Below are 144179 nucleotides of genomic sequence, written 5' to 3'. Positions count from 1 at the left end.
ATTTTATATTCTTCTGGACTGATCCTGCTCTCCTGAAATGAGTGGCTAAATTCCATTTGCCTTCAAAGGGAGCTGAATTTCATGTCAGCTTTTTAAATAGAATTTTTTAACTCTTCAGTATTCTGCTAAATAATAAAACTTCACTGTTTGTTAAAAATCAAAGCAACAAAAATTATAGATTAAAATCTAAGCAAACAAGGACTAGCAAATACTATTAAAAAAAGCTTTTGGGAGATAGCTATTGGTAATCTATTGGCTGATAATTTAATAAAAAGTATTCAGCCTTATTTATCTACTGTTTTTAAGTGGTTTATAGGACCTAGATATTTTAGATTCTCCATTAACATATACAGGATGCAAAAGAAATAAAGCCCTGCCCTTGCAGTATAAAGATAGAAATATGTTTTGACAATTAAAACAATTAAAACTAGCTGCTGAATCTAAAATTTAGTTACCTAAGAACTGACATTTTAATGTTAGCATTAGGAAATAAAATAGGGATATCTTTGGATCAAAAAAGAACTACTTTTAACAAAATATACAAATTTTGTCTTTCAGGCATTTAAAAAATTATTTGTATTTGTGAGTTTAAATTTGTAGTTTAGCAAATACATTGTTTAAATAGTAGGGAGAGACAAACTTTGAAGAAGGACAATTAGTAGGATTAAAACTTAAAGTTTGTACAAAAAGAAAATAGTTTGATAAGGGTAAACAGTAAGCATAAGTCAGTTTGAGGTTCATCACTATTCCATGAATTTCTTTATATCATACTAATTTGTATGACTTTAAGACAAAACTGTTAGACTTGTTACTCATCCTTACTGAATATGTTTCTATTTAAAAGTTATGTTTTTTCCTCTTTGAAAAATTGTTATTGATTTTTCTATAGAGAAGCATAAGAAAAAAGTAAATTCGATAATAATTCACAAATACTCCTTTTATTGAAGCAGACTTTTTACTCTGAAATTACTAATAGAAAATTATTTGAACATTTTTTTAAAAGTTAATTTATGTAAGAAGTTTTTTGAAAGTTATAATATTATCTTATAACTGACTGCAGCTAGAATACAGCCTTTTTTCAAATTGAATACTGTACATAATAATTAACAAAACATGTGGATGTAGATACAGTTAAAATTATTAGGAACATTAATTTGCATTGTTGAATCTTAGTGGGGAGTTTGTTCTTTCTTAAGGCTCTCAAGTAGTTAGCAATGAAAACAACTTGAGATTAAAAGAATCTGTTTCAAATCTTCCTTAAAAACCTGAAAAATGTTTCTAAACCTGTAAATATGGTTTGATATATTTTTGCCTATAACGTATAGGTTATATAGAAATACTTTTTGGGATAAAATATTTTTATTTGGGGATAGTTCATATCTCATGAAACTGACTGAGCAGACAGAGCTACATCATATTTGTTTGCAAGTTTAACTGAGACTTATTTAATAGAAAAATGAGCTACATAAATATCCTACACAAAGTTCTATCCAAATAATAGCACTTGTAATAATTATTGTATTTTAAAAGTCTCCTATTGATCGTGTATCTGGAAGCTCTCTGTTCAGTTCCTACTTAGTAGTCTTGAAGTTTTTTCCATTTATGGCTTTCAGAATAATAAACACAATATCCCTGTTGTTTTTGAAATTAATAATAAAGAATAAATATTTATTTTGTTTTGACATCAAGAGAAATTAGTGACAGAAGGAAATATGCAGCAATTTTGCACAAGTAACTTTATGAAGTTTTAAAGTCTTTGCAGGGAAGGAGTTAAAAGAACAAAAACAAACGACCCCCCACCCCTCCCACTTTTGAATAAAAATATTTCTAAATGTCTGCTGCAATTTTTTTAAGAGGGGAAACACCTTTTTGGCATTGGAACTGTATTAAAATTCAAATAAAAACATTAAAAGTCATGGTGAGAGTTCTGCCACAGAACTTAGCTTTTCAAAGGTCTGGAAAGCTCCTTAAATTTAACTGAAACTACATTTAAAAAATAATGTTTTCATGTACTAAGTAAACCTAAGTGTTTACCTTGGAGAAGAATAACAGTATTTATCTGATCAATGGAGAGAGGAACACCAGAAAGGTGATTTTTTCCAAAGAAAAATAATTATTTCCATATAAAATTTAAATTGATAGGCATTTGTTTCTGGCCATGTTAGTGCTAGAGTCAGTACAATAAGTAGATTTTACCAATTAAATGGAAGATAGGTACAGCATGATCTGAAGTGGGAGGGAGCTCAGACTTGCCTCAGTGTAGTGGTAGCACATAAATGTCACAAACAAAGTTCAACTTCTTGGACTACAGTTTCCACTGAAATACCACCTTAAATTTGAATTTGTGAATTGTATGTACTTCAGTGAAATCATGGGCTTTTAAAGCATGCATTTACAAGCTTAAACATGATTATGTTATTAACTATTTCATTAATTAGAAAGAAAGCTCTATAAGTCATAATGTGAGCCAAAAATGGGAAATGGAACTGATGTGTTAATAATATGCTTCATTCCTTATTTTTAAAAGAACAATTTTAGAAGTGAATAGTAAATTCTCTGGGAAAAAAAAATCACAAATGTATATATCTCTATTGCTTTTTGGAAATGTTTTGGTTCTCCTGTCATTAATTATGACATTAATTATGTAATCTTTTTGCTCTCCAGAAATTATGCCAAAATTGCTGAAAGGGCCAAAATATTATCTGTTTAAGTCCCCCAAAACAGTTTTCAAATACTTCTGTATTTCATATTACAACTAGGCATATGTGAAAGATGATTCAATGTAATTCATTAATTTAAAAATTTCCAATGATGAAGATTCAACTATAAATTATTATTCCAGTAAACTCTTATTTTATAATATTAATTATTTTTCTGTAGGATACCATAAATATAAGACAAAGTCCTACATTCAAAACTCCAGCTGATAATAGAATAAGATTAGGCAAGGCAGAATTTGGAATGCAGTTTCCTCATTTCTGACTGTAATTTTATAACCATAGGAATATCTATATTGAAGGTTTCAAATTGAATACTTTTCTTCTGCTACAGTTTTCTAAATTTCTATTCTATTCACTAAGACTAATATTTTTGCCACAGTTTTCATTGTTAAGGTATTTCAAATAAGAAGACCCAGTTGCTTGGTCTCTGGTCTCTAAAAATCCACCCTGTCAGGATGAGAATTAATTAATACAGCTTTAATTAACTTTAAGTTTTCTCTTTCCCTTTGTCTCCCTGGTTAATTTGGCAGAGGGCAAAAATAGAATTCAGATTAGTGCAGTTTTGTCTGCCATGGCAGGGGGGTTGGAACTAGCTGATCTTTAAGGTCCCTTCCAACTCAAACTATTCTGTGTTTCTGTAATTTCCTAACTCATATCAAATCCTCTGTTTCTGTAAGACAAATTCTTGGGGTAATAATGACATGCTGCTACTAGCATGAATTTGTTAACCTAAAATATACCATTCATTAAATTTAATTCACTCAAAAAAATCCAGGTAATTTGCCTCAATATTTATCAGAGTTGCAAACTGGGATTTTAGTTATTAAATCTTAGTTTTAATGGTCATTATACTTATAATATAGAATGCTATTTAAATCAGGCCACATGCTTTTAAGATTTAAAGCAACCATTCAAGTAATCTTCACCACTGTTCTGCTACAATAATGCAGCAAATCTGTATTTCATGACATAGGGATTTAAGATAAGATGGTACTATGTGCACAAGGGCATCTAATTAGAACAAAAAGGAAAGCAGTCAGAATGGGAGTATATCTGGATTTAAGTGGGTTAGCACCAAACTTCTTTGTAAATTGCTTAACTGAAGATAAGTTTCAATTCATGTAGAACTATAGGTGTGAAGATGTGAAATTATACAGACTGTGTGATGTATATAAATCCAGCCAAGAGCTTGTCAGTGATCATTGGGCTCATGTGATAGCAGTGACCTGTTGTACTGCATCCTAACTCCATCCTGAAATGGTGTCCAGAGTTGAGATGTGGATGAGGTGGGGGTACAGGCTAAGCTTTGCAGCTGGAATACAAGGCTGCCCACCCTCAGAGCAGCCCAGCTCTTGGATGGGGACCATTCCAGGTCTGTGGTACACAAGTCTTCCAGAAATTTAGGGTCAGACCTGTTTTGGTAAAAGCTATCTGGTTACATTCTAGTGCACAGTGCAGTTGGTTTCAATTTGGTTGTATTTATCAGATTTTTTGTGTACAATATTTGTATTTATGGCTTGGATATTGTGATTGTTTTAACTGCTTGCTTAAAAGAAACCAAAACTTTAGGAATAGAGAGGAATTAATTTTTTACAAAGAAAATATTGTATATAGAACAGACTCTGTATAGATAATGCACCTAGCTGTTGGTGTATTTATTCCTTATGCATATAAGTTGGGAGGTAACATGAAGCAAGAAGGTATTAATGGCTGCCTTAAACTAACAACTGGTAAAAATCAAGTGGATGCTGACAGAATCACTTATTATTTGTGGGAGTTTCACATGTGTCTCATTTTCAAAATTTAATTAAAATTCAGAATTTTTCCTGTATAGATTTTCTGAAATTTCAGAGTTCACTGGTGACACAAAGATGTGCAACAGTAGTGAAGTGTGGGTCATATTCTTCAACTGCACGGCATACAAGCTCTGAAGGTTCAAAAAGTCACAGCTAGGTTGTGCCAATTAACAGTGTTCTGTCCATCTTTAGTTTATTTGAGAAGTTCAACCAAGTGAAGTTTGAATTAATCTGCCCAACCTTCTCTTTTTCTTGAGTGTGTACTCTGGCAGCTTGCTGGGTGCCTTTACACAACACAGTAAGACCAGCTTCAAATACCATTCATGTGAGAGACAGAAAACCTGAGCAGAAATACCTGACCTTAACCTATGTGAAGAGTCCACTTCATACTGCTTTGATCAGGAATATGTACTTGGGCCCAGAGCCACTGTTTACACATAGGTCTGTAATCTATTATCATAACTATCAGGCCAAATTTTTCTTCTTCTCTACTCTTTTCTCATTTCTGATTATTTTAATTATGGTTCGCTAGCCAGAGAAGATTATTTTGCTATTAGCTGTGATCAGGAGTCCTACAGTATTTAGACAAATACTGTAAAACACCACTAATATTGAGGTGCTGCAAAATCATATAGGACAGTAAGAAAAAATGATTTTTCATAAAATTCTGTAGGATCATCGATGTAATTTTTATACATCACTTTAATTTTTTTTTTTAATAGGAAAAGATCAAAGTCATACCTGTGATATTTCTGAAACCAGAACACTGCATTTCCTTTTTATGGAAGTCTACTGAATTTTGTTTAATCCCATTTAGAGTGTTACATCATGTTCATAACTGCACTGTTGAAAAGCCACTTGCTTAGTGCTAATGAGTGTGTTTTGATACTTGAGAATGACTTGACTTGGTTCCCAGGAAAGGGATGGGTGTACTGTATATCCAAGATTAGTTGGACACAGCTTGGTTTACAACCCATGAATATGCATTCTTGAGGGCTGCACATAGTATGGTTTTGGATGGTCCTCCTGAGGATAAAAATGGATGTTCTGTTAGTCTCCTGTTAGTAGATGGTGTCTGATCTTCATTATGTTAGATATTTCTAGCCAAACTTTTGTTGTCCAGAAGGTGTTATTTTTTACACTAGGGTTTTAAGAGGGCGGGAGAAGTAAGGAGTCTTTTATCTTTTACAAGAAGTTTAATATTAACTGAGTTGAATGCCATTTGCCTAGGTGCCCTGGAATGTCAAATAAGATGTAGAAATATATTTCTATGTAGAATATATGTATGAACATGTAGAATATGAAGTAAAATAAATTATTTAAAATTTGCAGTGGGAGACATCACACACTATCTTCTCCCAGAAAAAGTTGGGAAAGGACTTGGGGGTGTGCAAAGCTGGTCTAAGAACAAGAAAACAGAAGGACTGTTTGGCAATAAGTTGTTTTTATAGCTGAAGTGCTTCAAAATGGTAGAGGGAAATCAAGCAAGCTCATCAGCTGTCTGCACACAACCCAAAAGGTACCAAGTTCATAATACATTTTGAAACAGGTGAAGTCCATCAGATTTTTACACTGAGCACTTCCTCCAGCTAAAATGAGTCGTGTGTAGTTTCTTCCCATTCATCTACTAATATCTCATTCAGAAGGACCAATTTTCAGAATGTGAGGATAATGTCCTACTTTTCAATTGTAGGATACTGAATATATGGCAAAAAAGTAATCACTAAATGATGTGCCATTAATTGATCAAGTCTGATAAATCTGCTACCAGTCAGGCCATCATCAGGGAAAGTTTTATGTAAGTTTTAATCTCATAGGGATGTAACCTGTGGTGCAGTTCCTTTTCCTGTTAGCAGGCAGCATATGCACTTCCTTATTTTGCAGTCTACTTTATGCAATGTCATTATGTCCTTTAGTACAGTGTTTATTGAACTTTCAGAATCTGTGATTTCCTTTTGATTCACCTCTCTCCCTGTCATTGACTTGAATTCTTCCCTTTTTTGATGATAGATTTTTGTAATTCCTGCCTGAAAAGTAACTTTTTCAGGGAGACTGGGCTCACTGACAGCAAGCCAAGGTAGTTGGTAGATCAGGAGCTACCCTAGATACTTGCTGGAGCTTCTCAGTCTCCAGCTGTCAAAACTGAGATACTCCTGACAAACTGGGTTTTTTAACACTGTGAGTATCATTGTCATTTGGCAACCCGTGGTTTGAGAAACAATTGTTTAGCAGAGGCAAAGTTCCCATTGAGTGATGAATTCCCCAACAGCACAGTTTTAGAAAGTGACAGAAGCAGGTTTGTTTAACCTGGATTCAGAGAAGGTCTGCTGCTAGCGGCAGAGGACCTGCATAATTCCCCAACAGCACAAAGTCTCTGTGATAACCTGAGTTACAGTTGCCTTCTCTCATGTTTCTCTACAAACAAAATTATTCTTGGTAAGGGATATGGGCCATAGAAGAAGTTTTGATGTTGGTATATTTGCTTTAAATGTAAGGAAAGAATGAAAGTATTTTTCCCTATGTTGTATATCCATTGTTTTAGATCCTTGATCAGCCAGTCTTTAGTTAGAAGTTGCAAAAGGAAATCTATGAGGTTGTGTTACCTTGGTTGTTTAAAGTAGGGCCAGATAGCGTTTTTAACCCATGTGTTGTAACAGACACTGTGTCTTTGAGATAACCCTGTTGTGCAAATAGGAAGATGCTGTTCTGTCGCAATCCAAAGGAGGGGTTCCAACTCTACTGAGATTCTCTGCGTGGATCCCCATCCCCCAAGCTAGCCTGGTTATTGCTATGCTCATCTTGGTCTCTCCTATGTGAATGCCCCATTGAGTTAGGATCAGGGCACTGCTTAAAGATCAGGAAAAGGTAAAGACAGCTAAAGTGGGGTGTATTTGAGACTGAACTAGAGTGAAAGAGAGGTGAAAAGTCAGCGATCCTAGGCTGTGCTCTCTTCATCTGTCATAGACACTGTTTGACCTGTTCACATCTCTGTTCCTCTGTTTAACCTACCTGTCATGACAGTTACTCTCCACTTGCAAGGTTTATGAATAATGTGACTATTAAATAGCACCAGGTGTTACGCCTGGTGCCTTCTAAGACAAATACACAAGCAAGTATTTGTTAATAGTTGCTCTGCTCCTTGTTTCTGGAAGGAAAAAGGAGAGAGGAGCAGACTGTCCTTGTGATAATCTCTTGTACTGCAGCAGAACCTGTCAGAAGAGGGCTGCAAACCATTAGGAACCCCAAGGAGAGACTGCAGAGCCCTTCAAAACTGCTGGCATGGCTAGGACAGGCACCTCATGGAGAGTTCCCTTCTTTGCATTTCAGGAATTAGTATAACATTAAGTATCTTTGAAGTAACACCAACCCTCTTTCCATCTTCCTTCCTATGTAGCTGTCTTCGGCCTCCCTACCACTCTCCCAGTATTTCAAAGGATTCATTGAAATACTTGCTGTGAGGCCTTAATATCCTTATTATTAGAAGACAAAAGATAAATGGCAATCACACAGCTAAAATAATCTGTTTTCTCTAGTGTTAGAAACACAAAAATGTACAGCAAATATTTATATAAAATTCCGGTAAAATACAGGCCAGAATGCTCCAGAAGGAAATAATTTCTATGAGTGCACTAAGAACAGCATTTAAGAACAAGGCTAAGTTGTGAAGCCCATCCTTTAAAGGAATCATTTTGAAACAGGCCATTGTATTTCCTGTAATTATTTATCTAATTCCGCCAATATTAATAGATATTTACTGGTTCATGAGTGCTCACTTAAGCTTCATCCTATATTAAAGAAATTGATATTAACTCAGGGTTTTTTGCCCTAAAAACTAATACAAGGAAAGCTGGCAGTAATAAAGTCTTTCTCCCAGGACATTGTTACTGGGGCAGATGCAGCTGTGGGTGAAATCCTGATATAAAAATCTGTGTAATAGCTAACTCCCACCAAAACACTCTATCAGTAGCATGGTTGGACATCAGGAAATTAGGGACAAACAAGTCTTAGATATTGCTGTTAGGAGAGAGCGAATTTTGGCACTGAGGAGGAATACGGATGGATAGCCTGGGATACAAGTATAGCATGTTTTGAATATGTGAAAGTCGGTGTTGTGATTGTGCTTTCCGGCAAACTAAGTTTTCTGTGACCCGGGTCACAGTGGTCCATTTTTGTATGGCACTGAGGCACCTTAAAGTGTGGTTTACCTAAATGAGTGAATAGCCCCACTGAACATGGGGTGTATTTGTACACTTGAAATTTAGTGTCTCACATTGAACTGGCCTTGGAAACAAAAAGGATGTCTTCTGGGGAAAGGAGAGGAAATGTGGTGGTTGAGAAGGAAGGCAAAGACAAATTCTTTGAGAGAGCAGTTACTCCTCTTCTGTGTAGTAATATCCAGGAAAAGAGAAAGCGGGAATGTGTGCTTCATCGTGCTGTGGAAGCTGCTCGTGTCTAGAGGTGTAACGTGACAATATAAGTCAAATATACAGTACCACAGATTACTGGGATAGAAAAGTGTGTGAATGTGAAGTAGATGGGTACATAATCACAATGAAATTCCATGTCTTTATTCACATTTTGTTTGGTGAAATAAACAGTAGTGTAAATAAAACGGTGATATAAGTATTCTCACAGGAGTTGCATATGTGAGCTTTTAGTATTTGATTTTTGGCATGTAAATATGACAGTAATTTCTGTAAGCAGCTAGTGACAATTTCTGTGTTTGCTTGTGGGACACAGAATTTCTATGAAAGAAGTTGAAAAGCAATTTTTGCAAGGCTCCTATAAACCCCTAGGTCTTTCCATTAAGTCTCAGTGTCTCAGAAGCCCTTATGTCTACAAAGGCAGAAACTGCAGTGCTTGGGTAGGTAGCAGAAGATTCCATTGTATGTATACGTGCTTGCCTCCATATGTGTGAGTTCACAGCTGTGTTTTGGAGTCTGTACATAGAGAGGGAAGGTAAAAGGGAATATACAGGTTTAGAAAATATAAATGCAAGCCGGTTCTTGTGCTGCCGTTGACTGTTTAGTTGCTTAGAGCATTGTGGTTTATCCTGAAAAAACGAGGGTCACAAAAGTATGCTTTGGAAACTTAGACAAGGTCCTGGTGCAAGACAGTAAAGGTTCTCTCTGGGCTGGAGTGTTTTTTTTAATAGATTGCACTTGGCAGGAGGAGGAGAATTACGGTAGTTGGTAGCAGGGAGACACAGTGTTTCTTCCCCATACAATCCAAGGTGAACATATGTCCTCTAATTTCCTATGGTCTACGTCAGGAAGAGTATTTATGGCTAATTTAAAAGCATACGGAAAGGTAAATGCAGGGACCACTTTTTTCCCCTTTAGTTTGCATAGGAAAATAATTAAAGGCAAACATTGGATGTTATAAGGAATATATTGGTCTGCATATGGCATTCTTTTGTTGCAGATTACAGACCCAGTGGCCTGATCCTGCTATCACTGAAATGAATGGCACATTTCCTATTGATTTCAGGGAAAGAAAGAGCAGACTACAATCCAACATGAGACAGGTGAAAGCTGTTCCTTTAGAAGTATGCCACCCATTATATTTAGGCTCACAAATTACTTTTTCTTAGTGTCCTGGAAAGTAGATGGACACAAATTGTTCGTATTAAAAGTGTAATGAGGATTGTTTAAAGATGTAAGTGTTGTCTTTAACATTGCTGAACCAAAAACATAGAAGATTCTGCCAGTGCATGAAAGTGAAACTAGCTGAGAACAAAAGTGAAACCAACAGGCAACTCTCCCTTCCTAGGCTGAGTGAAATGCAGAAATCCTAAAGGGCTGATGCTTAACAGTAAATTTGAATTTTAAAATTTGCTTTGCTTTTATTAGTGTGAAAAAGTATTGCTAGTGATCTAGACAAAGATTTCCCCTAAGACAGGTGTTTTCTCATTATGGTATCTCTTTAAAAAAATTCAGAATCAATTAAAAATGTCAGTTTTTTCTTTATGATATTTAGGGACATCTGTACACATTACCCTCTTTTTCTTACACATTTTCCTTTTGCATGCATTGCATCACAGACTTTAAGTCATGTACCCTTAATATTATGACAGAAGCACGTGCTAGGAGAGGACAGAATTGACCTTGCTTACAAAAGTATTGGTGACTGTAATTAGCAAACTTCTAGAGAAGGGAAAGAAAAAGTACCTTTAAAAATATATTAAAATTATGGTCAAATGTATTTAATTGATAAAACACAAAAAAATAGCAGTGTAGCAAGGGGGAGAGAAAGACATTCAGTTCTTCCTGCCCGATCTGGTAGGATCAGCAGGAGACAAATGTACAGCAAAATGGGGAAATACCAAACAAAACAACAGCAGAGGGTAAAAAAAAACCATTGGATGCCATGGGCAAAAAGAGAGAATGGAGGAAATAAGTGGTTTAGATAAGTTAACTTTGAGTAAAATTCTTCTTTGGTTCACATTTGTCAGTGTCTAGGAAATTGTGTGTAAAAATACATGTGTGGCAACAGTCTGCTGTAGATCTAAGCAGTATGAGGAAGGTAAATATATGGAAGGAAAAGGGTACAAGATGACATATTTTTTTAAGGCAGTTTAGTCATGAATACTACACCCTACAGTGCTGAGGCTTTCTGACCATGATTTATGTTGATAATGCTTATTAAATGACAAACTGAAGCAAGGTGTTTGTTTTGTTTTTTTTTTAAATTTAGCACATTAAGTTTGTACTCACTATCTTAAACATTTTTTCCTCTCTCTCACATTTGTTTGGAAAAGTTTAAAGGGAAAAGGCGGGGGGTGTGGAATGGTCTATAGACAGTGATTTTAGCTGGTATCTACCTCGCAGGTGGAGGGAGGAGATAGATATCTCAAAACTACAGGCCTGTGTAAATTCTGCAGCATCAGAAGTAAGTAAAAAATAATACAAATCACAGAAAAATGGGTTAAGCAAAGACCATATTTATCTGGGAAGGTATTCAGCTTTTAAAGCAGAGGAGGGAAAAGTTGCTGTGGGAAGAAATATTTCAGGACTTTGTCCCTCATGTAAATGGCTTTTGAAAAAATTTCAGTGTATGTAAAATATATATATATATATATATATAATTTAGATATAAGATCATACCACTTGCAGATTAAATGTTGGTAATGAGATGGAGCATGCAGTGATAGAGAGGTCTCTAAGAAATTAAAAACAGGCCTGAGGAATCTGGTACTTCAAATGACAATGTATGAAACTAATTTTTGACATGCATGCCTGACTTATAAAAACCTTTTTTGGGGACTCAGACTAGAATGCAATAAGAATTTTAAAAATGCTTTTCAGACAAAAACATATAAAGCTTTTTGAGGGCCAGATAATCTGAATGTACAAAAATGTGCCTGGGTATGCAACAATTTTAATCTATTCCCTCTTACGTTACAGAGAGGGTGGCACGGCCCCTGTTCTGGGACAGAAGGACGGACATCCAAGGGACACGGGCATTACTTCTCAGGTAACCTGCTCTTACTGATGGCTTGAGAGAGAGAGAAAAAATAACTTTTCTGTTCAGATTAAATAATACTTGACCTTTTGGCCTTTTAGATTTTGGTGTTTATTGACATTTCAGACAAACACAGATACTTTGGTTTTATTTTGAGAGAGGTGAGGAGGCAAAGTGTTGTGAGGGAGGGAAGTTAATGCCAAGTCCTTCTGACGTCCGATCGGTTGCAGGAGAACAGCAGTGCTGACAGTGGTATACTGGATTTTCCCATTAAAAGATGCAAATGATAGGATATTATAGAAAGATCAATGTAGTTGTGAACTGTGCTGTGTGTTTCAGCTTGCTTCATATTAGAACAGCTAATAAATTGGAAGTAGATACTACAATCTCTGGTTGGTCAAAGACAGGGCTAGAAAAAATAGTTCTTTCTAATTGTATGTGGTTTTATTGTGTTGACAAATATATTTGATGTGGTAGCAATTAAAAGTAGTCTGTTCTGATTAAGTTGAAGGGCCGAGACTTGGTTTTAAAGCATGCTGGTTAATTAAGCAAGAGTCAGTAAATGTCATAAAGCTCTAGATAGGATGTTTTTTGAGAAAAATGCAGTTGTTTGAGGTCAAATTAGTGAATAAGTAAAATTTTCTGATCAGGAAAGAGTCTGTATTTCTGAGGTATTTTATACTTTGTGCAAGCTTTTTATACACCAATACATAGAGGAACTGTGTTAAAGTGTTGGAGTTGCTATTCTGTTACGGTACGTCACTTGTTCTTCCTGGTTTGAATTGTTGATTCAACTCTGATAATTAAGACGAGAGAAAAATATAAATTCCATTTACCAAATAGGATGGTTGTAGTATTGAAAAAAGTGAGAGATTAAAGATGAGTAGAAGACTCTAAAATCTATAATGTTGTCCTGTAGCCTTTGAAAAGGCAGAGATCTAAATAATAATATTTTTACAGGCAAAATAATATACAATGTCTAAAATAAAGTATAAACTGCTGTTAGAAGAGTTTTGAAATAAATAGTATGTGCAGATAGGTAGTTAGGATTTTAAGTATTTTTCTTCCCCTATTCTCTCTCCTCAAGGAAAATACAAGGATTTCTTTTAAATGTAAAAGGAATAAATAAATACAATTGGAATGAAACATTATGCTAGATATTTGGTGAAATTTGTTCTCTTATAAGTATTTTGGTTTTAAATCTAATTGCTATAAGATAGTTCAGATCTTAAAGTTTGTGGGGAGGAAATGTTTCAGCATCTTTGTTCATACCTGAAGAATCCATTTTAGAAGTCTATTTTCCCTATTTGGAAAATATATTTTTATTAGATCTATGTATTTGGGTTAAGACTTACTTAAAATTACTTAATTAGGTTATACTGAAATTCTAAGTGATTTAAAAAGAAGGATTATTGTAATATGACAAAACATAACACTGTTTTCATTGAAATTCTTAAATAAAGCCTTTTTAACATGCCAATTTTAAAAATCTATAAATTTAGGGTGTTAAAATAGTACAAAATATAAAAAGGCTGAACTTATAATGGAATGTATAATCCTGTACCAGTGAGGAGGGATTTTGTAGGTACGTCTGGAACATGGCAGGAGGTCATTTACACCTTCAGTTTGGTTTTGAGCATTTTTCTTGTGGTATTGTCGTTGTTCTTACTTTATTATGTATATGTAAACACTTATAAAATGTTTGTGATTGATTTGTGAGGAAAAAATATAGAGAAAGAGATAACAGTGTAGGTGCGCTAAGCTAGATGGGGACTGATTGTGTTTTCCCAGGAAATTTTGAAAAATATGCCAAAGAAAAATTTGCCACAGTAAAGAATAAATTCTAAATAATTGTATTCATGCTGTTTGAAATAGCGTGGCTGTGACTTGTCTTTAAAAACCTCCTGTAAGTGTCTAAAAACAGTGCAACATAAAAAGGTTTTCCAATTGTGTTTTCTCTAGATAAATCTATGGGCTGTAGGCTGATTTTAGGGGTAAGGTATTAAAAAATGAACTTCAAAAAAAAAGGAGCTATGTGTGGGCTTTTCTCATAGATAAATTTGCTTTTTTCTTTTTTCTAAAAAGGAAAACGTATATGTGTTTCTTTCCTCTGTGTTGTTTATAGTTTGAAATAAATAATATGTAGTGATTTAATTTTTTTTAAAGAAGTATTTGTATGAAAAATCTGGAAATAGGTTTGTTTTACTTGTAATTTAATATTGGAGAAATAGGAGAATGTTTCTGGATATTTGCATTTGTTTCAGAGGCTGGAGCCTAAGGTAGATTTTTGTGTAGCCTGTCAGGCAGTCACACGTCTGAGCATGTTACAGTCAGTAGCACTACAAATTAGAGCTATTTGACTTTTATTTGCTGTATGAGGCTTTCATAAAAAAAAATTGCAAAAAATATAGAAGAATAGAGGATGAGGTCTGTGTGTGTGCAGGGGCTGTTTCAGGGTGTGATGCCGAGCTGTGGAGGGGGGCTGGGTGAGACCCAGAGGGTTTTACTCTGAGGTGCTGCTTTTGCCTGGACTTGTGCTATCTGCCCCTGACCCCCACTGACTTTATAAATTGAGTCTGACTCTCTGGGATATTTTTTAGTTCCCAGCAGGGTAGTTGCATGCACATTGTTTGCTACTTATTTTAAGAGAGTGCTGTGTGTGTTAGTCACACGTATACTGAGCACCTGTATGAAGAGTGTATGGGGAGGGCAGAACATGAGTGTGTGACTGATTTTCACATTCGTGTCACTACAGGATAGCCCAGCATTTCCTAGTAACTTTGTCACGAAGTTTTCTGGGGGTTGTAAAGCTATTTGGGAGTTAGTTTGCTTATTATAATTTGCCTCCTCAAACATAAATAAAGATTTTTTTTTTTAAAGCCCCACCAGCTAGAATAAGGTATTTCACCTGTTTCTTACTATCTCTCAGGGAGCGTGCAGTTAATGCCAGTAACAAACAGTTGCGGTTGGGACCAGAAACCACACTGCAGGAGTAGAGAAACCCGCCACAATGTCAGCGGCCCGGGGCCCGCCACTGGACTGGGCCGGGCCGGGCCGGGCCGGACCGCTCGGAGCGAGCTCCGCCGGCGAGCTAGGGCGGAGTGGATCTCCCTTGGGGGCCGCAGAGGCACCGGGCCAGGGTCCTGGGTAGGACCCGCCGGGCAGCGGCGAGGGGGGGGCCGGGCGGGCCGGCGGAGGCGCCTCGGCGCCGCAGAGGGTTAACGGCGGCGGGGCCGCGGGGGCCGGCGGGAGCTGTAGGCGCCGCGGCATGACGGGAACCGCCACGAGCGGCCGCGATTCGCTGACAGCAGCCGTGACGGCGCCCGCTCGCTCTGGTGTGGGGGGGCCGGAGCTGTCCCGTCGGGCGGGAGTTCGGGGCCGGCCCGTCCGCGCTCCGCCGCCGGGCCGGCCCGTGCCCGGCCGGGTGTCTCTGCGAGCGCCGGCGTTATCTCCGCGCCCTGAGCAGCGGCCTCGGGCCGCGGCCCGGCCGGGGGCGCGCCTCGAGCGCCGGCAGGTCAGTGGCAGCTTTGTCCCGGAGCCGGTGGTGCTGGGGTGCCCGGCCAGTCCTGGCCAGCCCCGGTAGCAGCGGAGCCGGGACCTTCCGGTGCCCCTCGCTGCCGGCTGTTCCGCGCCCGGTCCGGGCCATGGGGCATCAGACCGGTCCGGCAGGGCTCGCCCGCAGCCGCGTCCTCCCGAAAGGGATTTGCTTTGGTTAAAGCACAAGGGCGGCTCGTCCGCGCTGCCTCTGGGGCACCTGCCGTCCAGCCGCACCTGTGGCTGCTCGGGGCCCCGGAGAGGCACCGGCTCACGGGCTCACTGCGTGTGCGGACCTTGGCTTCCGCTTCGCGCTGAGCTCCGCACCGAACCCGGCCGCGGATAGATGCCTTGCTTGCGCGGATAGCAAAGGCTGGCACGTGGCAAGAGGGGTTCGAATGCTTTTATCTGCAAGTTAGCGGTTTTTTTCTTTGAGTTTTTTAAATGTGAAGTGGAAGAATGAAGGCGTTGAAGTGCGTTGAAGTTAGGGGACAAACCCAGGACTCAAACAGGACTTAGTAGATTACCTGATAGAGGGGTATTTTCTCTCCGTACCAAACGGGGAGGGAAGAAGAAGGAGGCAATTAACCGTACGTGTTAACTTAATGCAATTTATTCCAATAGTCTGAAGTCAGTTTTTGTTAAACCTGATGTTTTAAAGTACCTTGTTAATTAACTAGGGATAAGTTACTCTATGTATCAAAGGAATGACAAATAATAAATCAGTCTAAGTGAATGTAGTAAATTTTGTTTGTGTCGTTTTGTTTTCCTCCTTACGTTTTGGAAGCAGATCTTGTGGTGTCGTGCATCCGCAGTCAGCTGAACATGGGGCTGAACATACTTAAACTTCACTTGGGAATGGAAATATTCTTGTGGTTGTTTTCCTTGCTAATAGTAATCGTCCTGAGGTTCAGAAGAAGACTAATTAATTTGTTAACTAATTAATAAAGTGCAGAGAACATTACACTGTTGAGCTCAAACAACAACATAAAAAGGAAATATGCCATAATAGGCTTGTTTTCTATTGCTCAGTTTCTGCAAGAGGTATGTGAGGAACTCTACAAACATTTTTGAGTCAGAAAGCACATCAGATTTAGCTAATGATATCACCTGAAATAGAGTTCTTAAAGTATGCATAGATGGTTCTCAGAAGAAAGAAAACAAAGAAGTGAAATATATGGGTTTTTTCAAGGGAAGGTATTGTTCAAGTGGAGGAAAAAATGTTGTTTTGCTTATGAAAAAAATGGTTGAATAGCCACAGAAAAGGGATAAGTGCCTTCAGTGCCAGTGTTATAACTTCTGGTGGTTTGGATTTGCAGAGTGAAGCTGGTGAAGATGGCTTGAGATACAAAATCAGCAAGTGCAGAACAAAGCAGAAAAGATCCAGGCAAGGGAAATATGGTTAATGTATTGTAATGTGTTTTAAACTTTTTAGTGTATGGCCTACTCTGTTCCCAGTCTAACCATTACTTTTCCAGTTTTACAATAGTAGGTTTTCCTGGGTTGTGTTTTCTTATTTCAGTGGCAATGAATTAGCACTGCAGTGGTGCTATAGCACAATAAATACAGTATATCCCCTTGCCAAAAACGTCCAATCTACCTGCAAATCCTGTACTGTATTAGTAGAGGAAGCTACACATAAAGGGGGTCAAATAGTTGAGGGTACCCAAAGGGAAAGACAAAATTATTAATAGAGATGATCTAATCTGGCAGCCATTGTACACTAAGCTATAGGACAATTTTTGAAGGGCAAAATAAGATCACAGAGAAATTAAAGGTGGGATGAAATGCAGCAGTTTTATCAAAAAAAGACTGTGCCAGACTACCTTGTTACCCTTGTTTCATTGTGAGGAAACTTTGATACTGTACCATGTGAGGAATTCATGTAAAACAGAGAAAATTTGGATTATTGCATTGTAAGGTGACTTTGGAATGAACTGACAGATAATAGGTGGAAAGAGACTATACTGAGGAAAAGAAGGCTGCAAACTGGAGCTTTTGAGGGCTATTGGAATTCTTTCCTTAGTGACACTAGAGAAAAAGTACAGCAATGATAAAATCTTATGGCACAAAACTGGTGGACTGTATTAATAGAGGGGAGGATTGGAATATATGACACGATGAATCAAAACTGAGATTAATAGAATTAGATGAGATTTAGTGATGCAAATGGAAACTGATCACAATTTATTCTGTCACTTCAGTGACAGGTTGGTAGTTGGTGTAATAGTCAGCATCAGAATGATAGCATGTGACATAGCTGAGAAAATAATAATAAAAAAAAGATAGTGTCCTAGAAAGTGTTAAGGGATGGATTTCCTGTATGTATTGAAAATACTGCTGTCAAAGTGTACGGCATTAGTAAGACCTTATCTGGAGCCCAACTATCACCCACATTCAGATAAATGGGTTCAAACAGATGGATGAAACAGATGCAGAAAAGGACCACATGGATGTTAAGAGGAATAGAGAGGCTTAACAGAGGGACACAGAAGTGACAATTACACTGTTATGTAAGGAAGGAAAATAATTATATGAGCTCAAGATTAGAATAAAGCAAAACAAATGTGTGTAAAAGGGATAATGGGTAGACTTTGCTGGAAATTGCAGGAAGAGCTCTAACTCTGACTGACGATATTCTGGAGTGGTTTCAAATGATGAGCAGGTTTAAATTTCATTTAAAAGGAAGTTTGATATATCCAGGAAAGAACATCAGTGTTGGGTTCTGCACAGTGGTGGGGAATTTGACTTGGGAATCCTGGATATCCCCTCCCATAATACCACATTCTTGTGTATCAATGGATTCTGAGATGGATATATTAATTTACAGTGGGTCCATTTTGAAAAGTGTGGCTGGTTTTTGTCATATTAATTTCCTTTTATTCTTCTTAATAGAAGCAGAGTAGTATGCTTGTGTTTGCTCTGAACTGTATGTTTGGTTTGGACACTATGGCTGAATTCATGCAGTGCTACCTGACTTCTTGTGCCTGGATGGGCTACTGTAGGAGTCTTAATGAAACCATTTTTAGGTATCTAGGCCAAGACAATGTTGCATCCTAAAATGTATGTATAATCAGCTTCCTTGGGATGTTACCGGAGACCTTGTGTCTTTTTTCTTTCCTGCCTTTTGGATTCTATAATTTTTACATAGAGCACTTAGTGCAGTACTGAAGAATTAACAGAAGAAACTAAAGATTAAAGAACATTGCTTTTCAGCAAGGCTGCTGTCCACTAGGTAGACAGTTTTAGTTTTTACTCGGCATTTTGGCTTTTGGGAAATCTTCAAAGGGCAGGAAGTTAAGCAATCATTGCTCAGTCATCCATTTTAATTTTATTTTTCAGTCCACAGCTGTAGCAGATTATTCAAAGAGAAATAATATGTTTTAAGGAGGTAACTTCCTGTTCAGTGGTCAATAGAAAACTAAGTGATAAAATCAATCCAATCATAATTTATGCATTAAGTGCTACCACTGGCACTTTTGGTAGTTGCTGAAACAAAGAAGTGAATGGATTATAAGAATTAAACTTCCTTCATATCCCTAAAGGTGAACAAGTCATGAAAATGGAAGGCTCATTTGGTATGAGACAGTATGAAAGACTAGGAAGAAAGACAAAAAGTATTATTTCTAACTGGTTTCTTGTACTTTTTTCTGTAAAGTGGGATTTGAGCTATAGACATTTATCTTGAAGCTTACAGGGCAGAGGTGTGACTACAGACTGATGGCATGAGTGTGGAATGAAACATACTTGGTTGTTATTTAACCCAGATTCCTGAAAGTTATTTTATTCTTCTATTATGAGTCTGATTCTTTAAAGAAAATAATTCCTATTCATAGCAGGTTCTTTCTGTTGTTCTTTTCTTAATCTTTTTGATTAGGAACGAAGTTGTGGACTTCCCATTGAAATGGTAGGAATACTGTGTTAGGCCTTCAGCAAAGAAAAATTTTCTGGCCTGATTACTCCATGTCATCCTGCAAGGTTTTCTGCCACTAAAAGAGGGACTTCCCCTGGTGTCACTTTTTTCTAGTCCTCTTGTGCTGTATTATGCCTTTTGAAGCAACACTTGATTGGGGGAGCAAAGTCATGGAAGTGAGCAGCATTCACATGATAAGGCTGATAATGACATTTGCGTGACTCAGTGACAAAAGCAAAATAGCTCATATTTTGGTATTAAACAAAAAAAAGGTGTTACTGCTGTCATTAAGAGCAGGCCAAATCCATTCTTTTGCTGGTTTTATGTAACCACATCTGGGGGGAGTGTGTACATATGTCCGCTCACACACACGTTTGTATAAATGTACACCTGTTTTGCTGCAGGTGCTGCAGGCTGATGAGAACCAACAGAGAATTGACATATAGGAATACTGGGAACCTACACACTGAACAGGACCAGAGTAGGGCTTGGTTTGGTATCAGTAGACTCTGAAAGGGTGGGTTCACTGCAGCCTGTGGCAGCATGTTTGAGGTTTTTTTTAATTGCTCATTGTTTGGCTTTAATTATTTTTTGTAGGAATACTTTGGAGCCATGCCATTGCTTCTGTAAATCTTCAAATTTCCACTGAAGTCACCAGAGGGGGATAGCTTTTTACACCTCTTAAATAGATAGCCTTCTGTGTGAAAACATTATTATGGTGTCTTTGGTCCTACATTTTTTTTAAACAATAGTGGTTTTGAAATGCCAATTTCAGTGGTTAAAACTGCAATGGTAAAAGTCTTTAAGAAGTCTGGAATCCAAAAATTTTAAAGACATACAGAGGATTTGATGAAAATATGCAGATGCATAATTGGAATTTAAAGATAAATAGCAATCTGAGATACTTTTTTCCTCAGTTTCTGTCACAATAGGGTCCTAGTTGAACTTTCTGCCCTCACATTTCCCCTAGGAATGATACATTTTAACATGCATTCAAAGTGGAGTTCATGTTTGTGAAATACTGGGAGTAGTATTTCACAATACTACTGTATTGTGCAAGTACTGTGTTTTGGCACCAGAAGTGTCTGGCATGTGAATCATTAGGGGGACACTTGAGGACTACAGATTTTTTTTAAAGGATGAGAAGACAGAGATTTATTACCAAATGTAGTTCGTCATTGGAGGCTGAAAGTGAATGTATCATGCAAGATGACAGTGTTAGCAGTGGTGTGAGTGCCATGCATTCCTGAACTTTGTTCGTTTTATATGGACAAGTATCTGTGTCACTTATGTACAGTTACAAAACTAGGTAGAAGGGACATCAAGTATTAAACAATGAGCAAACAGCATTTCATTTCTACGGATGATATTTTCAGCTCAAATCAATATATTTCAGTGGGTTGTAGGATTGAAAAAGGGTAATCTCCTGCCATGACCATATTATGTCTCCAGTAAACACATGTTGCACTGGATTTGCAGCATGCACAACTATTAGAATTTTTTTTTTTAGTAGTGCTTGATTTCCAATATTGCTGGTGATTATAAAAGCCAATCCCCACTTTACATTCCTGTTCTACTAAGCCTTTCCTTGGTTTGCATAATAAGAGGATCTGGAGCTCCCCATTGCAATCACTTCTGAGAACTCTAAACAGGGGATGGCAACAAAAAGCAGAATTTTGAGTTTTAACAGGAGACGCACTCGTCAGTCCATAGCAGGTAAAAGCGACAAATACAAGTTTGTAGTACCATTTGTATTGTTTCCTGTTTGAAAAGTAAACTGAACAGACTTTGTCATAAATGGCAGCATACATCTGCATGGCACGTTGGATTTGCAATCTGTAGACTCAACTAGGTAATACACCAGCTACTGTTTGTCTTCCATTGCTACATTTGCCTGGGGTGTTTTGTTGTTGAGAAATTTGGGACTTTACTCCCTGAAGCAGGCTAGATTGCTGATGCCCAAGGTTTATTTGAGAAGCAATGAGTGTATAGCTGTAACACAGTGTGGTAACCTAAAATGCCTGACTCAGTTTCAAAGTTAAGACTTGTGCTTTGCAGCTGCCTTGTGTTTGCAGGTTTCTGCCCTTCTCATAGAAACTGTACCCAAAAGTATACAATTGCATCTGAGTGACACATCAATCAAAATTTGTGTTTAGTTAGTTATTTATTATGGCACTTAATGTTACCAATTCCATCCCTTTGGCTTGCTTGTTTCCTGCAAGCTCTGCAGAGCAGGGTCGATCAGCTCGATGTGCCTTATGTTAGGCCTACAGGAGTCCTGTACTGTAGGAGCTGACAGCAAGAGCCAGCTGGCAAAGCCCAAGTCTGAGCCATGGAACCCCCAGCACCTGCTTCATGTGTAGCATGCCAAGAGGGAGGAAGGTTACATAAATCCCTGCTTCTATAGTTGCCCAAATACACCACTTTAACATATGCTGAACATGTATGTCCAGGATGGGACTGAGAATGTCTGCCCCAGCCCCTCCAGTCCCACTGGCTTTCACTCTCATCATTACAGCTGAAAGAAAAGCAGTTACTGAGAAGAAATTCTTTACTGAGGGTGGTGAGGCACTGGAATAGGTTGCCCAGAGAAGCTGTGGATGTCCAAGACCATCTTGGATGGGGGCTCTGAGAACCCTGGCCTTGTGAAAGGCATCCTTGCCCATGGCAAGAGAGTTGAAAGTATATGATCTTTGAGGTCCGTTCCAACCTTGGCAACTCTGTGGCTCTATGATGTGATGATTCTGTGGTTCTGTGTGCTGTGAAACAGCTTCAACCAAAATCACCTCACCATGCACACCTTTGCGATGCTGTTAAAGCACTTTTCTGCCCTTTCAGGCAGAGGAGGGAAACCTGAACTCCTGGGTGAGTGCTAAATAGTGAACAGACTTGGAGGGGTACCATGAACCTTGCAAGGAGATGGAGTAGGTGCCTAAGGAAAAGCTGAGGATCTGGAATTGCACACAAGGTATCTTGCCTCACCCCATCATTACAATAAACCCAGCAGTTGATGAGGTGTATTGAGAGATTTGCTGGCGTGTCTTGAATAGTCCTTGTCGAGACCTTAACAGAAAGGACAATGAAGCTTACATTCTTTGGTATTCTAATTTTTGTCTTCAGTGTGCACTGGGGCAGGGTGTCTTAATTTGGGGCTATGGATTTAGGCAAAGACCCACTGCAGTGCTCAGCACTGCAGCAGCCAGGCCCATCATTGAATCTGGCCTTACTGCAATAAGTGTGAGTAATGGTAAGAGAGGCATGAGAGCAGAATGACTGTACAGGGGGGGAGAGCTGCTCTTGAGTTGCTAGAGTGAAAAACATATTTGTAAAGGGATAAAATTAGTGCTGGGTACAAGAATGCCATTTAATGAAACAAATGACTACACTGTTCAGTGGCAGGAAAAAACATGACACATCACAGATAACCAGCAGTCCCCCCTTCCTGTCTCAGGGTTGCTGCAGAGCAGACCTGCAGAGCAGGCATTTCTGGCAGCACTGGGCAGGCTGCGATGACAAGTGGATCCCAGTGCTGAGGCTTCCTGAGTGCTGAGACCCCTGAGCCACAGGTCTCACTGTGGGGACAGTGAGTGACTGTCTTGGGTCCTCACCTGTGGATTTGTAGTGAGAAGTGTTTTCCTCAGTCACTGAGAGAGCGGCGCAGGAGGGAGACATGGGAATGTGGTCTCACTGAGATGTGTATTGTTTGTGAGATACTTGTGGCAGTAATGTCACAGAAAAACTTCATAATAAAAATCTAATGCTGCTTCTTATTGGGTGCTCTTTTATCCCCTATTCATTGTGCTTTATTGCTCCTGTCCTATATTTTTGTTTTCTTTGTCTCCTTTTGATGTTGTCATCTGTGTAGTTCTATGTCTCTATCTTTTGTTCCTTATTGTTGCATTTTTTAGTCATGCACATCACTACTCCTTTAGCTTTCCTAAAGACCTCTCTCATCTCTGTTGTGATCTGCTGTACAGCTTAGCCGTGATCCATATGATGGAGCAATGTATCCAAGCTGTGGGTTGACCGAGGTTTGCATCACTGCCCTGACCCAGATTGCATCTGCAGTCATCTGGAACTGACTACACGCCTGAACTGATAAAAGAAGCTGTGGAAATACGGGTCTCTGGAGCCTTGGCAAGGTATCCTCATATGTGTATGCATGTTGATGTGTGAATACACTCAAAATGCCTGTCTGTTCCATCAGCTCAGCCGACTGGGTGCTCCTTTGGGATTTGCAGCAGCTTAGGGCAAATGGGAACAGACCTGCAAAGCTCATGAGAATACTAGGATTAACCCTGGAAAGGGGGGTATGCCTGTTGCTCAGGAATGTGTGATGCCCATAAGCAAGAGATGCAAACCCCCTCATTTGACCTTTGTATAATTCTTTCCCTTCCAGTGAGTCCCTTTCCCTGCCTGTGACTCATCTTCTAAATGTAGACTGTAAGCCTCTCAGAGGACTGCCTTTCTCTTCAAGCAGGGTAGCATAAAAAATAGCAACACTTTTGAATAACCAGTATGATTTTTTTTAACACAAAAAAACTGGAGGACTGCCTTGCTTTGTCTGTGCTTCTCTGTCAAGGGGTTTATCAGTCTCCCTGAGAGAACAGCGGGGCAGGTTCTGTCCTGACCTGCAACAAGAAGGTTGTTCAGACAGAGGTCTCAGGAGCTGCACAACTGCAGTGCAGTGGGCAGGAGATGTTATAATAAAAGATGGGTAGACTCTGACAGAGACGAACAAATCTTTCATAGCATCTACATACTTCCTTCCCTATTTCTGACCCATTTGTAATTGGCAGCATTCCCTTGGTAACTGCAGTGCAGCTTACATGAATGTCCACTAGGAAGTTGCCTGCTCCCTTCAGCAGGTTGCCCAATGCTCATCTCCTTTCCTCCAGCCTCTACATGCACTGTCCAGCTGCCCAGTCCACTTTTCTTCTAAAGACTTGGTGAGTCTGGTGACCACTATTACCTTCCATCCTTGGCTTCAGCTCTACAGTGTTGCCTTTGACTTGTGGTAGATCTCTTTTCTACCTTTTCTCTTTCCAGATGCTTATGCCATATCCACCTGTCCTCTGGAAGACAAAAGAGTGACGATCAGCAGTGTCATTTATTCTGCAAAAACTGAACAGATGAGAACTGCCGTGACAGCCAGTAGACGAAATTCAAAATTAAGGGAAGGCTCGTATGGAACAAGAGAAAAATTATCACTGCATTTTGCACTTTTTTGTAATTGAAGTCCTGTCTTTGGAGGGGTTTATGTCAACTACACACTTGGTGAGGCCTTTTTTCCTTGTGTAATACATGCAGGAGTTAGCCCTAGCATATCACACTATTCTAAAAGTGATGTCCAGTAAGCAATAGGTGGGAAAAATGCAGGAAGAAGACTTGGCGATAGCAGTGTCACCTCTCCTGAGGGATTAAGAAAAGAAAAGAAAAGAAAAGAAAAGAAAAGAAAAGAAAAGAAAAGAAAAGAAAAGAAAAGAAAAGAAAAGAAAAGAAAAGAAAAGAAAAGAAAAGAAAAGAAAAGAAAAGAAAAGAAAAGAAAAGAAAAGAAAAGAAAAGAAAATGAACTAATTCACCATGGAGATGGAAGGATGGATGCTTCCTGTTGTGGAATAGGACAAAATCCTGTGACATATTCCTTCCTGTTAGGTTTGATACCACTGCTTATGATAAAGATTAATTTATAATAATTAACTGTAAAGTTATAGATAGTGACTTGACTAATTTTTCATTACAATGTGTGTAATAGTTTCATGCCTTTGACATCATTGCAGTGTGTTGTGTTGTTGAATCCAATGAAATTTGAATCCCATTATGAATTTGTTTTCCACAAACAGATTATGAACAGAAGCCTTTGATTTCTATCAATTATGTATTTTTGAGTGAAAAGCTATTTTGTGTATATATATTTAACAGCAGGAAATGTAGCAAACATTTATTTTTATTAAACTAATAAAAGGGATAAGCCTATCATGGCAAATTTTTATTTGATTTCTTTGGTCTTGTTTCCCTTAGCATAGACAAAAGGTCATAGAGTGCAGCCCCAGGTATCTCAGGATGCACAGTTCTTTGCATCAGGTAGTTGATGTCATATTAGTGTGTCTTGTTTCTAAATGAGAGCTGTGAAGTGGCTGTAGTGCTTGTAACTGCATTCTCGTGGCACCGTGGTCAGGTTGTGGCCCCAAGTTGCAACACACAGGGTACTGCTTACTTGTTACAATTAAGGTGGCACCTTACATGAGCTCTTTCAAACTCTGAAGCAGGAAAAGGTTAGGAAATGTGGAATGAGATGAGGAAAGAGAAACTGTAGAGCACTTGTAAATCCATTGTGTTTACAATGAGTGGTCTGCAGGAGTGGAGCTGCAAGGGGAGGCCAGGCTTGAGGCATGCCAGGATGTGGCAGATTAGGCTCCTGGAGGCCTCCTCTGCCATCCACATGGCATGTGGCAAGTTACACAAAGGAGTGGATGAAGGGAACATGGCTGCAGCCTAGCAGCTGGTACAGGTGGAGATCTTCAGGAGTAGTGGCTAGGTTTGGGTATGACCTATTTGCCAGTCCAGGAGAGAAAGGAAAGGCAACATTAAGACTACCCCCCGATGCTACTTGGTGTTAATAACTCAGATGAATGTTGATCTCCAAAAAACCTAATCTAGAGAAGGTTTCTTACTTCTTGAACTAAGATCATTGTCAAATAAGTGGTATAAAAGGCTTGTTTTCTAGAAAAAAATGTTGGCACTGAAAGTTGCAAGGGGCTCCCTTTAAAAACAGCCCCTATACCATACCCTATATTAATAACAGTCCCCTATACCTCAACTGGTCTTTTCTGACATTTTAACTGACCCACACCTTACACCAAATTGCCATTAATTTTCCATGTTCCTCAGCCACTCCTGCCGTTTCAGCCTGTTGAGGCAGTACATCTCAACCATGAGCTATTTCAGGGTTTCAGCCTCCCACAGCCTACATTGCCCAATCTCTTCTCCGTTGCCCCAGGCTCCCTCCTGGGAGGGAGGGAAAAGCCCTGGCCCATAAGTGAGGTACGGGCGGCCCTTGCAAGTGGGACAGAAGGCAGCGGAGCTTTGTGCCCTTCACCACCATGGAATGAGCCACTGATGGAGTGTGTGTGTCCATTCAGAGGTGTTTCCTATACTCCTCCCAAGTCTAGGCGTTCCTAACCCCATCGTGTGAGGGGCTCTGGGAGAGAGGACGTGTCAAGCGGGCAGGTGAAGGGCAATGGGGCCGGGCAAGTCCAGGCATGGCACAAGTGGGCAGCTTAAGAGAGATATTTCAGGAAGCCTCTGTTGCCCCTGGATCTTGTCGGGGAAGACAGAGATCTGAGGCCGGCCGGACGGGACAGCGCAGCCAGCCCCGCGGCGCGTGGGGTGCAGTGGAAGCTGGGCTGTGGTGCTCAGCCCCTCTTTTCCCGGGATGGACTTTTCCCGGTGAGGGTTCTCTTTGCCCAGGGGTCCCTGCGGACCCGTGCCGTGCCGTGTCGTGGCGATCGCGGCGCGGCTCCGTGGGCGAGCGCAGTGCGGGGCTGGGGGGAGGGGAGCCGAGGGACATAGTCGAGTGCGAGGCGGAGCCTGAGCATTTTATGAATGGGCTCATATGACGTCAGTGGGGGCGGGAGCGGAGGCCCCGTCTTCCACCAGTCCTGCGGGGCTCCTGGGCGGCGGGACCAATCGAAGTGCGGCGGCCGGGTGACGGCCATGCTCACTGACCAATGGGGGCAAGAGAGCGGTGCCGACCACGTGGGGCGCAGGCCGCAAGTAGTACGGGGGCGTGTGGCCGCTCGCTGCCTGCCCCCCCCTTCCCGGCGCGGCGGGGCCGGGCGGCCCCAGGGCGGGCGGGCCCGGCCGCGTTGCCGGGTTACCCGGTGGCTGAGAGGCCCCTCCGCCAATCGCGGCGGGGCGGGGGCGGGCGCCGTGACGGCTGCGGGGCGGTGGTGGCCGGGAGGGCTCAGTCCGGCCGCGGCAGCCTCCGCAGCATGGTGGTTCCCGCCGCGCTCCCGGCCGCCGGCCTTTTCTACTGGGTGGGCGCGCTAGGCGCTCTCTACGCGGCGGCGCTGGCCTCGTACCGCCTGCTGGCCGGGCTCCGCGTCTGGGTGCTGGGTAGCGGCGCCGCCGCCGTGGGGCCGGCGCTGGGCGCCTGGGCAGGTGAGTGCGCGTCCCGGCCGCCCCCGCCGCGGCTCTTTCTCCGGTGCCCCCCGGGCCGGGGCAGGGACCTCGCGGGGAAGCGGCCTCGGCCTGGCGGGGAGGGGGACGCGGGGGGCGGGGACGGGCCCTCGAGGGGACCGGGGCAGTCTGGCGGAGCGCCCGTGGGGCGACAGCCGGATCCGGAGCGGGCCAGGCCGGTCTGGGGCAGCGGCTGAGGTGCTGGCGGGTTCCACTGCTCTGTCGTGTGGGCCCCCGGCGAGCCGGGAGCCGTTCTCAAGCTCCCCACGAAGCGTGCAGGGCCACAGCACGCCGGTCGGGTCGGTCCTGAGAGAAGCGCCGATTGTTGGGACTTGTGGGCGGGCGGACGGGCACGGCGTGTGTGAACTTGGTGTCTCCAGGGCGGCCGGGCGCGCAGCGCGGCTCCGGGGCCGCCCCGCAGTTCCCAGCGCGGCCGGTCGGTGCGCGCCGCCCCCTCCGCGCCGGCCTCGCACCTCATCGCTGACGTCAGGCCCGCCCCGTCCCCGCCGCCCCCGGAGGAGCGGCCGCTCCCGGCGCAGCGGAGGCCGGGGGCCGCGCCGCCCCTGCCCAGCACCGGGAGCCTCGCGGGCGAACGGCGGTAGCCGTGGGTGCTCCCGGAGAAGAGCTTGGCTGCAGGGTGAGGGAAGAGTCCTGCCGAGAGCGGCGGGAGAACAGCGGAGCGGCGTGAAACTTATGCCGACTCTGTCTGCTCCTGCAGCTCGGCCCCTCCTCGGTCCCGGGCCGCGCTCAGGAAGGGGCTGAAGTACGAGTGGCCCTCCCTGTGGAGGTTGTGACAGTAGCGGTGGCCGGGAGGGGATGGTGGCAGCATTTAGCATCCCCGAAATACAGGAGCGCTGTGGAAGTACAGCAGAGGTTATTCCCAGGGTAATTTCAGTGCTACGCTGCTCTAACTTTTTTCAGTACTTCGATTCTTGGTCCTAGGAGCCACGCTGGGGAAAGACAGTTTCTTCCGAGTCTCCCGCTGCCGCTCTGGCCTTTAAGTAATGATGAGATGATGGAAAGGGCTTTTCTGCTGGTGTAACAGATCAGGCCAAGGGAATTTTCAAATCCATTATTGGAAAAGTTATTGGAAAGAGCAAGTTTTGTGCTTAATTGGGAATTGATAAGGTGGGCCACAAAAATAATTGTAGCATGCAAGGAGTGGGAGTTTAAGATGAGATGACAGTTTAAAAGGCTGCAAGAGGTACTTACTTTCCTCAAGGGGAGTAGGAGGACATCAAGTGCTCAGCCGCTTCCAGGTGTCTGACCTGTAGGCAGAGCAGCCCTGTAACAAGCAGGTTGATTGCTGGGCTTATGACTGTGCTCCCCCATAAGCTCTGCTGCAGCACAGAACTTGTATGTGAGCACATGCCTGGGTAGTTGAATGTCTGCTTGTGTGAGACACCAGTAAAGCAGCACTGCTACTCGAAGCATACATAATGCCAGAGCGTGTCATGAGTCCTGTGTGCACAGGCTTGAAGTGCAGCAGCCGTGCCTTGGATAAGTAACAGCTTTACAGACAAATAACTAAGGTACAGGTCTTCCTTTCAGCTGGAGAAATGTTACGCCTGTTAAAGATATGGCTGGCACAGGACACCCAAACCTTCTTTGACTTTCTAATATTGGTTTTGAATATATTACTGCATTATCAGTTGCCTGCTGACTTGTGGTGCATCACACAAGTCTTTGTGGCCACTTGAGCTTGTTTTGCATTGTTTCAAGCATGGAAGTTTGCAGTGCTTGAGCCAAATGCCAGCTTATCAGCTGAAACTACAAACTGTAAACAGCAGATCTTCCCACAGTCACATCCTCAAACATCAGAGAACTGCAGTGCAAATGTCCTCTGTCACTCTCTTGAGCAAGTGCAGGCAGCAGTGGGCCACTGTATGTGGCCAGAGGCTGCTCACAGAAATTGTTCTTTCTCTGCCAAGATTGTGATGTTTAAGGCAGGGAGGAAGAGGAGCACTGGCAGCACAGGTAAATTCTATGTTTATTGCTCTGCTCTGAAGTGGGAGCATTGCTGCAGTGTCAAGGAGAATGGAGAAATGGGGTGATGATGCTTGCTGTCACTGTAGGAAGACATGTGGCCATCATGAGTTAGCTGTTATGTGTCCTCTGTGTGCAGCTGATACAGGTGAGATGCTGCTTTATTGGGACAGCTGCTGTAGTCTCCAGCTGAAATGAAGAGAGATTATCTTAGTCTGAATAAGCACTGGGGTGTTTTGCCCTGAAGTATGTTGTGGCTGGGCAGGCTCTCTGTTTTCTCTCAGAGAAAGGAAGATGGAGGCACAGCTGCAGATATGTTGGGTCACCTTGATTAGCAAATTACTAAGTCATACTATAAAAAGTGCATTTCCTTATTTTCTGGTATTTTAAAAACCAGAGGTTTTGATGTTAATTGGCTGCTGTAGTTACCGTGTCAATGTATTCTTTTTAGTGCACAACTAGAGAGCAACTTTATAAAAACCCAAAAACACAAGTCCTTTTGGAAGGGCTTCTTACTGCCCTTTAACTCTTCTGCATATTTGAAATTGGGTTGCAAATTTTTTCCTTATTTTCTTAGAGGTTTTTTTGGATGCATATATTCAATTGCTTCTGTCTATCTTGGTCTAATTTACTGGTATTTAAAAAGAGCTAATGTGAGGAAGAGGAACCACTATGTGGACTGGTAATGTACTCTGGGAAAACTAGGTTTGTACTACTTGAAGTAGCACCTCTTTTGACAAAGAGTTTTTCTACAGTCACAATTATGTGTGAAGGTCTGTATGCAGCTTTTCTGGTTTTCTCTCCGTATGACTTGCATCTGGCTTGGTTTTTGGCTGCTGTGCAGTGAAGTACAGTATGGAAGTTGGGTGGATGTCTCAGTGTGAGATTTCTGGGTGCATCTTGAGAGGCTATAGAGTAAAAACTGGGTTGAATGTTCTACCTTTAATGTGCTTCACAAGTTGGTAAAAGAGGATAAGAATAACAGTCCTGTGATTGAAAAACAATGTAGCTAAATAAACAACAGACTCAACAGCTCCAGAGTGCCAAGGAGGCATTCTGAATTCACCAAGAATACAGCAAAGACATGGCTGTTCCCCTGCCTTCCTCTAGGCAGACAGATCTGTTGGTAGTGCTGATTGTTGTGATCCATAGTTGTATTTCCTTAGGTTGGATGAGAGTCCTATTCTTCTTCCATTGATGGTAGTGGCAGGCAGCCACCTTGCTTCTCTGCCATTGAAAATTGGGTGTATTCTGGAGTACAGAGTGTCTGGAGCAGGGAACTGTCTGCTGCTGTTATAGTTCCCATTTGGAGAGCTGCCGTGTCTCCTATTTTAGGAAGCCGCCTCTTTTGCAGGAAAACATATCATTCTTCTCCTTCCCTTCAGTAACTTAGTAAAATGAATTCAAAATCCTATGGGGATTTAGGCTGGGAGGGACTTCAGGAGGCTTGCAGTCCAACCTCCTGTCTAGAGCAAGGTCAGCTGTGTAATCAGACCAGTGTTCAGTGTATGCAGATAATCAACTTCGTATATTCAAAACACACTGTCAGTGCAAGTTGGATTGATCTGGTGCTCTAAAGCATCTGACATCTTGGTTGTGTGGGTACTTAAACTTTTTGTTTCTTTTTCTCCTGTCTCAACACTGCACATATTTTGATGATAAATGTGGGGTTTCCCCCCACAATTTTCTGTAGCTTGAACAATATGTTAACTGGAAACAAAGTTATTTTGATTCCGTGATTTGCCATATGACACTTGAAGAAAAGTCTTCTTTAAAGAAGAAGAGCTTTCTTTAAAGCCTCACAGTGTCACAGGAGCATCCACTTCTATCTTCAGTGCATTTGATAGTCATGGTTGAATAATCGTACATTTAGTGGTTACAAGATGTCTGCTAATGGTGATGCTTTCTCATGTGGTGAGTTCGGCTGTACAGCTGTATGTGGGCCAACAAAGGTTTCTGAAGATGAGCTTGCCTTAATTAAACTTCTTGGAGTTTATTCAGTAACATACAAAATTAACTAAATGTGGGCAATTTGCTCTAGGTTTCTTTAAAAAGAATTTGTGAGAGGTCGTTAATCACGATGGTGCTCTCAATTGCCTCTAACTTCCTGTAATTTGATTTTAGACAAAACCCCCTTATTCAGTCTTAAACCATTCTTTCCCTGTGTAAATATTTAACAAAAACTTTGAGCAGCAGCAAAGCTGGGTGACCCTCTCTGCCTTCTTGTTGGCTTCTTTTACTTAATAATGGCTATGCATATCCAGCATCTAAAAATAGCAGTTTGTGCATCAGGGCCACTGAGGGAGGCATGAAAAATGTATGTAACTGGATACATGAGCACTGGAGTAGATATTTCTTTGTGTCTGTACAGTCAGGTCTTTTAAAAACTAAGAATACAGGACCAATTCCCAAACTCTTGTTGGCTAGTAGGTTGAGATAATAACAAGCTCTATACATCAGACCTTATCAATAATATTATTAAATTAATAAGATGCGATGCTTAGGTCGAGAGGAAGAAGTTTAAGAAGAGGACTAGCTGGATTTTGTGCTTTTAAATGTTCTCTTCCATCTGTAAGGTTATGCTTTCTGCAGTCCCTAGAAATGGTGTCTTATGAAATAGACCCTGATCCTTATAAAGTTCTTGGGGTATCCTTAATGAAATAAGTCAGATGGTAAAATATTTTAGTTACAATTTAAGAACTCCATACGGAGGACATTCACTTCACTGCTGATCAGCTGCTATCGACACAGTCCATAGCATCAAGTGAAATAGTTGTTGCCTTAAAGCTTCTTAGTTTTCTGCAAGCAAGTTTCAGTCCCAGATGCACAAACAAGTGCAGTCTTGCTTTGCATGTGTTTCACAATGTGCACTGATGAATAGTTGACAGACCATGTCACAAGTCACTGTTGCAGATTTCAACAGCCACCCTGGAGCAATGTTTGATGAGGGTGTAGTTGGTAGGGAGGTTGAGCAGAAGGGAATTTCAGCCTCTCTGGGCCTTGCTCTCCCTACAGGACGTGAGGGAAGAGGCTCTGCCCAACTCTGATTTTCCCTGTGCAGGAGTGCTTGGCTGGTGTGTGCAGAGCTTTGGCGTGAGCTTTTGGTTATCTTTAGTTCTTCAGCTGAATCACTTATTCAGGGATTTATCATCTTCAGCTCTTCAGGTCCATGGTGAAGGTTTTCTGGCCTTGTTCTCAATTCTGGACGCTACCCTTGTATGAAATAAAGCATGGCACTTGTTAACTTGAAAGGTGATGTTAAGAACATGTGAAAATATGCCAGCTTGCTTGTAAACTAACTTGTGATCCTGACAGCTCAAGTGAAATGTGCAGACTGACCTCAGAGCATGTTTTGTTTGTTGTATGGCTATTTGCAAACTGCTGCTGAAGGGTTAGGGTTACTGCACTGAAGAGTGCCTCAGAGAACAGTCTGATGCACTAATCCTGTCTGTACTTCTCAGGAGTACTGTGCTCCAATGTGTATGGCTTTTTCTTTTCCTAGTTGCCATGTAATGTTTCCAAGTATCCATCCTAAATTTTCTCTTGTAAAATTTTAGCTGTCTGCCTTCAGTCCTACTCATAGCTTGTAACTTAGAAGACTTCTGTCAGTGTATCCCTTCAGCCTGTGCTTGCTGGGCTGAGCAAACTTCCAGAGCAGTCCAGGAGAAGTGGGATCTCTGACCCTGCTTCTCTAGACCTGGCAGCTCATTCTGTGTGGTGTTTGAGGGGGCTGTAAATTCTTCAAAGACTTGCAACTCTTGGTGAGTCAGGGAGGCTCTCTAATATTTTTTACATAGGCTACTGCTTTAACATACCCTAAAATCAGTCCTGCTTCCTAGACAGTATAAAGTAATGAGCCATTCTCTGCTGTTTTCAATGATTTTTCTCTTTCTGGTGCTTGCTTACTTCTTTCAGGTGTCTTCATTTGCACATGATGTTGCTGACTGTTTAAAATCTCTACTTAGTGGGATTGCTCAACACTTACTGCATTATATGCTCCTTTTTGCACTTTGTGGTCCGAAGAGTAGAGGGAGAGCAACTACTCAGAGTGCAGAGTCAAGAGTCCCAGTTCTGCTGTGTCCTAGCTGATGTTCTTCAGCCCTTCCCTTCTGGCTCAGGCCAGCACACTACATGTGGCATGAGTGGGCATCACCAACCTCAGCATCAACCAAGCTCGTAATCTACAGCTCTGCAGTTTGATTCAGAATATGAACAGGCTCTGCCATGTTTATCTGCAGGAGCAGAGACATGTATACGGAGGAGGGTTAAATGCTTTAGTATGGTTTTTCCACCTGCAAAAAAACCAAAAAAACACCAGCTAATAGGGAGCAGAGGACAGATGTTTGCATTAAGGTGAAAAGAATACCTATCTCTGATAAAGAGCCTGAGAGGGAAATGCTTGACAATTTATTAGCCTGGAGATGAATTGTGTTATTTTAAGCTGGCTCATTCTCCCAGTCTTCTGTCTGTTTTAAAGTAGGAATACTTGTAATGGAAACTGGTAACTTAAAACTAGAGAATTTACACAAGGATGTAATCTAGAGTAATATCATGTTCCAGTTTCTTTGGTTTGCTCTTCTGGCCTCAGTGTGTGCCTCCCTCACTTTGGGAAGATTACCTGTGAGGTACCCTGGTGACAGCAAGGAAAGGCAGAGAATTGGGTACACACGAGTAGAGAAGTGGGGAACACACGAGTCTCTTCAGCAAGGAAGTCCCAGATGGAATTGCTGGGTAAATGCAATCCTGTGTAAGGAACAAGTAAGCTGGCAGGAGGCCCTGAGGGCAGAGCTGAGAGTGTCCTTTGGGAAAACTTCAGTAGTTCTCCACCTGGGAATTTTTTTTTTTTTTGGTAGGTGGGTGAAATACGTGGTTCTTGGTCTTGTGAATATATTAATTCCTAATCCATAGGGTGAGGATGATCATCTGTGCTATGGAAGGGATAACAGTAAGGAAGTATCTTTCTTGATTATTCTAACAGAAGTGCCAAATGTGATTATTTAAGCCTCTATATGAACAAAATGTGGGATAAACTCTATAACTAGTAGGTAAAACACCCATGTGTTGCCACTTCTTGCTTCAGATGACTTCTGATGCTCACTTACTGATAAGTTTTGAAAAACATGGGTTCTTAGAGAAAAGCCAAAGATTTTTCAGATTGAGTACATTAATATCTGAGAACGCTAGAGTTAGGGCAATTCAAGTTTCTTCCCCTGTAGTACATTTAATTGCACAAAGGAATTCTACCTTGAATCTGCTATTTTTTGACTCCTGATTTAACCTTAAAATAATATATTGTTTTTCAAATCTGTGAAAGTTCACGGATTCCTGGAATTAATGTCTAGAGCAGTGCACCATCACCCACTGGGTGAGTCATTAGCAGTGCTGAAATACTGCTCCACAATATAAGCATCTCCAGCTAACATGGGAAGAGAACTATATGTGGAATTTCCTACTGAGCTTCTAATTCACTCCATTGCCCTCAGCAGCAGATGGTGACACCTAAAAGCCTGAGGTTTGGTTGTAGGTTTTGAAAGAAACCTCTTGTTTAGCAGTTCTTAAAACTGGAGTTGAGATGTCCAGAAGCTAAGCCTCACACAAAATAGTACCTGTTCCATTGTTTCTTCTACTTCTATTCCCATTTTTGTTACCCTCCCTGCTTCTTTCTCTCCTGAGGGTTCTCTTGTGTTTCTCTCACGATTCAGTTGCTTGTCAGTTGTGGTAGACAGCTGGGTGGCTCAGCTTCAGGCATGGTGTGTGTATACGCAGAACTTACTGTCTGGTTGACTGTACAGATTTGGTTTTGGTTGCATGTTTGGTTTTTTTCTGTTTTTTACACCTCCCTTCTATTTTGTCCTCTCAAGGAATTGTGAGCCACATGTTCCAGAGGGGTGTATTCCATCAGTCATGCCAGAAGGACAGCTGTGTTTCCATTTCTTGAGGAGCTCTGTACACTAGACAAAGAAGAGCAGACTTGAGGAGCTCAGCTCTAGGGCTGTTAATCACAGCAATTTTTCCACAGGATTTTCATGTATGCTAGAAGGCTACCACAGAAGCACAAAGGGAGAAAAGCTGTAGTGAGAGAAGGGGAATGGAAGATGGTAAGCTCAATGGGACGAAGGTTTTTGTTGCTGATGGGAGGAAACTGTTGTGCAGAGACTAAAGAGTCTGGTCTCCTTACAAGGTATCTGGTCCCTGTCTTTAGATGGAGAGGTTTGCAGATGTGTGTGAGGATACATATAGATATGGAAAGCAGAAGGCAGAGAACTATTTCTATTTCTGCAGCTGTTGCTACCCAACCAACACTTGCTTATGCTTGCATGCTGCTCTTCCCCACACTCTACTTCATCACTGCATCCTTATTCCAAAAAGTCCTGCTTTCACATTTCTCGTCTGTGACTGGCTGATCTGTTTCTCCAAAACTCTTCCATTGTTCTGAAGTCTCTGGAAGGCTGGTTTCCCCTAGGCTTTCTGCCCCTTTGCTCCCTTCCCCAGGATTCTTATCCTGCCAGCAAAGGTGCTTAATCTATAAACTTGTTATTCTCTATTATTTTGCATAAATATTTTTTCTTGAAAGAGGTGTATATGCCCAGTATTTCTGCTATCTCAGTCCCATCTGCCAAAGAGTTCTCCATCCCCAGTGTGGATTAAGTATGGTTCATGAGTCAGCTCTCTAACAAGAGGGAGAAGCATCAAGGATAGGACAGTAAAGGATCACTGCTGGAAGAAGCTGCTACCCTGCCTGTAGTTGAATAAGGGATTAGAGTTAGGATGTCTTGCAGTTTGTTCGTGCCCTCAGTTGTCCTGCGTGTCCAACCCAGTGTTTGTATGGCATGGCAGAAAGGGAATTGTACTCCTGTGAGCTCATAGAGGTGTGCTTAAAGGCAAGTTACCTGTCCTGATACAAACTCTTTACCTCGGTCTTTGCGTCCAGGTAGACCCAGATCTATGACAAAACTTTGGGGCTCCTCAACTCTCAGATGTCACTGAGCTTTGTGACCCCGAGATGTGTTAAAAGTCTCTGTTTCAGCTCGCACGTTCAAAGGATGAATCAAAGCTCTTCAGTTTTCGATCCTGGAGTTGTTTATTAAATCTTATCTATAAAAATTTTCCTCCTGCCCAGCCGAAGTCTGCTCAGCAGGACAGCCAGAGGCACTCTGCCTGCCCCTGGGGCAGTGTTATCTTTATATACTAAAAACTACATATAACATGTTTACAATTATTTTCTAATATCTATCACCTATGTTAGACAGTGAGCTTCTACTCTAAACCAATCTAAAAGTGCCAACTTCACCACTGAAAATAGAGGTAGAGAAGAAGAAGAAGAAAGGCTAGACACGCCCAAATCCCTCCATCTTCTCTCCATAACCCTTATACTAAAAATCCCAAAACCTACATTTACACCCTGTGATAACTTTATTATTACACTATTTAACTTGCTGTAGCTTTTAGATCTTCATGCAAAGCTAGTAATTTGTTCCACGGTTCATAATTGAACCCACTGGTGTTCTAGGCTGTGTGCAAGGGTCTCTGAGCCCCCTAGCAGGGGACCCAGCAACTCTGGACTCCCAAAGGGATGTCCTGAGTTCCGACACTCAACTTGGTGTTTGTTCCTAGATTTTGATCTAGAACCCTTCATTTGGTGGACTGGTTCTTCACCTTGCATGTTCTCTCTAACCTTCAGAGCCTTGTTCATGTTCCTTTTCACTGGAATCAGTTTGCTGACACTCTCACATGGTGTCAGCATATAAATGAGACGCCTTTGTTCACAAGAGTGAGTGTGTGTTTTTACATCATGGCTTTCTGCTGTAAAAGTTTGGTGTGGAGAGAGAAAGTGAATGGAGAGCTCTTACCTTGCTTCTTTGTTCCTTATGCTGGCACTGAGGTTGGTCTGTTTGTGTGGTGATCTGGTTAAGGAGTGTGGTTAAGTGCACAAAATTAGTCCCTTGAGTCTATTTATGCTTCATTGTCTCCTTGGTCATATGAATTCCAGTGCTGGTGGAACAGAAGGGAAACTTGCTAGAAGTATGGAACTGTATGTTGAAGATACAGTTGAGCCCAGTGGTCAGCTTGAGTTGCTGTGAGACCAGGCTTCTGCCAAAAGAATTGCAGCTGCTCTGGTCACTGGTTGGGAGCTCTCGCTGCTTCCCTTATGTTCTCTCTGTCGATGTGTGGTGGTGCTGCTGCTGAGGTCTGCCTGGTGGCTGGCCTCTAACTCTGCAAGGAAGACCAGCTGCAGTCAGCTGGGTCAGCTTTCTGAGCTGCCTGGAAAGCAGTTGGCAATCAGATGCTGAGGAAGTGGGTAGGCATGGATTGTTGGGTGATGCCCTGCAGCTAAGCTGGCTGAAACTGAGCCTAAAACTGCAGAAGCCTATTGTTAGTTCTGTTGCTTGGTCCAATCTTGATGGGCTGTTCCAAAGTCTTGTTTTGCCAGGTTCTTTGTGGATCAAGATGGGTGGCACATACCTCTTGTGTGTTTGAGAGGATTGTTTGAGTTGCAGAGTATGATTTTGGAAGACCCTGCTAACAGGTTTTAACTAGCTTCTTTCCTTTTCAAATACTAGGATAACGGTGTTGTATTGGTTTGATAGCTAGGGTTATTAATTTTAAGAAAGAAACTCTTCGTCTTTCCTTCTACAATAGTTCATAGTATTGTTCTTCCTGTGACCTTGTCCTTGGGGACAGACAGGTTGTGCTTGGCTCTGTTTCAAACTCTTCCTCTCGTAACCAATTCTTGATGCTTTAGAGTGTTTGAAAATGGTGGGGTGGGAATCTGTTAATCTGAAAGTCTTTGTAAGCCAAGAAATTTTAGTAAAATGAAAGAGGTGGATTTTCAGTCTGCCAGCTAGGCAGAATTTTGGTAGCATCTCATCCCAGCTGGATTTGTCACTTAGTTGCTGTTGCTGGTTGTAGTTAAATCAAAGTGTAGAATTTCTGATGTAAAACATTGCCTTGGCAACATATGAAAATAATGCATTTGTTCAGAAAAATGTGATGTTCCAGCATAGACTAGCTTGTTTCAGTCACCTTTAGTAAGCTTTGGATTGAAACTGTGTTTCTTGTGCACTAACCTAGAATTAGTCTCCTCAAACTGACTTTCAGCACAAATTCTTTATGGAGTGAGGAAGCAGATTTGAGTAACAATAATTTTTTTTTAATAAATGCATATTGTTTTAAAGTAGCCTTCACTGTAGAAGCTGGTTTATATTTTCAAGCTTTACTTTGGGGAGAATTAGTACTATGGGATGCATGTAAATAAGGGATGCTGATTAAAACTTTTAATGCCCAGTATGGTACTATATGCAGATATTATTACTAGCTGTGGATTTTCTGCAGTCTGAAGTTTGCTGTTATTCCTAAATCTTGGAACAGTGATCCTGTTCTTAAAACGTTTTTTTGTTTTCCTCATCTTCCTTAAGGTGTCTTAGTTCCTTAGATGCAAGCTACTTTCTCTAGCCACAGTGGGTGTTTTCAGCAGGAATGATGCACCTAAATCCACTGCTGTGACAGTTTGCACGTGCAGTGGGCTGCTTGGCCTCTAACCAGGCTATGCTGTGCCCCAGCTGGCCTGTGTCCTGTGTGAGTGTCCTGGTGCTTGTGAGACAGCAGTGTTTTGGTGAGGTGGCACTGGCTGTCGGAGTGTGTCCTAAGAAAGGTTTACAGACCTGAAGGAGAGCAGCAGAAATGCTGGAACAGGTCCCATTGGCAGGGGCAGAGCTTTGTTCAATTTTGAGGGGTCTTTTTAAAGAGAGAGAGTAGAAGAACCTGTGGATAATAAAGCTGTGTTGTCAGTCTGGTTCTGATCAGTGGACTAAAGGTGCCAAGATCAGTCTGGGCAGATGTGGTGAGAACAACCTCCATTGCTCTTTCTGGTGTCTGACTTCTAAAGGATGGTTTTCTCTTGGACTGAAGTTTAGTTGCTGGCCCCCAGTCCCACTCAAAGAGGAGTTGGGAGAGCACCAGTGAAAACCTCTTCTGCTGTGGAACCTGTAAAGTTCTCTAAATCAAAGAGTCCTTGAGAAGTTGGGATAGGAGGGCTTCAAGAATGAGATGTCAAAAAAGGAAGGAAAGCAGCAACTAGAGGAAAGATGGGGCAGGAGGTATCTAAAGTCAAACAGGGAGCCAGAGTCGTACAACATATTGAGCATGCTGCTTTCCAGAGCATCCTGGCAATTGGTGGAGGCTGTTCTCACTTTATAGCATTGCATCTGTGGATAGGGGATGTTGCTGAAAATTCCTCTGAGCTACCTTTTTTCCCAAGCCATGGCTGCTGGTTTCCTTGCTTGGGACAAGCTGAAGAGTCCTGTCACCACTTGCTTGAGTGGACTGTGTAAATGAAAAGGGCATTGGGGAGATTGCAGTGAAGACCTTGTAAAGAGGTTGTGGAGGACCTTGACAGGGGAGTGCTGCATTTTTCGTTTAACTCTCCGTAGAAGTCTCCACTTTGTCAGGGACAAGGTGCATGTTAAAGACAAGGTGAATAGTGCTGTGCTTGTGCCAGTGATTCGTGATGGAGCCGGGGCTCAGTAGGACCTGAAATCCTTGCGTGGTGTGGGCTGGCCCGGAAGTTCTTCCTTCTGCCGGGCGTGTGTGCCCTTGATGCCCTGTGTTTGGGACAGGAGCACGCAGGGCTGCTGGTCACGAGCTAAGGGCGAGTTCTGTGCTGCGGGTGGATCCTGTGTGAAGGCCGGCTGCGGAGACCCGTGGGGCAGGCGGGGAATGCTCTCGGCTGGGCCTCAGCTCAGCTTGGCCCGGTCTGGGCGCTCTGATGGCTCCGCGTTGGTCCTGTTGGAAGCCAGGCGCTCGGGCAGTGCCGGCTGCTGGCCGGGAGCGAGGATCCAGCACTCTGAGATCGTGCATGCTTAGTATCAGGGGCTGATCGCATCCTGCGTCGTGACGCGGGCGTGCTGGGATCAGTGTGCGGGAATAGGACGTGCTCCTGGCACGCCGGGCCGCGCCTCACGCGTGGGCGCGGAGCAGCGGCTGCAGGGCGCCGGCGCCCCCGGGCCGTCCGCCCGTCTGTCCGCCCCCGCCCGCCCGCCGCGGCGCAGCAGCGCCCCCTGCCGGCCCGCACGGCGCGCCGAAGTGCGGGCGCTCGGGGCCGCCCCGCCGCCCTCCCGGTGGAACCGGCCCCGCTGCCTCCGGTGGGCGGCGGGGGAAGCCCGCCCGGCTCCCGGGGGATCCGCTGCTTGCGGGGAAAGGCCGGCCCCGACAAGGGTTAATGCCGCCTCACCTCAGCCGCCCCGGCCGCGGCGGGAGGGGGCGGAGGAGGAGGGGGAGTGGTGCCGTCACTGCGGCGGCTCCCGCGCCGTTACCTAACCGGTGACATAACGCGCTCCCTCCGCTCCGCTTAAGAAGCGCCTGGGGCCATCACGGGGGCCGGCTCGCAGACCCTGCAGGGCTGTGGTGGGGCCAGCCAGTGTGAGCCCTCCCGGGAGCGCATGGCTTTCCCCGCCCGCATTGCCGCTCCTCCCGGGGCGCCCTGGCTTCCCACCCCGAGGGGCCAGCGGGCTGCCCCGTCCGAGAGCCGGGCGGCGGCGGGGGAGCGCTCCCCGTGTTCTCCTCACGAAGTTTCCCGGGCGGGCAAGGGATCGGCGGAGCCGCCATCCCGGGCCCGGGGATGCGCGGCCGCCTCGCGTGACAGGGATACTGCCAGGGACACTGGCTAGTCCACGTGCGGCGGGGGGGGCCGGGGCAGCCTGCGCCAGCCCGTGCGGTGCCCGCGGGCGCTTCCTCCGCCTCCATGCTCTGCCAGGGAAAAGAAAGTGCACCGAATCAATCGTAGCTGAAACATTTAAGGAGGCTTGGTCGGAGTCTCATTTCCGTGGGAAAATCTGGGGAGTTTTCCACTGGGGGAAATACTGCAAGTTTTCAAGGGCTTGGAGTGAAATATAGGAGGCATCGGTGGGCGTTTCTTTATTTAGAAACGGGAAAGCAAAAGCGGTGTTGCCCGAGTTCTTCCTTAAATCTTTAAGGCAAACACCTATTGCGAAACCGTGCCGATACAAATAAAACAGTCAAGGATTTCTAGAGCTCTTTAACGTAAGAGTCTCCCTAATGCTTTATGGTAATTTATCGAGGGCATTTCTCATGAGACACCTGTTGCCTTCTAAGTTGATTAACTTGGGCATGTTAACATTCTTCATCTCCTCCCCCCCCCCCCCCCCCCCCGGCGGATGGATAGAAATACTTAATTAAAGCGAATGTAATTAAGAGCGTGGGACGGAAGGGACCTCTGTGGAGCAATAATTACCAAATACGCTCATTTTAGCTAAAACTGTATATATATTTTAGGGTCAAAAAATACGGAGTGGTGTTCAGATTTGCTGGGTTTCCAGTACCGCACAGTCGCGCCTCAGTGCTGCGCGACCCCCCTTTTTTATGAATGGTGGGGCTGGGCTCGATTGAGCTGCCGGGTGCGCTCGCCGCTGCCGCCTCCGCGCCGGCTGCGGGCAGAGGGCGCTGCCGGGAGCGCTCGGCGCGGACCGGGCGCGTCCTGCTCGGCAAGGTGCGGCTCGGACCGGGCTCCGCGGCGGCTCCACGGCTGCGGGGCACGAAAGCGACCTGATCGGGTCGCTTCCAGTTTAAACAGAGCTGCCCTTCTGTGTCCCCTTCCAGTGCAAAGGCTAGAATGCAAAATGTGGGCTTGAGAAACAACATACTGCGGAGTACCTCACGCTCGTTGTAGACAGGGTCTCTTTGGAAGATTAGTTTCATGGCTTTTCAACAACCTTTTTTTCTGAGAGTTGTTGTTGTTTCTATGAATCTATTTGAGTAGATTGTTTCTCATCATAATTAGGTAATTTTCAAAGACAGTAGAAATTTAAATTCTTCTAGTGCTTCTTCTCTACATTTGTAAGGCTTACCTTTATAGGTTCTTGATAGAATAAAGAATAAAAGCTTGTAAGCTATGGCATCTTGTATCTGTGCTCGTCTTTACATCTCTTTAAAAAAAAACAGTGTCTACAAAATATGTTCCTGAAAACAGTGTCTACAAAATATGTTCCTGAAGCCATCTTTTCCTCTAACAAGCCACGAGAAACTTATTTCCAGTACATCTGAGAGGACTCCACTTTTAACAGAAATAAAGGTGTTATTTAGAGTTAGGGATTATAAAAGATTTAGAGCCATTCCTAGCACAGCATAAACATGCTTAAAGGCTTGTTGTGGGTCTTGGTGTATGTGCAGTTGTGCTTGAACCTGCAAAAGAGGACACCCTGAGGGGTGTTCTCCTCTCTCCCCAAAAGAGCTACTTTAGCAGTTGGTTTGAGTAAGATTCCACAGATTCTTCATTCCAAAGTAGCAAGGGAGAAGGAGTTAAGGGGTTATATTTGATAGTAGTTTGTGTCTTGGATGGCAAGAGGCAGCTTAAATGGTCCAGTCCACCCTTTTTTGTCCTTGGGAACTGATGGTTTGGGTGACCTGAAATTTTGGATGTTTCCAGTCATGAGAACAGAACCATAAGATCTACTAGGAGATCCAATATTGTCTCTAAACAATATGATTTTGGTTCTTGCCTAATGTGAACTGTTTACTAATTAGCTCAAGTGGCTAATTCTAAACTCTTCCATTTTATTATCCATTTTAAGTGTTGGAGACTTTCACATGTAGTGGTCACATTAGTTTCATTTATCCTAGACAAGCTGCCTACAGATGTAATAAGGATTGTGAATGTCCTGCAGTCCCCCAATTCTGCAGCCTCAAGTGAGGAGCAGTGGACTGGGTGAAATGGGAGTAGCTCTTTCAGCCTCTTATGACACTAATGTTTCTTCTGTGTCTAATGTGAGACATATTATGTCGCTGCTGTGCTCTTACTTAGTCCCAGTAAAACCATTAGGAACTGGCTGTGGAAACTGGTCTGTTCTTCTGGCTTGTCATCGCTGCTGCTGTGATGTACATTTGTTACACTACTGTATGTACATTGAAAGGCCTGAACTTGCTTTCTGCAGTTGTTATCCTCCTGATATGTTCACAAGGCCTTGTAAAATTCCCAGTGTGATGCTTCCCATCCTGCTGTTCAGGGACCATCAGATATGGAAGTCTCTTTGCTTCAACTAACTTACTTTTGAGCAGGTTACACGTTTGGGCATGAGTTTTATTTCCACTTCAGCTGTTCTGCAGAATCCTTATTTTCATACCTCTGTGTCCCTGGAGCTAATGCTACCTTTTCAGCATACAGCTTGTTTTAATGTTGCTTCCAGCTAAAATGAATAAAATATCACTGGGTGTCTTCCTGCTCAATTTCTGTTCTACTTCTGAGTAGTCAGGATCTCTGAGAGGGAGAGCTTCTGAATAAAATCTCTCCAAGTGTCACCTCTTTGCAGTTGGATTCCTTTTTCTCAGCCTGGAGATCTTACAAATTCTGCTGACATTGGCTTCCCCATGCTTGTGTTGGTGAGGGAGGAAGTGCATACATTGTGTAGGTGATGGAGAGGCAGACCTTTACTGCTTCAAACAAGAAGTTTTGTCAAGCTTTCCTACTTCTGTTTTTCTTGTGTGGTACATGGCATGATGAGAACTCATGAAGAGAGAAGAGATTGGAGCTATCCTTAGACAAAGCAAATGCTTTTGCTGTGCCCACAGCCATCTTCATATGTGTTCTCCCACAATCTGTTAGTGCACTTTGGGAGCTGAGGTGTAGAACTTGGGAATGTGATACACATATAGGAATTTCTCCTGAGCCCTAAATGCTGGCAATGACCAATAAATGATGGTATGAAATAGGAGGTAAGAGCTCTTATATGTCCCCTGCCTGTGTAAATAAGCAAAGGACTCAAGCTCTGCAGGGCAGCAAGTTGGGTTCGTTGGATTTATATAACGCACACACAGTACATTTTGTCTGTGACCACACATTCAAAACATAAAGGCTTTTTTAGAAGTGTTGGATGGTGTCCCCTCCCATGGGCCCCTGGAGGTAGGAAGTTAAACGAAAGTAGTTTCTTGGGTAGTTTTGATTTTGGGATTAACTCTGGGGGTTTTGGGAGGGAGCAGATGGAATTAGAATTTAAAAGGCATCAGTGCAAAGCTTACCAGTAAGCTTGACTCTGTTACATGGAGGTCCACATGGCTCTTGCAGAACATAAAGGATTCACAGATCCAAAGGGCTAGAAAATCCCTGTTCTATTAAAAAAAATTTTTTAAAAGCCCTATCATTTCAGGAACTCTTGTTTTTTAGAATTTTTAGCTGTTGAAACAGTCACTTAGCAGAAATGTGTCTTAACAGTTGTCTGTTAGACACAAGAACTTCTAAAAAGATCTCCAAGAATGGAAACAGCTTGGGGAAGGACTAGATGTATTAGCTTAGTGGGCTTTTCAAAGTCTTCACACAAATTCACCAAGGAAGCCAAGCTGCTTTGTATTTCAATAGAAAACCAAGAGGTCAGAAAATCTCTGTACAGTGTTGTGTAACTTTCTTGTCATATACACCGCAGGGCAGGTGTGTTTGCTGACAAATGTATAGATACAGATTTTCTTTTCACATGCAGAATCTTTCTCTTTCTTGGAAGATGAAACTTAAAAAGGAGTGGCTTGTGTGGTTAGTAGGCTGGTGCAGAAAATGGGAAGGTGACAGTGCAGGGATATTAGGTATCTTGAAGCACGTTTTAGTATGGCTTGGGCTCATAAATTAGAGGTTCTGGGAGAGCCCTTGCAGCTATTGCATCACTTGCTAAAAATAGCATCTATACTGCATTAGGCAGCCTGTCTGCAGTGTGGGTAGTCTTGAGAATTTAGTGCTTCTTGTGAATGATGTTCAGTCATTTTTACTTCTCAGCTAAGCACGTTTTTAATCTGAACTGTGATAGAGAATAAAGCAAAAGGTTTTAATTTCTGTCTCTGAGGGTGGGGTGGGTTTCAAAACATTGAAATAGCATTGTCCACAGTTCTGTCTGCAGCATGATTCTAAAAATACATGTTTAAGCTTACTGAAATTACAGTTTAAAGGCACTGATAAATACAATTATTCTTATATTGTAATTGTCAGGGGAGGGGAAGAAAAAAATAGCTTTGTGCAGCTTGAGGTATTCTGCTCTTCTCATCAATCACTTAAAATTTAGCAAGGTTTTTTTTTATTGGCAGTTACACAATGCAAGTGAAATATAATGCTAATCTGAATTCTTACTAAAAAAACACCCCACAAACCTCAAATCCCTTCTCTTGAAAATCGAACATATATTGTACAGTGCTTTTTTTCCCTTCTCTTATTTTGAAATCTTAGTCAAGAATCACCAGCAAAGGAGTGTGTTTGTATTCCAGTGGTGTTGCTGAACCAGACAGGTCTGCAGCACAGCATTTTATTTTTAGACTCTAGGTTGCCATTTTTATCCTGTAAAAAATATTCATCAGCGTCTGGGTGACAGGCCATCAATTTTTTTAAATGTGTCAGACCACGTTTTTCCACCTCTCTCTATTTCTCCTTTTATATCCTGCTATATGCATTTCTTTTTTGGGGGAAAAGGGAGAGGGGGAATGAGGGTACGGATTTTAATTCATGCATTAGATTTTTCAATTCACAGATCTTTAGCGTCACACGGTTCATTCATCTTCTGTGCTCAGCTGCTTACGCAGCTTTGCTTATTGTCTGCAGAGGGGGAACTGCTGTGGTGCAAACAGCAAAGGCATGGGATGGGCAAAACCAGCCTCCTGCTGGACTGTCACCTCAGCTGCCTTCTCTGCTTGCCCCCAAATACCCCCACGTGGCAGTGCTGTGGAGAAATAGTTTCAGGTATGGTTTTGGGGTGCTGGTCAGGTATAAAATTACTTTCAGGACAAGCTGTTCAAGGTCTCTTTGCAATAAATGGATATGGTCCACATGACTTCTAATAATAGAAAATGGGAGATCTCTTCTGATGTGGAATACTTAGAATTGTTTAGTGCCTGGCAGGATGGGCTCAAAGCCACACAGTTTTTGGATGGTGAGGTAGTAACTCACTAAGTGTGAATCTGCAGCACAAATTCCATGGCAGGAGTGCCACATTGCAGTTGCTTTCTAGGGTACTGGACTTCAGAACCTCCATAGTGCAGCTGTCCTGTTTATGTGTAGAAAACCTGTGACTTCCTTAAAGAATTGCTCTTTGTGTCCTTGATGAGCCTCTAGGTTGGCAGGGAACTGCTGTCATCTGAGCAATTGGTACAACTGCTGTCCCCTCCCTTTTTCCCCTGAACTCAAACATGGGTATCTTTTTGTAGCTGTGAGGAGCATGGCTAGTGGCTCTTTGCTGCTTTTGGTGGTGTTGGAGAAGAGTTGTTGCTTGTGGGAGGTAGAAGCCGGGAAGGACTTGCTGCTGGAGCCAAGTTAGCTTATAAGTCAGGGAGGCTTCACCTGTGAGGGTGATGGGTTTCACAGTGGTCTGCCTGCTTACTAAGACATTTCCTGAATCATGTGATCTCAAATGCTCGAAGGGAACTGAGAGAAACAAGAAAAAAGGGCAAATATATTATACGAGTAGCTGAGGGTCTAAGTCAAGTTTATCCTGATTAGTTTTATTTATAATTTTAAAAGCTTTTGAAGTCTTTGGAGCGCTGGTACCCAAGATGGCTTGTTGTGGCAGGGCCAAGCTCATGATAAGTAATAGAAGGTATTCACAAATGTAAGAGTAATAAAATTTTAAGAATGGTTGGTTACTGATACTTTTGGAGTTAGAAGTGGAGATTTAATATGCCTAAACTATATATTATATCCACACATGCTAGGCCTGCTTTAAGGGGGAGAAAATGGATAGGATTTTGATCATATTTGTAGAGACATTGTAGGTTGAGATCTTCCTAACAAAGGTTCTTGGGTACAATTGTGTGCATTTGTTTATGAGATGATAACATACTGAGCGTATGGTATGACTTGTAACCTCCTCAAATGTCTGTAATTAAAACGTTCGTTATCAAAGACAGACTTTATCAGCCATATCAAAGATACACCTAATTATGTTTCTGCTGCGTGAGATAATACAGCACTTTCTCAGGGTTAAAACTTGTTTTTGCTTCTGCACAGCTAAGAAGCTATCCTGATTTGTATCATCCCTCCCTAAATATTGAACATTTTAATTTTTGCATATCAGAATTTGGAAACCCTAAAGAAGTGGCTTTGTGGAAGAAAGTAAAGGGGTAGGTGGTATTCCAGAAAAAATTAAATAGCCCATGTGTTTGATTTCCTAATTCTATTTTGACTATGATGGGATTGGAACCACATTGTAAATAATTGGTTAAGGATTGGAGACTAGACCTATAATATCATAAAGGGTAATGATTTCCAGTTGGAAGGAGTGTTACAGGAAGAAGAGAAGAGGCAGCAGCTCTCTTCCTTCTCAGGGGCTTGCTGCAAGGAGGTTTGTTGGGTGAGAGCAGGGCTGGATGAATGTATGACCCCAAGGCATTCCTTAGCTTTTCAGGAGTTCAGAAGGCTCCGTATGGAGTCAGCCAGTGGTTCTGGGTGAGCTACTTTGGTCTGGATGGGCTTTTCAGCTGAAAGGTGGCAGGCTGTGTTTTGAGAATATATTCCTGAGAGTCTCCATAGTCTTTTGGTGCTTCCCAGTATGTCTATTTTTGGTATATTGTTGATGCAGTGAAATTCTACTCTGTAACTTGCATTTGAAATGAAGATTTTAATTCTGGGAGTAGGGAAGGAATATGGTTAGTTTGGTATTTTAAGTGTACTTAATTTTTAAAATTAAATTTGCTGTCTGCAAACCTGTACTCCAAGGGAATTCTGATAGAGGCTCCCATCACAGGGTTTCCTAAATATCTAATCTTATAAATTTTGTTATATCCATTAGATTTAGTAATATATAAAATAACTTGAAAATCCACAACATCAATTTAAAGGACAGAGAGAAAGTTAAGAAAAGTGACGAGTGTCATTGTTTGCCATGATCAAGAGGTAGTGGAGAAAGCATCAAATCCCAAACTAACAGATGAGTTTCAGAAAGAACAGGAGAAGATGATACTGTCCCATATAGATACAGTTCACCTGGGTGGCTTCTTGTTACAGTCTGTATTACATGCTAAAGGTTTACGTGGATTAAAAAAAAAAGTTATTCTAAAGTACCTTTATAGCTTTGTCTCATGTGGATTTGTCCAAAATCACCAGCTGTTCACTAAAATGCAGAGCTGCAAGATGGAGACAGGAAGAGCATCCTGGAGAGGTATCATTATACTTGACTTCTCAAAATCTTCCCTCAATACCTCTTGCTGACCACTACCAAAGTCTTGGGTTGGCTGCATCTCTTTTCTGAGCTGGAAGATCTGTTCTTGTGATAAAATGTGAGATAGCTTGTCTACACTGTGTTGTTTTTTTTCCCCTTTGCTTTCAGTTAAAATGGTTGGATGTGTGCAAAGGCAAAGGAACTGGTGATTGCTAACATGGATTTTTTTTTTCCTAATGACCCAATGTGTTGGATGTGCCAAGCTCATAGAGAATGATGCATTATGCTTGAAATATACCCAAACCTTCATTTAGAAATTTCTTCAAGACTGTGTTTTGTATAACTGCAAATAGTTCAGGTCCTAGTCGTGAAGCTGTGAAAGGTCAAACAGTGTTTCAGAGGTGCAGAGAAAAGGTTGTATTTAGCACTGCACCAATTTCATGCCCACGGTCTGATCTTTAAAAAGCTATTACAAGGTGCTGTTGGTTTTTTTCATGCCCCAAATGGAGACTGGTGTCCTCACTGTGAAGAGGGAAGTGCTCGGGTAAGATGATTTGACTTACTGCCAGCAGGATAAGAGGTTCAAGAGGGAACCCCTTCCCAGTTCCAATGCTTCATGGAACCAGAGTCTCTGCTCTGTTGGCACCACAGTGTGTTTGACTCACATATTGTTTGGTTTTTTTATCTCTAGCTTCAGCTAACCTCTTTCTCATTAAGAGATTAACAGACACCTTCTGGAAGTCAAATTGTGTGTTGACATGTTAGGGGAGGAAGGATAATTTCTGTGATGCCCTCTGACAACCTGAGGAAGTGTAGAACCATGCAGTCCACAGAATGCATCAAAAACAATAAACAGATTACAGTCAGGCTTATTTTGTTTCCTATTTTCTGTCTGATCCATTAAGTGGATAGTAATGAAAAGATTCTTGTTCCAAGTTGTAGTTCTATTTCCAGAGGTAGCTCTGGCTTGACCCATATCTCAGATCCCTTCCAGCAGGTCAGATTCCTTACTCTTATTCCTCTCTTCAGAGTCAGAAATAGGTTTTGGGGTTTTTTTTTCCTTCTTTGAGATACAGTGATTTCCAGTTGGTCACAAACAACCAACTTATATTGGCTTCCCAATGTTAACCTAAACTTTTCCTTTTCTGGTGATTACCCTGCGGGAGCTTGTGAAGAGCAAACAAAAAACCCTTTTAAACTCATCTCCCAGAACAGCTAACTGTAAATCATCTTAGCAACCCTTTTTAAAATTCTTTTTTGCATCTGTTCCCATTTAAATTACTTCATGTATTATTGTTTCCTATTACTATAGAAAGCACCTCAGTGGTTATATAAATTGTCTTTATAGCTGCATCAGAAGGACAATTTACAGACAATTTTGTATGCAGACACTGATATCTTAGATTGGAAGACCAGATACTTTTCCCCCCTTCCTTATGATGGTCAACTCACCTCTAAACAAAGTTAGTCTCAAGTATGTATCTTGAGATCTGGTGTCTCTGTGTCTCTGTGTAATATCTGGCAATATTATGTTTTATTCCTGTGGTCTGTAGATCCATGTAATTCTTTGCAGTGTGACACTGAGATACTTTTCCTGAGCTAGGTTGTCTGTGACATTCATAAAGCACTTCCTTCTTTGTGCAGTGGTCACTAGGAACAGTGCTGAACAGGATTTCTGCTGAGATGAGTCTCTGAGGAGTGTAACTAGTCATTTACTTTTATCCTGATGCAAGTCTGGTTTTGGTCTGAACCATTGTAGAGGCCTCCCCAGGCAGCCCCTGATGATGTTCTAAGATACTTACGTTTCATCATATAAAATTATTTTCTTTTGCCCGGTAGGTCTGGAGCATTATTCTTGTCCAAACGGATCATACCTTTTAGAGGTTTGACACAGTTTGCCTTTTGATTAAAAATGGATCTAGTGCTGCATTTTATACCAGTCTCTACTTTTTCTATGCTCACAATTATTCTGACACCTTGCATAGCTTTGACTTGAAATGAAAATGCCCACAGCTTGCCAGGATCACTTGTTTTCCTCATCTACTTGCAAGTGTTGGCTCTTTGTTGCCACATCACTAACTGGAATTTACTTTTCTGTCTGCTACAAATACTTAGTGAAACAGGAAAAAAAAAATCTCAAATTTTTTCTAGTGACTTCTGATGTAGAGTCTTCTTTCACCACTGCAGGCTCTAAACCCAGAGGCCCTTCTTCTGGCTGCTTAGTTTCTTCTCAGAAAAGTGACTTATCTATGCATGTTTCTCGTGGCAAACACACTGAAAGCCTTCAGATGGTGCCAGTCCTGAGCTATCTGATCTCTAAAATGTTCATGTTGTATTCACCCCCTCCTAGAGGCAGGAAGAACCAGAAATGGTAATTTGAATGACCTCTATGCATGTGTTTCTTTGGCCTGGTCGTGCTTGCTGTGACAGTCAGCATCTGTCACGTATTTCAGAACGATGAACAAACAAGAGATTGTTTTTGCTGAATATTAATGCTATGCGGTAACTCGTACTGTAGTGTCTTACAGAGCACAAGGCAGCTGAAGCCTTTGCAAATGCTTAACTCAACCTGAACTGGCTTGAGCAGGTGATCTGAACAACTTTCTTGCTACTGCAGAAAGTTTAATTCAGGGCAATCTTGGTTTCACTTGACATTTTCTTGATCAAAAGGCTTGAAAGCAGCGAAGGATGGGGTGGGGGCTTCTGAACAAGATAACAGAATTCCCCCTCTCTTCCCAGACTCCCATGTCCATAATGCAGTAGCCCTTAACTAACAGGACAAAAAGACCTCACAGCAAGAGTGGAGTTTGAGTGCATAAAAGACAACCAGCCTGAACTGGGAGAGCTCCCATAGAAGCAACTGGAACTGGAATTGCTTAAGTCTGGAGTGTGACTTTTATTAATTCTTCAGTATGTTTTTCTTTTAGAGATTTCTAGATTGCTTCTAGTTCTCAAATATAAAGAATCTTCAGAATGCACTGCCCAAAACCCTTTCTTGCTGTAGTTCTGGGTGAAATGGGAACTTGTCAGTGCTGTGATATTTATAGAATATTTTTCTACCCACAATCCTAGCTCCTAGACACAAGCTGTTACCGCGTAAGTGTTTGGTTTTGGGAATTGAACCTTTTTCTGTAGCCTGTCTTTTCAAAGCCTGACCATTAGGTGTTAGCTCCTCTGTGCAGAAAAAAAACCTTTATATGTAAAAAAAAAAAAAAAAAAAGAATGTGCTTCTAGGATTCCAGCTTAGGCACAGATCTTTCTGATGAGTCTTCCTATTTCAGCAGTTAAATTGAGAATAGATGTGAAGTTTTCTTATTTTTTGCACAGAGTTTTCTGTTTTTATTTAATAAAAATGCGGGGAGTTGCTGCTGTCTTATTAACTTGCAGCCGGCATGCTTATCTTCTTTGTTCTTTGTTAAATATGAGCTGGCATGTGTTAGACTGCGTTAGCGTTCACTCTTTGGGACTTCAGTGGTTTCTAAATTTGGCATTGCTAAGCCGGTGCCCTGTTTGCTTGAATCAATTGGGGCTGCTATTTTTAGCAACAAAAGGGAATTGAAATAGCAATTTTCTTTCCATGTAATGGATCCCCAAGAGGAATACTGATGCAAGCTCTCTGTCATCCTGTATTCTCCCCCTCCCCAAAAGCACTCAGACGAAAGGCAGCTGTCATGGTTTGCGGCTGTATTAATCTTTAATCAATCGAGTGTTTTCTGCATTCAGGTGTTCAGGGAAAAAAAGGGTCACGACTAAGATCTGCCTAGAATAACTAAGCACTCATGCATGGTCTGTGCAGTCAGAATTTGTGGATAACGGTAGGGATAGATGGAGCAGCTAAAAATAGTATATGCTTCCAGTGTTTCTCCAGTCTATTTTTGATGCTTGATTTTGATAAGGTTGATTGGAGTCTTACTAAAAATAGCTGTTCCTAGCAAGCTGAGGACAAAAAGTAGAATATTTTTAACCAGCACAGACTAAAGTACTTTTGTTGGCTGGAGATAATCTAGAAGCTTGGTGTTGGTCAAATGCCAGTGATTTATATAAATCTGTAATAAATGAAGCGCTGCTTGATGCCAAGCAGGGATAGTCTTTTCTCCCCTTGCCAGCTTTTGTTTTCCCCAGGAGCTGTCATATTCTTAATATAGCCTCTGTGTTTCGTAGCAGAAGAATCTCGAGTCTTCAGTTATTTATGGGCTGTACTTTAAACCCATGCTAAGGTTAGCTGTGCTGTGAAGTTTCTCTCAACTGTATTGCTTTAGCAATACACAGAGGGTCCTAGTTTATGTTGATGTGTGCTGCAGCTGGGTACTGTGCTGTGACAGACCCTCACTTGGATCTGGGTTCAGTCTTGCAGGACAGGGATGGCTCTTATGTGTGAATGGAGGATGTTGCAGACAGACTAGCTCTGCAGTGACCATTTAGAGAACAAGTTTGAACACTTCTCAGGGGATTGGAGCTGTAGCTAGGCTACCCTCCTTGAAATCTGTTAGGTTAGTTTTCTGACAGGAAGGGTGTATTTCCAAGTTGCTGGACCCACATCTGTCTATGGAGAATAGCATTGCTGATGGCCTGAGTTCTTCCTCCTAGGTAATGACATGCATGAGTGCGTCTGCAGTACTCTGAAGGACTGCCTAAAAACTCAAGCTTTTCTGAATGAAAACAGGAAAATGGCTGAACCAAAATGAATTTGTAGTTTGAAGAGACTAGTAGAGAACATGCCTAAGAGTTGCTAGCTTCATTGTGCAGGTAGTCAAAGCACTGCAAGGAGTATGCCTGGTGCTGTTTGCTAGAGGCAACATGGATAAAGGCATTCTGTGCTTTATCTCCGTTAGGCATCTCAAAAGTTCATTTTGCTGTGGAAAATGTGTGTTTGTATCTGAATGCAGGCTTGATCTCTTTAAGCTTTTTTTTTCGCTGTAGTCTAACCTTGAGTTGGGGAGTCACGAATCTATAATCTTGTTTCAGCGTGATTGCTCTGCAGAACTGCAGTAGAATTTTCTATGCTTGCTGTTGCTCCCTCTCCCTGTTTCAACACTGGTCCTTGCTCCCGTCGTGAGATGAGATGATTTCTACATGCCTGCCTCATGCTTTACTGCACCACTCTTTGCTTTTGTTTTAAGATGTCCTGGCTGCATGAGAAGCTAGTAAAAATGTTCTCCCTGGGCCTTGAATACTCACTTCAGTCACAAAACAGACTGCCATTGACTGCTGGGTTCTGCTTTTGCCTGGCTCTGGAATGGCAGTCTCTTTTTTATGAGCAAGGAATACAACTCTATTATACCTCTTAGAAGGTGGTGGATGTTTTTTGGTGACCTCTTATTTGGCTACACAGTGGCTGTTTTCTTATAAGCAGAAAAAACATTTGAGTTCCCCACATTGCTGGTGGTACTTTATCTTTCATATTTAGCCATGGGCTGTGGGATTTCTGAAGGATGCAGGTGCTGTTGGAATAATTTGTGTATTTACCCCTATCTAAGGCTTCTGGAGATATGTCTATATTTTTATCCCATAAAGTACCACTGGTCATTAGACTAAAGTCACTGTCTGGTTGCCTGTGTTCCACAGGCTTGGTCTATGGCTTTTTTGATAACAGGAAAGCTGTTCCCTTTCAGTGCAAGATGACACATCTCACTGACTGGTGAGGTTTTCTGACTTGGTTTAGAAACTTGAGTTTGGTACTAGCCAGGAAATGCTGCCAGTGCTTATGAACTACGTCATGCCTGTTGTATATGTGACAAAAGCTACGAAGCATTAGGAAATAAGTTGACTCAGGGGTATTAAAGGGTAGAGAATTAGTGAGCTGTGTCTGTCAATAACTATTTCTAGTAGTAGAAGCTGTGGTGGGTGCCTGTGTAGCTGTATCTTAAATTTAAGAGATCGCCGTAAGAGGTCAAAGATGTGTAGTTAAACTCCAAGTGGGAGTTGAAAAGTCTGTGGGGGGAGGTGTGAGTTTCTTTTTTCTTCTTTCTTCTCTTCCCACAACCACGTAGGAAGCAAAATTCTGGCACAGCCATTAGGGCAAAGATGCTATAGTGTCCTGAGGTGTAGATTTTGGTGATTTAGGGAAATGATTACATGACATATTAAGGATAATACTGTAATAAAAAATTTAACTGCTGATTTGTGATCTTGTGCTGATGACTTGTATATATACAATGGTAATTGAAATATCTACAGCCTACATATGGCATAACCTCCTCCAGCAGTGTAAGCAGATGATGCCCCATATTGCTCTCATTGTTTGGAGACCTTGATACTACATTGGCAGTTTCTTTTTGCACCCTATCACTGCATCCAAAGCATGGGCAGGTTCACAGTAATTTATACTAAGGTGGTGTGCCCTAGTGGCTAGCATGAATAATGATTTTAGTTTTATCATCTTTCCAACTTCTTGTCTACCACTCTGAACAGTGTAGGGTTTGGAATGTAAGGCTATTGATGCAAAACTGAAATGAAAGCCAGAACTAGAGGATGATACCATACATACATCTGTCACTGATTACAACAGTGATTATGCCAATCTTACCCAAAATGTCATTTCCTAGAAGAGCAAGAGATTTCAGTGTGCTGGACTCACTAGGGCCAGGCTTTGTGGACTCTGACTCAGAACAGGAATTTTTAGTCAGGCTTTTTTGCAACATAAAAAGGATGATGTATATGTCAGCTCTCTAGTTATGCATATACTAGTTTCAAAAAAGGTTCTTGAGATGGGAATCTGTTCCAGGTGAGTCCTAATTATTTTGCACAGTACCATGTATCCAAAGCTGCTGAGGACTGGCCACTGAGGGCTTCCCAGCGTGGAACATCTCCAGCCCAATGGCTGTGCATGTATTGGTTTATTAAGAGAGAGCTTTTCTCAGAGTATGTTGTGTGACCTAATACCTTCCCTTATTTTTTGTCCCCTGACTTTTAGGACTATAGGGGAAAAGGCAAAGATGGGTGTTGACTTCTTTGTTTAAAATTATCCAATACTGCAATACAAGCTTCCATTCAGTCAAATGCCTACTTGGTGGGCTCACACACAAGTTGCCTGGGCACTCTTCTTACTTCTCTCCTGGAGACAGCAGATGGCTGAAGTGGGAAGCTACTACAGTTAGTCTGACTACTGAGTAAATGTGTATAATCACACTTAGGTGCTGGTGCAGCTTTCTTATATAGACAATAACTTAATTCTATCCTACTTACTTTGCCTTCTTTAAGCTCTGCCAACTACAGTCAGTTTGTAACTTTTGTTGGAAGGCAGTCTGTAGAAGAAACAGAATTCAAAAGCTTAATCCACACTTGGAGTCAAACTAGCTTGGGCACATCAAGTTGATTGTAGAAACTTAGTTAAACTGGCACAGCTTTGGAGTGGTTGAAACTGCAACATTTTTCTCCAGTATGGAAGCTTGAGATGAATGTAATCAATATGAAAATTTTAAGTGACTTTCAAATGTACAAGCTATAGGTAATCTAAAATGTGGAGGAAGATAAGGTCGCTCAATATTGACTTCTGTGATGTTGGTCCTATCAGTTGCCTTTACCCCACCTCTTTTCCCTGCTTTTACAATGTAAGTTCCAAGTTTTGCTTTCTGCTCTGGCAGATTCTTATCAGGGCAGCCTTTCTCACCCTCCAAACTGTTCACTAGGATCCAGTAAATGAGCAGTAACCAGAGCTGGCTGAACTGGGTGCTACTGATCAGCAGCAGGCCAGGTCTCTGTTAGTGCATGTTTCCCATCTCAGTCTGTGGGTGCTGACCTCCACGGCCTCTCCCAGTGCAGCTGCAGATGGGAAATCCATTTGCTTTGAATGGGAGGGAACTGAGCAAGGTCGCTTTTCTCAAAGGGCCTTAGGAAGAGAAGTGTGGCCTGAAAAAAAAGGGGTTTAGGTTAGGTGTTGGAAAGCAGTCCTTGTACTGTTTGTTCTTCAAGATGGTGTGGGAGCATGAACAGAAGATAGTTATCCTTCTCTACATGGAACCACTAATTAAATGATGGTCTTTGTGTCATCTTGTGAGGAGTTCCCTTATTGCTAAGAAAAACTAGCTGCGTATTTTATCATAAGGCCTTTTTCTGCAGCAGAAGCAAAACAGGGATGTGGATTAACCAGGAGTCTGTTTCTGTAGGCGATGGCTCTAGCACTACTTTTTTCCTGATGGGATTTTGTAATTTTTATGTACATCAGGTTTAGTTAAATTTCTCTCAATCTCTTCTGGACGGTACTTTAAACTCTGGACTACAGGTTATTTTAATTTGAACTAGGACTTATAAAGGGAAAAAAACATCCTGTTACTCACAGTTCAGTTAGAAATCCCTGATCTTCAGCTTATGTCTTGTGCTCCAGCTGATTCCATTACCATTTACCTAAGCAATGGATTCAATAAATGAGTAAATATCCTTCACTTGTACTTTACTAAGCCTTTAAAGGGCTACAGGTGCTTCTTGGAGTCCCTGCCTCATGGAGCATGCATTTTTGGCTGCAGCTGCTAGAAGTGGAATAACTTGCAGTGTCAGAAAACAGTATTTTGAAGTGCTGAGCTTGTTATCTGGGAATAAAACCATTAAGTCCGTAAATTCTTGGTTGGAAGGAGAAGAAACAATCTAAGTGTTACAGGGAATGGCTCTTCTTTAGGTGCCTCGCTAACTATGGTGAAAGAAGCAACCCCTTTCACCAAGTCACTGAAGTTGAATGTTGTCCACATTGGGTCAGCTTAGAACTTGTCCAGCTACTGTTGTGATCCTTATGGGGAGGGGTCCTGCTACTGTTTTCACTGTACTACTCCTGTTTGCTTCATTGTTTTGCTGAAGCAACAATGACTTGTGTGATAACACATAATGTGAATCCCAGGCTAGCAAGGCTGAAACTGAAGCTTATTAATCCTTGAACTAAAGGGATTGTGCTGTCCTGCAGGACTGTGGCGTGTCTGGCTGAACGGATAACAATATTGGTCCAAGTTTGGTTGCAGGAAATGGGCTCCTGGGAAAGTATTCTTGATTTCTTCCCTGAAGTCTGATTTGTATTGGTCATTTGGACCCTTGCTTCACCTTTCATTACATGGCTTTGTTTCTGTACCAAAACTGTCACACTTCCCTAACAGTGTCTGGATAGGAAGTGGCAAAGCAGTGTGACACAGACACATGGTTTTCTCAATAAAATTCCCTGGCACCGACAGTGCAGCAGCCAGAGCTCTGTTTAGTAACTGGAGCATCCCGTGTGTGCAGTATGCATATCCTTATCATGCTGGAGTTACATCATCTTGGAAATAAACCCTGAAACCAGGGAGGGTATAAACATATATGCATGTACCTTCATCTGTGGTCATCTGTGAACTTCACTTAAATCAGGGATATGACTGGATCTTTCTTTCTAGGCTGTTATTGAATTGTTCCTGGACCATTCAAACTCAAGTAGGACCTTTGTGGCAGTTTAATCTTTTGTTATTATAGCCGCTTATTTTTAGGTAGCAGGCACAGAGACTGAAAGGGTTACAGCATTTCCTAGCTGTTATTACTCAAACAGAAATGTTCTGGCTGCAGTTTGCATGCTAACTGTTAGAGGGGATCTGCAAGCAGTAACTAATCAAATCATCTGCAAACACATCTCCTTCCGGTGCTCCGAAGGGAAGCTATTGCTGAATCCCAATGCCAGCCAGCACCTCTGTCTGCTGTGACTTTCATTCAGGTAGAGGTTGACCTGAGAGTTAAAGCAACGCTCCCAGTTCACTGTTCTGAAACATTAAACAAGTCCAGTTATTTGGCCATGGCTAAATTCAGCGATGAGCAGTGGAAGCACAAACCAAGCTCTTCTGATCTGACAAACAGAAAAAATCCAGTATGTTCTGTGGCTACTTGGAGAGTGAGAGCAGAGACAGGTAAATGAGAGGCTGGACAGGAGAGCTAAAAATGGAAGGATGTTGAGGTGTAGGCATTGGGTTTGGTGAGAGGAAAGAGCTGAGAGAGGAAAAAAAAGTGATGCTGAATTTACTTGCACAAAAAGAGGTTGGAAAAGCAGTTTCTGTATGGAGGAATTGCTATTTACTGGGATGATCAGCTAGTAGTGTGGCGAGAACCCTGGAATAATCTGTCAAACTAATGGCATGTTGAGTCACTCACAGCTTTTCAGCTTGTGGAAAAGAATCCTAGAAAGACTTGAAGCTTGACACAGATCCAGTCACCCACAGGTGAGAAAGTTTAAGCTGTAGAAGCCCAGCTTGTAACTGATGCCTGGATCAGGCGCTCATACTAGCTGCTGGTGAGCACAATGGCCGTAAGGATCTGAAATCTGCTGGAGGAACACTAACAGAGAGCTGTTGCCTGTGTCCTAAAATCTGTTTTCTTGGATGGTTACTGGATTTGAGATACCTTTTATTTTACTGTACACTTAAAACTAAGTTGACAGCTGGTTTAATAGTCATAAATCAGGGTGTTTTTTTTAGTTAAAGGTCTTGGAAATCTCTTAGTCCACAAAGTTTCTGAAGAAGAGTATTAGGACAGAGGCCTGGCTTTAGAAGGGGTGCTGTACCTGATTCTTGAAACACGTTAGGCTCCTAATTTTATGTCTTTCTCTCCTTTCTTAACCTATGGAAAGGTTTTAGTGTGAGTTTTTAAAGTAATTTCATAGAAGTTGTACACCTGTTCCAGAGACTTTGATATGTTTCTGTCTGGAATGAGTACTTTGTTAGCCTACAAATGAACACACCCATTGCGGTTACTTCTGTGAAGCAACTAATGCAGATTTGTCTTTTTTTTTTTTTTTTGTAACAGTGGTCACAGGAGCTACTGATGGGATTGGAAAAGCCTATGCAGAAGAGGTAAGAATTCTTACTGCTTGGAAGTCTGTCTTGATTCTTGGCAATATGTCGAGCTGTCTCAACTCTCTTAAGCTGTCAAGCTGCATGTGATATTTCCTCACCTTATCTTAGCATAGATATCTATGGAGAAAGAAGTCTCCTACCTTGCTTTCCTCTGCTAACCAGCCAAAAGTTGTATCTCTTTTTGTTAGTTTCTTGTTAGTTTCTTCTATTTGTGAACTGTATTTTCAGCTCTTACCTTGTCCTTCAGTTTTTATTTTTAACTTCCTTAGTTTTTTTAAAGAATTTTAACTTTCTCAGCCCTTGGTAATTCCTTTTGGTACTTCCAGGCACTGACTGAATGGCATTTACAGCTGCCAGCAGTATGTTCCAGTATTTCCTCTAGTTCATGAAGTCTCTGAAGCTGGGTTTTACCTTTATCTCTTCTACTCTCTTGCTCTTGATGGATATGTGGGCTCCAAATATATTTCATATACTGGAATGTATTGCTTAAGACAGAAAATGCCCGTTATAGGGTAATTTAGCCTATAAGCCCATAGACAAATAGTGCTGACTACAACAATTTATAGGAAAAATAACTTTAAACTCAGCATTAGTATCAGAGTGAGCCTGTCTGTGCTCATTTTTGTGAAACACCAGCATGATTTTGTGTGAGATCAACTGCGAGAGATTCCCTTTTCCTTGATATTTTTTGTTGTTTTGGTTTGGTTTTTATTTTGGTTTTTTGTTTGTTTGTTTTGTTGTTGTTTTGTTTTATTTTGCAAAGCCCCCAGGGAAAATGGCATTCCTCTTCATGGGTAGTCCTTGTCCTTTGGATTTCCTGTCATCCTGATGTGCCTTGCCCTGCTGCCTGCACCCCTAGCCCACAAATTCATTTCTACTTTGCAGGAAGTAGTACTTCATAGTCCTAGTTCAAGACAGGGGAGTTGGCTGCAAAAGGAATTAAGCCTGGTGCCAGCAGCACCTGATCTTGGCATATTGCTCACAGCTCATACCTGCCAGGTACCCCAGTTACATGGCATGATGCAGCACTTAATTTTAACTGTCTAGAGCAAGTGGAAGGAGGTCACTGTGCCCACAGCAGAGCATTATCAGGAGGAGGTCCTCTAGTGTGGGAGACACCCCCTGAAAATCATGGGAGATTAGTTTCAGGATCTATATGTTAAGGTACCTTGTGAATAAAATGAGAGCTTGCTTTATGTTCTGTAATGTCTCTAAGAACTAGGCTGCTTTTGAGCATGAATGTCTGCTGCTGGCTGACTCCTGCATTCAAACCCCAATTAGGAAAGCCATCACGAGTATGAGATACTGTTGGAAAACCATGTCTATTACAGCTGCCTTGCAGTGGTTGCTGTAAGCACAGAGCACCCCAAAAGGTGCAGGTACTCATTCTTGGGCTACAGAATAAAACATACTGTTCATGAATTGTATTTATTATTGTTACTTAAGCATTTATTTAGAATAAAACACAAATCCATCCTTTGACAGCTTAAAAGGATGAAGAATACTTGATAAAGTCAAGTGTGGATATGGGGTGAAATGTGGAATACCTGAAGAGACATCTCAATCTTTAAATTAACTATAGAGATATCTACAGAAGTCTGCCAGAAGAGGCTTGATTTTTCAACTAAAAATTCCCTTTTGGCTACTATAAATTCTGCTGGCATATGGCCGCTTGGGCCTTGATGGCTGTGATTACAGTCATGTAGACAGCTTCCTTTTCCTTGGAGGAATTTGTGAGAATTGTAACTGTGTGTTGAGAATTGCCTCTTTGAAAGTTTGATATGGTCTCACTGGAAAGTGATGGAAGAGCTTTATGAGTGTGTGGAATCTTGGGTTATACTCTGCTCTGTAGATGATTTTTCTTTTGCAAGCAAAGAACTGTTTTTACATTTTCACTCTTGCAGTAATAAGACCTTTATTCTCTGCCCAGCACCAATATCCTTATCATTGCTAGATCAGCCCTTTGTGAAAGGCTTCATGTTTTGAGGATATGGTCAGGAGTCAGTATTCATTGCCCCTCTATCATTATCTTTTGTTTGTTTTTTGAAAATCATTAGTGTAAATTCAACCTTAGCCTTATTTGTGTGCTGGTGATAAACTAGAGGTTGTGATCCCATTGCATACTCTGCAGTACTCTACTATGCACATCTGTTTAGTATAGCATTTTAAGAATCTCTTGCCGTGTCTACTCTAACAAGAGCTTTAACCTTGTTTTGGCTGGTTGTTGATGTCATTGTTTTCCATCCTGGAGAGAAAGGGTTTATAGAGCAGCTGTGTTTTGCTACCAAAGTGGAAAATGTGGTAGTCACTAATGTGGCATTTAAGGAAATCAAACACCTCCATTCATCAGCTCCATTAGAATGATGACCCTTGCTTGCATCAATCCTTAGGCTACAGGGGTAGCTTCCCAACATATGCTACTCTGGGTGAGATTTTATGTTAAGTTTTAAGGTCTTGTCATTCAGCCGTTTCAGGACCCTCAGGGTATTGGCCAAAGGGACAGGTTATCTACAAAGCAACTGGGCCTTCCTATATAAAAATGTAATTAGTAACTGGGATCTCAGGGAACATTATCTCTCTTTGGATGATTGTGTTTCCTTTCAACCAACTAGGTCTATACCAGTGAAGGCAGAGTGCTCATCAAGCACCTTAATCGAACTTGCTCTCAAGTGCTGTATCTTTTTCAAGTCTGATTACTTCTCTTAGTGATACTTGCTCCTAGTTACAGGGTCTTCTGTTGGCTCTTTTCTGTGCTTTCTACTTGGAACTCCACTTGCAAAAGGGTTTCCAATTTCTGATTGGAAACTACATCTCAGAGTGCATCTCTTTAGTGTGAACATAGTTTCTCTCAAGCTCACCCTTGTGGTGGAAATTCTCTAAATGTGGTGAAGTTCCACTGACTGGATGTATTGGCATCACTTTTTACTTCCTTGGCTTTTGAGACAAGTACAGATGAATACTTTTCCATTAAGCCCAGGTACCTACTGAAGCAGTCTGAGAGCCCAAGGGTCATGACTGCTGAAAGAGAGCAAACTCTTCTGTCAGCAGTCTGGAGCTTTGCATCCATGAGGAAGGTCTCTGGTGCTTTTTGCCTCATGGGATGACAGTTATTTTGGATTCTGAGTAGATTATTGTCAGATTGTCCTAGCAGGTTAGGTAATTAAGGCCTTCACTGCCTTGATTCTGTGGAATGAGAGTGCCATTCCCTTCTTCCTGGTGCCTTCCAAGCCTACTGTGGGCTTAGTGTAACGTTCCAGTGAGCCAGGTGCTTACCTGCAGCTGGCTGGGTGTGTTCATCCCTTTTAGACAGTAATTCTTGTAACACCGCATCATTTCCTCGAGCAGAAGGCTTAATTTGCCTGTAAACCTGAACCTGGCAGCTGTTTGCTAGTGATTCCTATGGTGTCTTTGGTGTCACCACACCTCACTCTAAGCTCATGAGATCTAGTATGAGATTTCTACTGCTTAGAGGTCACACCTGGAAGTAAAGTAGAGAGTTCACTGATGAACTCTGCCATACCTCTGTCTGAAAGAATCACTACTGCTTTGCATACTCCTGCCAGAAAAGTAGATGGCTTTAAACCACTTCATTGTTGCTGTACTGTGCTGTAGTGTTTTGAGACTTTTGGGTTTGTGTGTTTTGTTCGTTGGTTGGGATTTTTTCTTTGGCTGTGGTTTTTTTAAAATTCCATCCAAGTCCCATTCTCATCAGCTTCCAGAGGCAGTGAAGGAGCTTTATTGGAGCAATGACAACATACATGTTTTTTATGTGTAGGTCTTTAGTGTCTGAAAGGCAGAGCCACTTTGAACTGTGGGTAGAGATACTGTTTCTACTTATAGTAGTCACATACTACATAATTTTCATTTTGGAGTAATTAGATATGTAACTGTCTTTCTGCAGACACTTTTCAATTGAGTTCTTGCATCTCATTTTAAACTTGCAGTGGTAGGTTGGATTCGATAGCCAGGGTATGCTCTGGCCCCATCTTAATTTCCTCAGATAGCTTCCATAAAAGAGTTTCAGAAGTAAATTAACCTTAATACCTATGAGTAATACAAAGTAAGAGTGGAGCCTTACTAAAAGGAGGAAGTATTGAGTTGCAACACAGGTGTTCAAGTGACCATGGATATCTTAGCTTGGCATGTTAAACTTCATTATGCGTAATAATGTCTTTGCTCTGACTTGCAGAGGTAGTGGAAGTTCTGTAAAATATCCACTGTTGGTTTTCTATTTTATAAATGTGCCTATCCACCTATATTAGATGACTGAGAAGATAGCGTGGTGTGAAGGGAATTAAATAAGAAATAACATGGATTTATCCTGGTTTTCCCCTTTGTATCTCTATTTAAAATTGTATTTTTTCCAGACTTGCTGGTCATATATTGTTGAGATGTTTGATGAATCTTGCAATTTCTTTGATTAGGATACTAACTTGGAAGTGATTTATGACTATTCTAATGTCTCCTGTTTTGTCTTCTTGCAGTTAGCAAGACGTGGAATGAAGGTGGTTCTAATCAGTAGGTCAAAAGAAAAACTGGACCAGGTTTCTACTGAAATAAGTGAGTTAAACTTTTTTCCCTAAACTTCACCGGCATGCTTGTAAATAAATGCAATTGCACATGAATTTCATGCATGCTAATATATACAGCTCTGATTTTGAAAAGAGTTTGCTCTTGTGCACAGTGCAAATGTTACAGATATAAGTGGTAAAGGCCTTGCAATTCAATTTTACAGCTGTTCATATTTAACTTCGGAGAACAATAGGGCTTAATTCTGGAATAAGTACTCCTAAAACTGTTAGTCTTCCATAAGAATAGCTTACCAGACCAGACTGAAATACCACCTATTCACATAGTAGTAGTTGTCTAAAATCATAAAAAGGCAAGAAACATGAAGTCATTTCTCCATCTGAATATTCTCTCTGTTTGAAGCAAGTTTGATTTCATGGGCTTCACCATAAGGGTGGTTTCTTTGCAAACAGAAGTTGTTGAAAGCATTTTCTTTGTTATTTGTTGTCTTACCAAGTGTACAGATTTATTGTGGGTAGCTTGCCCCATCTCCCTCTTTTTTGTTTTGTTTGAATAAACCACTCAAAGATTCAATTAGAGACCTGTAAGCTCTTTTGAGGTGATGAGTGTTCATAGTCATAAGAATATATGGAATGAGTTAATGTGTTTAAGAAACTGCATATAGGGATTGTTTCTTCAGTAAGTGTATAGTAAATGGCTGTAATGGAAAAATAAGGGAGCAACTTTAGTGTTTCAATCACAAATGGGTATTTCTACAGCATCAGTTAGGAAAAAGCTTCCTCAAGTCTCATGCTGACAAATGACTTCCCAAACAGAGCAAAGTATAATCTAACCCACAAGAATTCCTCTTCTAATCGATATCTTTTTTATTAAGGCATATTTCATGCATATTAGTTTGTGCGGTGTATGTCAAGATAAAGTGAGAAATGTAACCATTTGAAAAGGTTTTGATAAGCAGGAGTAGAAGTTGTGTACTATAAAGGAGGTTTCACAGCATAATGATGTTGGGCAAAGAAACCTTTTAGATGATGCTTCCATGCTACCCTCCCTTGTCTTTCTTAGGCTTTCTAAAATGGTTTGTGTACCTAATGCAAGTAGTGGTAAGAACTACTCTCTTTCCAAGGTCATGAATGTATAATTTTGGCTTAAATTTACTAAAAATTTCTGTGCATTTGTTATGGCACTGTTTTACTATAAAGCATAATCCCCTAAATCAAGAGTCAACACACTGCCCTGTATGAAGTTGTAAAGGATTGCTGAGTGAAAGGAAGAATGACTGAAAAACTCAAGGACTTCAACTTGGTAATCAATTGCTCTTGTACTAGATGTGTAAAAGTCAGGGTATACAGTTCTGTTGATATAAATGTCACTATTTCTGGTTTTTAGTGTCCTATGTAAGATGGCATATCAAACTGTTTTCTAGACAGAAAATTTTTCTTTCTTATGTATATGTTTAAGTTGTAGAGAGCATTCTTTCTTAGAGCAAAGTTGTCAACAAGTTCTATATTCCACTGATTTGGAAGTAATCGCCATTGTTCATTAGTATCCTTCATTTAAGGCTGTCACTGCCTTAAATGAAGGATACTAATGAAGAATGGACAGTGTCTGGACCTACCTGTGACACTGATCAATCCAGTGACAGCATAAATGCAGCAGAATAGGTGTCACTGCCTGGCTAACCTGTCGAACTGCTGATGCTTGCTGCCCACACATAAAGAAGCTACAACAAGGTGGTGTTTTTTGGTGGTTCACTGCAGTAGCTGGATGATAGTTTGCTGCATTTGTGTGGGCATGTGCAGTCACGTTTCTAGCAACGTTACATAAAGTTGTTTTGCTAAGTCAAACTATAACTGAAAGAAGTTTCTACAAATAATCTTGTTCTGGAATCAAACACCTATGCATGAAGTGACAAGCTTCTTGAAAGTGGTCATAACCCTTTCTGTAACCTTTCTGTAATTCTGGGAATTAAGCATGATGCTGACAAGTTAGATAAATCTACTGCTTTGAGCTTCAGCACTTACATGGTAGCTGCTGGGGGAGGTTCTCAGATTAAAAAAATAGGTACATTCCCCTATGTGAAGCAGCCTGTAATACATAATTACTGTTAGGCCTCACCCAAACATTTTTCTGCTTCCTTTCCTAAACCATTCTGAAATGAGATGACTCATGCTGGGTTTTCAGAACACTTTTTTTGACAACACTGAGCTATTGAAAAGTATACCTTGTTCATCGTGGCATATACTGAAGGATTAGGATAGTCTGCATGAACAAGCAAGCCTGAGTTGCACTTTCAGATCCTGCTAGATTTTAGCTGGACAGATCCCATGTGGTCTCTGCAGTCTGCTCAGATGTTGTCATATATAAGGTGGGTGACTTTTATAATGCTAAGTCTGTAATTTTAATGCTAAGTCTACTTAAATGGTTCCCTTGCAGGCTTCTAAGGTAACTTTAAACTTCTTTATGGTGGTCCATTGTTCTTCAAATTGAGACAGAGCTTCCTCCTCTTGAGTAATGACTCTTAATCACTTTAAGGAAGAATGGCTGTTTAACTACTTCCAGTTCTTTGAGTTGTGTGTTTCTGTGCATGTTTTCAGTTTCCTCCTCCTTTTCATTAGTCTTATTGGCTAATTAGCCTCCTTTTGGCTTCATTAGCCTCCTTTTCTTTCAGTCTTATGCTTATCCTATTGAATGGATAAATAAATAAATAAATCTGCCATAATGACAAGGGTTTTGAGACTCAGGTGTGTTCATTCTATTTCAGAAGACTCATAGGGTAGACTTCTACTAGGAGTAACATCTATTTACAAAATACAAGTTGTATAACCACCATCATAAGGGAAATACTCATGTCTTTTATAAGTGTTTCTTAAATGCCAGCTGACCTGGAGCTGATTTTTTTTATGTGCATATGCACATTAAAGTGGCTGAACTGATGTTACAGGAACACCAGATGTTCTGGATATGCAGCTCAGTTTGAGCAACAAAAATTAGTGGGTTAATTACAAGTTTTTGAAGACTTTATAAAATTTTTCGCTGTGTATTCAAGCATGTATTAAAGCTTTTTTTTTTTTTTTTTTTTTTTTTTTTGCAGAGTACGTAGGTGTTGTAGGATTTGCCATAAAAGAGAAATTCTGCTTTTTGTTCCCTAAGAAATAGGGATATAGGGATAATATAGGATAGAATAGGGAGAATATAGGATAATAGGAATACTCTACTAAGGAATAGAGTATCAGCCACTGACTGAAGAAAAAATTTAGAATTTCCTCTTCAGTTGTCATGAACAACCATTATGAGGAATTATATAAGTTTTATGGAAATATATTGGATCTTTTAATCAAGTTGTCATGCCAAGCACAGACTATTAAGGTCACTGTAAAAAAGGCTTGTCTAGTTTAGTTCATGCTGCTTCACTGTTCTACCACTTTTCTGAAGTGTCTGTTGCATTGCATTGTTAAACACTCCCAAATGTTCAGGGAGGATCGGGAAGAAAATTTCTCTGTGAATGGAGACAATTGTTTGAGTGTCACATAATGAGTCTATTCCCTGATTTGCTGTATTTAATAATGAGCACAGTCCAAGACATCTCAGGTGCTCTGTGCTAGCAGTTGGTTCTTGAACCATGGATTTGCAGACAGAAAAGCTTCAGTTACTGCACTGGATACATTTGTCCTGAGGGAATTGAGAACGATTTTGCTGTAGAAACTCATTACCTAGAGGCTGCAATATGAAGAATGTAGTGCAGACTAGATAAGCAAGGAAAAAACTTCAGTTTGTCTATAGGGAAATTGTCAAAAGAGTTTGGTATTGGTGTCCATTGTTAGCTGGTACCGTCACAGGACACTTCATGGAGTTGAGCATGAGCTGCAAGAGCCAGGAAAAAACTGCTACTGCTTGTTGGTGTTTCTACTTACAAGTCTGAGTAGGTACTTACTTCTAGGTGAGTGCATATAAAAGCAACATGGCAGATTTTGTCATCAATTATTATATAATGAAAGGAAATTCCTATTTACTGCTTTGAAGTTGGTGGTTTAGTGTTACATACACCCAGATGATAAAATGGGCTCCAATTAAATTGTTTGAATTGAGAGAAATCATTTGTTTTTCCAATGTATTCTTAAAAATTAACATTTAATTGGAATACACTATAAGCCTTTCATACTTGGGAACTACATACATACATCCTTACATGCATTGGAAACTAATGTTCAAAACCTGGGTTCTGCTACATGTCTGTAAGAAGCTACAAGTTTCTTCTATAAGGAAATAAAGATGTTTTGCAATTTTGTAAAAATCTATATAGCTATTTCATTCCAATACATTTCCTCAGACCAGTGTGTAGTGTATCTGAGTTCCTTGGTCATGGTAGCTTCATCTTGAATGACTCTCTAACCCTAAGATTTTGGGTATCATAAACTGATATCTGTCAGGATATCATATATGATATGCTGCTCAGGATCTGTTGTGTTCTTACTACTCTGGCATGATTTTTGACTACAAAAATGGGATGTGGTGCCAAACCCAGAAATGTTTCTTCCCCATTTCCTAGGTGGGTGGGTTTTACAGTTTTCTTCTGCTTTCTTGGTAACCACGTTGTGGGCAGCATTCTGAAGCAGACCTGATGCTGACCCCTGTGCTTGTGCCCCATCCCTCACCATGACCCCCTGCAGCAAATGGACCATGCCCCATGACAAACCTGACCCCTGCAGATGCTCGACCTGCGCCTCCCTTGGAGCGCTTGGCTCCTTCATCCCTGCCCTGTCACTCAGATTTCCTCTCTGCTGCACCCCAATAAATCCTCCTCACATTCTGGACTTGGCAAGTAGGATTATTTGTGTTTAATAGAGGAGGTTGAAAATGCAGACAAGTTCTGAGAGGAAGGGGACATCTTTTGCACAGAAATGACATTCTTTACACAGAAATGACAAGATTCACTTGCCTGAGCTTAACTTGAAGACTAAGTGAATCTGGCAGTTATTCTGACCTTTTGTGATCTATTTTAAGGTAAATGAAATGTGTTTGCAGCCTTCTATCATCTGAGCCAGGTTCAGGTTGACATACTTGAAATCCCCATATATTTCCTGAACTTGACAAAATGGCTTCAAATATTTTAGATTTGTTTTGATGCGCTGAAGTCACCTTTCACATAAAGTTGTAGTGTGAGGATCTTTAATTCCAAATGAGCTCTTAAATTTAATTTCTGAAGAAAGTTTCCCTTGGATGAAGTGAAGGAAGTTCTCCTGGTTTTGCCTTGTGTGAGCCACTTACTAAAGGAGCAGTTGGCAGGCACTGAAGAGAGTGGGCAGAGGACTCAAACAGAATTAACTTTTATTAATTTCTTAATAAATTAAATAGATGACCCTGATGTAAAAGAGAAGTTGGAAAGGGAGCTTATTTTTTATTTTGAATTTTTTTCTTCTTTAAGAAGAATTCTGCTTCTGTGGTTTTGACTGGATATTTTCCCCCCTTAGTCCCTCTTTTTTTATTGCCATTCCTTGAGTTTTCTCCGTGACATTTTATCTGGATTCATTTAAAGAAATTGAAGAGAGTACTTAGAGAGCAACACCTGACAGATGTCCTGCAAACTACAGGACTCCACCTCTTAGGAGAGTTTTGATGTAGCAATCTGGTAGGACCATCCACAAGTAAAATGTTCTGCAGATGACCAGTGATATCCTTGCAGAAGGACTTCCCTTCCATATCATCTGTCAGTATATGGAGTAACAGACCACATGTCACAGGTGGTTAAGGATCAAAACCAGGAAGTGTATTGGTCAGTGTTATGGATTCCACAAAGCAGTAGGTGAGCTGGCAAGCTCTAGGAGATGGTGCTTTGTCACACCTGGCAGGACTGAGTGAGCTTCTTTCAGAAAGAAGGTGCTTGCTGTGAACCTCACTGCCAGTGTGTTTCTATGCAGTACTTATTAATAGTTTGTAATTCCAGAAAGTCCAGGGAAAGGAATGTATGAAGGTTATTTGAATGTGAATTCAGTACTTTGGGTTTCCTTGTCTGAATGTAAACACAGCAGAAGTAGCCTCTTCCTCTCTTCCCATACTCTGTATATTGTGCTTGAAGGATCAGGACTAACTCGGGGACCTAATGGTTTCTTGAGTCTTAAAGCTTTACATGTTCGGTAATTGGATCAATGGGCAGGTGACTTCCTTGGTACTTTGGAAACCCAGATTTGAACAACCAGGAATTGTCTTCCCTGCAAACATTTGGGGTCACTGCTGCCTCTGCCTGGCGGTAGTTGTGTGGGGGGATACTCTGCATTTTGTGTAATACTCAGAAATATAATGCCTGTCTCTGCTAACAACCTGTCTGTAACATAAGCCTTTAGGGATGCCAAAACAAGAGCCTCTGGGCCTTTAAACACCTTTGTTAACATGTAAGCAAGCTGCAATCTATTACTTATCACTTTCAGTGTAAAATAAGCTGAACATCACATGAAAAGATAAGTATTGGATTGTTTTCACATTGGATTGGCTAAAAGTCTGTTTTGAAAATCTAGTTTAAGCCAACTGGTGGAAGCTCTTATTACTAAGAGACTTAAAATTCGGCCTTTTAAGTGTCTCTGCAGGGAGTAGTCTCTCTGGCACAAGAAAGGACTGTGTGGTGCAAACAGCGCTGTCTTCCTTCTGCAACTTCATTCTGTGAATGTGTATTCTTCACTTCATTCTTCATGAATGTGTATTTTAGTCTTATGTCACTTTTTTAGTAGGTTAAGTTCCATTACATCAAGTCCTTTTTATCTGTCAAAGCTGTAAAAATCCCTGATAGACTCCTCTACTGAGGAAATGGTGATAATCGCTTCTATGGTTTTTCAGGAGTATGTTGTGGTGAGGAAAAAAATGCTAGTTAGTAGCTCTTCATAGGTAAGGGAAACTCAGTTGATTTGTTCTGCACAACAAATTCTTTAAAAAAATATCCTTGAATATGAGAAATAAAAATTTCAAATTTGTGTAGCAACTGGATAATAGTATGCCTACTGAAACTTCTTAGGCATGTATCACACTTCCAGTGCTGAGCTGGCTACTCTATTTCTTTGAGCAGTAGATGGGGACTAATTAACAACGGGTTTTTCCGTACAAGTAATACTTTGGAGAACCCTGAAAATGTGTCCTTTTAAGTGCCTGACTTTAGGATACAGCAAACATTTTACTGTGGATGTTGAATTGGAGGTATAAAAGATAATGCTGAATTAGCCTAGAAACTTGTCTCCCTTTTAGAATTTGCTTTAATTCAAATAGAGTGACTGACTTAAATGTCTTGAAATTGACTTGAGAGTAAGGGCACCATTTTTTTCTGATAATCTATGGTATGACACCTTTCAGTCTCTGTAAGTGACACTAAATTCTTCTTACAGTATATTTTTTCTGGTCTTTCTGAAATTCATTCTCTTGAGCCTAAATCTGAAAAAAAAGTGTTGGGGTTTTTTTAATAATTACTGTTCTAATAAGTATATGGCTGAAGAATTTAGACTCCATTTTGCAAAAAGTGATGCAAAATTCATGTTTACATGAATTTACATACATACCGGGTGTACACATTGTCACAGACAATAATAATGGCATTAAGGGAAAGGAAATGTTACAGGAAGTATGGGAAATAGTCCATATGCCCTTCCTAAAATGATTAAGTGAATTAGAAATAGCTCTCTTCATGCTTAGTAACAACAAATACATCAATGAGTATTAAAAAAAAAATCCGGGGGGATTGAAAATATGTTGGGGAAAGAGGAGAGATGGGAGCTTGAGAAGCTGCCTACTACACAATAGCAACCTTCCCACGCTTCATGTTGTGCATCCCCCTGAAACAGCTCGGAATTGTGCCCTAGCCGACTCCTTGAGCAGCTTCAGCCGGAGTGGATATTTTGGTGCGGAGAGCTATTCTGGGAATCACCGCTCCTGACGGCACAGCACGGCACGAGGGCGGCCGCACGTGCGGTGCCGGGGAGCCCCCCGTGCCTGGCACACGGGGCTGAGGGGTGCGTGGGGAGCACCGTGCTCAGCTCGCCTGGCTGCCTGCAGTCACTGCAAACGCTGCCAGCACTCGAGTGTGCAGCCCCCCTGGCTGCCAGCCTCTGCAGCTGTTTGTCACAGGCTGCTTGATTTTGTGTTTTTAGTTAGCTTGGTAATTAGAACAAGCTTGATTTAGAAAAGCTTGCAATGCTGAGCATAATATTTGGGTGAATGGCCTTATTGATTGATCCTGCGTTGCTCAGAATGTGTTTCTGACTTGGTTAGTGTGTTTTAGAAATTGTAATGTATTTTGATGTAATGGAAGTCAGAGGAGCGCAAATGGAGGCAATTATTAATAAAGTGTGTTTTCCCTCTGTTTTGTAGAACTGTACATACACATTGAAAACTTACACACCCAAATGGCTCAATGGTTTTTGGACTTTGGCTTGGAGAGCTGAAGTCATCTATGACAGCTGAGAAGTGAGGAGCTGACTTTTATATGTCTGTGTATATTGAAACTTAAAGTTAACATTTAAATTAAGGTCTGTCATTGTTTTACCTGCTCTACAGTTCTATGTGATTAGATTTTTAAAAATATTATCTCTTTTTAAGGAAGCTGTTTCTGTGAGATTACGTGTGCAACTATTGCAGTATGTAAGGAATTCTCTGGAAGTCCTGCATGTGTACTTAACTGAAAGGAATTGGAACCTATTCCTAGGGGCTTGACCAAGTGTTCACATGCATATGCTTAAAACAATTTATGGAAACATAGCAAGTACTTTTAAATTGTAGGCAGGCATATTAAGCTATGCAGGAACAGCATAGGCTTCCTTTGCAGCAGGTGCAACAGAGCTTCCTTTTAGTGATTTCTTCAGTTACGAGTATTTGGCTTAAGAGTTTCAGACTCTTCAAAATGTTCAGAAAAAACTAGCTCTTTTTATACCCAGCTGATTTTAAAATGCTTCTACATGGAGTATATCACTGTGTAATAGCAGTCTGCTACCACTAGTCTGGAAGTACTTGGTACTTCTGGAAAACAGATTCCATCCATCCATGACACCATGAGTTACTTCTGTGAACTCTGAAAGTCTCAAATTGGATACATTCCCAAAATGAATGGCTCTCCCTTAAAACCAACCAAATAGTTTGTAGAGCTCTTAGCAGCCACTCTATAGTCTTAAATTCTTCATCTCTGTCCTGCATAGATGGAGTACTAAAAAGCAGGAGGTTTTAATGTTTTGCTTTCATCTCTCAGCTTCTTACCCTATACTGAAAGGTCACAAACTCTGTTTCTGGAGACTGTGTGCTGGATTAGGATGAGTTTTACCACAGCAGTGATACTGGAAAGATGGCACCTTTATTTGTGGATGTAGTTGATTTTCCTTGCCTAAACAAATTTGTTCTCTCCTGTATGATGAAAAACGGAGAGCTATTTTTCTACTGCTTAGAATCTCTGACCATCCTGAAGCTAAAGACCAAGTGAGACTTTTTATGTTTCTGCGAGCAGTTGTGTTGTACTGCAACACTGTGATGGCAATATTTATATTGGCTTTGAATGTAAAGTAGTGAGATGCTTCAGTTTTAGCAAAAGTTTTTAATGTCCTTTCCCTGATCTTGGAAGAACCATCCCCATTACCTGCTTACAGTGTGGGCCTTGTATCTCGAACCTCTCTGTTGCAAAGTTGACTGGATTTGCCTCAGTGTTCTTGGTGCAAATTCAAGCTGTTCCAGCAAACTATTTTGAAACAGGTGGTTCAAGAACTAATGATATTTTATTAGGGATGAAAATCTTGTAATTTTCCTGTGCCCTAGCAAGACTTTGTATGACAGACACCCTGACACTGCTTCTCTTTGGTAGACTGAGCTGCTTCTCCTGACCACCAAACCGGGTGTCTGTTTTCTGTTGTATCAAAGTACACAGGCTTGCTCCTCTTGGGGAACCTTCTTTCAAGCCCAGTTTATCTGTGTCTGAAAACTTCCTTAGCATTTTCTTAGCCAAGAACCAAGATTTCAGGGCTGCTGATTTGAATTATTTGCAAGCTTAAAAATATTTAAAAACAAATTTTAAAAAATTGAAAATGCTTGCCTCCTAAGCATTTTACAGTTCTTTGTTATTATTTAGAGTGTAGCTCACTGTAGTTTCTAGCTTTCTGCTTTATTTTTTTTAAATTGCAGTGTGATCTTTTTTTCCTGGTGTTCTAGGCAATGTGGTGTTATTTTGCAAGTGAATCTTTTTAGTAGACAAGGTGTGTCCTACTTCACCCGATAGTTAAGACTAGCATTTTCCTTGCAAGACTGGATAAGTTTTCTGTAAGTCAGACATATCTGGCCTTTTGCTTCGCCTACTGATGTTGTAGCTGCTGATCTTAGATGAGAAATCAGGCAAGTGTTGTCCTGTTGGCTGTTCCTCAGATGGTTGTAAGGTTTTTTTAATGCTTATTTTGAATAAGTAACACATTAGCCAAGGTTTCAGACACTGCTTGGAGTCCTCTTCTGAGGATACTGAAGGTAATGTGTCCTTCAATGGCTTGTATGTGAAAGTGTTTGTACTTCTGATGGTGTGAAGAATGAAGTTAAATAGTGTATTTGTTTCCAGACTGTCTCATCCTGTATTGTGTAGAAATGCACAATGGGAACGTGACTCAGGAAGTCAGTAGTTCTTTTAGCACTGCAAAAACAGGCACTTTTTCAGTTATCTTATGTTCCCCTTTCAGTGTGTACCTTATGCACTGCTTTTGTTTGCATGACCACTGTACTGGACTGCACTGTGCCTCTGCCTCTGGAGTCTGTGTTCTTGGGTTGCTCTCTGGATCTTGGGAAGAATACATCCCAGTATCTTCTGTAAATTTCACTTCATCTTTTTGTCTTGTACAGTGTTTATACCAGCCTGCTCTATCTATTGGACTGTTGGTTCATTCAGCCTTTCCACAGCTGTGAAAATTTGTTCATGGTCCACAACTTCTCAAATGACGCTGTGATTGCAGAGGATCATGTCTGCTTTTCTTGGTTTACCACAATACTGTTGAGCACAGTTAGTATCTTGCTAAATTATCAGATGTCTTGGCTAAGGTAATATGACCCTATAAATTAGCTGGACATGTGAATATTTAGGTTAAAACTTATTTGTAGAGTCAATACTGTTCTCAACTGAGTTTTTTAGTAAATGAGATGATTAGGACACTAGTGTGTCAGAATTAGGAGTTATGAAGGAGATCTGCTGAATTTCCTTTCCCATCCTATGGGTAGGTGATGACTGACTGTTGCACAACTATTGACAATGTGGTGCTTGTAATATTTAGTCTCCTGCTAAGGAGTATTTGAAATACCAGCTCCAAAGACAAAACATCAGATCCGCTTTTCAAAACATCATCAGGAATGTTGGACAGGCTGACAGGTAATAGCTCTTTCAGGTCCTCTAGCTGTGGCTGCAAAAACTGGCTTATACCCTCCTTTCACTCCCTGTGGCTCTCAAGTATCTCCTGGTCCTCAAGCTGAAAGCTCCATTAAGGAGTTTCAGCTTTTCTCTTGGACAGCAGTAGCCTAGATACCTGATATCCTAGATACCCTGGATAAGGACATAGCCTATTTGCTTCTTTCTCTATTACTCTACATCTCAGTGTCTTTTTGGCAGATAAAATAGGAATGTGCTCTACTCTGTCTTGCAGCCCATCTGTTTGAGAACATCTTAATCCTTAAGATCAAGGAAATTCCCTTTTCCATTTTTTCATGCAGAGCAGAGTACACCTGCTCTTCTCTGCACCTCATGCTCTGACTACTAGACCAAATTTACAAGGAAGCGGCTTAATGCTATTTGCATTGTAATTCGGTTTTTCAGGTGTATCTCATAGTCTTTTTTCTGAGGTATGGGATCCTCCCACCTATTGCAGGTTCTGGGACGGAGCACAGGGTATGAAAAAGTTAGAGGAGACCTGAAAGCTGTTGTGAAATGGGGAGGGAGGGTTTGGTCAGCTGGTGGTATCTGCAGGGGCAAGAGAGTCTTGTATGTTTGCTTGAGCAACTTCACAAAGACCTTGTCCACTCTGGCTGTACTAGTGGGCAACCTTCTATTTCTCACATGGTTTATATGTTGGACTGTGCACTCTCTGCCCACAAAGGGTGCTGCAGCTTTGTACAGGAATTGCTTAACTACCATAAGTGTAATGGCTCTTTGCTAATTTTCTAAAGGCTCAAAGAAGGGCCTTATATAAATAGTAGTGTGAACACTTTTTTTGTTTTCTATTTATAGTGTTATGTATAGTAATATGTATATAATTTATAGTATTATTTCTGTTTATAGTATTCAGATTTGTCTTTACTTTGTCCTCTCAGTATCTTTGTCGTGATTTCAGGAAGCTTTGAAGATGGATTGGTAACAATCCTAATGAAGAGTGTTTAGTATGAAAAGGACAGTACCAATGGAGCAAGTTTGTGAGAATGGTGTTTGGGTCCTTTAAACAGCTTGCATTTCACAAAGCATCTGAGTGGCAACAGCTGCAGATCCCACAAAACAGTTAAAAATGGCACGTGTGTAAAGTGTGTGACTTGGGCTTTGCCCATCCAGTCGATTTGCACATATGAGATGAGCCTCTAATGTTGTTCTTAATTCTGTGTCCTGTAAAAAACCAAATGTGTGTGCTAAACATTAGAACAGCTGTGTTCAAAAATAGACTATTTCTATGCCCCCCCCTCCGGTGTTGAACTTGATTTTCTTCTGACGCGATCACAAGACTGCTGCTGCAGTAGGGGCTTAATGCTATTTACGTCGTCATTTGACATAGCAACATCTCTCAGGGGATTTTTAAACAATGCAGCTGTTCAGGAGAGATGAAGAGGCTGAGGATGGGAAAAGGAGCAGAAATAATTTCATCTGCCATTAGGGATATTGGGGGGGGGAGGGGAGGCAGCGAGCAAACCAGTGAGTTCAGTAGATTCATGATTCTGCATGAATGGATGGCAGGATCATGGGAGTCACGGCTTTCCCTTGAATGGGAAGGAGCATCATGGGAATCTGGCTGCTTCTAATCTTTTTTGTGAATGATTCTTTTCCTTTAACATGGCAGTGGTTTTTATGAATGGCTCTGGGGGCAAAGTGCTGCAAAATCCTGCTCGAGCTGTATACAGGTCCCTTAAGGAATGCTAGGGTGGGAGTCGGGTGCAGCAGAACAGAGATGCTGCAATGTTAAGCTACTGTTCTGTTCTTTTGAAGTCTGAGAGGACATTGTACTGCTTTTAATTCAATATAATTTAGCTTGATGAAAGCAGAGTTGCTTTTTATATGAAGCATTTTTACTACATTCCTTCTTGTTTTTCAAAATGTAGTTGCCTACATGTATTTTTCCTGTTCTAGTAAGGCTGGAGATGACAGCACATCAGAAGGGCTTTGGAATGATCAAATTTGAAGTTCTGCTCTTGTTCACCCACACGTTCCCTTTTTGGTACATGTTCAAAAAACTAAAGATTCAAAAAGTTTTATGGGACCAGAAGTAAGAATGGAAATGAAGGGGAATACAGAATTGTTTTGCTAGGTCTGAAGCAATTAATTTGCCATTTGGCTTAAGTTGAAAAAAATTGTTCTTGTCAAGGTGTACTTCAACACTATTGTGTACATGTGCTTCCAGATTTCTCCATTTTTGCTGTTGTATGCAAAAGTTTATAATTTGCTACCTTGCCACCTTTCTTGTCCCTTACAAATAAAATGTGCAGAATCATTTGAGAATTTATGTTCTCATCAGAAGTAACTTAATGTCATGAACTTCCATGCAGGTAATGTTAAAATTCAAGGATTCGTCTTGCAGAGGTGGAAATGTTCCTGTTTACTTAAAATGTTTACTTAAAATGTTTACTTAAAATGTTTACTTAAAATGTTTTGTGAAACCTAATAACTGATACAGTCTTAATATCTGAATGGTAAACTATTTCAAACTTAAACTTTTCAAAACTGTTTTTTTCTAGGGGAGAAGTACAAAGTGGAAACAAAAGTCATTGTGGCAGACTTTGGAGAGAGAGAAGATATCTACAATGGAATCAAAGCAGGATTGGAAGGCCTAGAGATTGGGGTTTTAGGTTTGTGTCTGATCTTTCTAAATCTTTCATTGTGGTGTTTTGTCTTGACGTGCCTACTAACTTCTTCCCATATTGAAGTTTATTGAGACTAATTCACAAAAGCTGTTATTTGTCTGACTAGGGCTATGTTGCTGCGTGCTTGAGATGTTTTCTAGCTTGCTGTTGATACATTACTTGAGACAGTGCTTGCATGTGTACCTACTTTCTAGGAAGTATGATGTTTATAGAATGTGTTCAGTGTGTTAGTCTGTGATTGTTAGAGGCCTTTGACTGCATACACCATGACGTGAACACTTGGTGTTGTTGAGCCTGGAGGAGGTCTCTCTCTGGGGAGACCTTGCTGTGGTTGTTCAGTACTTAAAGGAGGCTTGTAAGAAAGATGTGGACAATTTTAACAGGGCTTGTGTAATAGGCATGTTGCAAGGAGCAATGGCTCTAAGCTAAAAGAGTGTAGGTTTAGATTAGGTATAAAGAAGAAAAGATACTGAAGCATTGGAGCAGTTTGCCCAGAGAGGTGGAAGATGCCCCATCTCAGGGATCCTTCAAGGCCAGGTTGGATAGGGCTCTGAGCAACCTGACCTGGCTGAAGATGTCTCAGGGATTGGACTAAATGACTTTTAAATGTCCCTTTCAACCCAAACTATTCTATGATTCTATGACCTAATGCCATGTTAGATCCTAAGCAAGCTTCACATACTTAGCTTAGGAGATATTCAATTTAGGAGTACAGCCCTGTGGGAGAACCATGAACTTTTAATTACAGAGCTGTTGAAATTCAATCATTACAATAGAAGTACATTCAAGTAACTGTTTTCTGCTTCAAAAGTCCTAAGCCTTTTCTGGCCATGTTGGTAAGCTGTGTTTCTTTTGCTGAATGGAGCACAATATGCATGAGTATGGTTTGCTGCATCACAGGAGTGTAGGTAGTATGGGAGTCCTTGAAAAGACAAGGTGATCCCTCCAGTTACTTTGTCGAATGTAGAACTGAGGTGCTTTCATATAGGTGTTTCATCACAAGCTAAGAAGAGTTTCAACATACCAGCAGTTTACCTGAAACTTTTTTGAACAGTGCAGTAAAGGCAATTGCTTACTGGTTTTTTGTTTTGTGGTTTGGTTTTTTTTTTTTTTTCCCTGCTTGGAAACACATATGTCTGTTCATTTCCTGTGTTTCTGTGGTTAGTATAGGGATAAGAACCTGTGATGGTTAAACACATGAAAAAAATGTGGCTCAGACATCTACTAGTACCTGTCATCTGATAAAGCACTCCTCACTACAAAGCTCATTTTACTCATTTTACCTGAAGTGCAGTAATTGGAGCTTTAACTGTGGGGTATTTTAAGCATATTTCAAAACAAATTCATTATACACATGATAATATACTGTATGAACTTTGTTGCTGATTGATGAATCTTGTTGTACAATGTTTGAAAAGAACGCTTAAGAAAATAGTGAATACAAAAATGCAATTTAAAAAATAATATTAAAGAATAAACCCCAGAATGCTCTCTTCTACTTTTAACAGACTTGAGTATACATACAACTCATGGCATCCAGCATTTAATTGCTATAAAAATTCAAAGCCTTGAAGTAACTTCAACTGCCAAGGATGTGTTTTGTGTAAAGAGTAGTTGTGACATAGCTGTGAATGCCTTGTTTCTTGTTTCTGAAGGAAATAACTTCCAAAGAAACTTTGAAGAATAAAATTAATGTACATTCTAATCTGTCCTGTCAAAATCCACTCAGGGAGTGTAAGGCTTGCAAGCTGCCTGTCACGTAGCAATTGCTGCAGAATGGTAGATGGTTTAAATGTCTCAAAACACCAGCAAACTTTTTACTGTGCAAGGTATATATCCACACTAGAAGGATTTTTATTATTTCTTAGGCTGTGATTAGGTTATGGTGATTTACAAAATAATGAAAATCTGACTTTCTATAGCCTTGCACAAACTGGGCACTAAAGCAGTGCGTGTGTGTCAAATTTTGTGTAAGCTCATCAAAGGAAAACAAAGCATGTTCCTAAAACAGAGCCTGCATCTTGCTTTTATTTGCTTGAGCATCTTGGTTTAAAACATGGTAAAAATGGCCATTAAATGCTCTAGAGTTGTGTATTCCTCCGCTGATTTTTTTTTCCTTGCAGCCATTGTCAGTGTAGGTTTACAAAATCTCTCTTCTGACTAAGTCCCTTGCAGTTTTAGTAGCTCTTGTGCCCAAGATCACCAGATTACATGATATGTGGGTACTTGCTTTCCCCCAGATATAGCTGTATTAATAGCAACCATTTGCCAATGTAATTTTTCCACACAGATGATGGCTACTCCTGTAGGATAGTATTTTAATGCTTTTATGGTAATGAATCTCATGCTTTAGTGCCTTATATTTTAAATTCTGTAATATTTGTTGGAATCCAGAATGTAGCTTTTGTTGAGCTGTGTTTTCCATGTTAGTGAGGGGAAAACATGGATTTAAATGAGAACAGCCATAAGGGTTGAGTTCTCAGGTTCCAGCATATTTTCTTCTTTCAGGTCTCATCTGGAACAGTAGGTATGAGAAGCACTGGTAGCACAGCACAGTTGCCAGTGATCAGTGCTGATTATTTTTTAACCTTATACTTGGAGACATAGGAGTCTCCACACATACTGCTCAAGAATGAGCTTCTAATTATGGAGTTGCACAGAGTCTAACTAAAGTACTTACAGATTGAAATCCTTGTAAACTTCTTATTTGGAAGCTTCTTCTCACCCACGTAGGAAGGCTAAAAGAGTTTGCATAATGTTTTGCTGTGTGTTCAAAACAGCGTCTGTCAGTGACTTCGAACATGTGCTAGCTACAGCAATATGTTAAACAAGCAGAGGTGGGAAATCTTCCTTTTGCCATTCTTAAATAGCTCTGATTATTGAAAGGAGTTTGTGCTGGACAGTATCTTACCCTGTTGCTATCCATTTTTTTCTAGTTAAAATATGGTGGTGAGACCCAAAACCTGATTTTTTTAATGTCTGTTAGAAACTTGCAGCAGAGATGATTGCAGCAAATGGGACCCAGTCAGCAGTAAGGGGTGTGAATTCCATGTGACTGTCTCTGTAGCATGAATCATATAAGCATTCTAAATTTGGACAGAATTACCGAGGTTAGTCCCGTAACCCTGCTACAATTCATAGCCAAAATCCTTTCCAGAGAGAAGGAACGAAAAATAGTTTATTTTTGGATGAAAAGAAGAAAAATATTTGGTTCATTCTGGCAGTAGCCAGACTGGATCTTCTTCCTTTTAAAAACTTTTCACTCTTTCTAAATATAGCAAATGTCTGCTGGGAATTTGCCAACTCCCTGTTCCCCTCAATTCCTCACCTCGCTTTTTAAAGGTTATCTAAAAGTTAAAAATTCGAAACACACAGCATGACTAATGAACTTCCATTTATACACTAAGATCTGGACTAAAAGAGCTTGAGGGAATTCCGAATGAAGTTGGCGCACTTTGCCAGAATCTCTTCCTCCTGTTTCTTGCACATCCTGCATCTCTGTTGATACTTAAATTATCTTTCAGGCTGGGTCTTAAAACGATAGCTTTTGGCACAGATGGAGGGGCTATTTTATTTTATTTTATTTTTTGAAAAAGGCATCAGTGCCTTTTGACGACGTTTCTTGTCCCCGTGCAGACTCCTGCCTGGAGGTGCACAGTGCTGCTGAGCATACATAGCACTTTGGGATTCTCTGGGGTGTAAGACACTATATAAATGTAAAATGTTGCCACAGCAACCACATGTCACGCGATTCACTTGCGTAAGATGAACAACAGATACTTAGGAAGCGGAGATCCCTTTTGGTTGCTGCTTTTTGTCTCCGTATCAATGTGCTCTGTGGAGTTCGAGGCTGCAGAGCAGCTCTGTTTTCGAACAAAATCAGAAGTTTTCTCCTGTTGGGGCCGGGATTTAGAGAATGGGTATTGGTTTCACGTCCGAGAATAAAACCGTGCCAGCGTAAAGTATAGAAAAAAAAAAAAATCTAGGAGGTTTAAGTAATTCGATGCAGCTGTGAGGGTGACGGGGAGAAGGGTTTCCCGCGGGGAATCTCCGCGCAGGGAGGCCGGGCAGCGGCGCGGGCTCCCCGGCGGCGGCGGCTCCCCGGCGGGGCGCGGCGGCGCTCGGGGCGGGGGGTGCGGGACGCGCCCGCGCTGGGCTCTGCTGACACCTCCCGGCCGCGCCGCGCACTGCGCCCGCCGCTCCCCGCCCCGCCGCGCCGCTCCCTCCGCGGGGAGTGCGGCTTGGCTCTTACCGCACTTGGTGTATTGATTTATCGGGAAAACCGGTGTGAAACGGCTTCACCTGCTGCCCCGCCAGGCAGCTGCTCTCTGGCTCGACACCCCGCAGACACCCCCGTCGGTGGCAGAGGCAGCGTCGTGCCCCCCGCGCTGTGGGGCGTGGGTGCGAGGTGCTAAACTCGGCGGCTTGTAAACAATGGGAGAATTAACGCTCACACATTAAAATGGCTTGTCCGTGTGCTCCTGCCCTCCACCGCGTGTGCGCTGGGGTATTTGCAGTTATGGAAACACGGCCAAAGCAGTTAGAATGTTATAAATGCAACATTTTAAGCATTTAATTGCTTGAAAATTGCAGGGAGCATCCAAGTGATCTCATTCATCCTTTTCTTTCAGTCAACAATGTGGGAATATCCTATGCTTATCCTGAATATTTTATTGATATTCCAGAGCTGGAGAAGGTAAGTGCTTTTGTGGTACCTTCTGGTGTTCTACTGGGGTTAGCAGATGTTTCAGAAATATTTAGGTTTGGTTAAAGAACCCGCAAAATGAGGTTTTCTGATTAGAATTAAGTGTTCAAAAGCTTGGAGTTTTCCATAAGCAGCATAACACAATGCTGATGATGGCAGTCTCACTTTTTGGTGGTGCTCTTTACGTACTCTTCCCTGCTGCTTCTGCTCCTGTCCCTGGTCTCATCTGGCTGTTGTTTATGAGCTGCTTTAGCTTGTGCTGGGGTGCTTCAGTCTTATGTGACTGAAGGGGGGAGCAAGCAATTTCATGGATGAAAGCTGCGTAGTCCATAACACTTACCAAACTTAATTATGGCCATTTTAGACAGTTCATAATGTAGGGACAATCTTGGTTGTACTGGATACATAGAAAACTCTAATTATGAACGTTTTCACTGGTGCATGATTTTCTTTCTGAAAGCCCCGTAGCTCCCTGGGTCCACTGTGTTTTCTGCTTAAGTGTTGCTAAATATATCCAAATAAGCTTAAAGTCAGTAAAATGGTGAAGAGTAAAATAAGTAGTTAATTTTAAAACACGTGTCAAAGGTAAGAATTTATTAACATTCATAAGTACTGAATAGTGTTAGGAAATAGAGTGTCAGTGTGATACACCTGTGTGGTTCTGTATTTGATGCAAGTCCCTAATCAAAGATGCAACCTGACCAAGAGCAATTCACAGACTTTGCTTTGAAAGCCTGTCACTGTTCCTAATACTTAAGCAGGTAGGCAAGGAGAAAAGGCAGATAATTTATCCTGGCACTTTAACCCGGAGGATGTATAAATATTGTTCAAATAACTTAAAATGAGTAAACCCCAAAACTTCTTCTTGCAGATGATTGACAAAATGGTCAACGTTAACATCATGTCTGTTTGTAAGGTAAGTTACCAACACTTCTTGATAATTCAAAACCAGAAAACAAGATTCAGTGGTCTGAGGGAATTACTTTGACCTGTTAGGCTACAGGTTCACTTTTTGACTTGGAGAAACCCAGCAGTTCTAATTGTAACATCGGACTGTTCTGATTGTTGTGTGAAATGTAATTTGTTGCAAAGATGCCTATTAGCTGTTTGAAAGGAGCAAGGTAAGTGCATAAAACAGCACCTAATGCTTCTTGACAATTGTTCTTCTAGTCCTTGTAAATGCTTCTTTCTTCTTCCCCTGCATCTGTGTTTCTTGGGTCGGCAGCCCTTATCTCTGCATGTCTAAGGTTTTAGTACACTATAGTGAGAAGGTGCTTATATATTTTCTGCAAAATATATGAGCAAGAAGGAAAACCAAACTCACAGAAGCATGCATTAACTTTACTTCAGAAGTTACCTTCACTTCTTGATATTTAAACTGAAGGTTTTATTGAGAAGAAATCAGCATGACTTCAGGCTAAAACATATGGCTGTTCTCTTGCGGATTTACATGAGGCCCATTCAAAAATGAGATTTTCATCTTAGGGTATCAAAGCTTGAAAAGGACAGAGGAAATATCTGCTTACAAGTCACAGGGACGCTGTTAGTGTATTACCAGTGTGTGCTGATGAAACTCCTTGTGACTATTCACTGCTAAACCTTCTGCATACACTGCAGAATACACTGCATGAGGGTTAAGCTCCTGCCTCAAAGCTAAAATATTAGAAGATTCAAAGATGGCTCAAAAGATTTTACTTTTTTAGCAGCTATTCTGATTAGGGAAAGTACTAAATTCATCTAGTACAGTTCTTTTGGGGAGTCTAAACTCTGGTTGGTTTCCATGTGAGGAGGCACAGCACCTCTTAAAACAATGCTTTAATAAGATTCTCACACTTTATTAAAACATAGACAATGAAAATGCAGCTGTTGCATGACTGAATGGGAGTTGGTAATGTCAGCAAGCTCTTACATCTGCGTATGTTTTATTTGACGTCTCAGAACTACTTGCTGAAAAGTTAGAAATGCCATAACAGTGAGTCTTCAGAAGCCTTTCACCTGGAAAATTACTGTGAGCCTGACAAGTACAGATTTTCTAGTTGACCGAGAAGGACAACCCATGGTGTCTTCTTGTCCCCTGCATGGTTTAATCAAAGAAGTCAGTTATTAATGAGTTTTCTTTTAAGGAAAGTTTCTCTTAAGGAAGTCATTTAAGTTAACAGAGCTGCATCAGGTGTACATCTGAAGAAGTGTCATGCGCAGACCTCCTCTGCTGAGGTGTGAGGTCTGTGCTGTGCCAGCAGAGGGAGTGCACTATTCAGTGATAAAAGAATTTGGGGTGTCCGTCTTCCCGGGAGCATTTTGCTGGAGTAGAAAAGTTGCAGATCAACTACTTCAATACGTACTTCTGAAGATGGTAGGGTAGAGTAATAGTTTATTTCAGCATATACCTGAAGTTCAAGACATGCTGCTAGACTGTGTTATTTTCCACAGTAAACTAATGCTTTAGTTGTAGTGTCAGTGTTCATCAACAATTTAACAAAATTGTCATGCAGCTTCTTGTAAAATTTGCATCCTCTCAACCTCTTCAGATTTCTAAAATGGCTATTTTTGCACATACAGAAACTTATTCAAGATTTGCTTGCTGTGTGTTAATAGTGTTTTTGCTTCTGTTTGAAAACTTTTTCCTTGACTGTGAATAACTCCTGCTACTGCATTTAATCAGCATAAGATTCCAAGCTTGCAAATGTTTTCTCCTGCATGAGCGTGTTGTGTAATTAAACAGTAGGCACGCCAGATGCTTAGTGTTTTGGGGAGAAGAACACATTAGAGATGTGTGCCATCTGTAAGACACTTTTTCAGGAGAACCCATAGAACTAGAGAATCATGATAGGAAAAAAATAAATTTATGAGAAGTCTTTGTATCGTTTTCTGTAGACTTTTAGGATGTAATCCTGTGAATATTTAGTTCTGGTTTTGAGTTTGATACCATTTCTTTTATATATATTTGTGTGGATATGTTTTTAAAAACAGTAATAAGAATATTCTCTCTTCTTGTCTGACTAAAACCATCAAATTTGTGATGGAAGAGAGCACGAAGTTCTTAGGCAAGAAGCTGAAGTTCTGCTGTAATGTGAAAGTACAGGAGAAGCAGAGCTACTACCTGTTCACACTCTACCCACAGAATCTCCAGATCCTTCAGAGGTGTCATATAACCTGTGCTATTATGTTCTAGAGCATTGGCATCCACTTCCTTGCCTTTTGGACCAGCCTTTCTCAGAGTCTAAAAGATGATGATAAGCCCTGTCCTCTCAGTAACCTGCACCATGTGCCATCAGCAGCACCTTTTGGACAGCACATCTCTTCTGGTGTGCGTGTCAAGTAACTCCATTTCTGGCTGAAACACCCCTTGGACTTGAAGTAGGAGTCTGAATAATTAGCACAGAAATGTTGAAATCTTTCTTACTGCTGTAAGTATAGGCAGTTTAGAAGCATAATGCTCATCCCCTAACTTTTTGATCCATCTTTTTCTTCATTAGTCAGCTCATTGATGTTCCTATGGGACGTGCAGAGTGTGAGAAAGGGGACGATGAGAGAGAAGACAACATCTTCACCTCACAGGACAAATTTGCAGCCTAGTTGGTCCCGCTGTTCAGTATTTTTCCCAGCTGCAAAGTATCTAGTACTATGGAATTTTGGCAGCTGTTTTGAAAATTTGTTTACAGTCAGACCTTTTAAAATCTGTGTCTTTCCCAAATCCTATTTGATTCTCCCCTGACTGCCCCCATCGTCCTTAGAGCACTGTTGGATTAGATCACCCATGAACCACACAGTCATGCAATTTTGGGGTTCACTCAGTCTGGCATGAAGTGTTGATTACAGTGTTGTGCCTTTAAAGCACCCTGTACATCGCTGATGATAAGCCACATAAAACTGCTTGAAACATCTTGGAAATCTCATGTCTTTTGAAATGCTGGTTAAAAAAATTGATAAAATATCATCCTGTCCCCCAGCCAAAGTAGATGCTTTTTAAGCAGTCTGGGCAATATCACATTTTTATGGTGATGTGCAGTGGAGGAGTTACTCTGGTCTTCATATAACACACACACAAAAAAAAAAAGTGTTATAGGTCTTGATGCCATAAATAAAACGAAGATTTTTCGTTTGTGGTGTTTTCTTAGGAGAGCTTGAGACTTAATGAAGTCATATACAAGGATTGAATTGACAAATAAATGAGGAAAAAGATAAGGTAGTATATGTAGTTTCATGGTTCTTGTCATAATCTCATCTCAAAGCTTCTGGTGAGATTTAAATAGCCAAACTTTAATGGTTGTTGGTAGCAGGTCAGGTAATGTGTGTTTGTATTACAACTTTTGGATATCTTTTTGCATTTTGAGACACAAATATTAGTGGCATTGAGTAAAATATTAGGTCGAAATCTCTGGGTTTTTTCATTAACCAGTAAGTGTTCCTCTTTCATCTTCTTGAGTTGATTCATCTTTGTGTTCTTAAGCCTTTAGTTTCACTTGGGAAAACAAATTTGGTTTGGCTGTTGGCTTAATGACGTGAAAGCCAAGGGTGCTAGAACTGCTGTCCAGTGGAAAAAGTGAGTAGGTAATGAGCACAGAGAACAGCTTCAAATGGCTTCCAGGAGCCCTTGTTTCTCCTTTGAAAGCTGCAAGAGTTACTTGGTATGGAAGGAACTGCAAGTTTGTTATTTCTTTTGCAGCATCACAATATGCTAATTGCATTGGGAGTGAGGCATAAACTTATGTTCTCTTGAAAAATAAGCAGGACTAAATAGTTGAGGGAGTGCTGGCTTAGTGGTTGATTAGGCAAGGAGCTGAATTGGTTTGCAGGCTATTATGTTGTGGGGGGATGCAAATTTTAGGCTTGCAGGCCTGGCTTTGCTTGGAAATTGGCATTAACAGATGAAGGAGAGTAAATTATGTACATGTACATCCTTTGTGTCTGTGGTAGTCCTCACGATGACTTCACTCGTGTTTTTTATACTGAGTGTCAATACAAAAGGCTAACAGGCCTTGCAACATCAAGGATTTTTGTTGTCATATTAGAGATGCTTTTAATTTTCTCGAGACTTCAGAATACATAAATACTTCATGTTGATCTGAGATCTGGTGTCAGCTACCCCTGTAATGGAGGAGAACTGAGAGGTGCATTCCACCAGGTTGTGAATCCCAGGCAGGACATGGGAATGCTACTACAAAGTCTGAAACTGTGAGTTTAGGAAAGAAAGCAATAGCAGAACCCAAAACCAATATAAAATTGAAAGGAGGAGCAGAAGTTAGTGTTTTTAAGAAAGAGAGGAAATATTCTTATGCAGACCTGCATGTAGAAAGAAGAAAAGCCTGGGGAACAGCAATCCTGAAAAGACAGTAGGAAATGACATCTCTCTCTACCAGTCTCTCTCTCTCTCTCTCTCTCCAATGTGTGTTCACAAGGGCTAGTGCAACCTAATACTGCCTCTGTAAAGCTACCTTACCAGAAATCAGGTGGTAGTTGCTTGTCCCCTGCAAGAACCTTATGTGAATTTTTGTATTTGCTGTGGAAAGGGTCACAGTAAGTGGAATTCTTAGAATTCTGAGGACAATGACAACACTGACTTGTAAGAAGAGATCACTCTGTGTCTGTGGGTGTGTGTGTATTCCAGTCTAGTCAAGAGATTTTTTACATTTATATTCAAATTCATAATCAAAGAGCGCGTTGATGATTTTGCCAAGTATATAATACAACTTTAAAACAGAGAGGAACAGTTGCCAGTGCTTGGAAAAGGAGTAAGCATCCTGTGAAGGTGGTCATGCATATAATTCAGATGGTCCAGAGGGAGAAATTCAATGCTGTGGTTTCCCACCTTGCTGACTTTGAACTTGACAGTGTGATACACAGAAAGCTGGACCAATGGAAATGTAGCTGCAATAAATATTTTTACACAGTAGTCAGAGAAGCACTGGGGATTTTTGTTCAAAGTACAAGTAACTTAGGGAAATTAAGGAAATCTTATAGTTCTGTGGCTTTCTGTAGATTTGGGGTTGACAAAAACACATATTTTGCCTTTTGAAAAGAGAAGAAGGTTCAGCCGTATTATTTGAGCAGTCTTTGGTCCATGTAAAGGGCAAGAGGAGAAATACGCTTATTTTGACAGCTTTCAGTTTTTAACTTCACTCCAAAAGTTTGTGGCTCTAAATAGGGCCAACTTTCTCTCCTAAAACTGTTGCTCAGAGGAAAGTCACTGAAAATGAACATGGCTTGTTACTTTCATAGTTCCTGTTTTATGTCTGATGCCCCTGACATGGCCACATGGGTTATTTTGTGAGTTGAGCTGACCTCAGATTTACTTGCTAGTTTTTACAAATATAAATAATTCTTGTTTGGCTCGGGGTATGAGCTGCATTAAGAAGTTCCTGTTTCAAGAGGGACACATTAAAAAACTTGGTAGATGCTGAGAATAGGCCTCCCAATCAATTTAACTGCCAGTGCATGAGAACAGTTCCTTAGATTTTCAGTGTACCCTCTACAGGCGAGCGTGCCAGTTAACTTTGTTAAACAGCTACTGCATTTGTGAGCTTGTGTGAATCCTCTGCCCAGACATTCTGGAGTTGTCTCATGGTAGCAGTGATGTTTTTGTACTTGAGTGGGTGAACCACAGGGAATTCCTGATCTTTAAAAAGTTATATTGCTCTGTGTTGTTAAAATTTCACCCCAGGTTTGTGAATGAGGGAAGCTTCTTCGGACAGGTAGCAAACTTGTCCAAATTCTCAAGCCTCACCTTTTGTTGTATTTGTATAGCTCTATTTACAGAAAGGCTATCATTATACTCTTTTGAAGTGGAAAGAATGACTTGCAGTCCTAACATCATAGAATGATTCGTCTTTATGATTTATATTTGTAAATATACAACTGTGGTATTAGATTTCTGGTGTTGTATAACAGTTGTGGGTCCCATAACTCTGAAGGGTGACTTTGAATAGTTATCTCACCTTTTCCTGCTGTATTTTAGTAGTCTGAGTAACATCACTTTAAAAATATTCAAAATTTTGCATATTATTGTTCTTTTCAAAGGCTTTACTTCTGAGCTATTGCTTGGACCACATTGAGAAAAGACTACAATGCAGTGATAGCTAAGAATGGGAAGTTTTCTTCAGAAGAAAAATCATGGAAACCCATGGCTATAACTTCCAGCTATATTTGTTGGTCCTCTAATTGCAGCTTTTAATTGTAGTGCCTGCTTTAGAACATAAATCTAGCCATAAGTCTGTTCATTCTTGTATTTGCAAGTAGGAATCTTTGCTTTGTTGGGGTAAAAGTGGTGTTACTTTTTCCAGAACTAGAAGGTAGAGGACAGGTTTGGTGAGGAAGAGTGGACAATGCAACCAGCATTTGCCAGGAATGTAATAAATGCATTTGCAGATAGAAGGACATAAAGAAATTATAACTGCCTATAAAGGGTTACTGACCTGGTCTGTAATCAATCTCTACCTTAAGTTAGACAGGGCAAATGACTTAAGTTAGTCATTTGCCCTGAGCATCCTGGAACTTGAGATCTGGATGGTTAGGTGTGAAAGAGGTTGACTTAAAACCAAAGCAGCCCTCCAAACCAAAGAAACTATACCCCAGACTCTATGGTAGCATTATGAGTGTATGTGAAATAATTGGAAAACGCACAAAAAATATAGAGTGCAATAACCACTCTTCATGGTTGTGTGCTAAACATAATTTTTAGCCAGACTCTAAAATATCAATTAACAATTTCTGATGCTGAGTAGTCTGTCCTGAAGAAATTTGTCAGATGCACATGCTCACTCTGCTCTAATGCAAATTTTTAGAAAGAAAACACACTTTGTTTTGGATGAGCAGTTTTCATGTAGCTTCACTACTTGTCTGGAATTACCCGAGTTTTCATTTGTATTTTCAACTGTAAAACACCTCTTTCTTTGGAAAGTAGTATTCTTTCATAAAAAAGGTTATGTGAGGAAAGCCTAACCATGTTCAGTAATCACCAGCTGAAGGCACTCTTTTTAGGGTAGCTCCCAACCCCTCCTTTAGACTTCCTGTATTGCTTTAGACTTCTGCTTGTATTAAATTGCCTTCAAAGAAACAAGCACTACTGTAAAGTTCTGTGACATGCTACATGCAAATTCCTGTAGATTGACTTGCAAGGCTTTGCCATTTATGAACTACACACCATTACAGAACTGACTATGTCTAAACAAGATCTAACTGAACTTTAGATTCTTTATCTGGGAGATATTTATTCAGTTCTAGATGTTTTAGTTTTGAGCTGCCATTTTTCCTAATGGCATGTCTGACATTACAGCTATTGAGGATGAGTGTTAACCAGTTTGGCTGTTTTGGATAAGGATCATGCAACGCAAGCAGGGGTAGACACCACTGACACCATTTATTAGTGATAAAACTACATTTCTGCTATTAATTGTTTTATTTGAATTAACACTGAAAATATTTTACATGTGTGTAGAGTGTATAAAATTGCCAGACCTGAGCATGGCTGCAGAGTACCCTGCCAGCATTTTTCCAGTCGTGCATTTTGAGTGTGCAGTTGGCTGGGTCAGGTGTGTCTGACTCAGAGCGCTGCCTTCTGTTATCTTTAAAAATAACAGTATTTTTACATCAAGATACTGAATATTCATAAATATTTTTTTCACACATCACAAGTAAAATACTGATAGAAATTTTTGCTCTATTTCACAGAATTTTAAAATTCTCTCAAAATAAGAATTTTAGTAAAATCAATGGAGGTGATGTTGAGTATGAAATCCAGTTTTGCCATCAGTGTTTTCTGTGGAGGGGAAAAAGTTTTGACTACCTGTTCAGCTGAACTTTAGAAACAAACCATTTAATGCAGTTGGTAGTGAGAGACTTCTCGATTTCTCCCCAAATTGTACACCTATTGCTGTATTTCAGCTACCAGTGGCTTCATAGTTTTTTATTTTATGTAAGTCCACCAATTATTGTAGCATATTTTAGTAGCCAGCAGGTTTGTGATAAACTGTTAGAGCTGCCTGGTGGGTTGCAATTTGGATTTAGACCATGAATGCATTTGTGTGGATTTATGACAAAGTTTCAAATGTGGGGTCTCCTCTACACTACTGGGAAATTGTGTACTGGTTTTTCAGATCATTTATGGATTGCCTAAGGGAAGGCAGTTCCAGTCCATGTCCATGTGCCAATCTGTGGAGATGATATGCAGCATTACACTGCCCTGAGAGGCAAGAAACAGTATGCTGCTTTTTGCCAAGGGATCTGTGGAAGAGATCATAAAACTTGGATCAGATAAAAGCTCTTCCAGTCTTAAACTAGTCTTAAAATCGGCCCAAATCATTCTTTATCCTTGAAGATTAAAATAAATAGTTGTTTCTACATCTCTTTTGGAGCATTAGTGTATTAAAAAGCTCATGTATGCTTAAATGTAATACTAGAGGGTTTTTTGAAGCTGCATCAGATCTGTTTAGCTTGTTGATGCTTATCAGCTCTGAATACTTAGTTTGACTTCTGGGGCAGTGCTGACAGCAGTGTGTGTCAACAGCTGACTTCATGAAAGGAAGGCCTGTTCAACTCCTGCCTGTACAGTCCCTTATCGAATCTGTCATGCAGTGTGGCTTGATGGCAGAATCTATTCTAAGGGAGAAATGCCAATAAAATGGAAAACACAGCCCTTCTCTAGCATTTTCTTTGTGTGTCATCTGCAATCAACTGAGATTGTTTTCTTTTGGTTTTTTTTTTCTCCTTTATTCCTGAAAGGGTATGTTTTATAATTAAAAATAAAAACAAACAAACAATAAAACCTCAAACCCAGATTGAGTCATATGTGAGGGCTAATGCAGTGGTGATAATAAAATTAGTAGCTTCCTACAATAAAATTTGTTTCTTTGTAATCAAAGTGCTTGCAGGTGTTTTGTGTGCCTGTATATGCTGATTTCTTTTGTGCGTGTTTTTCTTCCCATACTATTCAAATATTCCATGTTTTATTTTAAGCTATCAAGGTAATTTGGGATTAGTGGGAGTATCATTATGTTTTGGTATGCGCTGGTTTTAGTATTTTATTACCCACCCCCATGTTCTCAAACACTTTGTTGGAACACCTTTTAGATGTCAAATGTGGTAGCAGTTTATTTTTCTTGTGTGATCTGTCTTTGGTGTCAGTGACAGTTATTCATAGGGTTACATGGGGCAGGGCTGAATTTGACGCAAGGAGAATTTTGATATTATTTCAGGAAGGCAGAAGTTTTTGATTTAAATTGTGTTTTAGGGTGGTAGTAATTAGTAGTAGGAAAATTAACTATTTTATACTAATTAGAATTTTGTCCAAGTTTGGATCAATGCTTAATTTGTTTCCCTTGTCAGAGATGCTCTGTCTGCAACTGGGAATCTTGTTTTAGGATTACTGCTCTGGAGAATCCTTCAGCCAGCTTGTAGATGGATTGCTCAGAGTCATAATAAAGGCAGGAGTTTCCAGAGCAGTGAGGAGGTTTGCTAGGCAACTTTACTCTTGGGGGTGTAGTTTTTCCAGTGTGAAAACATCTGGGTAATCAGCAAAAAATATTTTGCCGTCTTAAGTATTTTCTGTAGGTAATAATGTAGGAAACTTACATTCTCTAGTTCTGTCAGTGCTCTTGCTACTCCATAATTAATTTTTGTCTTAAACTCAGCAGTTTAGTAAGCTTAGCTAAAATGTATTGGATAATGATTTGAGTCTTGGCATATGTGGTAAATTTAGTCAGACTTGAGGAAGACAGGTGTATTTTGCAGGGAGAGAAAGATGGTACATGTACTGTAGTACTCTGGTGTTTTAATGTTCTTTAGAAGCCATGGATCCTGCACAGTGGTGAAGACATTTGTTTTATTTACTCTTGTGCTACTACCTAGATGGGTTCACCAGATTCAGTGCACACACTACTTGACAGAGCCAAGTTATCCAGGTAGAATAAAAATAAACTGCCTACGCAAAGTATGGTCTCTGCTTCCCCGAGCCGTGCTTGGGTTGGAGGGGGTGGCAGCTGCTTCTGGGAGGAAGGGAGGCTTCCCTCGGCCTCTGGCTGTCTGCTGTCTGCATTCTCAGCCATCACGAATGTTTTCCTTTTGCAGATGACACGATTGGTGCTGCCCGGCATGCTGGAAAGGTGAGTCACACTAACACTATCCAGACAAAGTCATCATTATTTATAGGGGAGAATCCTTTCTTGAAAAATTCATTACTGTGACTAATCAGCCTAGTCTCCATGTTTTAATGGCAGAGTAATGCTGGGTGAGTCACGCTGATGGTGCATGAATCATCAGACGGTGGAAGCCTTTTCCACTCGATTCCCTTTTTATTTTTCCTCTCCCTTCTCCACTGTTGTGGTGATTCCTTTTAGAACAGAATTAAAAAGCCCGTCTGACTCATCAGCACTAACTCAACAACCTGCTATTCTGAGGGGGTGGTTACAGTTCCTGGGAATAACCTTCTTAAGGCTATTTCTCTAAGTCATTGTAAGTAAAATGGATGCAAAGAATATGTTCTCATTATACAGTAGGAGGTATATTGAGGAAAGGCTGTGATCATTTGGAAAAATAGAATTGGAGACCAGCTCTTCAGAATAACACACCACTGTCAACAGGGAAGACATGTACTGACTTCCCAGCTAGCTCCCAGGTGAAACCAAAAGGTTCACGATTTCCATTTAGTCTTCCCCAGGCTGTTTTGCAGCTGATGTTGGCTTTGCTGGCTTGCCATCTCTCTTGGGGTGCTAACCCCACCTTGCTGGGGATTACCCTGGATCAGGCTTGAGCTGTGTTCACAATACTGGGGGAAACTGTGTAGAACCATGCAGACAAATACCCCAGGAGGAGTCTGTATATGGGGCAAGCCTCCAAATCTAGCAAAGATGATGGGAAAAGAAAAAAAAAAGGTTTATTTTGTGTCATCCCACTGTCTGAGAGTCTTCATTGCAGACCAGAATTCAGTTATTCAAGTGTTGCAATGATGCACAGATGCTTCACTTTTAAAACAAAGCTTCTTCCTGGGTGCAAACTGTCAGAGCTAGCAGTCAGTATGGGAGTCTGTGTCTAGCACATCAGGATGAGGGTGAGCTAAGATTTCTACTTAGCCAATCATGAGATATGAATAAGTTTATTTCATGTAAAGAGATTTGAGCCCAAGACTGAGCTCTGGGGCAGGAGTGTAATATTTCCCGATGAAGCTTGGAGTAGAGGGCGAGGATTATTATAGTACAGGGGTGGTACATACTCAGGGCTTCTAGGTCAGAAGCTACTTCTTGTCCTTGTACTGTTATTGATAGATAAAGGGACTTGTTTTTTGTGAAACCGCTGTCCTCTGAAGGTGCCAACATGACCAAAACATTTATACTTGTGTGGGGATTTAATGTTGTTTCATTATTAGGTTTTGGAACTTAAAACCTCTTAAGTTACTTCTCAGTTTCTTCTTTGTTTTAAGAACTATTGTAGCTATCCATTTGTCAGAGTTATCTGTTCAGCTTCTCAGGATAGAATGTTGTATACTCTACTTATACAATATCCTGTATAGATTTTTCTGTTCCACATCCATATGGGTAAGATGACTTGAATGAGAGGCAGCAAACCAGGATCCTGCTGACTTCTGGTTCTGAGTGTTCTTGAGCACACATTGTCTTTCCTCTTACTTCACTAACTGCCTGACTACCTCAGGGATTCTGAGGATAAATGTTAAAGAAGCCTGGAAAGAAAAGGTTAATAGTGGTTAAAAGAATTAATTATGCATCTTGAACTTTTTCCTGAATATAAGGAACCACTTTAAAAGACTGCTCCATTTGGATAACAGCCTTGCTTTTCATCTCAGGGAACAATATTTGAAAAAGCTTCCATTTTCTGTTTGATTTTTGTGAAGTTGGTTGGGTTTGCAGTGCACAGAAGCAATGCCTGCAGCTGCCAACTCCTGCACAGTCATAGCTCACAGGCCGTTAACACCAGTAGGAGTCTGTAACCACAGGAGGACATGGATGTCCAGCAAATCCAAGGGCATGAATGAATTGGAGCTGGATTCAGCTGCTCTTCAGGTCAGCCATATATTTGTCACATGGGACCACAGGCTAGATAAAGGGCTCCAGGCTCAAAGAATAAGGCTAGACTAAGAATCTCATTGTCATTCCTCACTTGTTCAAGGAGGAGAGCATGTTGAATAGATGGATGTGACGTAGCGTGTTAGAGCATCTTGCAGCTTGCTCTAATGAGTATTTGAATGTTGGTTTTATGACAACATATTGCAAAATAAATACAAAAATAGAGCATACTTTGCACGCTTTGCATCCAGGTCTGATAAGAGTAAACAAAGCTACATCTTGGTGTGCCTTTTACTTTCCTATTTATAATAAACACAGCAGCATTAGATGAATGCCACTTCTGGTAATGGCATTTAGATTCTCTGCTGTGACTTCTCTCCTGTGCCCTGAACATTTAAAGTGACAATTTATTATCTGAAGCTTCCTATTATACTTAAATGAGCAGTTCCTGTATAAATACTCAGGCTACTGTCTGAGATGGGAAACTCATAGAAAATCAAAGGCTTGATATCTTTGGGAACAAAAAAAAGCCACCACCACCAAAAATCACTTGGCTGTTGCTAGACAAATACCAAACTATGGTATTTATTGCCAGGAAAGTAGCAAGTGCATAATTACATTACAGAAGAAGCTTGCTCTTTCCACTTGGCATGCAGCTGGAGCAGGCGCTGGTTGCCACAGCAACAGAGAGATGGCTAAATATAGCCTCCCTGGTGCTGGACCACTTAAGGTAGAATGACTGGGAGGTGTGAGGGTGTGGGCCTGGCTCTCTTCATCTTAACCAACTTTTTTTGTTTGGTTTTGTTTTGGGGTTTTTTTCCCATTTACGGCACAGTTGAATTATATGAAGCCAAAATTTCTTTTTACCACACTGATGCTTGAGTAATTCTTCAGATCCCTCCCTAAAAACATTTATTCTGCAATTCCTCTAAGAAGCAGAATTGTAATTGGAGTAATTGAAAGTGTTCCCCTTACTCACATGCTTCTCAATTTCATTTTATCTGGAGGTTTTACGTTACGAGCTTTTAAGGCTAGGACTGGTTTCTTTAAAATGTAAAAATACAAACCACAAAACCCCCAGTGGCACTGACTGCTTCAAGGAGACCAGTACACAGAGCTTCTGCAAGGGGCTGCTGTTAATGTTTTGTGTTTCCAAGAGGGTTTTCTTCACTGGGTCAGACCATTAATTCACTCCATCTAGGTGGTGGTCACGACTACTGCTAGAAAGTTGCAGTGTAGCTAGACACTGCAAGACCTGTGCTTGCAGCCTGCATGTCAGCCTCTCTTCTAAAGCTTCAGCTCTAGAAGCATGAGGCTCGTGTTTATCCATATCAATGCTTATCCTTCTTTGAATCCTGTTAAGCTTTTGTCTTCAGTTAAGTTTTGTGGCAAGTACTCCCTAGTCTGAGTATGAGAAGAGCACTTTCTTTTTTTGGGCCTAAATTTCAGTCTTTCCTTTAAATAAACATCATTTTTCTTTTGTATTCTGAGAGGCTGAATCAAGATATTGATCTTCTTCGTTTCTTAGTATGTGTACTCTTATCATGGCTGCTCTTAATAGTCTCTTAAATAAATAAATAAATTGATGTCTCAGGGTGGATTTTTTCTTCTCTTCCCCATTCTTAAATCATCAGTTTCTTAATATATCCGTCCAGTATTTGGAGGGATAAAGATGATTTGTAGACTGTAATACAAGATTTTCGTGGAGGTGGAGGATCTGTCCCTGCCACTCCCAGCATCCTGTTGTTTGGCTGGTTTTGATGACTGCTGCACAAAATAGAACTCCTTGTTCAGGTTTTTCATGGAGGGGACAGTTGGTTTAGAGTATTGCATAGTTTTTGATTAATTCACAATTTTTTCTTTAGTAATCATTATTTTGGTTATTGATAATAGATTATTGATGCACTCTTAATATTGATTTTTCATCTGCCATTTTGTAGTCTGTTCACATAGCAGCTTGAGCTTTTTAAAAAGTTCCTTATGGTATTCTCCAATCTGATAATCTCTTAAAAAATGCATAAATTCTCATTTCATTGCTAATCTCAATTTGAGCTCATAAATAAATATCACAGTCACCACCTGTCTTGATACAAAAAAGTTCTACCATCCACTGTTAACCTTTTGCTGTCTTGAAAATTCCTGATTAATTTGTGATCTTATGCTTTCCATGCTACATATTTGGAATAACGTTACTACCTTATTTCACCAACCAAGCCTTGCAGGGAAGTCCTGAAAAACACCGTGAACTTTGGCAAAGGTGCTTGAAATCCTGAATGACTGAAATTATTCCTTTCTGTCGCATTTGCCATCTCATCCCTTGTGACAAATCAGTCACAGATGTAATTTACACTGGTATCATGGCACAAGCCGTGCTGGTTTGAATCTGTTGTCATGATTTCCAAAGCATTTATATTGTTTTAATTTTTAACAGAGACTTAAATTACTGTTTGTTTTTAAGATGGTTACTTAAATGATTGTGGTAGCAGTGGTGTAGGGTGTATCTGGTTGAACAAATGTGATGGAAACTCATGTGAATCTGCAGGACTTGAGCTGTGTCATGTCTACCTGCATGATTGTTCTCACTGCACTGAGCATGGCATATTTATGCTATGTTCAGGTAAACTGGCTTAAATTTCCAACAGGGTAGGAAGATGTAGAGATTTATCTTTCACTATGTTGGATTATCTTGCAGGACCTTCTAACAGAGTAATTGCCCTAATTTGCATAAAGCTATTAAAATTAATTCTCTTTTCTACCTAGCATTAAATATATCTGGTTTTATAGGTAAAACTAGTCTCAGCAATAGATACAGCTCAAATCGGTCTATATTGGGAGGTCAGGAGCCTTCCTGTCCTACATGTGTATGTGCTTTAGAATGGCTTGACAGAGCAGGTCGTTGCTAATTTCAGGTATCTTTACCAAAATACTATTGATGAATACCTTCAGTGTTGCTGTAATACAGCTGTAAGACAACTTTCATTTTCTGTGTTCATCCACTGAATATCTTCTGTATTTATTCAATTCTGTACTTGAGCAGTAGATTCAGATGCTTCATCCATTATGAAGTAATATTTAGAAGATGAAAGTAATTATCAAAATGTAAATCATACCGTGAAACTGTGTTGCCATTTCTGCCAGCTTATCCCAAGGTGTAGAAGTTCCTCTTGATCTTGTGCCAGCTTGACTCAATGGTTTTGCATAGTTCAGCTCATTTGTGTGTGTGTATGTATATGTGTGTATAAATACAACTTTGATTCTCTTGCTGTATTGACCTTGGAGTTGTTCTGATTTATACCAGCTGCTTGGATACTTCTAACTATGCAAAGTGAATTTCAGTTCAGGATTTGGTTGGGGATTTAAAGAGATCTTAATCTCAGTTGCATTCTAAAGGGTGTTTTTAGGCTTCCTGTAATTTTTGGAAACATGAAAGATGTTTCCTTTATTTCATGATAATAGATCTCTGCTTCCTTTCAGATCAAAAGGGGTAATCCTGAATATCGCATCAGCTTCAGGGATGTGTCCAACTCCTCTGCTGACTCTTTACTCCGCAACTAAGGTAAGTGCTCCTTTCCACACTGAAATCAAGTGTCAAACATAAGGCAACACTCACAGGAATAAATGTTTTGGTGTCCATCTAGTGGTGCTTTCATGAACTAAAAGTACAGAGCTTCTGTCTTGAGTTTTTCCAATAGTGGAAGCTGGAAGGTTGAGAGAAAACTGAGTGCAACGGTTTTCTGGCATAGAGATGACTATTTTATGTATTTCCTCATGTATTCCATTTTAAAATGGAAAAGGATAGTAGTGTACCAAGCAAGCTTAGTGCAAACCTGAGAAAGAACATTGACTAAGTTTAACACACTTTCTTATTTTGGTTTTGAAACGTCTTTCCCCTAAATTCTGTGATGATTCTATGATCTACATTTCATCTTCAGTTCATCTGCTCTGGTTTCTCTTTGTGTCGCTGGGACGGTTTCATTTTTTTGCAGCTGGTCTTGTTTTTTTCCCCAAAGATACTTTCAGGGGATTCTAAAATGTTGCCCAAAAATATCTCCAGTGAATGCCATAAAGACAGAGTGTGGGTACCCAGCATGGAACTGAGGCATATGTGATGAAACAGAATGCAAGAGACATTTACCCTGGTATTAAAGCAGTAATGCACTACAGCTTTTTCAGGCATACCTGGTAATTACCTTGAATATTTCAAGCATCTCAGAGTCTAAGCAGAACCTTGACAGGATGAAAAAACCTTTAGTAGTGTCATTCATGTCAGAACAGACTCACATTTCCTCTAGTCTCTCAGTAACATCTTCATATTCCCAGAAGGCAGTTGATGCACACTATTTTATTCATACTGAAGGATGGCATATTTAAGTTTAGAAGCCTGAAGTAGCTTTAGGTGATAAAATTTCCCCTTGAAGTAGCTGTTTCCTGAGAGGACAGTTTTTTGTTTTAATACAAATGGTCACTTTGTTGTGGCAGTGCTTTCAGCTTTATGGAATCAATTGAGCTTTTGATTTTAGTGATAATATATCTTACACTGCTTTGGTTTGTCTTTTTTTTTCAACGGGAATCTGAAATATTTCTTCCCCTCCCCTTAAAAACCTAAGTTACAGGTTGAATAATCTGCCTATTCTCAGCACTGCCCATCTTCTCCTACAGCAAGATTAGTAAGCATGAAAGTGACTCCCCTAATGTAGCTATAGAAAGACTGTATCTGCAGTTTCTAGGGTTTTTTTCCCCCCTCATCTGTTTAAAGGGGATTTAAAGCATAATACCCTTCAGGTGTAAGTCAATGACTTTGACTAATTATCAGGAACAAATGCGGTCTTTAACCTTCCTGTGGAGAATTCCTAGTTTACACTGGAATGACTCTTTTAAAGGAATCATAGTGCTATATTTTGACAGGTTTATCTACCTGTGTTAATGCTAATGAGAAGTGAAATATGATTATATCATTTCCCACTTCACCCCCATGCCTCTACTGTTTGGATTTGTTATTAGATATTTGGATATCCAAGGAGAAGAAATTTTCTGACATGCTGTGCTTATCTGCTTATTCAAGGAATGTTTACTTAGAGAGCATTCTTAAGACTTCAGGTTCAAGGTTGTTAGGGGACTTAAGCTTGTGGAGGTAGAAAACCCAACTTCTCTTGAAATAAATTCTTCAAGGAAAAAAACTCCAAAGCCTATTTGTATACTGGAAATTGCTTTCTCTTCTCATGAAAAATGAACATTTTCCTTATAGCAAGCTTTTTGCAACCAGTTGAGAAGACGGTCTTTTGTACTTTGTCTCCATATCTGGAGCAGTAGCTAACATCAGGACTTTTGTCATGGAGGGATAGTTAGAAATTTGAATGATTAATGCACTTTCATTAACTTAATACAGTTCTTTTTAATGGATTATCAGTATACTCTGTGCATTTATTACACATGCACCTGACTGCTGTGTTTAGAAACTGCACCAAACTCTTTGGCATGCAGGTATCTTACTGTTTTAAGAGGATGGTCAGAGGATTCATTTCAATAGCTGTTGCTAGGCCAGACTTTCAGTCTTGTTCATGTTGAGTACTGAATTTTGTAACAAACTTATTCTCAGGGGAGAGGGAGAACAGATGAACAGCAGACATGCTTTTTATGGTTTAAGGAGCCTCCTGCTAGTTTATACATGCAACTTGAAGAGTAAAAGGACCTACCTGCTATACAGCAAAATCCATTTTTACTTCAGATCTTCCAAGTATGCTCAGAAGAGTGTCTTTAGAAATAGTCCAGTAGTGTGGGAGTGTTTCTGTGCTTCTTGTATAGGCTGAATTCAGTGGGATGGCCTGTATAGGAAAAACACTGCCAACTCTTAAGTGCTGGCTTCAGTTAGAAGTTGCCTTAAACCACTGGGGACATGGTGACCAAAGGAAAACTCTAAAGGACATGCAGGAACTAGAGCTTTGCTGCTTGGTTTGAATATGGTGTGAAGCAACTGCTTCTTAAATAGTTAAACTAATTTACTTAGTATTTATTTTAGCTTCAGTTATGGATGGGATGGAATAGTTCATTCAGTTGAAGGTACTCCATTCATCCTACTTGGCTGTATCACTTCTCTAAAACAAGAAACCATAGCAGAACTTGGTATTTTGTCTCACTGGACAAAAGGGTAAGGTGAAAATGTGGTTTAGAAGAATTTGGGAAGTGGGAATCGGTGCTGGTTTGAACTGCTGAGTAGCCTTTGATTCTTAGGACAATATTTCCTGGCAGGGTTCAGGAGGTGGCTGTATCAACTTTGAGAGCATCTTGAAGGCAGGTGCTAACATCCACCTTTTAAGCTCTTTAACTTCTTTCTTTGAACTTTCAGTCTTGCAATTTCTAAAACTTACAGAAGTTTGGAAGAGAATCTGTGGAGGTGGACTTGAGGATTAGAGAGAAGTGTCACCATAGGGTGGCATTTTTTAGAAGTGTAAAGGCAGAAGACTAAGTGTTTAAACACTATGTTCTAAAAACCATGCACAAGAGAAACCCAATTAAATCACTCTTAAAAATATCTAAGAAGATGACATAAGTAGTGAACAATGTGAACATGAAGTTGTCTTTTCCTCTTTTAACTAGGCTTTATTTAACAAATCTAGTTCCTTTTTCTTCTAAATTAAAAAAGGGTTTATTTGTTTAGATTGAGCCTTGCTTCTGTAAAAATACTTTGTAAGCATAGAGTTTCTATTTGAATGGCATTGCTCTTGTATGCAAAGTTTCATTGAAAACCTAGGGTTTTCACTTTGAAAACAGGAACTCCAAATAGTTACTCAAATACTCTTACACAAAACTGTTAAACTAGAGTTTCCATTGTAACGTGTAAAGTGCTGCATGTTTTCCTTCTTCTCTCTGCAGGCTTTTGTGGATTACTTCTCCCGAGGCCTCAATGCAGAATACACGAGCAAGGGCATCATTGTGCAGGTGAGTAGCTTGTTTCATGTAAGTGTGGTTACCACAGCAACATTGATGTCTTGGCAACAAAAAGGAATCAGCATATTCTCTTATTCATGAGTGTGTGACACAGATTAAGGATAAGGATTTCCTTTGATCCCATTAGCAGCTTTCTTAAATTACTCTGAAACCATGGGTCTTGAAGCAACAAAAGACATGGTTTGATTTTGTGTGGTTTTAGCTGATGGTGCTAATTGAACCTTTATGGATAAAGTATTCCATAAAAGTGTGCACAGTGCTGTAGAATACATCTTTATGAAGCTTCACCTACTGGAATACATTTGTGGAATGATTTTGTACAGGCATTCCATGGGTAACAGCTCTAACAACTGGAATAGTAGAATCCCTGCAGTGTCTGTGAATCAACTGCTAATCTAAGCATAGTTGAAGAATGAACAAAAGCCTCAAAGAGCCTTCATGTGTAACTGACTGATTTAATTTTCTGTATTGCTAAGGAGTCTTGCTTCATAGCCCTCCTTGCCCCCTTCCCATTTGTTTACATTCCTTGATTTTAATTATTTTTGGCGTGGTAAAAAGCAAACCAAGCCAGTTTCTCACAGCTTTATAGATTTTGCTTTAATATAATTTCTCACATACTCTGTGTTTGCTTCCAAATCTGGAATTTCCAGCTTTGATCACAAACAGTGAACCTTCCATTGCTGATTAAACCTCTCCAGAGCAAGAATCAGTTAAATAAAGGTAGTATGAGATCTTACCTGCACTGTGAAGACAATGGTATCTCACTTTGAAATTCAGTTAGGGATCTTCCAAACAGGGTTACCTATGTCCATGCCTTTCATTCCTCTGTTCTGTGTGGTGGTTCTCAAATCCATTTTAACTTCAAAAGCTTCATAAAAGGTAAGGCACAAAGTTGCCTGCTTTAAATGTGTAATCATTATACAAATGAGCACAACTCTTATTACTGGCTAATACTATAGGGAAGCTGTTAGCAGATTAAGGCTATGTTACCTTTTTGATGTGCTAGATTATTTTTTCCTTTTAAGTATATTTAGCAAAACAAGAACTTCTCACCAGAAAATGTCCTGTCACATTTCCTGAGAATGGATTGCATTAAGAAAAAAGACAGTTATTGGGTGAGCTATTCCCATGTAGTCACCAGTCTTTAGTGGGAACCTCCTGTAAACCTAGATTTAAACTTGATACTAAATATCAGAAGGGGTTCTGTATATTTTAGGATCTGTTGGCAGGAGAGGAAGGTGGACCCTGAAAGCCTTCCAACTGCTTGACTTTAGTTTTACACTGGTAACATTATAACTTGGAGTAGAACTCCAAGAGATTGACTTCTCCCCTGGGTGCTTGATTCTGTGCTCTGGCACTGGGATGTACAGCTAAACCAGTGTGCAGCAATGGAGGATGCATAAAAAGGTAGCATTCTCAACAGGTACAGGTTCAGCATACAGGGTCATTTTGTGTACTCTCAGTTCTGAAGTGGATTTAGCTGGAATAACTTTCAGTGTTTCATGTCTTCTTGTTACTTTCTCTTCTCACAGCTCCAAACTGTCCTGCAATGGGTCAATGTTTACCACATGGCAAGTTCCTTACAGCTTTCTCACCACTTCTGCCCTGCTTGATTACTTCTACCTCCTCAGTGTCTTTGAAATTGTATTACTAGCAGATTTAGCTCCACTATCAGACAGCTGTTCTTCAATAATTTTCATCTACATGCAATGTAGCCCTCTCTGTCTGTCACATCACAGTCTCAAAATGAGACTTAAGGAACTGGTAAAGTATTGCCCTTTCCTACATCAATAATATCAAATCTTCTGGGTGGACTTCCTTCCTGCTGAAGTCTGTCTACAAACTGAGCCGTAGGCCCCTTCAACACACAGCTTCACTGACAATAAAGATGGTGTGAATTTTTTGGGGCCTGTGTTGTGGTACCACATCTAACCTCTGTTTTCTGGTGTTTTCTTAGGCACAGCTGCTCATAAGTTACTTCAGTGTGAGGGTGCTTAGGGACAAATGCTGGCAAGAGAAACAAGTGTTACGTCTTTGGGATGTTTTGTTTCTATGTGCAGCTTTCTCCTCCTCCCCAGATTTTGTCTAAATAGTACTCTTAGTTTGAGAGGAGAATGAAGGAGGAGCAAGAACTGTTTGTTGATGACTATGGAGGAGACTGTAAAGGTAAATAACCCAGTAACTCATGCTTGGATAAAGGCATTAAGCACAATATGAATGTACGTAGTGTAGGAAAGGTTTTCTAGCTTTTTGGTATAGAAAAGCCAGGGAAAGGGTGTTTAATGTCTTATATTTTTAGGATTACAAACAAATGAAGAATTAAATCTAACTTTCTGTATCTACAGTTATGTTTTCCTGTACAAAACTTCACAAGTTGTGGTAAACTGTCTTTTTGTGACTCTGATGTTGGCTTAGGATGTGGAATTCCTGACAGCACTGCTTTTTATCCCTTAAATGTAGACAGTGAATTGCCATTGAGTTATGTGGGTCTGATTATCAATAGCTGTCACAGCTTCAATTTGTTATGCTAATTTTGTTGCAGGTCCATGTCCTTGTCCTCTTATTTCAGCCTAAGTCACTATAAGCCACTAATGAATATTACAAGTACCTTCCTGTGAAGACTAGCTGACTTATCTCCTTCAATCCCTAAGGAAGATTGCATCCCTCTTGGATTTTTTTTGAAGTACACCTTTATAACCTTCAGAAGCATTACACTTTTAATTCCAGACTTGCCCTTCCAACTAGATCATCGTCATTGAAACCAGTTAACTTTTGCCATGCAATATCTGCAGAGCACCACTGTGTGAAAAGCAGAAACAAAGTGCTGGAGGGATTTTATCTGTTTTTTCATATGAGCCTCAAGTATGTGTCTTGCTGAACTGGATTACCATCTGTGGAAGCTTAATTTTGATAGTGCTTTTGTTGCAGTGTAGTGTAATCTTTGGATTAAAAATATACTTTGTTGGCTGATAGGTCTGCTTAATTTTTCAGAAGCAGCACAGTAATAGCATAGGTTAAAACTTCATGTGTGTTTACATGGGGAAAAGAGGCAAAAGAAAAGAAACAAGGAAGAAGCTGACATTAACTTTTCTCAGGAGTTTTAGAAAGATCTCCCCTTGAAAGTGTTCTGCAGACTTATGAATTTTTTTCTCTTTTAATATGTCTAGAAATATTGCTTGGTTCTTTGATCCTTTCTTTTATTCTCATTTTAAACTTCAGGTAGTTATTGGCATTGTCCCTCTGTACTTCATTACTATGCATAGCAAAAGTATAGTGGTAGAAACTTGCACTGTTTTCTTTTATTGTATTCACTACATAAAATACTAGACCACAAATTCATGAAAATGTTCATTTAAAAGGATTACCAGAAAGTTTTCTACCCTAACCCCTGCTCTCCCATCAGCTGGATTGCCTAGCAATTAGCAGTGGGATTGCTGCTGGGCACTAAGTCACGGGCTGATTGTGGCTTTATGCAGCCAAATCTTGGAAACCTTCAGGGGCAGGGATGCTGTGAGCTCTCTGAACAGTCTGTTTGAATTTTATATTGGTCTCCTAGAAAAAAGGCTTTCTCCCTAATGTCCAGTCTGACAGTCTACATCCAAAATTGACAGTTGTCCGTCTTGTCAGTTGATCGGGCATTACCAAGAGGAGCTTGGCTCTTATCTTCATAACTGCATTGAAATAATTGTAGGTAAAATGTCACCCCCAGCTTGCTTTTCACAACACTGAATAGGCCCAGCTCTATCTACAGGTATTCACAAAAGTTTGATGTCAGCAAAGTGATGTTTACTGGCATTACCTTCCTTCCTCCAAAAGCTTTTTAGCTTTGCTGTTTAGCTTTCTATACAGATCAGCTTTGGTTGATGTAACTCTTCCGTTTCCCTTTTATGTTCCCCACTCTCCTTTTTCCCACACTGGAAAGGGAAGGAAACTTATTTGGCAACACTGGAGAGTTGAGGCCTGCTTACTTTTTTAAAAGTAAGGCAAAAAAGGTGATAAAATTGTGTAAACAAGCTGTTCTGACTTTGGAGGACTTATGACTTATGACAGGTCTTGAGATCTGACTTCTTACATCTAAATAATATTCAAGAACCCAATTTTGAGTGTGAGCCGATTTTAATAAGCATCAGAGCCATAAGCAGTAGCAAATGTCTTAAGTGAGCAAGACATATTGTACTGACATAAGCTACTTTTAAGGCATGTTTTGAAACTATAGTGCAGGCTAAGCTTTCTCTGAATAAGGAGAATTATTTGCCCAGGTAGTGTGGCTTATATCTGTCTGAATGTGAAATACTGAAAGGCTTTAAGGAGTTTTTTTTTTTTTTAAATCTGTTATGCCTGTTTTAGATACAGTTCATGAATCCCTGAATTCCTTGTGGGAAGGAAGAAGGGGTGAAAACAAAATAGATTCAGCGGGTCTTTTGATATGTATTAAAATAAGGTCCAGTTAATACAAAGGTGGTAAATCTAATGTATCTGAAATTAAGTACCTGCCTTTTTTTCTTCTGGAGTGCATCTGGGAGAAGAACAACGTTGGAGTGTAATCCCATGTTTCCCATGTGCCTTGAAGTCTGTGGATCAATCCAGTAGTACTACCATATGCTTGCTTTTTCAAGTATCCTCATGCACAATTGTTTGCCCCTTCATGCTATCCAGGGGTGTAACTGGGTAATGCAATTCACTTCTGAAGTCTGTTTTGAGTAGAGAAAGAGAATAGATCATGTCTATTGCACCTTTCTTGGTGGGGGTGTTGTAGAAATAATTTGGTGGTGAATAAAAAGCTTAAAATTTTAACTTTTAAAAATATCAAACTAGAGATTCAGCTTAGAAATGCAATCTGAAAAATAGATGCAGTTCACATTCTGGAGCTGAAATGAGGTACCTATGCTGCTATGGTCGCAGAATGAGTAGTTTTCTTATCCAAGCATTTGTATCTTTGGGTGACTTTAAAGGCAGTGGTAGCTGGTTTAACTTCTGAAGTTTAGGTCTCCGTGTTTTTCCTTCCCATTTGAAAGTGGATTCATGTAGTATAACATTGAAAGTCCTATTTATAGACAGAAGGGCAGAGTTTTCATGTTCTCAGTTGAATGAATGAGCAGACATACCAATGTTGCCTGTTTGTGGTAGTAGAATTTCTGTTGACACGTGCACAGCTATGGCACGGATACGCAGTGAGAACTGAAGGGGTCCTTTCCCTGCTGTGCTGCTGAGAGCAACAGCAGATGCTTCTGAGTTCAGGCATGTGTGGTTGTTCTTTAAAAGACTAACGTGGGAGGCAGGTTTACAAACTGTAATTTGCCCAAATAGACTCTTTTTGAGATGGTATTCTCATTTGGAGATGAATTAGCAGAAGTGGACACACTCTCAGGCATTTGCTGTTAAGGTATGGCAGTGGGAGTACTCACTAGATGGGCAGTAGTGGATGGATTTATTGAATCACTGCTAGAGCCACTGACAGTGTCTTAGGAGGTCCTTGTCAAAGTGGTGATGAAGTTCCAACCTCTCTAGGTGTGTTGAGTTATGGTATGTTTAATATCTGTTTCAGGGCTGTAGACCAGGGCTTTTTTGATTACTTTTTTAGAGGCAAAAATTGAGGACAAGTTGAAAGCATTGTCAAAACCATGACAATGAGGAAAGAATATTGCTTTCTACTGTGCAAGTACATGTGCATTTCCCTTCCCTCTCCAGCAGCGTGAGGTTGGGATAAGTGCAATGAGGTTTTGGATCCTCCAGGTCTCTCTTGCCCTACCACAGCGTACATGGCTTTGTGCTATCAGCATCCCTCCATCAACGTATATCTATGCTGCTTCCTCTTGTTTCTCCACTACAGACAGTTCTGAGACCCAGCATCATTTTTCTGTTTTGCTTCCAAATATGGCTATAAAAGCTCATTAACTGTGCTCAGTTTCTTGGTCCTTCCTTCTGTCCATCCACTCTGATACTGAGCCCTGCTATGGAGTTACAAGCTCTGTATTTCGAGTCTCTGGACGTTCTTTTCTCCTTCCTCCTCCTGCCTTTGTACAGGTGCCAAACTGAGGAGCTTTTGCTGTGAAATTTCCTGTCTTGGGTTCTGCACCTCCTTCCCAAGCAAACGTTGGGGGGTTACTACAGAGAAACAACAGTACAGCATTTTCTATTAAACAACTGGAATGAAGTTTTATACTTACAAGGCAAATTGAAGGATTGGCTTTTCAACCCTATGCTTGCAAGAGTGTTTTTTCTAGGGCTCCAGCTGGTGATGTTGCCTGTCAGGAGACAACTGAACTATGTTGAAATGTGGCCCATGTGTTATCTAATTAAAAACTTCTTGATCTTATCTTGGGATCCCGTTGTGATCTTAGAACTGAAAATAAGGCTGACTTAAGCTAGAATTTGGTGTACAGATTATCTAATTTCCAGTTACTTTAGATCCATGATGGATCTGTAAGTTATCTTGAAAGCAATCCCTGCTTAACGTGAGTTTTCTTGTGTGCAGAGTGTTCTACCATATTATGTGGCAACAAAAATGTCCAAAATCCGCAAGCCAACCCTCGATAAGCCCAGTCCTGAAAGATATGTCAGAGCTGCCTTGGGCACAGTGGGCCTGCAGTCCCAGACCAATGGGTACCTACCTCATGCACTCATGGTAAGTCACCTTGGAAAATGTAAGGATCTGAAATGTCCTTTGTATTTGTTATGGAAAAAAGAGTAATTAGTACAGGTTATAAAATGCTGAGATCTCACCCCCTCCTTTTATTTTAATTGGGTTTGTTTTCTTGTTTTTTGTTTTTGTTTTTTTTAGGGATGGGTCATCTCTCTTCTACCTACATCTACTGCCATTAACTTAATAATGAAAACAAACAAACAAATACGCGCTCGTTATTTTAAAAAAATGAAGGAGAAGTAAGTGGGAAGCAACTTGGTCTTGGGAACCTAGGACTCCTGCAACTTCCACACCATGCTGCAACATCAAGTAGACCTAATGTTTTAAACATCTCCAATCATAGGTGTGCTTTCTAACAAAAGAACAGTCTTGTTTTGAGGATACAGATGAAACAAGACTGTTAACTTCTAATATTGATTGAAAAATAGGCTTTATTTGTTTATAGATATTATGAGGGGGGAAGTGCTTTGAACTAAAATTGCATTGTGCTTTATGAAATACTTTCATGGACTTGATCAGACATCACGCTCTTGAGGAACATCTTGGTTGTATAGTGTCCATCATATCTATTATTGTGCTCATGGGTGAAGGGCAGGAAAAAAGTAGTTCTCATATATTCCCAGACAGGGGGGCAGGAGAGGAAAGGGAGCATAATTATTTAAAAAGGTAACCTAGTACTATTTCCAGAGTATTGACCTCTTGAAGCTCAGGTTTTGGATACTTGCAAGGATTCTGCACTAGCAGTCAGCTTGAGTGCTCCCCTGCTTACATGGTCCAGTGTGATTTTGTTGGTTATGAACTTGAGGGAAATGGGCCAAAACCAAAAATAAGTGTAATAGCTCATCTATAAATATATACATAAAGTAACACTGCAAAAAGCATTTAAAATCTTGGGTCTTGAATATGCATTCTAACTTCTCAGTAATATGTAATCTTCATGATTTGTAATAACATTTTTAAAAGTTCAGTGCCTGCTCTTTGTAATAGGTGGTGATAACACAATGTAGATAAATGTCACAAGTTACATGTTACATGCTGGTTGCTATGTAAAAGATTATGGGTACTTTAAATGCAGAGCTTGAAATTAGTTACTCTCCTTGTTAGCAACGGTGGTTTAAATTCTTTTTGAAGTTATGTATCAGTCTGTCTTTCTGGTGAGGTCCTTTGAAATGTGACTCCTGAATATTTAGATGGCTTTAAAAATGAGAAGCAGGAAATATCTTAAAGAGTAGAACAGTTTTAATTTAATTGCATTAAAATTAACTGATTTTTTTCTTGGTTCTGTTCCAAAGTGGAATGCTTTTATAAGGCTCAAGTTACCTAACTCCTGGACACAGGGATCAGAGTACATGAGAAGTCAGCACTGCCGTTGTCTGTATTTACCTATTCTTTATTAAAGATTTTGGTCTCTAACATTCCTTTTTATAAACATAAAATGTATAAAACTTGCAAGGGAAATGAAATTGCAAGCACTACCACTGTTTTCTGTGGTGACTTCCTATGGTTGAAGAGGGGAGGTTTTTTTTTCGGTCCTTCGAAGAATAATTTCAAGCTCTGATTTTGAAGTCAGATGTGTTGCACTGAGACATGATTTGGGGCTAACATTTCTGTACATTGAAAAAACCTGAATACCGATGCAATGGTGCTGATCAAATCTGAGATGCAGATCCTATCCCATAGTTTTCTTAATTTTTTGGAACAGGGATGGTGAAGTTGGTGGTATTAGTTCTCTAAGAGCACGTGATTTGGTTTGCTCTGGATCTGATGTGAAAGCATTGGACTAAAAAATCTGTATGTTTTTGACTTTGTAAAACAAATAAAATGGAAATTACTCTTGAGTCTTTAATGTGTTAGGCTTTTCTTGTAAAAATGTTTGTGGGTAAATTCATGTTTCTGATTGTCCTTTATTGTGAGTAATAACGGTGAAAATTACTGTACTTTTACATTCTAAAACCAATGCTTATATTTGTTTTCCTGGCCGTCATCTACCCCCTATCTGGGGTACTTTAGGCACAGCATCTCTGGCCCGTTGAGGTAGGTGACTCTCCTGCTCTGCTCTGCACTGGGGTGGCCTCACCTTGAATACTTTGTGTGCAGTTTTGAGTGCCACAATATAAGATATAAAGCTATTGAAGAGTGTCCAGAGGATGACTATAAAGATGGTGAAGGGCCTGGAGGAGAAGCCTTGTGAAGAGCAGTTTGAGGTGACTTGGTTTGTTCGGCCTGGAGGAGACTGGGGAGGTGGAGTGGCAGACACTGATCTCTGTGGGACCAAGGGAATAAGCTGAGTCAAGGGAGGTTTGGGTTGGATACTAGGAAAAGGTTCGTCATCCCAAGGCTGTTTGGGCATTGGAACCAGCTCCCCAGGAAAGTAATCGTGGCACCAAGCCTGACAGAGTTCAGGAAATGTTTAGCCAACACTCTCAAAAAGCACATGGTGGGATTTTTGGGGCTGCCCTGTGCAAGGGCAGTAGCTGAACTTAAGATGATCTTTGTGGATCCCTATCCAGTTCAGGATATTCTATGATTTTACAGTGCTGATACTTAAAATAAGCAGAATACAAATTTTATCAGAACTGTTAAGCTATTAATAAACATTTATTCCCAGTTACCAATTTTCTAACTATTGAAGGTCTTCAGAAAGGTATGGCAGAGGGAATAGCATGCACATCCAACTGGCACAGATGGAGGTAAGGAGGCCCAGGTAAGGAGGTTCTCAGAGGTCCCCTTTCACGTGGTGTCAGGCTGCAGGTTCGGTTCCCACTGTCATGCCCTGAGGTCTTCTATTTTCCAAGCTGCAGCAGGGCATCACTAAACTAATTTTTTAACCTAAATTTTACTTACCCTTTAACCTAAATTACCTCGACTTTGATTTTGAATGTCTGTTTACCTCAGTGATGGAGGTAATGTCTATTTAATAGCTGTCCACGCCCTTGGGACTACCCTGGACACCTGTCAGAAAACAGGAGGGAGTTTCTGGTGCCATCAGTGCCGTCCCTTGCTGCTTCCAAGAAAGTTTTTCTTACCGGCGCCACGTAAGACCTGGGTTGCATTTTGATCCCTTGTTGGAACGGGACGAGCAGGGCGGGAGCGGGTTGGGCACCTTTAATGGAAGCTCAGCCCCTGCGTGCGCGGCGGGCGGGCGGAGCCGCGGCCGGGCCCAGGCGCGGGCGGGGCTCGGGGCCCTGGGCCGGGCCGGGCATGGCGGAGAGGCGGCAGCGGGCCCGGGTGCAGGGCGGCTGGGCCGGCGCCCCGGCGGGGCGGCCCGCAGGTAAGGAGAGCCCACAGCCTTCCTTCCCGACGGCCGGGACTCCAACACTGCCGTCCTGGGCGCGACGGGGCGAGCAGCAGGCAGGGGCGCCGGTCTTCGGCTGCACTTTCCGACCGCCGTGCGCGGCCCCGAGGGCCGGCCCCGTTCCCCCCGTTCCCGCCGGTGACTGAGCTGCAGGTGTTCGAGCCCGGGTTTTCAGTGAAATTGGCGCCTGTGCCGCAGGTGCGGCGTTTCGGCCGCGGAGCAGGGGAGGGCTGAGTTCTGACGCGCACGGGGAGCGGCTGCGGGCAGCTCGAGTGAGCCGCGTGGTGTTGGTGGAGCTGACTTCTCTAAGAACAGTCGGCCGCTTCTTATCCGTAAAACGCGTTGTGTGCCTGCGTTGGGCTTTTCACGGTGAAAACATTGTAAAATAGAGAAGCAGTGAAAAGGGATGGAGTTGACATCACGGGTTTTGTAGCAAACTCTGAAACCAAAGAGTGCAGAGGCAGGAGCACTTTGGAGATTTCCAGTTTTGCAGTCTTATTTTTGTGAACGTGCTCAAAACATGTTCCGCTCACTCGATTATAGTTTCCATAAAGCTCCCATATCTCTGCACACTGAGCATCCTAGGCAAGCTGATCTTTTGTTTAATCATGAAAGAGAATAGCCAACTGTTTTGACTTGTGGCCTTAATTTTCTGTCACAGGTGCATTTCATTGTTTGTATTCCTGAGAGGATTAAAAAAAAAAATCTCCATTGAATTACGCAGAGTGAAGACTTTGTGTTTCAGGCCCATTTTAAAGCATGTTTGCATGTGTGAATAAAACACCTGAAGTGGTGTGCCAGTTGCTCTTCTGCTTTCTCCCTGGTTTAAAAATCCTGTTTTAATAAAAATATTTTTGTCTTTCTTTTTTTTTCCTAAGAGAATGAATACAGAGGGAAGCAGCTTAGCTGCATGGAGCAATTTCTGCTGGTGTGTGATGGGTGTTTGTTGTAGAATTGAAAAGTTGTAGATGTCTTCCTTTCAGGTAAAAGTACATTTTCAGTTTTGTTCATGGTTGAATAATAAATAAATATATATATTAAAAAATCAGTTCCTGTACAATTTTAACTCTTGGGTTGGCAGTTTCCTGAAGTCTCTGCCAAGCATAGGAGAATACTCCAAGGAACAATTCCATAAGTTTTTCCTAACTATATTTTTTAGTATGGTGATATTCAATTAATGTGATCTTTTTGTCCTTTTTTCTTTGTTTTAGCACCTAAGGCACCTGTGGCCAGCAGCCTTGCCCTTGCAGGTGTGAGACCAGCATGGAGACAGAAAGATCAGCCTCACACTCAAAAGCAATTTGTATTTGAAAAGCCATCAGAGGTAAAACGTACAGGGTAACTAGCAGAATCTCATCTGTTATAAAACTTCATATGATAGGTAACAATTATTTGAGAATATAGTTCATTGTTTAAAAGCTGAGCTGAGCTTTGAGCTTTTCCTAAGTAATGTTGGTAATTGTTTAGTGTATGTGGGGAACAGAAATTTACAGTCCCTCTGTTTAGCCTGTTTACAACTACTCTTTTTTAGAGAGGCAGAAGAATATGTTCTACTAAATATTCAGTCTGCAACGTCCTAAGCATGTTTGAGCTCTTCTTGTTTTCCTCAGGTGGTATCTGTCTTAACTTGTTACAGGGGAGGAGCGTGGTATTTGTTTTGTAGGCTTTATGTCCCATCAGCTGATGGAGGATATGGTCCTCTATGCAGCATATGGGAACTTCCTTGCTTGGGGAAAAAAATAATGCTGTCATCTAGGCTTGGAAGCCTTGAAGATGGCCTGGGAAGGTTCTCTTTCCCTTGTGGCAGAGACCTGCTGTCTATATTGTACTATATTTTGATGCTCTTGTTGACTCAATGCAGGAACTCCTTGCAAATCAGAACTCCACTGAGCTCAGAGAAGAGAACCATAAATCCCTTAGACAACCAGAATGATAGCCAAGGCTGGATTAAACTACTCTGTCCCTTAACAAAATACAGCTATCTCAGCTGTGCAGACAGCTTTACAGCGTAAGCTCCTGCTATGTCTGATCTTTTGTGTTTTGCTCATTTGACTGAGGCCTGCAGTTCTGAATTTTTCCTTACATAAGGATATTTTTATAAATACAAAAATCAGAATTTTCTTGATCGCAGTTGATAAATATCAAGTATTGTGATGTCTAAATAATTTAGAAATCAGTGTCCTTTAGGGGGCAGTTGATGGCTAAAAACCAGCCTGCAGTGGTAGCTGCATCTTAGAGTTTCTGGGACGAGGAGGGAGGGGCTGAGCTGTTGCTACTTCCCTCTTGCCCTGAGGTGTGTTTTTCTCACTGGCTTATCAGTGTGTGGCTACACAGAGTCACTAGGGATGATGTTTGACTGGAGAGTGCCAGGTACTTTAATATTCAGTGTGTACTGTCTCCTTCCCTTTCAGGTGGAGCGCAGAGTTCCTGAGGCAGGTGTGATAGAGTGAGTACCCTGCTGATTTCTCTGCACTTTTTCTATAGTCATGGTCGGTAAGAGTAGAAATTGTAGACTTTTAACCCTTTTATCATGAGCTGAATCAGGAGAGCCCAAGTCTCTTATCTGGTTTTTATGCCTTTTGTATAGTTGGGAAGCCAGTAAGCATGAAGAGTTGAACATTGTGGTTCAGCACAATTGCCAGTATGTGTCCTTTGGTTAGCAGTGTACATTTTACACTCTCAGCGTAAACTCTGCTGTTACTTACTCTGAAATATACCAGAAATATAGCTGGTATGGCAGCTTCTTTCAGGACTCAGAGAAGTAGCTGATAGTTTCATAATGAAGCTGGGTATTTGTATGTCACTTACCCTTTGTGTTGAAATGGAGATCTTCCCAGGATGACTTTGGCATGAAGCATGACGAAGTGTGGTGGTGTATGGTGGAGTTAGAGATACTGAAAATCCAGCTTGGTTCAGTTTGGCTGTCTTGGTAGCATTTTCATTCTTAGTGTACTTATAAATGCAAACATAGTGATCTGAGTGCAGTCATGTATGGTTGTCTTCCTTTGGTTCCCTGTGACATCCCTCTTATTTTTTTCTAAGAGCCCTAAAATTGTACTGAGCCTTTGGTGAAGGGAGGGACAGGAAGCACACACAAACTTATTTCCTTCTGCAGCACACCTTGCTGCCTTACTCTGACCTTTATGTCCAGGACATAAGTTCTTCCATTTTCTAACTTTCCTTTCGATTTTAAAGAAAACTTTCCCTAGTCCAGGCCTACAGCAATTCTAGTCTGTGCTGCTCAGTCTAAGATAATTTCTTGTTTGTCTTTCTGATGGCTCTTTCCTTTCTACATTCTCAGCAAGCCTGGTGTGTATGAGCTCAGCAAGGGACCAACTGGCACTTCTAGGTAAGTGGATGAAATGTTATTTGCTTTTGCAGAGTAATGTGGTGGTACTCAGCTTTCTGCAGTCCAGTCTCTGCAGAGGGTTTTGACTTCAGCAGCTGCACATGGCACTTCCTGTGCATCATCTGTTTAGAGTAGTTCTGGAAGTACTTCTGAGTGGCACATAGCAGGGACTGAGACGTTCTAAGCAGCACTGAAGAGAAGAACAAGAAACCTCTTGACATGTGGTGTGTACTGCATCCGGTGCTCTTTCCAGAATAAGGACAAGGGGCCGTGTCCCTTTGTGTCATGATTCACAGTAAGTTGCTGATGTGAATTTGGATCAGTATTCCTGTGTTAGTAAGTGTGTGATGTCTGTTGTACAGTTAAGAGCAGCCCAAAACTCATAACTGTAAATGGGAATAGTTTTAAATAAATCTAATGAAGGCATTTAACTTTAGGCAATTGTGGTAACCTTGGGATTGTCCCTTGTGCTTATATGTCATGCCTTAATTATTTCAGCTTCAGGACGCTTCAAAACAAAACTTGTTCTGTGATTTCTACTAACTAAAATACATTTTATCTTGCTGACTTAGCTGCAATATCAGTATTAAACCTCTTCTTTTGAATTTGATAGATTTTTATTAAGAGTGGAAAAAAGGACATAGTAATTTTTTGTGCATTTATTTAATTTCTTCTGATTATTGTATTATTTTATTTTTGTGCCTTCATCTTAGCTTCTTCTGAAGATGCAAATAAATCTTTAAAGTATTTTGAAAAGTAAAATCTTTGACCAGCTGGAAGGAGGCAAGATACACAACTGGGTTATCCTGCATTTTCTGGAGTTTGTTTTCATAATACACTGATGGAATATATATATTTCTAGAAAGTTAATAATCAGATTTGCCTTTTTTAACACCTTTACGCTATATTCTTACTGTGACATCTTTGGGGTATGAAATACTTGCTAGAGTAAACTGCTGTTAGCAGCATTCCTACTCTGCAGCCCACCACAGTGGTTGTAATTCTTGGGTGACTGTTAGTCCAATCAAAATATTAGACATACATATGGAAATGAAAAAATAGGAGATGTTAAATACTGTCCTTATGCTAAATACTTTTCCTTATTCTTTGAAAAAGAGAACAGGAATGGCAGTAGGGATAAAGGGCTGTCAAATTCTAAGTGAGGTGGAGATGGTGAATAAAGGGCAATTATTTACTTAATTTTGATTGTATTGCCATAATCAGGTCTATCTGCTTTATGAGATTTGAAGTTAATAGCAAGGAAAAGAATGCCATTTTTCACAGCATATGGCTGATTCTGGAATTCATGGTATGTTGCTGGTTGTCATATGTTTTTATAAGTTTTGAAAAGAAATTACATTCATTTAGTGAGGGTAAGACTCAACAGGAGCCCTTCTTTCTTTCACGCCTGCTTTTGGCTGTGGTCAGAAACAGGATACTGGGCTTTGACTTTTGATATGATGCATTGCAGCCATTTTTAACTCCTTTGGGAATCCTGGAAATGAAAATATTTTTCCAAAGCAGATATAGAAGTGTATATTCCTTCAGTTTTTCCTTTTTCGTCCTTAGGATTCATTTGATTCCTGGCTTTGTTGACTCAGAACAAGCAGACTGGATGTTTGAGCAACTCCTCCAAGACATACCCTGGGGTCAGCGAACTCACATCAGGCAGGGTAAGGAGTGTGTGACCACCTTTTCAGGTCATTCACAGGTCAGGTCCATAACAGAATCTGTGCACTCTTTAGAATTGGTTTTCATTTTCGGTGTTACCACTTCAAGTTTCCGTGCAGGTTTTCCATGCATACCTGAAGACTACTGTAGCTTACTTTTCAGTCTCTAATACCATGTTACTATTGCCAACGAAATGAGATCTTTCCAAATTAAAATTGCCTATCTTAAAAATCTTAGAATTTTACTGCTGTTTCTGTCACTTCCAGTTCTTTCTCACTAATTTTTTGAGATTTAGTCTGGCCAACATCATGCAATCTCCCAGCAATAGTTAAAAACTGTGTTCTTGGAGGTTTTTTTCATGAGGTATATTTTTTGCCTCTTTTACTGAAAATCCCAGCAGAGCATGTTCCTTTTCCTTTGGCTTTAGATATTGGTTCCAATATGCAGTAGGTGGAGAGGCTGCTATTCTGGATTTGTTCACTAAGGGGCATCTGTTCTAGCTAAATTTCACTTTCAGTCAGGAACTGATGTAAGATAATGTATCTGAGCAGTTACTGGATGGGACTGAAAAGTGTCTTCAACATGTGTGTTTGTTGGCTGGCAATAAAGGGACAGTATAATGGAGAAGGCTACCTGTCAAGCATGAGAAATAGTTGCCAAGATAGTCTTTTCAGGAGCCAAAAGTATTTTTAACCCGATGTTTGTGTTATGGCACAGAGCACACACACATTTGACAAAATACTGGGTTCAGCCTTGCTACATTTTTTTTTCTGTAGTGTCCCAAGGATGATGTTACAGTCCTTTCTACTTCACCCTTTCCAGTGTATCCATCTGCATTTTGCAACTTATACCAGCATACTGGGCACCAGAACCAAACGAACATAAAACAAGATAAATTTTCAGTTTTGTTTGCTATCTTTAACTCATCCAGTCTCTGCTATGTCTGGCATTTACGGGTAAGAAAATTAATATGTTTCCAAGATTTTGGCAAGGTAATTCCTCCTGCAGATGCACACCTGATTTTGAAAAATTTAATTCCTTCACTTGAGTTCATTATGTTAAGGGGCTGCTTTTTAACCTCAAGTGAATAGACAGTCTCTTTTTGATCAAGTTTCTTGGCAGAATTGCATCATCTTTCCATTTTCAAATTGCTTGATAAGGCAACTGAGAAAGTCTTCCTGTTTTTTTCAGAAGGATCTTTTGAGGAGCCACGGCTTACATCCTGGTATGGGGAACTTCCTTACACATACTCCAGGATAACAATGCAGCCAAATCCAAATGTATGTATATGTTTGTATGTGTTTTATTATTGTCTATAGAGAAATCCTTTGCCGAGATCAAGAGACAAAAATTTCCTCTATCCTCTATTCTAGTTATCTAGAGAATCTGTTAGTGTTTCTTTTGTGATCAGCAGCAGATTCTACTGCAATGTGGTCAGTTTTATACAATACACTTTCTGAGTGAGTTGACTGAGAGCAGCGTGACTTAGTTGCCAAATGTTGCCAAAAGGAGGTTACTACTCTAGAGTTTAAAGTTTTGTTTTGGGTTGCTGTAGCTTTGTACAAAACTCTGAATTCCTCTGTGTGACTTAATCCAAGCATCTTTGTATGGGAGATTTTATTGCACACAATAATACTGATTTTTTTGTTGTAAAGATACAGTAATACTAATTACTGAAATAGTTACTTTCAGAAGCACTTACGTTCAATACTGCTTAAATGAAAGTTTAGGCATATTTTGATTCCTATGTGGATGCTATGAAATTCACACATCTGTGAGCTGCTGAGCAGCTCATCTGCTCAGCAACTCCAGATTGTAGCATGTAATTTTCCACACTGTTTTGGAAGAGTTAAAAGCCTTGTGAGTGACTCAGTGATGTTTTGTTCATGTTTTCTCTCCCTCCCCCTCTCTCTCTCAGCCAGTTGTTCCATCAGCCTGTCTCTTGGTATTGCTTAATTGAAAATTTCCACAGCAGTAATTAGGTGTCACTGTTGAAAGCTGGATAGCTGAGAGAAAAGTGTCCCAAGTCCCAGAACTGCTACCAAAGTGGGATGTTTGGGAAGAGTTGGAAAGGTGCTATTTAACATGATGAGTTGTGAAGATTTTGTAGTCTCAGAAATACTGTCGTTAAAAATTCTATGGTCTATGGAACTTGTGGTGGAAAAACAAGCATTTCTTTAGTAGTCATTTCTGAAATGCTATTTTAAATGGGCTTTTCTGAAAGCTGAATGGCTTTAGGGATTGGAAGTGCCCTCACAAAACCATTCTGTTGTACACTAATGATTTAAATCCAGTTCAGAACTGCCTGTTGTGAAATCCATTGCTGTTCAGAGATTGGATAGAGCCCATATACCCTGAATTCAAGGTTTCATTTCAGTGTGCATCAGGTTCTGAGTTAGCACTCATTGAGCCACTGGCTTGTTTCTCTCATCCAAAAGGAACAAAGCCTAAATGAGTCCCTCAGGCTGTGGTTCTGTCTTTTATTTTGGAATATTTCTGCTTTGTGCTGAGAGGAAGAAACTCAAGCAGAAGGTGAGGTGCACTGGAGAAGTTGCATAGCTGGCAGCCAGCCCTTCCTCAGCTGGAGATTGCCCATAGGCAGATCTATGGGTGCACTGCACAGGGACACTGGTATTTCACACAGCTTTGCAGGTGGGAGTACCTGCAGCTTAGAAAAGTAGGGGCTGGTGTGAAGGGTACAGTCCCTACCTGTAGAATAGAGTCTCTAGCACAAAAATATCCTGAGTAAAATGTAATTTAGTGCACAGCTTAGCCAAAAGTGATTACTCCCTTAAACACTTTATCGGTAGGAGTAATTAGCTTTGTGCCACTCCTTTTTTTTATTTTTGGTAAGAATTGGTGTGATTGCAGCACTTCTAGATATAATCCAGTGTTTGTGCCTCAATGATTTTTGCTATTAGAAAATGTTTTTCTGTAAACAGTGATAGAATTGTTTCAACAAAGCTACTTCCACTGCTGCAGGTTTGTAGTGGGCTTTCAATTACATTGTAAAATTCACTGTATGGTAACATTTTAGTAATACATGTTTCTGTGATGGGAGTTGAAGAAATCTAGTCCTGCCTGGTCACTGAAAAGTGCTCTCAATAAGTCCTGTTGGACTCCTGTGCACATTCAGGCAGCCCAGTTGCAAAGCAAACTTTTTTTGGGTGGTATTACTGCTTTCCTGACATGTTCTATAACTGCAAGCTATGTTTACCTAGAATTAATTAATCACATGATGCTTAATTGTTGAAGGCATGACTTAGCTAGAAATACCCCATTAGAGAAAGATGGTGTGTTGAGGTCCCTGCAGTGTAACCAGTAAGTTAAATACCTGTTAAACACAGGGAAGCTTGGAAACAAGGTAGTGCAACCTTGTTTTTTAGAGATGGGTAGTAGAAAATATTCCCAGGTGTCTGTTGCTTCTTCTGCCAGTGCTGCATTGGGAGATTTGGAATCAGTTTCCTATCCTCTCTTGCTCTCTGTTTCTGCTTATATAATAAGCAAAAATTCTGGCCTACATTGCTTTTTTTCTTTATATATTTGTGAAGTTCTTAAAAGCACTCTGACAGATGAAAGTCATGATGTAACTTCATAACATGAAATAACTGGACTGAGTTGTAATGGAATGTACAGAGCTTCGCCGGGCTGTGGGCTCAGCAAGATGATAGCAAGGGAAGGATGAAATCCAGGGCCAGTGACATTGGTTTTGTGACCCACTGAGGAGTTACAGTGTCGAAGTCAAAACCCCAAGAGGTGATGAGTAGAGCTCAACAAGCTGTGTTAACAGAGTGGGGACAGAGGGCTGTGTTATGCCAACCATTTCCTCTTGTTCTCTGTCAACAGCTGCAGGCAATTGAGAGCAGTGTCATTTAGTCACTGATTGCCTCCATTAGTATGAAAGGCAGCCTGGCTTCAGAGTTTTAGGAGATGATTTAGTATTGAGTGATGGGTAACGTTTTCATATTTTGCAGAAATCCCCACCCATTCCTCTGCTCTACTAAAAATATCATCAGAATTGCTGTAATTTGCTTGATTTTAAGTTTATTGTGATTAAAATGCAGTATATTTTGTTTCTTGGTGGTTTTTCCTTCCGTCTTGCATTACCTGCCCCTAGCCTATGTTCATGGCATGTACATTTCCCTCTGTGCTGATTGCAGTGGCATCCTGTGCTGAGCATGCTGAAGGAGCGCATTGAGGAGTTCACTGGCTACACCTTCAACTCTCTTCTCTGCAACCTGTACCGAAATGAGAAGGACAGTGTGGACTGGCACAGTGACAACGAGCCATCGCTGGGGAAAGATCCTGTCATTGCCTCACTCAGCTTTGGTGCTACTCGGACCTTTGAGATGAGGAAAAAACCTTCCCCTGTGAGTGTTCATACCACACTGAGAGACTCTTAGAGCTACTAATAGGTTTATTGTTTTCCCCATTTAAGGAAAGTTAATTACTAAAGCATTTCAAAGCTAATGAAAGCACAGCTTGGAAGGTTCTGTGGAATAAGTGTCGCATGGACCATGACATTCTGAGGATGTGCAGCAGTGTAGTGTAGTGCTGCAGTGAATTGGAACCTAGGCATCCTTCTGGCCAAATAAGGGCCTTTTCTAGTACTTAAAATGAGATCAGTGATGCTGGAAGTGGACTTACACTGTGCAAATGAATCAAAGAGTTCGATTTTCTTAAACTCAGGACAATGTTATGTAATGCAGAGTGTATATGGGGTGAAGAGTAGTTCTGACTACTCTTGTAAGTAAAAATCCTCTTAACAGTGTTTGCGTTTTGACGTGTGTGTATTCAGATTGAAGGGCAGTGAACAAAGGGAAGACGCTCATTTCTTTTCCATGAAATGCCTTGGAAGCTGTCACATCATACTGGCAGGCTAAACAGAGATCCTCTACTTGGATAAGGAGACCTGTGGAATATCCTTTTGGGAGTTAATTGGTGATTCTGTAGTGAATTCTCTTGCTAGATAAAGTGTTGTGCTTGAGGGTGCTTTGTTTATAAGCCAGTTTAAACTTTGCAGTTCGAATTTATCCAAGTGAAGGATTCACACGTGTTAACAATACAGGCCTTATTTTAGAGTGTTGTGTTTCAGATGAATTTTCTGCTTGTGCAGTCTTTGACAACTTTGAAAAGAAGTTTGCTAGCTGCTTGTGTTGCTATTCTGAGTAGGTAGTACAGAAAGCAGAGGTGATAATTACCAGCCTACAGGAAAACTCTATGCTGACATACTGAAGCCTGTCCATCAAGAGTCACCTTGGGTCACCTAGTCTGAACAACAAAGGTCAGAAATTGAACCAGAAAATAAATAGTTTGTAGTTTTCTCCAGATCTCCAATTTGTAAATTCTTTGTTGTTAAACGTGAATTTAATCTTGGTCCCTGAGCATGAGATTACATAGCCATTCTATTGTGTCAGTGAGCATAGCATGAGTAAGTATCCCTGATGCTGTGTTGATAATAAAATGTCAGCTGGAAAGTTTATTCCTCCAGAAAACTGTAAGTGGTGCTTGGATTGTAGAAGTGCCTGTGTTTCCCATCAATCACTACAGAATCAGAATAAAATACACTTAAACTTCAGTATAAACTTAGCAAGTTTTCTTTTAAAAATCAATCCTAGTTCCTGAGTAAGATGCCTTTTTTATAGATTTTCTGAAAAGACACCCACTATTAGCAAAGGGGAAATTCAGTCCATGCCATTTGTACTTGACTGCTTTGTTTGAGCTGTACTGCACGATTTCTTCCTTTTTCTTCCAGAGATGGATGGTTTTCTATAGATGTATCCCTCAAGCTCTCCTCATTTCTTTTAACACCTTTGACCTGATATTTCTGACTAGCTGAGTCTTGCTAGCTGTGAAGTGTATTCCTTTTGCAAGTGACATACCTTTTTTCTGAGGTAGAATCCCCATGTGTAGATCTTTGGAATAGTTGCTATTTAGTGTGTTCCATGCCTAAGGGAATTCATACTTAATAATTACATGGCACACATTACCTATTCTTTGCACATTCCCAAAGACTTAAGTTTCCTCAGAGCATCCTATGACAATAGATGCTTTGCCAAGTGGGAGTTACAAGAGACTCTGATGGAAATTACAACCTTTCAGGCTGTACCAAAGAAGTCATTTTCATACCCTATTGTAACTGTAGCATTCTCTCTTTCATTAACAGAAAGTTAAAACTGATTGTAGATCTTTGAAGTTTGATCATTCCTTTGTTAAAAAGCAAGTTACAGGAAGAGGAATGTAATCTAAGGAAAAGGAATTCAGATTAACAGTCATCACAGGCATTCAGGCTCTCCCGGGTTTCAGTATCAACCAGTATCAGTACATTGGGTTTTCCAGAGTTAGTCTTCATTGAGGAGGGAAATAGAAAGTAAATCCCTTTCCTTCCAAACTGAAACCTCTTTGAGGGCCAACACTGTGCTATTTCAGATTTTAGAGTTTCAAAGACCTTCGTTTCCCTCTGTTCTTGTAAGTGCTTTTAAGTATTTTGAGATGAAAGCTATAATGAACATGCAAGATGAGAACATCACTTACGTTAGAACATCACTGTGGATAAATGGTCCTTGGAAAAAATGTGGTTTCCTGTGTGTATTGAGTACAAAACTGTATGTACAAGGGAGGTTGCAGCTTGAAGGGCAGTTGAAGAGTGCTAGATCAGAGCCTTCAGAGACTTCAGTTCATCTTGGTATAGCTACAAATATTTTCTAGATTATGTCTTGAAATGTGGGTGAACTGATAGTGAATAAGATCCTGTTTCTCTAACCAAAAAGATGACCAGTTGTGTTGATGGGTTGCATTTTCTGTGCATGTTTATGTGAATTTTGACAGTTGAATGTTAGTAATTTGGCAGTGTTTATGTAAGTCACTCTGAAACAATCACACAATCTGAAATCTTTTTTCACTTGGCAAAAATGAAAAAAAATGTTACTTGGGTTTAAGTGGTTTTTTTATTATCCTGAAAATTGTTCTAACGTGAGGGTAAGGAAAAGTTCAGTCCTCTGTTTTTCTTTTTGGTGAGCACTGTACTGGATAAGTCTTCATCATCTATAGGTAAAGGAGTGTCGAGACATGCATAGATTGTTTGTATCTTCTTAAACAAGCATCCTTTGTGGATAAGTAGAAATAATTCTTACTGGGATTCCAGCCCTGTGCGTGTTAAAAAAGCTGCAAATACATTTCAGGTGCAAATTCCTCACTGGAATAAGGAGACTTCATGGGAATTAACATAACTCCAGAAACCGTTTTATTTTGCCTGCTGGAATTTTTAAGCATTCTTTTTACTAAATACAGCCTCTTCTGTTTATTTGGACCAATTACATGATAGCAGCTGGTATTTTTCCTTTGCTTTAAATGGTTTCTAGGGCTTTTTTGATGCCTACTTCATAGTTGAAAGTCTACAGTGATGTGGTTTCTTCTATTTTCTTCTTCCAGTTACAGTAAATTTCTTTAACCTTGCTCCTGCTTTCTTGTTCCCCCTGCCCCCATCATTGTAGCTCCTGCCTACACTGAAATCAGGAGATAAATGCTTTGGAGCTGTGATTCATACACAGTTCACACAGCTCTTGTTGAGTCAGTGAGTCCTCTTGTGCTTGCCTACAGCCTGAGTGTCACCACTGTGGCACTGTGACCTCCTCCCATTCCCCACACAGCCTCAGCCCCCAAGCCCACTTGGACATGAATTCATCCTCCCAGTCGAGAGGAATTGGTTTCACTCTGTGGGATGGGTGTTTCTGATACAGCCTCACCACCATTTCTACTATTGCTTGTTCACTTCTCAGCTCTGAGACAGTGCCAGGTTATCTGTGTCCTCCTGGAAGCTGAGTGGGGAATGTTACTGTGGCAGGGAAGGTGATGCCTGATGCCCCACCTTCCACTGGGAGGTATCCCAGTGGCAGGGGGGTGCCATAGGGACCAGCTGGGTGGTCATCCAGCTAATGGCCATGTGAACTGTGGAGGGAGTTAAAAAGCCAGCTGTCAGCTTGCTCTTCTTCCATCTATAGTCAGGGAAACTGATGGCTGTTGAGAAGGGAGGGAGCTTCACACCTGTAAGACAATAGCAGGATGTCCTGGTGTTGAGAGGATCAGCCTTGAGATGGGTCTGTCCTTCAAATGAATCCCTGAAGCACAGTCCTTTTTTCCTAGCAGAAGGTGAAGATCTCCTAGTACTTCTGGAAACAGCAGAAAAATAACCCTTTGTGTCATAACAGACCTAATTGAAGATGAATGTGGGAATGTGGAGCATGGTAGAAGCAGAGATTCAGATCAAGATGAAGTGAGTTGAACTTTTAGATTGGCACGAAAGAGACTCAGAGACAGTGCTGGCTGCAGAGAGGAGGAGGTGTTGTCCACCAGTGTTGGCAGGGCTTGAGAAGCTGTAGACAAGCAGAGAGGAAGAAGGGAGTGCTCAGCTGCAGGACTGAGGGAGTCCAAAGGTAGGCCAGTGTATTATGTGAGGAAAGGGCAGTATAACTGATTCATCATTACTGTGAGGATTTTGTCAGAGATAATGAAAATAAACATGTTAAATGCCGAAGTATTGGTAGGTGAGACTGCTTTGTTGTGGAGGAGGATGTTTACACAGCTGGTAGAGATGTGTACTGGAAAACGGGGATACAATCAAGATGAAATCTGAAAAATACAAGATTTGAACTTTGGTAAGGATGATTCTCTTGGTAAAAGGTAAATGGGTGAAGCAGAAGACTAGGAAGTCTCCATGAAAAATGCTGACTTTTGCAATTGAAAATGATTTTGCATCATTTGCCTGTGTAACTGCCTTATTTTATATTCTTCTATAGGCTGTTTCCATTTACTTTTCCTTATAATAGAAGATTCCTCTACACTGTCCAGAAAACCTTTCCTACCACTATAGCAATAAACTTTCTTGAGACTTAAGAAACAAACTTGGGTGGTTTATATGGATTTATACTAGATCTTTTCTCTTTTTGATTCTGATAGCATTTCAACAAAACAACCTTGATGGAGTCCAGGAGTTCTTACAGATTTTGTATTCACAGCTTCCCATCAACTCACACTGAGCTTTCCTTAGTTATTAACTGTAGTTACTGTAATTAAGGATTTTTAAAAAAAATTTAGCCAGTGTACTTGAATAGTGTAAAGCTTGGATTGTATTGTATGTGTAACTCAAGATTATGAAAATTCTAATACATTAAAAAGCAGAACAGTTGCCTGTTTTTGTTAGCAGGTGGTTTGTGGTACATAGAGTTTCAAGGTGAACATAAAGAAGTCACGTGATGCACTTTCCATTTGTTACCAGAAAGTCTTTTCCACCTTTGATGCCAAAAATAAATTTCCTTCAAAAACTTCTTGACCTCTGAAAGTCAAGTGAGTGTCCGGTATGTCTGACTTCAGATCTACGAATAAAAGTTCTGAAAGGAGCTTTGGTCAACAGTATTGACACATAAAAAAGTAAAACTTTTTGTTAACCTTCCTTGGCTTTGCAAAGCAAATGGACATAAAAATCTCTTTTTCTAAGCAAAATGGAGTTCAGAGATGTCCCATTTAAACCAGAAAGTAATTGCTGTTTTTATATACTGACTTTTCTAAACCTAAAGGATGCTTTCTCCTAAATAATTTATCTTAGCAGAATTCCTTTTTAATTAAGATGAGCAAGAGATAAAAATAAGCCCACTGTTGTCCATCACAGACTGAAATAGTGTAATCCTCTGAAATAGAAAGTATGTGTGCAGTGATATTTCTCTGCTTTTCCTCAGCAGCCATGTTTATAATACCTATTTTTGAATTTTTTTCCTGCTTTCCACTGACTGTAAGAAAATGTTTCTTGATACTGACTTGATACCAGCCAAGCTCTTTGTCTTTCAGGAAGTGCAGTCCTTTTTCTCTCTGCATCTTATTTATAAACACACACACACTCCTAGTTGGTTTTCTGAAAATCAAACTCTGGTTGGACTAGCTTAGGACATAGTTTTCCCAGTATTTGTTACTCTACCTCATTTTTTTGAGCTTTTCAGCAAGCTTTGAACTTTTAGAAGGACAAACCTCCTTCAAGTTGGACTACTACCCGCTGAGCAGTCTATAACTCTGATTTAAAGTTGGAAAGGATAGGGCAAAGCAGTAGAGAGTTGCTGTTCCCACTCAGTGTGGCATGTGTGACACCACTGCTGGGGTGTGTCACTGTGTCTAGTTGTTATATTTGAGATTTCAAATAGTTGCACATAACCTAAAGGTTTAACAAAGGTTTGCAAATTATTTGTCTTTTAGTCTAGTATTCTGTTTTGCTTAGTGGTGATTAAGACAACGTGTTTTTCTCGACATTATAGGAAAAGGAGTTTTTTTTTAATAAGAAAAACTTCTTCCAGCAGCTAATGCAGCATGTAATGTTGTAACAAGAGAAATTCAGAATACCAGGAAGATGTTACTTTTGATGAAGTAGTTAACTGTTGGAATCAAGGATGGCTATTGCAGAATGTCTCCACACTGAACTGTTTTAAGATGTTTCCACAAGGTTTGCAGCCTCCCTCCAGAATTTTGCACTAAATCCAGGAACTGGTTGTTGAACTTCACCTGTGGCATCCAGCCAGTGAGATACAGTAGCTTCTTTTCATCCTTAAAATGCTCTGCTCCTGGGCTTTATATGAAATATAGATACAGAGAAGTTTACTTAGACTTCATTCTCTCGGAAGAGCCTCCTCCCTCACAGGCTTTTTAAGCTCTGCTGTAAAGGACTGGTTTTCTACCAAATATACATGCCTGCTTCTCAGTGTCTGATGTTTCTTTTTAGGAAGAGAATGGAGACTATACTTACGTAGAAAGGGTTAGGATCCCACTTGATCACGGGAGTCTGTTGGTGATGGAAGGAGCCACCCAGGAGGATTGGCAGGTAAGAACTCCTTGACACTGTTTATGTGCTTTACTTGCAGTGCAGTTGTCCAGATATGCTAAGGCGCTCCCATGAAGGTTGGGATATTCTGCTTCCAGTGGCACAGTTGTTTTCCAAGACATTAGGATTACTTTCTGCCTGAGAATTTTAAAGCACCCACAGAAACAATGGGTTTGCTTTCAAGTGCCAAGTAATGCAGTAGGAATCAGTTCAGCATTAAAGCTTTAATGTTCAGCATTAAAGTTCAGCAACAAAGATTGCAGCCTGCAGTGAAAAGAACAAAATCAATATAGAAATTTAGAATATCGAAAAGTTGTAACTTAATTGAAGAATTCTACAGTAATGTATGAAAACTTGTTGCTTTCTGTGGCCCTGAGCAGTCAAAACCTTTTTTTACCTTAGCTAAGTGTTTAGAAATATGAATAAAAAGCCATCACAGAAAATGAAGGTTTTAGTCATTGTTTGCTTACCTGTATTTTAAATGTACAAGCTCATGCCTTTTTTTTTTTTTCCCTCCAATGCCACTTACAGCATCGTGTGCCTAAGGAGTATCATTCTAGAGATGAACGAATAAACTTGACATTTAGGATCATTTATCCAGAACCTGATGGAGTTTGGAAATGAAGAGCCACTTTGGACATTGTTGGATATACACCCACAGCAGATCTAGAGCCTTAGATTGCTACAGATTTGGAGGAAGCCCTACAGAAACAGAGTTCCTTGAATTCATGGGGACAAGAGTTGTTATTATGAAGACCTTTGGCAATCAGAAGCTGCCAGTGTTATGTGGACAGAAATTATATGTTACTAGATGATACTAAATCACAGGCTTTAAGTTTGTGAGCAGTGATTATTCTTAAAAGGGCACAAAGCAGATGAAAGATGTGAGGTCCCAACTGGAGCAGACAGATTCAGTGAGCACATAGTTTGCACCTTGTCTTGTCTCTCCTTTACTCCCAAGTTGTGATCTCTGTTGGAAATAATGAAAAGATGGGATTTTGTGATCTCTGTTGGAAGTAGTGACAAGATGGGATTCTGTGATGCAAAGCCACCTCTGTGTTTCTGTACAGAAGTGAGAAAGCTGCTCTTGGGGATGATCTCTGGGTATTAGTCATTTCAGCAAAGGGTGGTGCACTACTTTTTATCTGTAGGTTGCAGAGTCTTTTCCAGTTAAGCAATCAGTTTCATAACTTAAATAACTACTTGAATTATACTGGTGTCAAGTGGAACAGAGGGGTCAAGGCTTTCTTCTGCCACGCACTCTGTGGTCAGACTTTATCCTAACTGTTTATCCATGTAGACAGGACAAGGCAAAGGCAAGCAACAGAGACATCTGACGACCCTGCTTCTGGGTCAGTGCATATTGCATTAAAGAATATCACTCTTGAGCCTCTCTTATCTCTTGAGCTTCTGCTGTCACAGATCAGCAGTCAGCACCTCAGACCAGACTCCAGACTGACTTGCTGGAATCCTTCAAGCTTGCCTGCTGCAACTCACCTGCTGCTGGGAAGCAGTGGGCTCATGACTGCAGTCTGGATGTTAAGTCAGGAGTGCTGCCTACGTGATTAAGTTCTTACTGCAGCTCAGTACATCACTGTACAGGATCAAATCATAGGTTTGGTCCATTTTCACTGCCTGCCTGCAGTAGGATCTAAGCACAGGTAAATACTCTGTGCCTTGCAATACGTTAGCTTTGTTAAGCAAGCTAATGTCCATCTTCACCGTAAGAATAAATTGGTCTTGGGAAAATATCTGTATTTTCTCAGCCAGCATTTGTTGTGGTTTAAGTTCTTACTTGGTGAGAGCAGTCAAGTTATTAATACTCAGTTATGCCTATGTTTTAATGTTATTGATGGCATAAAGGACATAAATTCTTGAGTGAAATGAGCCATTTCACTCCCTGTGGTCTGAAATTGGGCAGAATCATTTCCTAGAAATGGCTTCTCTACCTTAACCACCATACATTATTCTTCTAAAATGAATTAATGTTACTAGAAAACTTAACTTCATTATCTAATGATGTCTTCACTTTCATCCCAATTTGTACAGAAATGTTTTTGGAGTATTTGTAATGTTATTTCCTTGCATTTGAATCTTTTGTCTAGGCTCTGTGATGCATTTCATGGGAAACAGAGTTGAAGGAGGCAGACACTTTTATATTTGAGTCATTGGAGCTTTGTGCACACCTCTGTATGTGTGTCCAGGTTTTGCAGTCCTGACAGAGAGTGAGTGTCCTTAATCAAGGGACAGTGCTAATTTGTCAAGGTATTCTGAGAAGGCAACACTTTTGCCCTTGTCAATTCGTACAAGCTCCGTTTGTTTTCACTGTTTAGAGCAGCCAGGCTGCAAGAACGAGTAGGAGATGGGGATGAGTTGGAAACTTTTAAACCCCCAAACCTCAGCCTGTGGAAATTGCAACTGATTTGAATTCGATGAATCTATGGCACATAACTACCAGCAGGACCCTGGAGGCTGATGCTGTTGTGGAAGAGCAGTTTTTCACCTCCTTTTCTTGGTTTCAGTTTGTAATGTTAGCAAATTTTGGTTTAGTTTCTTCACTTCCTTTGATTTGGGAAAAGACCAAGTTTTCCTCTCCAGAAATAAAATGATTTATAGGAGAAATGTTCTGTCCCCCAGCGCTCCTTTTGTTGCTGGAGACTACTGCATTCTGCTTTCTCTCACGTGTCAGCTTCACTGTATCCAAATTCTGTTTGACAGTGAGGAGAAGGCATATGGCCTCATTCCCCAGACTGTCCTGTGTGTACTGGCTGCAAGGGGAACAGTTGGCCTGGGGGTCAAGTTTCTTTGTCAGCTGGGAGCTTCCTTCCTTCCCCCACCTCTTCACCAGAAAAGTCAGCTTGCCAGGTAGCAGCAAATTGCAACCCCCTGCCTGCCAAGACAGCAGGAAATGGCTTTGGGCAGAGGAGATTCCAGCTCAGAGCTCCTCAGGAGACCTTTCTGCCAGGACTTTCCTGTTGGTAGACATTTGTTCCTGAATGCTGCAGGCATACCTGCTGGGTTCTCAAAATGGGCGTGCACAAAGGTGAAATCAGATTTGAGAGTTCTTGAGCTGGTGGTGTTCCCTTGGCACTGAAAAATTTTTCCCTAGAGGCCAGGGCACCTTGCACATTTCTTGCACTGCTCTTTCTGCTGTTGCAGTCAGGTGCAAAGGGCAGCATGTTTAGGATGGTAAATATGCAGTTAGGTTCCGTTCTTTAACTTAAAGATAGGTGGAGGAACCTTTCCCCCAGTTACATGGATTTGAAAACAGTGCTTCTAAAAATGTCATCCAGAAGAATCACTTTCCAGTTAAAAAGCTTGCTTTCTTCCTTCTCAGGAAGAGTCTCAGGACTGTTGTGAGATTCTCAGCCAAAAACTTTTTGAAAAATAATTTAAACTCAGAGTACACTAAAGTAAGGTAAAATATACTACTTACATGTTCACAGAGGATTTGAGAGCAGGGGGCTGGCCTGAGAGTTTTGTTTTTGCAGTTGGCACCAGATTCTCTCCATCTGAGGGGCTGCAGCAGCTGCTGAGAGTGCTTTGCTTACAGAACATCTCTGTGCCACTATTTTTATGTGGAAGATACAAACTGTGGGTTTACCTTTTGCCTTTTCTTTGAAATACGGAATGGTTTGGGTTGGAAGGGTCCTTGAAGATTTCAGCAGAGTATGTGTCTCTTCAAAAAATGCTCAAAAATTGCATTCTTCAAAATTGTTTGTCTCTGGCTTTCAAACAGGTGGAATCTACTAGTAACCCCAGGTAAGATTCTCTTTTCCAAAACAGCCATCACCTTCTCCAAAATGTAATGGCCCTCAGATTTGATGATAAGGAGTGGATGAATGGAACTTGTCTTGGGTAAGGATGGACAGTAGCCTTCCTTCCTCAGGAACATACAGGATGGAGCTGTTCTAAAAAAAACACAACTGGGTCCATATGTAACCATTCATTTATTTAACAGCTATAGAAGCAATGAGATTATTAATTAGCCACACTGGTGTCAGCCATCACTCTGTCCCCATGCTATTTGTAATCATTTTGTCACAGAATACTTGAATATTCAAACACAAACTCTTGGTGAAGCTGGAGTGTATCTGATTCAATACTGCACTTTTGGGCCACAGTGGGTTGATCTGAGCACACACCATTTGAAATGAATAGCAAAGTTCTGTCACTTCTCTGCTCTGGGTTTTTGGTTGTTACTGTTTTGTTTTGGGGTTTTTTTGTTTGTTTGTTTGTTTGTTTGTTTTGGGGTTTTTTTGTGTTCTGTTGGGTTTTGTTTTATGGAGTTTTTTTTGGGAAAAAGAACTCTCTTAAGTTACTCAGCTTTGATTTAAAGCCATAGATAATTTTACTTCATCTGTATCAGATGAATTCTACCTGTGTCTTTTCTGTTTGTCACGACTTACAGGGTTACTATAGCTACACGTAGTAATTTATAGCTACAAATGGTAATTTATAGCTACAGTAGTAATAGAGAAAGAGACAGGGTGCCAGGAAGGGGTTAAGAAGTCAGAATTTCCATACTGTAGTGTTGGCAAAACACAGAGGAGTGTTCTCCTGGGGTTTGGGATAAAAGATGCATGTATGATGGGTGCTGTGAATCCATAATGCCTCCTCCTCAAGTGCTGCTACTATTGCCTTAGCTCAAAAGCATTTAACACCCACTTTGCCTATTCTGGTCATAAACCTTTTCAGAGTGGATAGGAAATCTGCCTCAATACGGTTTGTTTTCAAAGTGCTTCTTTTCCAGCCTTGAGGTTTCCATAGCAACCTGGATAATTTGTTTAAATTGGAGCATCCTGGCCTGTCCTGTCTGCACCTAAGTTCTGCTGAGATCTTGCAGGTATCATCTCAGCACACTGGGGGGTGCCTAGTGATGGTTGGCCAGGAGAGCACTGGCCCTTCCCAAAGAGTCACCCACACATCAAGGTGACAGATGTGTGCTTTCTCCTGTTGTCCTGTTTGATTTACCTCCTCCTCCAGTGTAGTGTTCACAACAGCTTCGTGGAGTTATTGCCAGCTCCCTTGAAGCTGGCAGGTCCTTGGTGGCTCACACTGGGAAAGCACTTCTGAGGGAGCTGGGAGGCCTTGTTTTAAGTAAAGGAAGTGGGGACTGTGTTGAAGAATTTTAAACAGAATAAGGAGCAAGGAGGTCTGTTCCATGGCCCCCATTGTCTGTTTGGTTCAGGTTTCCCAGCAGAAACAAAAATTTTGTTCTGTTCACTCAGGAGATTTTGCTGGTTGAGTGAGACTTAGAGCAAAGTCTTCACATCACAAGATCCTCCTGACAGACAGTGCTCACTGGATCCAGAATGGTGCTCAGATGAAAGTTGTTTCCATCTAAACTTGCGTGTGCAGCTGCTTTGCTGGTCACAGGGGGTGTTACTTGTTCTGTTGCTCTGCTCCCATTGTGGAGGCAATGCACAGATCCATGCTGAAGAGTGGGCTGGCATTACAGCCCTCTGCCCCTGGGCATGTGTTTCCAGCAGAAATGCCATGTGCCAAGGCAGGCTGCCATGCAGCTGGGAGAACACATGGACTAGAAAGAGCCTCAGTGTTGGATGGGATGGGATTTGTAGCTGTGACCTATCATAGACTTATCATTAGGTCCTCATCATCATTAGGGAGGGCTGTGGGAAGGTTTGTCCTGAAAGCTTCTGATGCAGAGAGCAAAAGATAAAGCAGGAGTGAGCAGAGACATGAGTTGCCAGGGGGTGAACTGGCCTAGATGTACAACCCACACTTCCTGGCTGATTTGTCAGGGTGCAGAATCTACATGGTTCCCAGTTTCTGTTCCCCACCTCCTGCTTTTTGGGGGCAGATCTGTATGAAGGAGGAGACAGTCTGTCCAACTGACATGGCTTGCCTTTAGCTTGAGACACCTGCGGGAGCTTGGAGAGGAGACTGCAGGAAGGTGCAGGCTCCCCGATTTTTTGGGACAAGCAAGGGCAAGTGGTGAAAGAGGGATTAAAAATTGCCTGGTGGTGTTTTCTCTTGGGAAGCAGTGGGAGGGAGAGGGTGAAGTGGTGGTCACATCAGTGAGATAGGGTCTGACAAACTGTATCTAATGCAAAGTTTGCCAATCCCTGCGCTTCTGGAGCACTGATGGAGCCATGACAGTTCATGCCAGAGAAGAGATTGTTACCCTGGAATAAGCTGACAAGCCAGCCTGAAGAAATCCTCCTAGGCCTCAGGGCAAGGAGTGCAATTGAGGGAGCCAGGGCAGGGTAGACCAGACACAGCATCTTGGTGCTGCAGCAGCCATTGGTAGAAAACAATGTCCTGAGCATTGGCTGCTCCTCGGTAACACCCTGCACTAAACATTTTTTCCTGGTGACCTTGCCAGTTATCTCCTGGCTTTACTTCCCTTGCAGAGACTGAAGTGGCTCTGTTTTACCTTAGAAAGATCATTCCTCAGCTTTGGGCACTATGGGCTTTCATCCGACAGGAATGGGATTATGCTTTTTTTCTCTCTGCTTGTCCACATTGGCACCGCTCTGGCTCCTCTTGGCAAGGCAGGGCTTCAGTTACTGAACCATCACTCAGCAATTTACTACTTTGATTGTTACAATTTTTGTCTAAAGTCCCCAGAAATGTTTAGAGATTGAATAAAAATGTCTCGAGGATTAGGTTACTTGAAGCCTGATTGTTCAATTGTCAAGAAACTTCTGTTTTTAATCTCCAGACCACAGTTGATTTCTTTCTTGATTGCTTACAAATAGACTTATAAAGAGAAGAAAAAATGAAATTTATTCGGCTGAAATAAGTGGATGTTCTGCAGTGCTTTTAGCTGCAGAAGAAAATGGAAGATGAAATCCATCAGAATTGTTAAGATCTGTGGCACCAATTTAAGATTTTTAATCTTGACTCAAACAGATTTTGCTTTTGTCTGACCTTCAGAGCAGACAGAACCTTTGTGGCCATGCTTTCTGTTAGGTCTCCCTCTGACCTAACAAGGTGAGACCTTCCTTGTTACATTTAAGATGTGTGGCCAGTTTTGTCCAAATCTGAGAGAGGATGGGAAGTCTCAGAAATAATTCAGTTCTGCTCTTGCAAAACTCAGCAGTTGGGTACAGAAGAGAAACCAAGACAAGTGCTCTTGCTCTGACAGCTCTGGGTGACTCTGGGCCTCCCTGGCAAGGAGCAGGAGAATCCTCCTCTTCTTGCTGCCTTGCCAGTAGCATTTCTGCTCTCCAGCTGACTCGTGTCCCAGGAGGCAGCTCAGAATGCATGGTGTCCCAGCCACCAGTGTGGAGCACGTGGAGGGTTGGGAATTCCCATGATTCATCAGCAAAGTTCTTCCCTGCACACAGAAAGTCTTTTTTCTTCCTAGACATTTTAAATAATTTTGTGGGGCAAAACATTTCTTCCAGATTTGGAACCTGAGACAGAATGTCCTGAACTAGAAATCCTAATTTCTGTGCTAGTTACTTGATAGGGTCACAGTAACAGCTGGACATGGTAATACCTTGACAGTTAAAGCCATGGGAGGTTAGAGGTTTTACTTCATGTGACAGCAACTTGTACCAGGAGGAATATTCAAAGCAGAGTCAGTATCTTAATTAGTTTAAAGTACAGTTTCATTCTTTAAAGAGCTGAGTTTTCTGCAATCACTGGTCTTCGGTCATTGGAACCCCATTTTTTTCTTGTGTCCTCATATCACTGTGCCCTGATGCATCAATAACAGTGCTGGGAAAAGCTGCCATCCCTTCTGATGCCTCTGAGGCCAAACAAGGAAAATTTAATGTAGCAGTTTTTTGTCAGGAAACACTTTGCAGCTCTCTTTCAAAACAAAGAGTTTTATTACTACATTTATTATTAGTGGTGTGATGACAGCCAAATGCTGTTAACTTGTGAAGTGCAACTGAAAGACTGACTTTTCACTTCAGCTGTCACTTTACAATTTAAACAGTTCTATGTAGAGAATAAAATAATACATTTCTGAGAAGCAGTCAAACATTTTAGTCTGTACTTTTTCCTAATGGCATGGGGCAGAAGGTTGATGGGATTTATTGCAGCTCATAAAAAGGCAGGCAGGACTGAAACTGAGATATTTGAGGGAAAATGAGCTTTGAACACATATTTTATATATTTTGAATATTTTGTATTAACTGTGTGGGATCATGAACTTCCCACGAGTCTTGACAAGTGTTTGTCATGTCTGCCAGGATCATACCATGAAGCTCTCTGTAAAAAAGAAGTTGGGAATCAATAGCCAGGCTGAATTTTCCACTCCTTACTTTAGGGAGACTTGGAAAGATTTTTTTTCAGCTAAAATGGCCAAGTTATATATAAAAATGAGGCATATACAAACGTGACAGGCCTTTTCTCTTAAAATGCTATTTTATCTAAAACTTATCTTGAAACCTCAGTAAGTGTCAAGGGAGCACCATTTCTGTGGCAGATTGCCTGGTGAGATGTAAAAATCCTCCTGTGCTCCTATAACCTGTACACTGGACATATCCACTTTGAAACATCCCTCAGAGAACTTGCCCATCCTAGCAACTCCCTGCTGCCTTGGGAAGAGCTTTCTGCTGGAAGTTTCCATAAGCTGCCTGCAAAGATCCCAGCAGCCTGAGCATCCTGCTACCTTCACAGGTGCCTTGCTGCCCTGCAGTGTAGGGCAAGTGCTGGTAGGGAATTTCTTACCTGAGGCTTCTCCCTCATCTCCTGCTCTGGGGAACAAAACTCAGGGTGCTTGGGGTGTGAAGGAGACCCCAGCCTGCAGGAGACTGGGAGCAGAGATTGCTGCAGAGCGAGCCAAATCTTCCCCTGTCTCGGAAGATTTCCAATCCTGCAGCTAAGGCTCTGCCAACACCTGCCTGCTGCAAAGGGGAGATGTGCTTCTTCCTTGCCTGTGCTGTTGGCTGCAGGGCTCTCCATGGCTGCCCCCAGATGATGCAGGCAGGATGCACCTTGGCATGGCCCAGGGGAATGTGAGGAATTTAGAAAAATACTTCAAGGGTCACATCAAGCATTTAAAGTGCTGGCTGCATGTTGGCCTGCTGGCTGCCTGAGTGGAGGGTGTGTGGTCCTTACTGTAGGATTACCCTGAGGCAGTCAGCTGCTGGGCTGGCTTTGCTTTAATTTAATTATTTCAAAGAGAGAAAATGTTAAAAGGCTGCTGAAGTCAAAACAGTGGAAAGAAAGGTAAAGGATATCAAACCAAATACATAAGGAAAGGGGTATGACAGCCCTGAGTGCATAGCTCTTGCGAGTTGTTAACCAGTTAATTCCTTGGTGTAAATGAATTCACATGTGCTGGAGAGAGGCCTGGCTGCCCAGGTAAGCTGCCTTTTGTGTGCTGCAGTTTTATCATGATAGCTAGAAAGAAACAGCAGTTTGTTTTTCTCCAAGCAGAAGTGTAACAGTGGATTTCAGCTGGGTCTCGTTGGGTAACTTGGGTTCCCCCATCAGAAAGGTACACTTTGGAATGTAAATCAGATGTGCAGGCAGAGAAAGAGACACTAAAACTTTTGCTTTCAGAGGCAGTTGGTATTTGCTGCCTGTTTATTGGTGTGTCAGCTCCAGTTTGTAAGCAGTATCTGTTAGGTCACAGTTGGATGAATGTTTTTATTGCTATTTTAAAAATGGTTGTTCCAAGATACGAATTCTAGTGGAGAGAGAACAGCAGCTCCTTCCTCTCTCCTGACAGAAATGAGTACCCAGACCAGGATGCTGAGTGGGGATGTACACAGTGAGGCAGTGTGTGGTGGCTGGAAATGCCCCCTGCCAGGGCAGCAAGAAGCAGCTTTTACTCTTGAGTATGTTTTGGAAGGATATTTGAAACTTCCATGGATTAAGGCATTGTGCTGGGAAGCAGCTTATCCTGCTGGCTCTCAAGGGACCCCATCAGCTCTGACAGACAGTGAAGTAACTGCTCTGTTTTGGGACATGGACTGGGATGTTCACTGTGATTGCCCAGCTACAGGTGGTTTCTGTAAAAGCCCTGGCCCTTCAAAAGTTTCTTTTCCGACAGGAAGAGGTGGTTATCCGTCCCTTTTTATCCCTTTTTATCCATCCCTGTGTCCTCTTTTTAATCATTCCTTTCCCTTCTATGGCATGAGATCTGATAGCTAGCAAAGGCTGTGTGTGTGTGTTTCCAATAATCACATTTTTAAATGAATAACCAGATGCCAATTTCCATGTTGGTAATTTCCATGCTGTTTCAGCAGCGATAATTGTCTCCTCTATAAAACTGGTGATTTAACAAGGCCCCAGAAATGAATATAAAATGTTCCTAGTTCTGGTAAAGGTCCATAATGTGCCTGTCCAGTGTGCTGGCATACAATGTGACTTCATGAAAGGAAATTAAATCTTGAAATCAGGGACCAAAATGAGCAGAACACAAAGGAGATGAATTATGATGAAAGAATACTAGAAAATTCTGAAAGTGAAAATATTTAAATGGAACGGGATGACATGAGTACAGTGACAAATTTTGAAGCTTGCTGAAATGACGCATATTGAAATCTCAAAATCAAGGAACAAAGTGAACCACAGAGACAGAAAAAGAATTATGACAAAATTTGCTCAGGTGCACAGCACATGGTGGTAGCAAGGTGCAAGGTGTGGGGGGAGCAGTGTTGGGGTGTAGCTGTGGTCCACTTGGCATGCCTTGTGCACTTGCAGTGTCCCTGGAGTTCTGGGCTTTGTTAGGGCTGGGGTTTTCTCAAGCCCAACCCTGAAGGGAGCAGTAAAAGCAGCATTTTCTGAGGCTGAAATGCCCAGCCCATGGGTGCTGCCAAGGAGAAAAGTGTGGAGGGAGCAATGGTGGTGCAGTGCATTGGGTTTTTTTTGCAGTGAAACGGATTGGAACGTGCCAAAATGATACTCATTGGACTCATGCAATTCTATTTCCTTTCATGAAATGAGAATTCTTCAATTCATGAAGAATTTTTATTTCATTAAAGGAAATGACATCTGCAAACCATAGAAGGCAGGTGACCAAACACATGGGACAGGAGGTGTGATGAAATGAAAAACAATTGAAAGAAAACCTGAAAATTCTGAAATTAAGTCAAAACTTTTAAAAGGAGTGGGATTACATAAATTGCACTGAAAAGTTCCCAAACTTTTCTAAATTATACCCATTAAATTCTCCATATCAGGGAGCAAAGTGAGCTGAATGCACAGGAGAGGAATTATGATAAAATGAAATGGAATTTTTAAAAAAAATCTGAAATGAAATTAAAACAATGAAATTGAATGGGTTGACATGAAGTGCAGTGAAATGGACTGAAACTTGCCGAAATGTTACTCACTGAAATCACAAGATTTCATTTCCTTTCATTAAATAATGCTGGGAGAAAGTGAAATGAAGGCATTATTTAAACTACTTGAGTAAATATTTTTTTTTTATGTTAGCGCCTTGGAGATCTAACACTGGGGATTATGTCACAGGATATATTTTCTAAATTTTCTCAAATAATATCTTCAAGGCCTCTCAGTTATTACCATGGTGATCTTGCTCCAACTCAGCATTAAATTTCCCAAAGCATTTTATAATCATATTTGTGAGGGTATTAAATATATCTGAGTTTGCCTTCATACTGAACTTTCTGTAGGAAACCAGACAGGCAGTTTGTACTGGGATATATGTTGAAGTTCAGATATCAAGTCAACCAACCTTTTTTTTTATGACAGAACCTTGGATACTTTTGGGCTAGAGCAGATTAAATTTACCTTGCTTTGAATAAATGTGCGATGTTTTTCTGCACTGCCAGAACAAGGCTCCTACGTCATCTTGTTTCTGCATGAGAGGCAAGCTCAGCCCCAGAAATCCTCCAAGTTGGTCATCAGACTTGTCTTAGAGGGCTGTACTGAGGCAACAGAGTTCAGCCTTTGCTGTGCTGCAGAATCAAGTTGTCAGGAATTTAAGTGGTTATATGTAAATGGAGCTTTTGGAGAGAAAGTTGTTACACTGCAGCAGAGATGTATGGGCTAAATTTAGCCACTAAAATAAACTGTAAAAAACACGGCCTTCTGCAAGCTGGAATGATTCAATTTGACCAAACATAAAACTGTTCCCTTATTAAGCTAATAGTACCTCCCAACAAAAAGGCTTCAAACTGACCCTGGCCCTAAAGCTGCCTTGGGGAGCCAAGAAGCCAAGAGATTGCAGCCAGGTGTTTCATAAAGCCAACACTCTTAATGTCGCTTTTGCACTGGCAAGGAGCAAACCAGCCAGCCTTCTGGAAAGACACTAGCAAGTGCCTCTGGTCCCCACTCACCTAAAATGGTGTTCTTGTTCCATTTCATCCCCTTTGACATGGGGCTGTAATTAAAATGTTTTGTTTCCAGTGTAGTCCTGAAACATTGCCACTGCTAAGGCAATTTGAAAGGAGGAGGGACCACTCCTAAGAGTTACCCAAAGATAAGGTTGAGAGTTTCTGATGGTGAGCCCACAAAACCAAGGCCATTTCTGTGTGCTGGACTATGGCACAGGATGTATATTATGTATGTAAGCTTCTGGGTTTTTTTTCAGAGCATTTGTCCTTCTCTACACAAAGAATGTGTTTTATGGCAAAACACAGTAAACTTGCACTGGCTGCAGGTGCTCCAGCTTGGGCACGGACCCAGAGCTGCTGGGGTAAGTGTGGATTCCACTGTGGGCTAGTTGGCAGGGTGTGCTGGCAGTGCCCGGGGTGCTCTGCGCTGCGCTGCGGTGCTGCATGTGCACGCTGAGCATGGGGGACTGCAGGACTGACTGCTTGGCAAACCTCGGGCCCTGAGTGCATTGTCCTTGTCCCCTGAGCATCACAGAGCAGAATTCCTGACACAGTTGCTAAGCCTCCGCTTCCTTCCTGGTTCCAAACCAGCTTCAAAAATATCCTCGAGTGGGTGAAGCTATATGGAGAGTGTCTTTATAGGAATCATCTAACATGAGCCCTGAAGAGGGGACAGACTAACCATTTCAGGCTCTTCCTCCCTCATGCTTTTCTACTCCTCCTCCCTCTACCTCCTTTCCTATTCCTATAGTATGTTTTTCTTATGCTGTTGGGATTTTCTATCCATGAGAGTGCTTGGCACACACAGCTTTAAAGCGTGGTTCCAGCCGTCACTCATTTGCAAGCTTTTGTTTCAGCTCAGTAATACTCGTATACCATTTTCTGTCTGAGGATCTGATTCTGCATCATATCAAAGAAGCATCACAGAGCCCACAGGGGAATGGAAAATTTTAGGATCCCTACTAAATTGAAAAAAATGGAGTCACACTGAAGGAGGTATTTAAGCTTCGTTAGAGGTGGCAGACTTGAGAACAAGATTCCAGAGTCCTGCTTAACCCTCTGTTGCTGATGGTTCTTGTCTAGGTCCATTCTGTGTCATCTCTGCAGCTTATATCTGGGTCACTAATACTGGGGTTTTCAGATTTGGGCTTGCCTTGGAGCTTCCTTTAAGCATGGGTTTGTTACTCTGACGGGTAGCGATCAGCCGAAAGCTGATGTGACGGGTCTGTCGGTACTCTTTCGTAGTCATAGAAATCAGAGTATTGATAAAAAAAGCAGCGCGGTGAAACGCAGAAAGCCGAAGTACCGCTGAGCCAGTCCGGGACCCGCCTGAAGCTCCCCTGGGTGCCGCGGGGCAGGAGAGGGATGCCCTGGAGGTTAAGGGGAGAGGAGGCGAGAGAGGGCGGCAGGATCGAGCGCGATGGCTCCCCCGCCCCAGGCTGTACCCGACAGCCCCGCTCCGAGGGGACGCGGCGGGCGGGGGCGGCGGTGCGGGACACGTCATGCGGGAAGGAGAGCCCGGCCGGCCGCGAGTGGGCTCCGCTGCGGCCCGGGTGCGCTGCCGTCTGAGCATGCTCCCGCGGGGCTCCGCCGGCTATATAACGGGGCCGGGGTGCCGGCGGCAGCGGCTCTGCTGAGGCAGCGGGGGAGCTCCGCTCCACGCCGCGCTCCGGTATTCACCGTACTGCGCCTCTCTGCACCGCTCCGCTCCGCACGGTACCGCAGCGCGCCGCTCGGTACCGCGCTCCGCTCAGCGCTCCGCTCCGCTCGGTACCGCACTCCGCTCACTACCGCACTCCGCTCCGCTCAGCGCTCCGCTCGCACCGAGGTCTCTCCGGACAGCAGCGGTCCGCACTGCTCCGCACGGTACCGCACCGCCCCGCGCTGCTCCGCACGGTACCGCACCGCCCCGCGGGGCCCGTCCCTGCCCCGCCGCCGCTGCCCGCCGGAGGCTCGGCGCCCGGCACGGCCGAGGCAGCGCGCCCCGCTCCGCCGGCCCCGGCCCCCGCGGCGGGCGCTCCCGCGGGCGGCAGGATGGCCTCGAAGCCGGCCGAGCTGATGGGCATCTGCTCCAGCTACCAGGCGGTGATGCCGCACTTCGTCTGCGTCTCCGAGGAGTTCCCGCCGCCCGCCCGCCCCGCCAAGACCCCCAAGGGCAAGCTGCGGCGGCCGCGGCAGTCGCGCTTCAAGACGCAGCCGGTGACTTTCGACGAGATCCAGGAGGTGGAGGAGGAGGGGGTGTCCCCCATGGAGGAAGAGAAGGCCAAGAAGTCTTTCCTGCAGTCGCTGGAGTGCCTGCGGCGGAGCACCCAGAACCTTTGCCTGCAGCGGGACCGCCTGGGCAGCTGCCGCCTCCGCAACAGCCTCGACTCCAGCGACTCGGACTCGGCCCTCTGAGCTCGGCGGGACCCGGCACAGCAGCGGCGGCGCGGACTGAGCGGCCGGGAGCCGCGCCGCCGCTGGCACCGGAGCGCCCGGACGGGCAGCCGGGTCGGGATGTTTTCTAAGAAAGCGCTTGTACCTTCGTTTCTATTTGATTGTATGAAACTCACCATTTAAAAGACAAAAAAAAAAAAAAAATCTTTTCTATTCGTTAGAAGAAATGAGCTGTTTTAGATGCATTGAGCTGCCGGACTTTATATTTATTTTTGCATTTAAATTGTTGACTGCATTAATTTAATATGTTTCTACCTGAATGTCTGTTATTATTTCCATAAAAGAGTAATAAATCTGATATATTTGCACAGTACCTACTGGGCTGTCCTTATTTCAGGGATCCAACTGTCCTTGTTCAGCTTTGAGGGGAAAAGGGATTTAATACCTGTCGGTAGCTAGTGCAGAGCCAGCAATGCTTTTCTCGGGGATGCTGCTCAGAGAGGTTTTGCAGGCTGTGCTATCAAGTATAAACTAATGAGACAAAAGTCGAGTTTGACTGATTTTAAACTATTTACTTCTTTGAGATCTTTGTGTTAACCTGAATTGAGGTTTAAAGAGCTTTTATAACTGGTGCCCAAGAGCCTTAATGCAACTAGGCAAGCCTCTTGCATTCACAAAAATTGCGTACATACTTAATATTTTCACCCAAGTTGGTTTTGTCTCTTCTCCCCTTTCCCTTCTGACCCATAAATTATTTAGTGCTGCAGATGGTTTTGGTTTTGGTAATTGTTTAGAATGCAGTTTTATTTACCAGAGCAATTGATACTATGTGGATGTGCTTTTCTTGGAGTTTTAAAGTAAGGGGATTTTGATGATGGTAAATTTGTAGGAAGGAGGCTTCTGTTGGGTTGCTGCATGTGTGTGTGTGCAGGTGCATGTAGGATTTTCTCTGTCTGTGGGATACATGCTGAAGAGCATCTGAAGCCCTCTGCAGAATGGAAACCAAA

General features: G+C 41.2%; 3 protein-coding genes across 4 annotated transcripts; all 3 read left to right on the top strand.

Annotated features, from left to right (window-relative positions):
* Positions 1 to 27157: 27157 nt before the first annotated feature.
* On the top strand, positions 27158 to 111223 carry HSD17B12 (hydroxysteroid 17-beta dehydrogenase 12; the record flags this gene model as incomplete). Its single annotated transcript, XM_084207779.1, is given in 13 exon segments — positions 27158 to 27259; positions 27261 to 27414; positions 27417 to 27590; positions 59471 to 59517; positions 64005 to 64080; positions 77962 to 78072; positions 82719 to 82783; positions 83664 to 83708; positions 93854 to 93888; positions 99277 to 99358; positions 102673 to 102738; positions 109223 to 109372; positions 109529 to 111223. Coding segments are annotated over 13 exon segments (1212 nt in total). The 3' UTR covers positions 109634 to 111223.
* A 1346-nt stretch (positions 111224 to 112569) lies between these two features.
* Positions 112570 to 133190, top strand: ALKBH3 (alkB homolog 3, alpha-ketoglutarate dependent dioxygenase). 2 transcript variants are annotated; one of them, XM_084207850.1, is made up of 9 exons: positions 112570 to 112661; positions 113897 to 114009; positions 115097 to 115131; positions 115987 to 116034; positions 117604 to 117707; positions 118900 to 118985; positions 121866 to 122075; positions 128465 to 128563; positions 129095 to 133190. In XM_084207850.1, exons 1-9 carry the CDS (start codon positions 112592 to 112594, stop codon positions 129185 to 129187), a joined length of 858 nt encoding a protein of 285 aa, XP_084063976.1. In that variant the 5' UTR covers positions 112570 to 112591; the 3' UTR covers positions 129188 to 133190. The 2 variants fall into 2 exon arrangements, with proteins under 2 accessions (XP_084063976.1, XP_084063975.1); XM_084207849.1 differs by having other exon boundaries at positions 118897 to 118985.
* A 9221-nt stretch (positions 133191 to 142411) lies between these two features.
* Positions 142412 to 143545, top strand: LOC311154523 (uncharacterized protein C11orf96 homolog). Its single transcript, XM_084207112.1, has one exon. It carries the CDS (start codon positions 142831 to 142833, stop codon positions 143191 to 143193), a length of 363 nt encoding a protein of 120 aa, XP_084063238.1. The 5' UTR covers positions 142412 to 142830; the 3' UTR covers positions 143194 to 143545.
* The last annotated feature ends 634 nt before the right edge of the window (positions 143546 to 144179 follow it).

Source organism: Fringilla coelebs, assembly GCF_963513975.1.
Source record: "Fringilla coelebs genome assembly, chromosome: 6".
NCBI lineage: Eukaryota > Metazoa > Chordata > Aves > Passeriformes > Fringillidae > Fringilla > Fringilla coelebs.
Note: the sequence above shows the minus strand (reverse complement) of the source record. Positions and strands in the feature narration are given on the sequence as shown.

Coding starts and splice junctions, on each gene's coding strand:
- ALKBH3 (XM_084207849.1), top strand. CDS start 112,592: ATGGCGGAGAGGCGGCAGCGGGCCCGGGTGCAGGGCGGCTGGGCCGGC. Junction 112,662..113,896: donor CCCGGCGGGGCGGCCCGCAG/GTAAGGAGAGCC, acceptor TCTTTGTTTTAG/CACCTAAGGCACCTGTGGCC. Junction 122,076..128,464: donor TGAGGAAAAAACCTTCCCCT/GTGAGTGTTCAT, acceptor GTTTCTTTTTAG/GAAGAGAATGGAGACTATAC.
- LOC311154523 (XM_084207112.1), top strand. CDS start 142,831: ATGGCCTCGAAGCCGGCCGAGCTGATGGGCATCTGCTCCAGCTACCAG.